Source organism: Apaloderma vittatum, unplaced genomic scaffold (assembly GCF_000703405.1).
Source record: "Apaloderma vittatum isolate BGI_N311 unplaced genomic scaffold, ASM70340v1 scaffold20003, whole genome shotgun sequence".
Taxonomy (NCBI): domain Eukaryota; kingdom Metazoa; phylum Chordata; class Aves; order Trogoniformes; family Trogonidae; genus Apaloderma; species Apaloderma vittatum.
This window is the reverse complement of record NW_009706667.1, coordinates 1-119,671: the sequence shown is the minus strand read 5'-3', so window position 1 is coordinate 119,671 and position 119,671 is coordinate 1. Positions and strand designations below refer to the sequence as shown.

Genomic DNA, 119,671 nt, shown 5'->3' with positions numbered 1-119,671 from the left:
ATGTGAAGGATGGCAGCCTAACACATTTCAGTTTTGAATACCACAGTTAAAAAAAGAAAAAAAAGAAATTTTAAAAATATATGTACGTAATGGTCAAATGCATGCCACTGTCTGGTTTTAAACGAGGATGCAGAGCTGTTAATATAAAATTCATTTTAAGAGTTAACACATTTCCGGCTGGGAAGTGCTAAAAAAGAAGTCTTAGTTTTAGATTCAAAGCAACCAAAGATGACCCTTCCCCTCTAAAGCAATTTTAGAGAGGTCAAACAAAGCAAAGTTAACAATCCTGCTTCTTCACCAGAATTCCACATGGCTAAATCCTCTGCTGACACCTCACTGTTATCTAGGTTGGCACACTGTATTTCTATTACAAAGAACATAATAATTGTGCCCACTCCTGGTAGTCCTGTTTCCATCAGAATTCCTTTATAAAATCTGGTTTCCAGAGAGGTTTAAGTTAACACCTCGCGTAAAATGCAAGTAACTCCAGTCTGCAAATTGCCACATATATTCTGATTGTATTAATCACGTTTAGAAATGTAAAAATACCGACTCATCTGGCTTTTGAGTATTTCTTGTTGGCATATGCAAATATAACTATAGGGAGCTGGAGACAATTATTAAATAATAGTTTCCCAAGTTCAGGTTCGCTTTTTGTTCTGAATGATACATCTATATCCTTTCTTGCTACCTGTAAGAGGAGAACTGCAAGGATTTTATCTGCAACTTGCAAGGTTGTCTAGTTTCCATACAGTTTTTACTTAAGATGTTTCCACAGCTCCTTTTCTATCCACTGTTGCAATGCTGTTTCATAACTTCTTGCAAACATACTCTCCAGCGATTTGCAAAAAGACATTCCTTCACTTCCTTTTTAGCAAAGCGGTACAGCGAGAACATTGTTTTGACCCCTTCTGAGCAGTGAAATACTGTTATTGTCACGAAACTGCTAAAATAAGACATGGTCTTCTTCTACACAGAAAGAGACACTAATAATTCTGCGTGTGAAGTGCAGACCAAAGGATAAAACATTTTAGAAAGGAGGATAACAGGGAAGTCTTGACTCAAAAAGTGCTGTAGCGTACCGTGAATAGGTTTCAAGTACTAGCCTCTGGCTTGTTGTAAGAATTTAAGAGCTAAAATGATTTCAGAAAGCAAGTATGGGTCAAGGTCCTGAATTAACTATTCCACACTGAATTTAATGTACTCAAAGGCAGATATTGACATGAGTAAAACTGCAGCAAAGTATTCTTTTTTGCTAAAGGCTGCTCTGCCAGTCCCAGAAGATGATGAAATACTGTACGAACAGCAATACACAAACATTGTTTTTCTCTTTATTGCTAGCGCAATAACAAATCATGCTCTACAAAACAGAATATTGCATCCTTTGTAAGACACCTCTTCTTCCCTTCCACCCTTAGCACTCTTCCTCTGAAAAAAATGTTTGATCCACAGTCACTGTTGAAGCACCAGGATACATAACTGCAACGTGACTTTCAATTGTCACATTAATTAAAAAACTAAAGAAAAAAGAATCAACTGGTAACAAGGAGTTACAAATGCTACTAAAAATATGTGGCAAAACCAGTGTTGTACTAGCTGCATTGAAGCTCCAAAATCATAAGAAAAAACTGCATCACAAATCTTCCTCTATTTTAGAGTAAAACCTGGAAGTGCATTTGTTTAAAATGAATATACCCAAAACCTACCTTCCTCCCTCAAAACAGGCAACACAACTACATTCTCCAAAACTCAGACAACCAGGAAACCAACTTCTCCCTATTGCTTGCCTTAATTTTTTATTGGACTCTAACTGAAACTCATACTCAGGGCATGTAAGCAAGTTAACTAATGTCCACGTTACACACCACCAGCTGCCACTCAGTTGCATTTGGTTTTGGCCTTACACACTGATCGAGCCTTGGTTTATCCAACAGACCCCTTACAGCTAGCAGGGAAAAAGGCTCAGGGGTCAGGCAGCTGAACTGGTCTTTGGGTCATAGAAAACGCTGCTTCCAAGTCCCTAAGCCAGTGTCACCTGCAAGTTCTCCACCTCACCAAACCCACGGTCAGCGCTGACCCCAAAGTACTGTCCTAGTTCAAGACGTTATTATTTTAACTTCTGTATTTACACTTAAGCTCAGCCCTTCGTTTCTCCGACCCGTAAGTCAGAATGGGGGAAACACAGCATTCCCACTGCATGTACCCACAGCGGTATATTCACACCTGATTTTTCTCTTTTCATGCCCCCAGCCCCGTACCAACCCCGTCCGTGCACTCCTGGAGGCCGGCTGCGTAAAGTGATCTGGATGCACGTCTGCTCACACACAGAGGAAAAGAGGCGCACTGAACACCTCTAGCTCATCTTGTACGTACTTTCCATTGGGTAATCTTTGAATTAATAAAACTGGAACAAAAGAAAACCTCACAAATGCACTGGCAGAAAAAACCCTGATAAATGTTTAAATTATTAAAAATCCAATATTTCAGAATGCATAACACAATAAAAAGAGTATGACTACCCCATACAAAAGACTGCTAGGATAAATGGCCTTGCATTGAACAGATTTCCACTGTATGAAATAACAAATGGCTGAATTATCTGAACAAAAAAACCTCTGTGAATCTTCCTTTAAACTGGTTATTCCTTAGGAATACATAAATCTTCTTAGGCAGGGCACTCTGCCATCTGTTTGCTGTTGGTTCTTTTTGCAGCTCTGGGGGCCAAAGGAAAAGGGGGGAAAAATTACTTCTGCTAATAGCAAAACAGAATTTATAGCACAGTTTCAATGCTCAGAAGTAATTTTATTTCAGCAAGCCAGACAAAACACATAACTACACAAACAAAACATAATATTACCTGGGACAGCTCTGGTGGGGGAAAACCAAGCTATTATCTAATGGCCTTTTCACTAGCTTTTCCCTCTACATCCAGACGGTGAAGTGTGCTGTCTGGACTAACCAATGGCTTCCAAGTCAGCGCTAGAAAGCTTCCCCACCCCCCCACCCCTTTTCCTCCTAAAAATCTTCCTGATTAACAACTTACTTTCTGTATCTTCTGCTTACAAAAAAAGTAACATAATATTATCAAAAAATAAGCCAACGTCTCAGCAGCTCCTATGTAGGGGAAGGAAACCCTCTGGACACACCAGATGAGTCTCATGGTGCCCAGGATGCCAGGACATATTAAACTGGCAGCGAGGCAAAGGATGAAGGAACTAAACTGGGTACGTGGGGCAGAGAGGAAGATACCGAAACACAGGATCTTGGTAAGGCACAATTTAAGTAGTAAGGTATCGCTGAGGAAATAAAAGTAGAAACAAAACCAACTCAGAAACAACATCTGATCACCTTAGCACAACCTAACTAGCTTTCGGAAAAACTTCAAAAATCCCAACAGATCAAAAAGAGCAAATGTAGTCAGTAAAGCATGAACAGTCTGTGACCGGAACAAGTATTTGGAACGATCCACTTCAGGGTCACTGAAACTGCATCCAAACCCACCGTAATTCAAGAATTGATCTTTACTAAAGTATTTTCTTGAAGGAGGATTAATTGTTTGGAGTTCAGGCTGAATATGGACTACAAAGCACATCTCTACAGAACTACATTCACCTGTCTTCACAGTCTTACACAGAGCTGCAAATAATCCTAAATTCACGTCATGATATGAAGGATAAATCCAGCAGCTACAATAAATATGTTTTGCGGTTTTTTTCTGGCAAAAGGAAGCTATGATTAAATTTCATATATTGACATTTTAATAAGTAAATGAAGAAATCCTACATATGGTTATATGAATTTTGGAAACAGTAAACATGGCCTATGTTTTCAGAACAGAGTAATTATTTTAAGTGCTCAACTTACAGCATCTTCAAGTCAGAGCAGGTGCACATCTCTCTTTTTAAAGCAGCAGCACATTAAATATCTGAAATTGCAATCTTAGGAAGTAAGACACTGAAAAGTAATAGAAGCCTCTTAAAAGATGAGATTTTTTCCTTCCTCCTCTTGCAGACACATACACACAAATACACATATACTTGCTAGTCAACACCTACGTCAAACTGGGTCCGAGTGTTGCTGGAGCTGTTCAAAACATTGTACTCATCATCTACATGCTGTGCAAAAGGACTTAATGAAAAATATGTGAGTTACTATACAAAAAAACCCCCACAAATAGCTTAGCTTAGCTTCAAATCACTCCAAACTACCCAAACAGGGGTGACTTGAACAAAGAAGGCTAATAATCCTCTGCCACCAGCCCAGGGCTGGTGTTGTCAAGCAAGTTTACGGAGGAAGGCCATTGGGGAAAGGTTACCCACCATTTGAACTGTTCACCATGTTGGGGGCCATGCTGTACGAAGGAGCCTGCGGGTTCATCAAGCCAGAGCTGTTGTTCATCGGCTGAGTGTAGGGGGAGCTGGATCCCATCATTCCACTCTGATTCATGGCAGGAAAATTGCCTTGCCTGCGAGAAGAAAGCACACACACGACGTCTCATTACGTACCTCGTTGCTGGAGAAGCAGTGGTTTGTCACAGACTACATCGCCTGCTGCTCACAAACAGCTAAGGAGAAGGCACGCGATTAGTTCCTTTACCTACACGGGGAGCTTCGAATTAGTCTCAAATGCCATATGTCTAGACAGAACTGGACTGAACACAGATTTTAAGTGATGTATACTATGTCTTTATATGTCACAACCAATCCGCAGATATATACAACTCATTATTTATCCTGTGAATGGACAGCAATGTGATCAGGAGCCAAAATCAGAACTCAGTGCTGGCATAAAAAAATTCCAGTGAATTGCAATTTTGATCATGTAATAGAAATCCTTACCTACCAGGCTTCAAAAACAGTGAAGTGACCAGAAGAAAAATGAGTACCACAGAATCTCCTTCAGATTTCTGTGTCTGTTGTTACCGCTATGTTCATCTTTTGTACATGCCATCTATGTCCAATCTTTCAAAAAACTGCACACATACTACACTTTGTTGAGACAAGAAACCTCAGCAGAACTATTTTGGTTTTGAAAATGAACCACGTATCTGTATAATGCTTTCATAACTGAGACTAAGTTTTTCTGAAAAACTTCCCCGAATGAAGCCCTTACCTAGTTCTCCACATCTTCAGAGCGGATATTTTAAGGTTAAACCTTATCTAAAGTTCTAAAACTATCTCAGTACGCTTTGTCCTTGATTTTTCAAATTCCATAGATAAACTGAGACATAAGGAAGAAAATAATCAAGTTCAAGTAAGCAGAGTAACCTGATGTAATGCATGACCGAATTTAAAAAGTAACCTTTTATTCTTTTAGTCCATAACACAATTATCTACCTTTTCTTGGTATAGTTGAAGACGGCACATATTATATGTATACGGATATAGACTTAACCATATAAAATCATAGATATAAAAAAAACCACATGAGAAAATATACTCACTTGTATATTCATAGCCTACATAGGAAAATACAAAACTCAGATCTGTTTCATCAGTGTACCCCCTCTAAATTTATGCTGTTTTTCCAAATAAAGGAGACAAGAAATGAAGCAACTACTCCTTCACACAGCTTTGGCACCTGTCAGCTTTTTTTTTTCCTCATGAAAAATAAAGCATTTAATTTTATCCTACAGGCATGTCTTGGTACCAAGATGGAGTTTTAGTATAAATTCTACTTTTCATTATTACACAGTATTCAAACAAAGTAGACAACCTCCAAACCAACAACCCTGAATAACTTCAGTGGCTTCTTGTCTTCTTCGAACTCATGGCAGATTCTTAATGAAATTGGTAGATTTCTCTTTTTAGGAGGTACAGGAGGAGGACCATTAAAGCACTATTTGGCCTAATTTTTCTTGACACATTGTGAATTTCTTCAAAGGAAAAGAGAATGTGTTATCTAAATAAAGCATCTTCTTCCAAGTCAGTTTTGTCCTTTGCTCTCTGAAGACAAACTTTTATTCACTCTTGCAAAGAAGCAAAAGCGTTCTTTTGATATGAAGGAGACAACTGCCATACAATGTCATTTCCCTGATGAAGCTTAGGATGAGTAGTGGAGGGAAAAGATTTAAAATGCACAGTGGTGCAATGCTCCAAGGGAAAATTACAAAGGGAAGAGAGAAGAGCAGGACCATTTGGCAACAACTTTAAAAGATTTCAATCACACAATAAAGCTTTTCTTATGTAAATACTATATCTTAAACACTCCCACTCCCCTTTCTAGCTGAAAATCGCTGTATTTCAACAAACCCAATTAACTGAAAAGTTCTTTCTATGCTGGGTGAGCAAGATCCTTTCCATTACTGGGTAAAGTTAGTAGTGAAAATGAAGAAATTGTGCAAGTGTATTTGTACACGTTATGGAAGAAGCAATGTACGTTGAAAGGTTCTTTTATGGACTAAGGCTGAGATTCTGGAAAGACAGAAGTCTCTACAGGTATCTCTACCTCTCCAATATCCTCCTTTTGCTTTAAAAATTCATGGGAGATAGGCACCTTGCAGGTAAGATAGAATTGGTCCTTCCCTCCTAATATTTCAATACTATTATTTCCTGCATCGTGTATATCTTCTGAGCTGTGCGGCTGTTCCATTGTCTCAAATTGAGGCACAACCTGTTTCATGTTACCCACTATGGACATCAATCTCAATTTAGCTCATGAAAGCACACTGCTGTACAACAGCTTTAAATCAAAAAGTAGGAAACTATTTCCAGTTTAGACAGGGAGTGGAAATTACATAAATGGAATATACTAGCTTTGGCCAGGACAGCAAGAAAACAACTGAAGCCTAAAAAAATGCTTCTGTACCCAGAAAGGCCTGAATGGCAGAACCTAATTCCGAAATTTCATCTGGCAAGGCAACACCTTTCCCTTTCATCCTCCCATGTAATGCCGCACTTGGAACGGACACAGCTCTCCACCTCTGCAAAAAGCCCAGCAAGTGAAAAGACTCAGCACCACCCCTGGCAGAACTTTGTCCTTCCCTGGTCCCCTATCAAAGCACTGACGTGAGCTAATTCAGTAATGCTGAAAGGCGACATCCTGTAAGAGTAAACGTTATTTTATCCTGAGATTGGGTGCAGTGCACAGCAGAGAGCTCCTCCACGTATTATTCTGCTCTACGATGGCTTGGAATGGAAAGTTTCTTTAGGGAGAAATAATCAGGTATTACTTCAGCCTTTAATTCTCACTCCACAGTGGGTCTCCTTTGAGTAAAGACTGCCGACTGTGACAAATTGTGCCGCATCAGTGCTATAATATGAAGTGGAGTCCATTAAGAACTGAGCTGAGATCACCAAACTCATTTTGATTAACCTCCAGGTCACTAAACACTTATAAATATGTTACACAGCAGCTGCTAAACATATTTATATATGCTTAAGGTCACAGCATCATCTGTTGGTTGTTGGAGTTAAGTCAAAAATCTTATGTTTCCTTCTGTGCTGCTTTTAGTAAAGGCATATCCAACATACTATTTAAAAAGTAGTTATCTCAAAGGATCCTACCGGACTCTCTCTTACTCTCCTCCATTTTTCTATGAGGCTACATAAAAATTAAGTCTTTTAAAAACCATCTGCTGTACATGTAGTGATATCTAATGGCAAAAATTCAACTGACCGGCTACGAATTCCATAGCAGAACAAACCCAGTTAAGTATGCATTTTGACAATATTTACCGCATAAACACCAATGGCTAGGTTGCTTAGAGATGACGCAAGTGATAATTAGGAGTAATAGGAAGAAATTAAGGAGAGAAACACTTATGCTGAGTATAATGAAAAAATGTCTTCATGGCGACATGCAGTTGCCCTCCAAGGAATGAAGGAAACCCCAATACTTGACACCTCTGCCCACAAACAATACAGCAGAAGACGTACTGGTCAGATAAATCCTGCATTGCATATGAACTAGATGACCTGCCAGGTATTTTCCAGCTCTAACTCCTCCAATACTGTGATGCCAGATCACGCATTTTTCCCCATTTAGAAGAAAAGGCAGCTGGGCCAATACAAATTTAGGATTATGCTATCAATTTAAACACTATACTTAAGACTACACATTTCTTTTTTCTGCTCTGCTGTGACAAGGGGATCCACAAGTATTCAGCAAATGGAAGAGATTAGAAATGGGAAGGAGGGGAATCCGCTTGCTTTCTGTTGTTTATTTACTGTTGACAATTTAGTAATTCACAGCACTTGCATAATGCTGCAGCCAGTTGTTATGCTGGAGGAAAGGGCTTCCGCCCAGGGGGACCCAGACAGCCTGGAGGAACATGCCAAAAGGAGCCTTAAGAAAGTCAACAGGGACAAGTGCAAGGTCCTGCACCTGGGAAGGACAAGGCCCCTGCAGTGGTGCCGGCTGGGGCTTGACTAGGGGGAGCGGCTTTGCTGAAAAGCCCCTGGGCATCTTGGCAGACAGGGAGCTGAGCAGGAGCCAGCAGAGTGCCCTGGCAGCAGCGAGGGCCAACTCCGTTCCGGGCTGTGTGACCAGGAGCAGAGCCAGGAGATGGAGGGAACTGAGCATCCCTGCCTTAAGGCTCGGCACTCATTAGACTCCATCTAGAGTGTTGTGTCCAGCTTTGGGTCTCCCAGGAAAGGAAAGATGAAGATAAACTGGAGTGGGTTTAGCAGAGGACCCCTTAGATAGTCAGGGCTTGAGCACTCACCCCGGAGGGGCTGAAGGATGTGAGCTAGCCCAGCCTGGGGCAAGAGACAGCTTTTGAGAGCAACCCAAGAGCAGTCTCCCCAGCACCTAAAATGAGGTCAGCAAGAAGAAGCTGGGATCTTCACCGTGGGGCACGGTGGGAGGATGGGACACAACAGGCAAGAGTTAAAACATAAGAATTTCAGACAGGATGAAAGGAAACCTTTTTCCCAGTGAAAACAGTCAGGCACTAGATCTGTTGGCCCAGAGGGGTTGTGCAATCTCTGTCCTCCGAGGTTTTCGAAACCCATCTGGATAAAGCCCTGAGTTCTCAGCTGAGAATGCTGAGGAGGAGGTTGGACCAGAGATCTCCTGAGGTTCATTCCAGCCTGAGTGACCCTATGATCCTGGATTGTCAGCTTCATTGTGCTGCTGATACTCTGGTGTACTACTGGGTCCAAAATACAATTGGTCAAATTTAAAACATTCCCTTTTAAGATGGTCCTGTTCTGCTCTTTTGTTTTCCATCATTTGCAGTCTACCCGAAGCTTAATCTGCACTTAATCTCTTTTCTCTGCAAAACAAGTACCATCAGATCTAATTGTGTCTTCTGAGCTAATGCAGAAGTCCATGTATTTAAAGAGAGGAGATGACATGTGAGATCTGGTCATTGTTAAAAAGCAGAACAAAGAAATTGCAAGAAAGAAGAGCACTGACAATACAAAGGAGCACACGAGTGATCACAGCTGCAGCAGCATCTCTTATACTGAGATGTCTTCCTTTAATTGGATCTGAAATCATCAGTAGGTTAGTGCGTTGTCGCTGACTGCTACACAGAAGTCACTCTGCAACACCCTTCTGTTTAATCCTTGCTGGTATGCAATTTAATACCTCTCCGGTGTTGCTACCTGATGAAGGTTTTTACTGTTGTCTTCCTCAGACTTGAATAAATTTGAACTCATTACAGAACTGAGTCCAGAGCCAAGTGTGGTTTAGCTATGGGCAATCATAAAAGTGGATTACGCTTCTCAGCAGGACAGAAAATAAAGACTCAAATTTTCATATAGAAACGTGTCACACAATCACAGAGTAGAATCACAGAATGGTTTGGGTTGCAAGGGACCTTAAAGATCTTCTACTGCCAACCCCCCAGCCATGGGCAGGGACACCTCCCACTAGACCAGGCTGCTCAAAGCCCCATCCAACCTGGCCTTGGACACTGCCAGGGATGGGGCATCCACAGCTTCTCTGGGCAACCTGCTCCAGCGTCTCACCAATCTCACAATAAAGAATTTCTTCCTCACATCTAATCTCAATCTTTCAGTAGAGAACTGTTACCCCTCATCCTATTACTGATAAAGAGTCCTGCCCCAAGGTCCCCCTTAAGTAGCGGAAGGCCGCTATAAGGTCTCCATGGAAAACACTCAGGTTTTTGCTGTGTGCAGAGGGATCAAGTTCTACAACTTTCTGTGGATTTTCTGGCATGTTTCTGACACTGTGCTCTCTCTCTGTCTAAACCTGCACCATTGCACGCAGTCAGAAAAAACGATCCAGCTTCTCTAATGAGCCCTGTGGCAGCCTGAGCACAGAGGCGAGCTGAGCAGAGAAACATGTAGGGAACAGAAGAAGGGTTCAGAGATGGAGAGTCTAGAAGTGCTAGAGGTGAGGAGAGTTTGTGCGGAGAAGGAAGAGATGGAAATGAAGGGGAAACAATGATGTCTGGGAGCATCCTCACTGGATGCCAAAGGTTTTTAAGGCTAGGAGGATGACGGGTGCTCTTGATAAGGGAGATGGAACAGAAATGCAGGAGGAGGAGGATGGAGGAATACACAGAGAGTCACTACTCTCAGCGTAAACACAGGGAAGGCCCCTCCAGCACAAATATGAAACTCCTCATCCAGGTCTGCCTGCAGGAAGGGTGGGATTCACAGGGGAGCCTCAAAAGCTGGGTGCTACCAGAGATGTGCCTTCCTGCAGCTCCTCTGCTTGTGCACATGGCTGTGAGACAGGGCCAGGCTCTGAGGTGGCCACCCCGGCCAGGAGCCTGGCACAGCGGGGTGATGCTGAGGGAGCAGTGCTGCAAGGACGGAAGCTGAGAGGAGGTACGTGGCCCAGGCAGGAACAGCTGCCAGAGTCACACCTCACACATCCTGCTGGACACAAGCTTGCACCAATTACTATTTTGGTACCTCTGCACTTCCCATAGCACTCACATAACATAGGGATTTCTCCCCGTTATCTTGCCTTAGGCACCAGACCGGAAAAATTATCCTGTTACTATAACCTGGCCATCTGAGCAACTGGCTGGTAAAAAAAAAAATAAATAGGCCCACAAGCTCATGGAAGTTTGCCATTTCTACTCCAGATCTTTAACCTACATCAGTTTTGCAGCGAATGCACTGCAGCACCTCAGGGGAGTAATTTGTGTAAACATTTTAAAAGGAACATTTTTTTTTTTTAATGCTGACACACTGCTAAGGTGGCTACTTGATTACAAACTGTGAAAATGACTGCGTTAGGCTGCACTCACAAATCACAGTGTACTGACCAAATTGCCCTGTGCTTATCTGTGCCAGGTCTGCAGCATGACAATATTTCCTCTCTCTTTTAAATGTCAAAGTATGATTTGGGGGGTTGTTATTTAAACACACTGACCTGCACAATAACCAGAAGTACTTTATTTAAATCTGTCTTGAGCTCGGACTAGCCTTAAGCGCTTATAATCTGTCATACTTTGACACCAAATGGGTTATTATAATGAGAGTAATTCAGTAGTGAGACCTGTGAATGCTTTCTCCCTCGAGAATTTACACATAAACATGTGCATGCAGATACACATCCTCTTTTTTTATGGATTTTCCTTCTTGCTACATTATGGGCTTCCTTGAAGAAGTTAAACTGCTTCTGTCATCGGGGGTATGGGAGAACTGGAGGAGGGAGAAGAGAGCAAGGGAAAATAAACCCCTACGTTGCTTACTTTGCTCTGACGGGAAGCTCATTGGTGCATTAGCATTAGTACAGGCCAAGACACACAAAATATGAATATTAACTTGAGCAGCTATAAAATGGCATTAAAGGCAGTTCCCATGTAAATAAAATAAAGCAGTGTAACATCGCTATATCTGAAAGTCAAGCATCCCCCTCTCGTTAGCTGCTACTGTAAGTGTACTAACCTGTGTTAGTGCAATAACAAAGTTTTTTAAAAATCAACCATGACAGCTGATGGTAGGTATGCCATGTAATTTTTTCCATTTTTCAAGCTAGAAGGAAAAAGAAAACTTTATACTTTTATGTGTGTGCGTATGCGTGAAAGGAGAGGCCAAAGCTCTGAAACATGCTGACACTGACAAAACACTAGGAAATAAAAATGAAAAAGCTCCCAGATTTGTACTGGCGTGTGTGTTTCAGCTGACACTGGGCACACAGAACCAACACCAAACTGTTCTTCCCAATGACTGGATCTAAATGGCAAGACTAAAATGGGGAATAATTCTCCAGCATCATAATTATGTGACAGTGCACATCACCTTGTAATCCACTGCAGTCTGACCAAGCACACAGCCTGTTTTCTTTGTCTGGCTGATCTCAATATTATTGTGTAAGACACTTTTTGGAAGAATAACAGACATAGCTTTTCTAACCATATTCCTTTTCTTCTGATTATGCAAATACTTGTGCCATTACCATCATCACCGCTACTTAGATTTCACTAACATACAATCGCGGGGGAAAAAGAAACATAAAAATCAGTTGTTCCTACCAGGCTGATTCAATGCTCAGCCCCTCAGAAAAGCAGCCACAAAAGCCTATTGCTTGGTCACATGCTATTGTCATCACATTAACCATTCTTCCAGTGAAACCATCTGCCTGATGGGCTACCTACTTGGTAGCCATCTGAAGCCCAATAAAACGCATGAGTGTCACACCACATCATGCGCTGAAAGAGCAAAACAAGAGGCACATGTAATTCACGAGTATTGATGCTAATGACAACACAGCTACACAACATTCGTACTGCTGAATGCACGCTGTGATCAGAATAAATCTCCCTATCCCATTTTGCAGAGAACAAAAACTGAGGAAGACATTCAAGATTAATAATGGTCTAAAATATGGCCAGAAGAATAAAGTAGTTGAGTGCAGTGAGGAAAACGCAGCACAAGTCTGCAGAAAAAGAAATCCTTAACTTCATTTGATCCTAATGATACAAGGGTGTGTAACTGAAAAACATGAAGGATACTTAGCGAAATACTGTAGTTTTGGGTTTGCTTGCTTATTTTGCTGTTTTTTGGGTTGCAGCTATTTAATTTTGTTTTTGCAAAGCTCCTTCTGTGTCAACTAAAATTTTTTTGGTCTGCATCTCACAATGACGACAGCATTTGGTCACCAGTCTTCAAACTCACAGGGCTTCCTTGGAATGCCTTTACTATGGAACACTCTCACAAGTGCAGCAAGACCTCTGTATTTGAAATTACTTGTATAAGAACCACCGAGCCCTCTGTACTAAGTGCAACCTACTCTGGATAAATACACTATCATGCCGTGTGACAGAAAACATGGGACTACGGAAAAGCGGGCCAAGTCAAATGGCTTGTAATCCCATCACAGCTCCGCTCTTAGTGACCCCTGCCTACCTTCCTGACAACATGGATTTAGACAGCAGCTCTAATGGCAGCTGCTTGCGCACTGTCCCCATCAGACATAATATCTGAGTGCTGAGGAGAGATGCTTCTTAGCCAAAGTGGAGTGTGTGATGGGTAAAAGAGGGCTGCTGTCATCTGCCCGGCAAGCAGGAGCATGCATGAACCGGGTCCGCAGTGAAAAAAGAAATTTGCCCTGTGTGGCATGATGCAGTCAATCTGAACGAGAATGCCAAGAAGGGTGATTTAGCCCAGTGTGACTCGATATCCAAATGGGAATGACTCATATGACTCTCACTATGCACCTTCTGTTTTTGGGCATGTTTATAAATAGCTGTATTAAAAAGGCGGAAGGCCCTATGAACTCTCTCCCACAACGATTACTTGAAAGTGGGTAAGAGTCTGTTCCCGGCACATGAACATCCAGGAGGTCACCAAAGCGTGGTGCTAAAATGCCACAGAAAGCTAAGGACACTGATTCAATTTCCTCTGCTGGGGTGTTGCCTCAGGAAAGGCTCAACCCCTGAGCCTCCTTGTCTTCCACCTGGGGATGTGGACATCCTGCCGTCTCTCACCACGTTCTTACTGTGCTCAGTCCTGCCCTTGCACCGTGTCTGAGCACCGCTGCAGCCCCGCAGAGCTCACTGTGCTGGCAAACAACCGAAAATCTAATAAAACCCTGATCATTTCATGCCAGCTCTTCAGTGTGTCTTCTCATAGTAACATGTCATCTGGCTGACAGCACGCTGAACGCAACCGTGCGTGTGCCACAGTACAGTGAGGAAGTTCTCCAGGGGGATTTAGCAGCAGACACATTTTCACTTACCTATCTTTGCCCAACAGCCTGGAGCTGTTATATGTTTATCAATATTATTACTACCACTATTACCAGCACTCTCAGCACTTTGGCACTCCAGACGGTTTCACAAGAGCAATGTGGTGCATTTGTCAGTGTGGTTTCAGCTGGCTCTTTTCTTCATCTTTCGCTCAGAAGATGCCTGAAACCTACTGTGACAACTGCAACAGGTATTTTATGTGTTAGTGAGACTGCTGGCCATCACTGAATCTTATTGCTGTTATGTTATTATTTAATATGATTCTTACATGGTTACTTATATGTCCAGTTAGAACTGATGCTTCCATCCAAGCTCCATCAATAAAGGGCTCTTCCCACTCACATTTCCCCAGGTAGCATTGCTAAAAAAAATACAATGTTTAATTTTCTCTCAACTATCACCACTGTAAACCAACCTAAAACCTTCAAACTGCTCTAAAACCTGAAACCCTCCTACCATTTTTTATGTCTCTCCCCTTCTGTCACAAAAATCTTCGGCTGTTCAATCACAGTCTTGGTACTTGCACAATGTATGTGTCAAATCACACAGAGCAGTCACGGAATTAGCTTTCTTCATGAGTCCCATTAAACAGATGGCTATTCTCCTGTTTGGTGGCTTTTATTTTTTTTTTCCTCTGACTTGTGCTGTGATTTAAACTAGTAGATCTTCCAGCTAATAGGCAAAAGACAATGTGAAAATCCAGTTTCCTCATCTGAAACATTCCTTGCCACCCAAGAAAACGTACTCAATCTAAAGTCCTTCCTTATTGTTTACTTTTATACAATAACAACTGATGAAGTACTGCATTCTTAATGACCTAATGATCACCTTTTGAGTTACAGAACTTCTATGTAACATTCCACTCTGAGGCAGAATGTTAATAAACTACAGAATCCTACACCACAATTGTGTTTCAAAACAATTAGTACCTCTCTAAAGGGCGACAGCTGTCCTAAATAACCAAATCAAGCCAATAATAATCCTGAAACAATAGTAATTGAATTACAAGTGCCTCTAAGATGAATGAAAACTCATTCATGACTCTGAAAATCACCGTTCCTTCCCAACATGCTCCTGCTTTCACAATTTAAGAATGGTTACTTTCCAAAGGAGGGAAGGAGTAGGAATCTTGAGGTTTGTGGTTAATCTCTAATGGCATGAGCAGCATACAACAGTCTACTTGATTGATGAGTAACCAAAAGAGAAAAAAGTGCCTCCCCAAATCACCAGTTGCCTGAATGAGCTCTGCAGCATGGTGACATCCAGGGCTTCAAAATGATGGATTTACCTTTTAGTAAAACAAAACTCGAGATAAAAATGTGTTTCTCTTAGTCTCCCAAAAGAAATGGCTTTGGTTAGCTCAGCATGTAAAGTTTCTTCCAATCCTTATGTGATTTTACCAGGAATTTTAAGCTGATCTGCAAAATACATCTCCATTTCAAAAAAATAATCACAAAAGTGTGATTTCCAGCTCTCCTTTGACTACAGTAAATATATATAAGCTAAATTGTACTTCGCCCCTCCTAATACATTGTTGAAAAATGCCATATATGGTTCTGCTTTGAAAAGCAACACAGAAGGCAAGGAAGCACCCTTTCAGAAAAGAAAGAATAAAAATTCAGTTTGATATAAATGAATACTTCTCATGAAGAGGGAAGAAGCATGGGTCCTTTTGAAGAAAAATATATCAATAGCGATTAATGGCTCCCTTAGAAATTACAATTACATTAAGCATTAATGTAATATGTGGACTCCGCTCAAATCACAGAGAAACTTGGTGCAGAGAGAAAATATTCCACCCACTGCCAGGGGCTCAGGTGGAGCAAGCACCACAGCTATTTGGAGTTCACAGAAACACCGTGCAGTCAAGAAGCAATACCCCTTCATCCAGTTGCAACTACACCTAGATTCTGTGGTGTTTTTTTTTCCAAATGTACTTCCATGGACTGAAATGTACTGCTGATGTTCAAGCAGCGCTAACAGAAAGCAAAGCCAGGCTCCTTTCAGGGTGATCCACCTGGATCCCTAAAGGAAATCAGAAGCCTGGGAGTGGGGAAAAGGGGTAAAGGAGCAGGGTAAAGGGGAAATGACCGGACACCTTGAGGCTGGAGAATTGTGAATGGCCTGAATTTGAACAGGAGTAACTCCCTCCCGCGACTGACTGTTAAATAAAAGACCCAGCGGAAAGAGCCTTTCTGCTAGGGGCTTATTTCAAAGGCAACAGATAACGTACTGGCACCGGCTCCAATTATGGCTACCAGTCCTATCTTAGCCTAGTTTACTTTGGGGATTTCACAGTTGGCAGCCTTTCATCTAGAAGTAGCCTGGTTTGAATAAGCAAAGAAACTTGAATGAGTACTTAACCTTCCTGCACTCCACTGCACTTCCCAGCAGAGAAGAACAGCACCTCCAAGCTTAAGGGGAAAAGGGAAAACAATGGAAAATATATACTCTCTCCAGGGATTAAAGATGCTAAGTTTTACTGTAGCACTTCAAGTCTTCCTGCTACATAACCACAGCTTTTTAAATCACAATTAGAATTTTAAACCCATGTTTCAAGATCAAAAGGGCCAGACTGGAAAATACTGCATACAAATTGACAGGCTCTAAGATGTAAAACACCTAAAAGAGTTCTGTTTTTTATTTATATTATTATTCTTTTTTAAAAATTTATTCCCCATTTCCGCCTCGTTCTTTTTCCTTTTGACATTTTAATGCACTATGTCCATTACTATATTTCCTCACCAGTACCTTCTAGTCCATCAGCAGTGCTGCATTACCCTGCTGTTGGAGAAAATAATACGGAAAAAGTGCTTTGCTGGCACGAGCGACATGGAATATGAATTATACATACATAGCAGGAGAGAAATGCTGATGGAAGGTTAGTCTGCCTGTATCTGCACAAGCGTGCACGTGCACGCACACACACACACACACACGGACTAAAGAGAAGACATAAAAGAATGCACATTTTAAACTCCTTTACACAATCGTAACTTTTTCTCTGCATGCTGAAAATTCTCTAATACCGCTGCAGCTTTTATAGATCAGTTTTAAGGCCGAATGAAAACTTGCCTAAATTCTTCTGACCTCACCATGATGTGGCAGTAGTATCTGACTAGCTGCTAAGCAGTTTTGAACTAGAACCATGTTCCCAAGAACCTAAAAGTATGTCAATGTAATGCAACACTGCACACTACTAGAGACTGAACACTATTTCTCAGGCGGCACAGGCAGCGGCAGAGAATAATGTAAATATCCACCTCAATTTAGCAACCCAATGACCAGGACTTAAAATGGCCAGAGGTTGCAAATAGCTAAGCTGGATTCCAATTCCTCAGTTTAATCAACTACTACGTCTAAATTGTCTCCTCTAAAATCAATGACACCGAATTCTAAATTCATTCCATCTACAAAAAAAATTGCTTTAATTTACAAAATTGCAACATGCAATCCCGAGAATCATATTCTGCCTTCAAAGGTAGGACTGCTCCTCATGTAGGAACATCCAATCTCATTTTATAGTAATTAGTTCAGGGATTGATAACTGTAGTTGCACCAGCAAGGGACTCATTTTAGCATCCAGTTGGATGTGTATTTTACAGCCAGCTAGTACTGAATTACATCTTCCTGAGGCCACACTGCTAACAGCATGTAAGCCAGGTATTTTTACAATTACATTTTTACTCTTCTGAATACTACAGTCAGACTTTCAACTGCTAAGACAGCATGCTCAGAATAGGACTCACTGCTAGCGTTAGAGACACTGAAAATGAGGATGACAAGCATCTAGCTCCAAAAATGCCTGTTGACTTCAGGTGTCAACCTAATGATTGATTTTCAACAGTGTGTGCTGGGCACTTACAGGAAGAAACAAAAGCTCACAGCCAGTGAACACATAGTCCCAAAAGTTTCAAGTCGAGCATCTACAAACTAAGGAACTCAAAATTGGCTGGCACTAGAAGATACTGGCTAAATTTCACAGAATCACATAATGGCCTACGTTGGAAGGGACCTTAGAGATCACCTAATCCAACCTTCCTGCCACATCAACAGGGAAAATGCTATCTCATTTGCCCAAAAAATGGTTTGCTTTTACTGAAGGCTTACTGCATGCAGGTCTGTACACACAAAAATCCTTATCCATCACTATAAATACATGTATTGTTTTAAGAACTAGAGTGTGATAGTTGACTTTTTTTTTGGAGCCACCTGGTCCTCCCAGGCCTCCGCTGGGATCTAAGCTCTAGCAGCAGGACCAGCCCTTGGGGTCTCGGCCAACAACCACCCAAGTTATGAAAAGTCTTTCCTTGGAGTTCAGTGAATATATTAGGTCTTCAACATACAGTCCTTACCAGTCTATGGGTGAGCTGAGACCAAGTCAGATAGAAAAACACTGTTCTGCAGTTCCTTCACACTGTCTTCCTAAAAATAAGCGTGAAACCACAGATACTGCTGGCTCAATGAAGAGGTCTTAAAAACCCCTTTCTTTTCTTTAGGCCGACATGCTAGGTACCATTTGGGAAATACTGGCCTCCGTGCACAAGACAGACTAGCACATTGTAAGATTTTAGGTTACAGGGAAGGTATTATGCAGCTGTAGAAATTAATCTAAGCTTAACACAGAGCAGGCCTCAAGGTGAGGTCAAAGGCTAATTCAAATAGCGTAAGCTTATATATTCCACAGCCATCACATTTATTTATATGATTGTATCTTCACTAATTAAAAGGGGGGTGGTCTGCACTGAGGATGATACCTAGGTATAACTGGCTGACACTCAGATCTCGATCATCCAGCCCTGGTTAACGAACATTGATTTTCTGCCCCAGTGGAAGTGATTTTATTCTGATGCTTGCCATTTAAATTCATTTTACACAGATGCTTAGCATGGCTTGGCAAGGCAGAGGCAAACCAGCTTTCTATGTCTAAATGAGACTCCTGAGTTGGTAAAGGACAGATCCTGTGGATTAACAGCTGAAGATAAATTTCTCTCCCCTATTGATACTTGGCTACTGATTCAACAAGTTGACCTTGAAGGGGATCACAACCAACTTGTACAGAAATCCTGCTGTGTAATCATGATTCTGACACAACCATTCCATTTTCTTCTTAATTCTACATAGAGGGGTGCATTTTATAGTAAAAAAAAAAAATCCAACAGTTTTTGAACCCCAGAGCTGAATCTTATAAACTCAAAACATTCAAAAGAAAAAGGCTGGATACTATTCATGAGTATTTGGCACGTAACAGTGGATGCCTTTCCAGTTAGATGAAATAGTATGGTGTGAGTGCTCTTCCATTTCACTAATTTCTGCTTTTCAAACAGGAGAACCAGTAGACTTGTGATTGAATTTCCTGGTTTACTTCATACTTTTTCATACGCACATATATGAATGATGTTACTAAGGAAAAAAAACCCCCAACAACCAAAAACAGCTACAGAAAACTAGTAATTAAAGCTCACTAATAACCATGAAGTTAGCAATAATTTGGGTATTACAGATTTCCTGTGGAGGTAACAACTGAAATAACACAATGGCAGGGAAAGTTTGTGAAACTTGAATCTCAGCTGAAGCCAGACTTCCTTGTGAGGGAGCAACAGGCTGGGAGCCAATGCAGATACTTTCTCCCAGTGCTGTAATTCACAATATGGTTGTAGAAATCAGAGAGTGAAGGACTCTAGTTAGAAAAGAGTAGCTGCATTTCAGGCGAAAGTTTTGCACTGGATACTTGGTGATCCTAGAAGTTGTTCTAGCGACTAACTGAAATTCTTCAAACACATGCACGCTCAACTACAATGAAATAAAACTTTCTTGAAAATCCCATTAAAAACCCCTGTCATTGCTCCTGCAGTACACCACCTCTCAGAAAGGGACCACACTTTAGGGGCTGCAGCTCACTGCTCAGGCAGCAATGACAATAGCACCACCTAGACAATAAAATGAGGTTGCAAAGCACCACTGCGAGACAAGAACACCAACGGTGAGGGGAGAAAGATAACGCCCAGGTCAGGGGAAGGAGGGATCTCATTCCTTCTCAGTGATGAGGTTCTTCATTTCCCTCTCAGGCACAAGGAAATGGAGCCATGCCAAGAGTCATACAGGTGTGTGCCCGAGTGACATGCAGATTTTCATCGTACTGTCACCAAAAAGAAAACATAAAACTAAAATACCCTCTACGATGCAATTATTTGTGCATCTTTTGCATGATTTTTATATTGCTTCGGCACCCAGATGGCATGTTCACAAACATTAAAAAAAAACTGCCCCAAGTTCCACAGCAAGTCCAGTTTACACTGCTACCTACCTGTACCGGTCAGGCTGGTGCACCAAGAGACCATGAGCATTGGCATAGTTGGGGTGCTCTGAAGAAAACATGGGGCATCCACCAGCCCCAGAATGGCTAGGATAAGCAGGTGACCTAATGTACTGTGGCCTAAAGCAGAACAAAAAACCCGCCTCTTTGGGTTTGCTCTGTATCACAAATATGAATCACTGTCAAGTATGTTCCTTCCATACTTGGAAGTATGGAGGACTCGCAGGAACAGCCAAAAGCCATTGTGCTTTCGCCCCCACGGCTGCCTTGAGATCAAAGAGGAAAACTGTGCTTGCAACCTCCCCGAATCAAAGAGGTGCGACAGGTTTCACTCAATTTGCAGTTTAGAAATAGCCCTTTTGCCACTATCTGCAATAGAAATTCGACAACTGCTCAGCCCTTCCACAGGTGCTAGATCATTGGAATGGGCAGTATGTTGATGGAAAAGCTCTGGAACAGTGCAGTTTTTGCTTAGGCAAAGCTAGAAATCAAAAGCAGTTTTACAAAACTGACTTGGGAGGAAGGGTTAGGATAGGAGCAGTAATCATTTAACCTAATTTTTGATCAAACACCACACACTATGCCCAGAGTGTAAGCTGAATCATAACCAAGTGCTTTTTGCTTAACACAAAGCTTTTTCTTGCTGTAAAGACCAACAAACGTGAGCTTTTCCTCTCATTACACAATTATAAAGAAAGTGTTCCTGCAGTTGCAGCAATTGCCCATTTATTCCTTCGAGTCTGACCTATCAGCTTATAGCTTAAACCAGACAGACAGAAGCAGACTTTTGCAAATCCTACTAGACAGGTCTGTTAAAGCAACCAACATAAGCAATAGACTGCTGGTTCACAGATATCTGCTGGAATATGGTCTATTTTAAGGGAGCATGGTTCTATTTTACTGAACGGGAACATGAAGTGCACTAAATTTACTGTTATTGTTTTAGCAGTTGTCTATTGCTTATCACTAGAAGCCACCTGCCTTCTGAACTCGCAAAATAAGAAAGCAACACATATGGGGGACACAATACAAAACACTTCTGGTTTTGTATTGTGTCTCAGAATTTGAGCAACTCTAGTGTCCTCAAACACTTGAATGATAAATACCTGTATGCATATAAGTGCATCTGTGTACGCATATACGTATAAATGCAAGATGCTTAATACACACACAATCATAAACATGCTCACCAGAACAGTGCAACGAGCTTTGTGTAATTCTCAAACGTAGGGGAGCTTCTTGTAACAGAAAGAAAGATAACAAATGTGCCAGCAGTTATTTGAGTACAGGGAAATGTGGACATTAATTCATCCGAAAAATTCCCCTGAAAATATGATTTCATTTCAAGTATTCAGGCATCTTAAGGATAACCACAGACAGAAAAATGCCTTTGCCAAAATCCATGGACAAAAGGCAACATGCAGTGATGCCGCCTAAAGGGGAGACAAGAAGACATATGACGGCTCCAACCTCTACAATCCTGTTTGCAGGTTCTCCGTTACAGATGCATAACTGGCAGTTATGAACTCCAGATAAGTACAGATTACTTTTATGCCTCCTTCTCCCTTTCCCCTCCAGCTGCTCCCCTCAGCCTGCCCTCCTCTCCCCCTCTGCACGGCTGCCTTAGAACAAGCTCATCCCATAGCAGAGAACTGCCATCAGCACTGCTGCTCCCAACAATAAATGCAGGAGTTGATGGGCAGCTTCACAAGCTTCCTTACTCTCTGGCAAGGGCAAACCGCCAAGGACATGTTGGCACTCTCTCTACCGGAGATAAACAGTATATATCCAGCTAATCAATTTTAAGTTGCAGAGGGCTTGTTTTCAACTCCTAATGTCACCCCAACCCTGTGGGTTTTCCTAAAGCCTAAAGTGCCAAGAACCAAACTGGAAGTGGCTGTTATCTCCACCGTGACAGCTGCTTTTTGAGAGGATAACTCATACACACGATAGCATACACACGATAGCATGCTCTCCCCTCGTGTTTAAGGAAGAAGTATTCTTCCCACACACACCATCTCCTCCCAGAGACAAGGGCACAGGTAGAACACATATAAATTACTTCAGAAACGACAAGGAAAACATTCGTACTCATTTAAACTCCTGTCACCTGGACTCATACCTGCTCTGAGCAGAGTTTGCAGCAGCTTGCATCACTGCAGCAGCCGCCTCCTGTGCCTTACGGTTCACAGTTGGCATGGGTGGGCCCATCCCGGGGCCTCCCTGCTGAGACATGCCAGGAGAATTGGGGGTCATACTGCTCATGTTTCCAGGAAATGGTCTGCTCTGCATCCCAGCTGATGGCATCCGTCCCAGGGGCATGGTACCGCAAGGCTGGCTTGGCCCTTGTCCATGCATCTGACTGTTGGCATTTATACCCATGCCGGGTCCTGGGCCGCTGTAACTTGTGTTGGGCACGCCGCTGTATGTCGGTGGTCTGGAGTAGTTTCCTGAATAAGGTGATAAAAAAGCACAGAGAGAAACATTAAACTTTGGTGCAAATGTTTCTATACAGGAAGTCAGCAGCTGCGGAACTTACACATGTGAACTAAAGTGAACCACACTGGCCTTGAAGTCAGAACTTCTTTACCATGAGGACAAACAAACAGTGGAACAAACTGCCCAGGGAGGTTGTGCAAACTCCCTCCTCAGAGGTTTTTGGATAAAGCCATGAGTAACCTGCTCTGATCTTATATCTGACCCCGATTTGAATACAAGGTCAGCCAAGAACAATTCCTGAGAACCCTTCCAACCCAAATGATCTTATGAACATGGTTTTCATGTACCCACAAACATTTTCTGCCTAATATATGACACAGAATAACAGTAAATATAGAAAAGCACAGCCTCCAGAGGGTTAACAACACAGCACAAAATCGCTTTATGCAGTAAAGAGATACATGGCATGTAAGAAACCCGTTACATAAGCTCAAGGGAGAATCTTATTTTTGCAATTTTGTGTTCTCATTCTTCATCTTTCTGCAATTTTGGCAATGGGCTATTCTCACTAGCTTCTTGCTCCTAACAGTTCTGCCCATTTCTGTCAGAGATGCTTTGGCACAGATCGGTAAGGATGGCTGCATGATGCTGAGAAACACTCCTGCTCCCTCCTACTCTGCCTTCCTGGTAAATCCAAAGTTTGGCTATGCCAGCAGAATGGGTGGCAGCTTACAGAAGGCCTCCTCTGGGAAAACCAGTATTACAAGAGTAATCAGCAATAGTACAAAGACGCTAATATAAACAGGTGCTTTATGAAGGATGGCATGAAAACACGGCAGATCCCAATCTATGCTGTCATTGGAGTAAACTGCTCCACTTGCAGCAGCTTAACTCAACTGAGTGTTGATTTTCCTATCATGTTAAAAGCTCAAGAAAAAGTGAGTGTACAGCATCATTCAGTGTTATAGAAACCAACCCAAGCAGCATGAGAAAGAGAGAAAAAAAAAAAAAGGTAAAGATATGATAGAAAAGTATTTTAGGAAACGGATCACATTACACTACTTCAGTCATCAGTTTTGACTTGTCTGTATTTCCATCTCATCCAGATTAGGGGAAACACGATCCGTTCCCTCCCTGTGGGATGCCGCAGAGCAGAGTTTCCCGACTCCTCTCAGAGATTCCCACGCCTGTTCAAAGGCAGCAGCCCCTGGACTCTTCCTCTGAACGTGGAGATCAGCCACGTCTCTCCTCAGGCCCCAGCTACCAGTCAGAAGAGTTGGTGGCGTGCAACTCTTGTTTATATTTAAAATAAATACATTCATCCATCATCTGAATGCACATATAATTAATTAACATGCTTCTGCTGCTGTGCTTTGGATAGTCCTCCCCACCTGGTAACTGACTCACTCTGCTTCAAGTTCTCCTCAGCAAGAATGCGTGAGACCTATACTGCCCAAGGAAACAGAGGAACAATTCTCTTCTGTTTTAGAAAATGAGTTCCTGCCCTGGGGTCTTCGCAGAAGGATCCCCAATACATAGTTCAACAGAGATGAAAGGCTCCGGATTCAGCTTTACGCTGACCTTAGACTGCGCTGTCACTTCTCCTCCTCCAGGCTTGGCTGCTGGCAGCTGACTATTTTCTGTTCAGTGAGCCATTGCCCCCAGCCACAGTTTTGGTTGCTGAGACCTGCTCAGGCCTCGCTTCTGATCCAACACATGTGACCACAGGCTGAAGGGTTCACTGGTTTCATACTGCTCTGCTCAGGGTTACAGGCGTAACACACAGCCTGGACGTCGCTCTGGTTTTCCAGCTGCTTTGTGCAAGAAAAATGTAATGCAGCAAGATGGTGTATAAGTGTACTCAAAGATTACGCACAGCCAGTTAGCACATTTTATGTACATTCTGTTAGCAACCCTGCTTCCCAAACTGAACCAAATTCCCTCCCTAGACTAGCAGACCCGATATCCATAATCACTGGGAGCTACTGTCAGTCCAATTTAAATAATGCTGATTTGTTTTGTCAGTTAGGGTCTATGAAGTACAGTTCAGCAGCATGGTTGGAGGAGCAAGCACCAATGCTAAATCCTATTGCTGTTTTGATGCTATTTTCAATTGGGACAAAAAATCTCTTCTTTCGTGCTTTGGCTTCTCCAGCCTAAGCACAACACAGAAAAAGCAGTGGAATCTTCTCCATAAAAATATGTGGCTCCGTTAAAATAGCTCCTAATCATTCATCTCCAGGGATACACGTCCAAGAGCACAGGGAAGTGGTATCTTTCAGTAAGGAAAACAAGTTTCAATGTTTTTGCCAATTTCTTTTTTCCCTAAGCATTTCCTCAATACCTCAAGTACTAGCTATTCTTACACCTTTCCCAGATCACAAAAAAAAAAGGCAAAAAAAAAAAGGCAAAATAAAAGCCAAACAAAATACAAGCGGAATTGCCAGGAATGAGGAGTGCAATCTTATTTCCATGTTTCTCTAATAGATTAGTAATTTGTTGGCAGTGGCTTTGACAGAAAACAGATGGATGCAGCATTAAACACAATGAATGCAGCAGATGCTAGGCCAGCCCACATCAGCTGGACGTGTCAGGCAGCCAAGTCCAAGAGCCCACACTTTTCAAGTGGGTACAAGTCTGGCAACGGCGGCTGTACAATGCTACTGAACAACTCCTCCCCTCCATATCCGAGGGATTTTTGATTCCAACTCCCCCTTGGCAGAGTAGAAGTGTACCCAGAGAGACAGCATCTCAAATGCATGAGAAAAATCAAAGCAGTAACTGTAATCAGGAAGAAAAAAAAAAGGCGTATGAAGATAAAATATAAAGCCTACTAAAAACCTGCCAAAGACAGATGTTTATACTTGCTACTGAAACTCTGGTCCACTTTGTCCAGGTTTGCTGAACAAAGTGCTGTGATATGTTGCCATTTCTAGGCAAGCTGAAAAGGGAGACACTTGAGAACTACCTCTTAGTTTTGCTCTCTGCTTTAGAGACATAGGTCAGATTCACAGTACTAAAAATAGTATCTTAGAATAATTTTAGAAGTTTTTTATGCCTGCGCTTATCCATCAAACTTTTATCCTACAGACAATTTAAACATTTTGTTCTGAATTCCTTTGAAACTATTTTACCTAGAGGATTCCAGTAGATACAGCTGATGCTTAAGTCTTAACTCTGCCGGCTGTTGTTTATGTGGGTCTGGCTTTGGAGATCCAGACTCCTGAGATGCTTAAGGCATCTCATCCTTAAGATGCTACTACCACTTTAATTAACATCCGGCATTAAAATCAATGGGAGCTAGAGCAAAGTGCTTTTATGAAATGAGTCCAACGTTAAAGGTTACAAAGCACAAATACTCAGTTCACATTATCATGAACAAAATAGGGTTTAACCCACTGTGAAGTTTTGGGGTTGCAGTTCAAATATATTTGGTACTGGTTTGTCTCTTTGTTATACCCAATCAGAACAGTTTTACTGCTGAATTGAGTAGGAGAAGTTGGGGAGACAGGATGCATTTCTGACATGTTTTACTGATCCACAGGGAATTTTTCTCTGCCCCTGTCTTAAAAGACCCAACTGACTACAGCATTCGACTGCTCTCCAGAGTGCATTTAAGGGACATTTTGCTGCGGCAGCAGTTTGATTGCCGGGTCATAGACCAGAGCTTCATCAGCCCCCGAGCAAGATGTTGTCCAAATATAAACCAAAGAGACTGTTCCTTTCAGTAACAACTTCCACTCTTGCTCTGTGGTTTGTTTTTCGTTGTTTTTTTTTTCTTGAGGACAGGAAAATGCAAGGATTTAATACAAAATTAAAACTAATGTCCTGTATCACATGCTCCCACGTTGTGTCACAGACACAGGGAAGTGTGGAGCCAAAGCCATTTTTCATTTTTGTAGGAAACAGTTTCACGGGGTTGGACTAGGTCCCCAATACAGAACTGCTTCCTGGGAAAATGTATTCTATTCTTATTATAGATCTAAGTGTCACGTAAACAAACAAAAACCAAATAAATCAACCTTATGCACAAAATGGACCATTCTGCTCTCATGAACTTGGAGCTAATTCCTCCAACGCAAAAGGACTTGTGTAGTCTTTACTACGGTGAGCAATTCCACTGCAGAGAAAGGACAGTAGGCTTGAGCAGCTGTTTTCAGGACAGCATATGGAGAAATGTGGCATTTGAACTAACAGCTTAGTGTCACGGAACGCTTTGACGTGTACAGAAAAATACAAGTAGTCCTGTCAAACTCAGCCTATGCTTAACAATTTTCTGGAGGGACACCTATGTGAACAAAATATGTAAAACAAATAGAATCTTTAAGAATTATTTTAGTTTAATAGTTTAGCAACCTGGCTGCAACCCGAGGCAATTTTTAATATATTTGTTATTTTGGAAATAAAAGGCAAATGGGGTTAACATTATTATATGTTCATCACTGCTGGTATATATCTGTGCTCTGTAAGAGGGTATGTTAAGAGTTGTAATTACAGATTACTTCCATTAAAAATGAAAAATGCTATTAAGAACTTAAATGCAGGTAAATACATGACTTTGAAATGCCACCACCTTCATCCCTGGATTTTATTAATAGCCACATTAGCCTGGTGACAACATCGTATTCTTCTGCTCCATTTGTTACCTGTAGAGCTGGAAGTCTGCAGGGCCCTAATTTTATGATGACCAGTGCACAGGATCACTGGTACTCTCCAAGAGCTGGCAGAAGAATACGCCTTTCATGCACCGCACTATTCACCAGACCCTTCTGAAACTGCCTTTTAATGACAATGATGCTCATTTTCTTCCTGCCCCTCAAGTTCACTTTTTAATAGCCGTCCCTTCCTGACCGCGACCCATAAAATCATTACATAGGCACTTTCATCCACAGAGGGAGGAAAAGAACTGCTGAACTCGAGCAAAAAAGAAAGTAGTATTCGGTGTGTTACTTAAACGCATTGATTTAGTACAAAAACCTTTCCATTCAATCAGTGTGGATGTCTAATGTTTTACTGCACTTGACACCCACTATTCCCATGGTTCGGAATCTCAGCAGCAGCAGTACAGCTGGAAGTCAGGATAGCACATCATAAATCCACTGGATTTTTACCAGTTAAGCTAGTTGCTCACAGTGCAGATAAAAATAAGCACTTGGACAGCACTTTATGGCCACAAAACGCTTTCCAAATAAAAGGGAAGCACCAGTCGAGTTAGGTAATTAATCTTCACACATGGCTACGAGGCATTACTAGCCCCATTTTACAGTTAAGGAAAGCGAAGCAGAGAAATGAATCTACTTGCCTACGGTGAAAGATGGGTGTAAAAGGCAGAGCCAAAATTAGAAACTGGGAAATCTTGGCTTGTAGCCTTGTGCTCTAGCAAACGCTAGCCGGAGACGAAACAGAAAGGAACATTGTGCAGGACAGCAAGGCTCCCTGCAAACAAACATCAGAATAGTTCTCAGAAACTCTGGAGACTAAAATAACCATCCCTGATAGCACAGGCAAGCCATCGAGCCCTTACAGAATTTCCCATCGCTGGCTCCAGTTCTTTTTGAGGATTTAAGTTAGAAAGCAATAGTAGGAAGTGCTGAAATAGAAAAGCTTCTTTATGTACCACTAAAGAAAACGCTGCCCCTTACATATTCTGTGGCTTGACTTCAACTTCATTAAACCCCTCAACAGATGCATACTTTATGAAGGTTATCCATTAAAGGCAAAACAATAGCCAAGTTCAAGGTTGTCCAGGGGCAGAAATTGTGTATTCTATTTTTGTTTTAGTCCTCCAACGATTCTGTCAAACAAGCAAAATAAAAGGAACTGTCTCTCTCAGTCTGAAGGGTTAGTTAAGATTCACAAACCGTATGTGCTAGAGCTCAATATTATATTCCCACAGTAGCCGCTGTATTATTATGCTCGTTAGAAGACTTTAACCCTCACCGTCGCCATGCAATTTCAGATTGGCCTTGGGATTTCATCTAAGAAAAGAAGTCCTATTTTGGGATTGGTGTTGTGACCCTTATTCCATGCTTGGTGAAACGCGGCCTCATCGCAGAGATGACATGCTCGGGTTCCTAAACAATGGCTCTGGCAATGCAACAGATTCATCATTTCCTTCTCCAGGTTAAGGTCACTATTTTTATACAGAAGAAGGTGCTAATAACAGAAGCAGCTTCTTTCACAAGGTGCAGCTCCACCTCTGGATGACAGTTTTGTTTGCTTAGGCTTTTTTTAGGGAGGGTCTTGTGTGTGTGTTTCTTGTTTTTAAGGAATCACATACCTACCTACCTACAAAACACATACATATTGTACAAATAAATAAACAAAAAAAATTAAAATTATCATATATATTATCAGCAAACTTTTTACCTTGTGGTCCGTACTGGCTCATGTGAGGCCCATAAGTACCACTTGAATTACTCTGCTGAAAGCTACCGATTCCAGGATGCACTTGGCCTCCAGGTGAGGGGTGTGGTGACATGGAAGGTCCAGTTTGCTGAGGTCCATACTGTGACATTTGGGGGTTCCTCTGTATGCCTGCCATAAAACCTAAAGGGAAAAAAGTGCCAAACCAAAAATTAGGATTCAGGTAGTTGTTCTCTATCTAAGAAATCGCTGACATTAAAAAAAACCAAAACAACAAAAACCTCTCTTTAATTATTTTCAGACTGAAGATACTCAGAATACTGCTATTGTTCATATGAACATAAATGCACCTCCAAGTGAGTAAAGCTGTCCCAACAACCAAAATCTGTATAAAAGGCTTAAAAAAATTTGCTTGTGAAAGGAAGACAAGGCAGTCCTGCTTATTTACCAATGGCTGCTGATTTTAAAATTAAAACAATCTTTAGGAAAAAAAATTAAAGGCAATTACCTGTGTTATCTAGTAAGTAGGAGGAAATGTGCCTTATGACTTACGGACTATCATAACTTCCAAAATTATATGTTGCTGTGAAAATGTGTAACTTCAGCATACAAAAACTCACTGTAAATACCGCTATTGCTCACAAACTCTCGAGAGCTAAAATTTCCCATTATGTGAAGATGAGTCACATCAGCTAGAAAAAACCCAGTTGTTCTGGTATGTATTTGTGCTCTAGGTCCTTATTCTGATCTGTCTTCAGCACACCTGTATTGCATTCTGTCCACTTCCCCTCTTGTAGATACAGTAATGAATCCCAATTTAATTTAAGGTTCAAAAGCTGCAGCAAGAGACCTAGTGAAATGCTATAAAATCTAGAAGCTTCATATAAAGGAACAGAGCTAAACCTATTAAATGGAAGAAAAAAAGAGGGTTTTGTGGTGTTTTTTTTTTAAGTTTTCCTGCACTGGGAAAAATCCTGCAATCCTGCCCATGAAATGTCTATGCAGAGATGCTGGTTTTCTAATATTTTACCCTGAAAGGTTTTAGCACTGCTTTCATTGTTGAAGAGGATGCACTGAGGAGATGGCAAGGTTTAAGTTTCTTATTTCTGGAGGAAATACCCTTTCTTTGCTGTTCTGCTCACATATTAAGACTTCCTCTTCGTGTTTCTCTGTGAAACAAAATGTGAGCGTATGGGAGGACAGTGCGTGCTCTGCCACTGGCGGCTGACGCTGCCCGGCCATACGCTGCCCGGCCAGAAGGGAGACTCAAGGTCCCGCTGGTGCCAATGTTCAGGGGTAGGTCTGTGTTTTGGCCCACCCTGTGGCTAGTCCTGGCACCCATGCTTGGAGGATGCAGAGATCCAAAGCCGTATTTACGAAAGGTACCTTTAAAGAAACCTAGAGGTGGCCCACCATCAACTTTAGTGACGTGTGCACGTGGGGAGGTGTGAAGTTGAAAGCCGAGACACCTTGCCTGGCAGCACTAACTACACTTGCCCTTACACATGGGACAGAATGTGGGAGTTGTAGCAGAAGGGTGACTCTTCCCAAGGCCCAGGGTGCCCTCCCACAGATTTACCATCAAACATCACACAGACAAACACTCAATGCCCAACTGATGAAGAGAGGTAATTTTTTCTGAGCCACGTATAGACACATGATCAAACTTGTAACTGAAAACACTGAGACTCCCATCACCTGGCAGCTCAGGGGTCTCTCTGTGGGGACCACAGTCCCAGCAAGCACGTCTTGAACTCAAAAACATAAGTTTCTCATCCTAGCGCTGCTGTTAGTGACAGGGTAAGTGACACTGGACGAAGAACTCTCTCGCCCTTCTGTGGGTCAGCCCCCACGTTTGTACCCTGCTGGCAGAGCGCTGTACAGAAGGGGACAGTATCCGCAATGTACAAATGCAAGGTGGTGTGTGCTCTACCACAGATCAGGCCTTGAGTCCAAACACAACCCTCCGTGAACTTTTGCTATATACCATACTTATCAATCCCTGTCAAAGAGACAAGCTCAATGCCTCAGGACAAAAGGACAAAAACCAGGTGCTGAGATGATCTCGCACCCCCCTTGTGCCCAGGTCTGTCGTGCTATGAAGAGCACAACTCCTAACCTGCCAAAACTCTAACAACCGCAAGGTTTGGCAAAACAAGCACAGAGTTTTCCTGTGTGCAAGACAAAGGGATTTGATCACACCTGAACTGCACAGCCAGAGCCTGGCAGGCGCTCCGGAGGAAGCTGGACCACACGCGCTGCCATGAGGCACAGCACGTAACCGGGTGTGAAATGGCAGCTCATATACTGGTCTGCACTGGTATGAGAACACTACACTTCTGCAAAGGAAAGCTCATATGACCTTCTCCACTTAGCTTTATTTTGAAACAGACCCCTCGATTTTTATAACAGTTGCACTCTGCGCACAGATCTTATTACAAAGCTTATGTCTTCTGCCGACAGTGCTGTAACTAATTTAGAAACCTAATACAATCATATGTCTGTGTGAAATAAACGCTTGCGTTCCTGACACACATACACCATATACATCACACTCATGGGATCCGTTTAAATGAAAAATTTTGTACTGGTCACACTAAGTTTTTTATTATAAAGATAGTAAAATTACTCCTGTATCTAGTACAGAAGTGAGGGCTTTCTGTTCACTGTGGGGCTTTTAATCTATACGAGATAATTTTCCAAACATTGTGCCAAGGATAGAAGTTTTTCAGCTCAGTTATTATCACAGGCAGTACTTTTCCTAACACCACAAGGACGGATGACGCATTGAAAAGCTATAATTTCTATAGGTTGTAGTGGTTTCCAGTAGCAATGCAGATGGACTGCTGGTGGTTGAATCTAATGGAGAACATGGACTAACGCCCAACAGAGAACATCAGTTTTAGCCAGCTCTGCTGTTGTCAGAAGGGCTCCTGAAGGGACTAGAGCAATCAGTGAAATAAATGGTTCCACTCAGGTGACATCTTCTTTCAGAAATTTCTCCTAATCCATTTCCGATGCTGTGGAGTGACTTGCGTGGCTGTGAGCACAGACGTAAATAAAACATGCCAGGACCATTCCCTGGCCTGGAGAGCGGTGTGGCATGCTCATGTGCAAGCAGCTCAATCCTTATGGCCTCACCTGTATGACTGCTGTGTGCAGACCCTAGTGCTGCCTTACCCATGCCCTGGGCTGTGACTCAGGGGGTGCTCACAGGCATCAGCCAAAACCATGCCGTGGGCCGCACTAGCAATCAGCAGCAGAGATAACTCTGTGATATTACTCAAGCTCATGCTCTGGCCTTAGTTTACGGAGATGTTGATTAACACAAGAAAGAATGGAACAGACTCCTTAACGGCTTCTGATGCAAGGCATGAGTTTCGTCATCCCAGAAGGTGTGACATCCCTCTTAAACGAGGTTGGCTTTATCTGTCTATGCTCAAGAGAAGACGGCAATTAAGGAAAAGGAAGCCTGAAATCCACAAGAGTATCTGTGCCACATTATCTTCTGTTACTGTCTGTACGGTGTGTTTAAGGATAGCCTTAAAATAGGACACGCTCCAATTTATTTCCAGAGAGCAGGAGTCATTTCAGCTACAGATTCGATGCAGAAGAGAGGCTAAGATGAGGTCCTTACTGTGATCTAGATTCCATTACAAGAAAGGGAAGCCTATCCTTACCCATCTCCACGAGAGGCCAGTGAATGTTCAGAGATCAGTCCATTAGTTTCGACTGTTTCAAGTATTTGCAGAAAGCTCAGATGTCTTAGAGAGAAAAGGGGTTCCTGGTCAAGATGTTAACATTCTTGCATCATAAAGAGAAAACAACATCAATTCTAGAAATCTTATCAGAAATGAAAGGGAGCAGCTGGCATACACTCATTTTTCCTTATTTACACGCCTTTTCCCTGGTGTTCAACTTTATTTTATAACCAATACAAAAAGAAATAAATTTTCTTTCTAGAAAATTAGATCTAAGATAAAGTTTGCTTTTGTAAAGAAGGGAAGTAGGATTACATTAGAGCTGCACTAAAGACAGTGAAGTGATTAAACATTCAGACTGCATCCGACATGTCCACCTCTGTGACAACAAGGTGGGTATTTTTATATTTTAAATAAACTGCTAGGAAGCAGCTATGAGTTAAGACTTTAAAAATTGCAGTGGCTACATAGTCTTCAGTGAATAAATCTCCCTTCCCTTAATATTAGTGATAAATGAGGTACAGATGATGCTTTATTTGCCATCACAGAAAGCAATTATCTATACAAAAACACTTCCCAGAAGTATTCCCTTCCTTTTTACTTATTTTCATACTATTTTTACATACCTGAAGAATGTCTGTCTTTATTAAAAGCAAATTTGAAGTTGTAGAGTCATTTTTGCATTTCTTTAGTTCTAAATGAAACACTAGCACAGTATTAACAATTAGCATACGTAACTATAATAAGATATGTTTGCATGTTCAAAAAGAACACACATACAAGTTTTAAAAATGGTCAGGTAGTAGCATCTTTTTCTGCTTTCTTTTTAGCAAAATGCAGGGAAAAAACATAAAACAGGTAATGCTTCTTATGGAAGTGTTTCTGCTCCTTTGATAAAGGAAAAGACAAAAATGAAGCTTCTGTTGTCCTACACAATACTAGCATTTGGTAATACACATCATACGTCTCATACCACTTCATAAAAACATTTTCAATATTGTTTTCCCCTTACGCATACGTTACACAAAACAGATAAGTAACAGTAAATTACTAAAGATTCATGAAATTATGCACTAAGCCTGTCTTAATTACATTTGTACACTGACTAACACAAAATCATCTGTTTGTTTAATACTATCTCCTTAGCATTAACCCTGAGAAACACCCACCAAATGTGCTGAAGTGTTGATGTAAAACCTGAAATCGATTATTTTGGTATTTTAAAGTCTTGGTTTCAATGTGAAAAAACCTTTCTAGGAAAGCAGGCGCTCAAACATCAAGTAAGTGATGGCAAAGTAACAAGTTAATGCCTATCAGCTGATGGACAGTGTCTGCTGGCTCACAACCCACGGTCAATGAGAGATCTTTGATGTAGCCAGGAGTAGTACATCGATTTTCATGAAAGAACTAAACCTGAAAACACCTGGAAAAGATACTCACTTCAAGCTCAGGAAAACTCTGGAGTTTACAGTGATAGCAGATCATCATTAAATTACATATTTGATAAATAAAAAACGAAGCAAGGTACAACTTGAAATGGTACTTTGTGAAAAAAGAACTTATGTAAGAAAAAATACGGCAGGCTCTTTCTAGAGATGCAAGCTCAGTGACAGAATATGGGACCAAAACAACTGAGGAACCCTTCTGAGTAATGGATGTGGAAGCTCGTTCCTCTTGCTCAAGGGCTGAGGCTAAAGATGGGGTAGGCAGGCTTATTACTCTTGAAATCATAGAATGAGAAAAGCAGAAACAGCTTAGATGTGTTTGCTAATCATCAAATAATTAGAGAAAAATGAAGTAAAAAAATGTACTTAGAAATTAGCCCCCCCAAATTAAATACGTGAAAAGACATTTTCCACTACTTCTAAAGGAAAAACGTATGTGTGTGTGTGTATCACAATGTTTCCAATGCTTGCTACATTAGTAAAGCACTGGCCAGTACCCTTGAGGAAAAAAAAGCAAATGTTTGCACACCCATGACACAGTTTTTGGCAGACTTTTCTCCCTCAGACAGCCGCTTGGGTTGTATTCACTATCTCAGGATTTTCACCAGAGAATACAACAGAAATGAGACAGATCTAAAGTGGCAACTCCCAACTCTAGCTTGTCCATGGGTAAAAAACAGAGACAGAAGTGGCAGGGTAAAGCTAAACAAACAAACCCCAGTATTCTGTGCAGCAGATATAACAAAATCTGGCAAACTGTTAGCATGGCAGGATGCTTGGGAAGATCACGGTTAGATGATGCCACCTGTCTCAGATGGCAAGGACAGCTCAGAAAGTCTTTGGACTGGTGAACCATGCTGAGTTTTTGTCCATCTAAGCATGTCCCCACTCAGCACCTCAGGGCACCAGGAGCAAACACCCAACAGAACAAGATTTACACCTTAATGAAGCCTTCTAGTGCTTGAAAGAGTTGGTTACTCTTGCATAAGCCTGAGATACCAGGACCCTGTACGAGGAACCACGTTGTCTGCACAGACTGGTGATGGTACAGGAACAAACACCTTCAAATGGTGCAATCAAACGTGGAGCAGAGCGCTTACAGACTGCAGGAGCTAAAAAAATACTGTTGTGCCATTGCTTATGGGGCACTACCTGGCCATAAACTACTTACTGTGACTGGCAAAGAATGGCATGGTACGTCTCTAAGGTGCTACATAAAATAAACATTAAGAAGGACACAGGGAGAGAGACTTATACTGGAAAAAAATCTAAGCAGACAAAAATTTTATACAAATCTAAACAAGTAACAGCAATGAGGAAATTGGGGAAGGTTTGACCCGTGTACAACAGTACAAACCAACTAAATTAAGTGGAACCACGTGGGTGGCGTAAGGAAAACCAGTGTGTAGAGCACGGACACACAAGATTTCTTTACATTCAAGATACCTCAGCCCTTATTCTCACTTTCCAAAAGCCTTCTTACTAAAACAAGCCCATCTGGTGACAGCTCATATGAAACCTACGTTTGTCATACACGGAACATCCAACTCAGTAATACAGGGTGAGGGGCTGGTGAGCATGAGTAGGTCAGCTTGCAGCATCAACCTCATTTATGTGATGCAAATACTAATTCTCAACATTCCTGTCCAGTAAACAGGTAGGTTAAAAAAACCCCAACAAAGCAATAAAACGAAAAACCCCCTTAACAAACAAGATTCTCATCCATATTTAGCATAGCACTGCACCAATACAACACCTTTGGATGGCTCTGCTATGAACCTGCTAGATGCGTCCCAGGCAGCAGCACTGACAGGCCCAACACATAGGTATAAGTATTGGAATAAACCAGATTTTTGGTAGCATCTCTGGTACCAAGTGAACACTCCCGCTGACAAGCAACTTGGGAAATTGAAAAGTAGCAGCATAAAAAAAAAATGTACTGAGACCACTTACACAGGACAAATTAAGAGGCTTATTCCTTAAACAAGAAGGCTAATAATCTTCTTGGTAAGTTTTTTACTCATACAAGAGCTAAAACCAGTGTTTTAAATCCTCATTTTTTTTTCTACAACCACAATCTATTTATTAAAATACTCCCAAGGAGTTTTTAGGAGAAAGTTCTTTATTGTTTCCCTATTAATCATGAAAATAAAATAATCTAATTTCTCCACAGAACTCTCAGCCCACATAAAACCTTGACATATTCTCAGGATGCCACAAAAAACATGGGAAGTTCTATGGGCCAGAGTAACAGCGATGTGGTTTCTCTTTGGTACCCAGACAAGTTATTTTCATGTTGCATATCTGCAGAATCACCACATTTCTTTATATCAATTCAACAAAGGCTATTTCACTGCTTATGGGAAACAGCAGTTATGGAAAACATCACCTTAGCAAAATTGAGGCTTCCTGCAAAGATCACAGCAGTATTTCTTTTCACAAAAGGATCAATGTTCTTTTTAAGAAAAAGTACTGGGCTGGTTTTATTTTTCTTTAAAAGTATTTTCTTATTATGCTTTAATATCTATCTTACAGTCTCCTCACTGTTTATTTATCTGACTGCAGCTCTTCACAATGAGAATAGCTTTGGGGAAGATGGAAACTAATGACCTAGCTAAGGTTTTAACCCAGACCCCCTAGTGTTTTACCAGCTGTGCTATTAGGTTAACTGGCTGAATCTCCTCTGCTTCTCTCTCTGATATTACAAAACCCAGTCTATGTATAGCATGCAATAATGTTTAAATTTTTCCCACCCCTAAACCTCCCTCTGCTGCTGCCTAGCCTTGAAATTCATATAATCTATCATTGATAAATTAGAAACTGGGGAAGGATCAAACAGATTACCCAGATGGTAGCTGGGGAAGAAATACCCAACCTTTGCTAATGCAAACCTTGTGTAATGCTCTCCGATGTAAATTTTAAGTGCTATACTGAGGGCACAGAAGGAAAGACATTTGTGGAGATGTTGATGCACAGACAGAACAAAAAACATTGCTCATGCACCATCTTGCACATAATCTGTTACTGTAACTTATCTTTCACAAGATGCTTCTACTATGGTGCTTGGAAAATCAGGGTAACTGAACTGCAGCACAGAAGCACCCTGCCCTGCCCTCCCAGTTGCCCCCAAAGTGAATCCTCAATTTCAGTAGGTAGCTTGGGCTGCTGGAATTAATCTGAGCAGCAACACGAAAAAGCTGAGGAGCCCGTCTGCTTTATACAATCAACATTTGTTTAAGTTTCCCTAATAACATGCATACTTATGAAAATCACGGCGGAGAGCAAAGCAGGAACAGCATTTTTCAATGTGTAATGTGCAAGGCCTTCAGGCTTAATGGTCTAAATTTCAGGTTTGAAAAATTTACCCTCCCTGGAGACTCCTGTTCAAAGCTTCCATGGATCAAGTCAGCTCTTCCTTTTCATGAAGTAAATATATTGAATCCCATGAGATATATATGGATTTTGTGGACAAGACTAAAATATACATGATGCGTCTTTTCTGTCTTGCACACATATAAAATAAATCATAACTATTTTTTTCCAAAATACAAAATCAGCATGTTGTCCTCAATCCCAAAATGCCTTCGTCTCAGTCTTATTTTACCATGATTTACGATTTGACTGATTTTTTCCCTCCTTTACTTGCAGCTGTTCCCTGATGAGTATTTATTCTGCAGCCTTTTGGTATCCTTTGGGACGGAAGGAACCATCCAGTGCTAGCTACTAATATATACATTTTATAGATTTCAGCTCACTGCCCTATATATTAACTTAAAAGACGTAAAGGATCTTAGATCAGAAGTTCTTTATTTTTAGAGAAGCTTCACAAAAAAGGTTAACTTATGTACTGAGGGAGCAGGGTGTCCTGGAAACGATGGTGCTCTTGAAGAGGCAGACCACAGGTAGCTTCCAGTTTTTAGGCCATGATGGGAAGCTGTTCCAGGGACAGGGATTGTACCCAGTAACTTGATGCTGAGCCTGGTGACAGGAGCATCGACTGTCACTTTGTTAAGTTCTTCATCAGTGACTGCTTGTGGCTTATCTTGCTCCCTGAGCCCAGAGGCAGGGAATCTGACTGCTGCCTAATGAAGTCTGTGGAAACTTTTCTACCAAGAAGTCACTCTGCTGGCAACTATATAAAGTCTCTTAGAATAATTCGATTCTGCTCCCTAATTTCAAAAAGAGAATCCCCAACTTAGTTTAAGAAATGAAATAAAGATTCATCCCTGAGTATAACAAGATTTAACATCAGCAAGAAGAAAGCAATGACCAGCTGCTAGTATACAAAATTTACTTGGGAGACCTGACTCTGGGTTTTGATTGTACAGATATTATTATCTACTCCAAATCCTACTTCTGCAGTTTTGCTCTCTCCAAGCGTGGCTTATCACATGTAAATCACAGCCCTTCTTCCTTTGGTTCTTCTTGCAGATGGCCAGTACTGCTGTATATTTGGTGTGGGCTGCAACTAATCAGATCAACCTAAAGCTGAGACTGACTGTTTGAAATCCAAGTACAGTTTGAAACCAGCATCCTGAAATGGCAACCGATTTCTTTTAAGAATTTAACTTGGTTTGGCAGAGTAACATCATTTCTAATACTTCTGGGCAAGAATAGCAGGTCTTCCTGCAATGCTTCAGAGACAAACATAGACAAAACTACGCACTCCCACAGCTCGGGGTGAAAACCAATAACCTTTTGTCCCAGAGATCTTGACTACTAATCAAAATAGACATATTGTAAGCTTTTTTTGCTTTGCACTGCTGCATGATGTAATACAATACAACCAGGTGGAAAAACAGGGGTCTTGGGTGCTATTACAATTAAAATAGCGTGTATATATTTAAAAACACCTGCTCATCAGACCAACAGTACATTTCAGTGCACTCCTCTGCCACTTTTACAATAAAATTAAACATACAGTGGTAAAGAACAATGGTGGTCTGATCCTTTTTAAAGACTGTTGATAAATTTAGCGCTCACCAAACTGAGAAACTAACGTAACTTTTTGAATCACCACAGAAGTTTATTGCACAGCTCTACTGCGTAGCTCTGCCTTCACACACAGATCCGCTCTGTGTGTCCCTCCGCATCGTGTTCCTATTTCACCACAGGACTTGAGATTAAAAGGATATGTTTTCCAGAGCTTGTGAGAGTTTCAACTAAAACTTGCTTTTCCTCCTTCCATGATGTGCTTTTCCGGCTGCTGAGGGCACAAATCCTCTCACCCCAGCTCTCTGGGCATGAAGACTTCCTGCCAGCCTGGCATGGTGTTCCCACACACCAGCTGGACCTCAGCTCCTCCGCACAGATCCACGTGAAAAAAGCAACGTGCGCAAGAGGCACTCAAACATACCTGTGGCTTTGCACTCAGTGCATGTCTCAAGCATCTTTCTTCAAGAGTCTGAAACACTTCAGTCTACATCAAGTAAACTTATTACCAAGTCTGATTTAACCTTAAGTGGTGTCATCGTTAACATGGCAAGCCGAAGAATTTTAACGACAAGAATCATTTTATTCTCTAGCTCCTCAGTGCTCTGAATAGATCCCAAATCCCCAAATGAGAGCAAAAAAAAGATATTCTCAGGGAAAAAGTCTTTTTAAGATCTAAAAGCAAACTACAGTATCTTTCTTTTGTTGCAATAAGAATCCTTTGATCTACTTTCTTCCTCCTGATTTCTTTCTTTAAGAAGAAAATAGGTTTCATGGAAAAGAATCTCTACCATCAAATGTCAGTATTAAGCCGTAAATCTGATGAGGAATTGTAGGTGCAAAACACCCGATTGGTATTCTGTGTCTTCCAAGCAAGCAAAAACATTTATACTTTGTTAGAAGAAAATACATGACGGTGGAATTTATGTGATGACTGCGTACAAATAAACATGCCCAGAAAACAGTTAAAGCGGAGAAAAATATCTATATGAAATCTAACGGGCAAATTAGGAGATTGTAGTTACAGAAATTCAGTTGCTACTTAGTGTTTATAGGAAAGCACAAAGAGAACATCAAAATGCCTGATCACATCCCATCTGTTCCTACCTCTTGCTGGATAACATCTTCGCCGCCAAAAAAGCTATTTAAATTTACTACATTGCATCTACTGATAAATATCACTTCTGTGAAGATCTAATACTAAATAAGTACTAGATCTGAGGATAAAGCTTACAAGCACCTGTGTCAAAAAGATCCAAATTTTGCTTAGTATAACACCTGTACTCTTACAAGTCTGCAGTTTTTTACTCCCTGCCCCTATCTGTGAGATGTTTTTAACAGAGCATACAACTGTACAACAATCCTCAAAACCTGAATCATGTCAACAACGGGAAGAAATTAAGCTAGAACGGAAAGAAAATATATAAAAAAAAAAAAAGAAGAAGAAAAGGTACTGGGAGGAGGTGCCGGAGAAGAGGAAGGCTACTATTCAACAATTTTGGAGGTGCTTACTCCGGGCACTTTCCACATAGATCTGACAGGCACAGAATGGTGCCATGAAACTGCCTCCAGCAATGGAATACATTTTCCAGCATATCACAGCAGCTGCAATGGCATCAATTCTGCTTGCAATCCATGTCCAAACAGAAAAGTTCTCAGTGGTCCTATTTCAGCATATCTCAAGGACTAATTAAATCCTCATTACTATCTTCTAATTATTCCAGTGCTCTGGGATTTCACTGAGCAAGTCCCCAAAGATGCATTAGATGAAAAGGGTTAAATAACCTGTGTTGATTTTGAGACTCCAGATCTATTTCAGACCTTTAGCATATCATCAGCATTATCATGAATATTTAACTACGTACCGCTGTGAAAATTATAAGGGGAAAACAATTAAAGATTTTTTAAAAATTAATTCTGACCCATATACATTTGCGCTAATAAATAAGGCTTCTTTAAGTATCCCCATTATGAGAGCGCTTGCTAGAGTAATAATGTGAAGTCATTAACTGTTTCCATTAAATTCAATGCTTTTCAGGAGCTCCCAATTCACTATTTTAATGCAACTGAAAGCTGACATGTACATATCCACCTGCATAAGCAGGAAAACTACTACTTAAAGGTAGGTGAGTTTTCTAAGCTTTTCCAAAATCAGGTAAAGAACCATTCACTTCCGCAGGGGTGAAAAGTGCCTAGTTCACCATTACTGTGACACATATTCTCTATCAGTGTTTGCCTAGGTGAGTATTCGTAGGTTGCAAAAGTAAGAGTGGAAGTATAAGCTAATGGCTAGGACAGAGGCTTCCTTTTCACACTGCAGCCTCAGGAAACTGATTTAGGGGGTCAGTTTGGATACGTCAGGTTTCTATTTGATCCATACAAATAACTTCTAAGCCACCGAGCAGTTCTGGCTACCCTGTACGTCTTCAAAGTGTAGCTTCCAAAACCCAAACAGATGAGGTAAGTACGTACAGCTGAACTCAAGCGACTGTGTACTGCCACTATTTGCCAAATGGTTCCAACAGCTGTAGTATCACCGCTGCCCTACCTCTGGGGGACGATGTAGCTGAAGTTCATAAAAAGCTCTGACTTCAATAAACACGAAAAATCAAACCCCTGCTTTTGACTGCAGTAAAGAGAAGTCTGGAGTAGCTATATCAGAAACAAAGAACAAAACATGCATTTCCCTTCCTCCCAAAAGAACAGCAAGTTCCAGCGACTAGCTTGATTAGTCGTGACTACACTCGTGTGTTAATCCTAAAGTAACGGTAATTCCTGGGACTCAGCAGCACCTCAATGCAGGTGAGCGGCCGTGTCCCCTCCTGCTTCTCCAAGAGCCTTCTGACCCCAGTCCCGCAGAGCCCACTCCCTCTGTCTCCAGTGCTCTCCGCTCCAACAGTTCACTGAGGTGTGTGGGACTTACTTTAAGTCCCGTGACTTTCAAAGATGGGTGAGCTGAGACATAGGTTATGCACGTAAAAGTACATGCAATTTCTTACTGCCTAGGTAGATAATGTGTGTTGGTAGAATTGAAAAAGTTTCATTGATTGGGCATCAAACAACAGAGGCTGGTTACCGATTCTGGGACGAGATCAGAAGTGCGCTGCCTGGAATAGTACATTTACACTGACCGAGGTACAAATGTCCTACAGCTTGAGTAAGACATGAAAAATTTTCAAATTATTTTTCACAAGTAAGCATTTTTATGCTTATTACAAAAAGTATGAAATAGCTATACAAAAATCAAGCTGAAGAGCACAAAATAAATCCAGTCTCCCAAGAAATTCCTGTTACTGTACCCATGCACATAGGCTACCACTCCCCTCCTTCCATAGGCAGAATTAGATGTAAAAATATGCTCACTGCTTCATGCTGTACTGTATGACAGGGGATGTATAGTCTTAGGCAGGCAAACATAAAAATCCCAGTTGGGTGCTGAGTAACCATGGAAAGTAGGATAAAACGTAATCAGACAGTTTCATAATAAAATAAATAAATGTAAACTTAACGGTTCAAGGTAGTGGTTTAGTATCCAGAAGTGCTACAGCTCAGACTGTATCTGTCAATCAAGCTTCACAATATCTGGTAAATAATATTTTTATTCAAGTATTGAGAGCAGAGGATTATGCTCAAGAAACAATTAGTAGCCTTTTGTTCATTGAAATCTCTCTCTAAACAACGAAAGAAATGTTATACAAAGTGCTAAACCAAACAATGTTACCTTATCCTATGGAGGGTCTCTGGGTTTTTTGTTTTCATTTTCTTTTTTTTTCCCCTTTTCTTTTTTTGAGAGAAAGTGTATCAGTAAGCCAAGAGTTTAAATTACTGTAACAGATGCCTATGGATCAGGTGTCCTTAGCAGCAACGATTTTCTGCTCAGGTTTTTATCAGCAAATGACAAGCACCTTCCCTTTGAGTCCTCATCACTCCCCCTCCTTCCTTTATTCAAGTTCAGTGGAAACCAGTTCAAGCAAGAAAAGGAATCAACTAATGTAACAGCCTTTTTAAAAGGTGAAGTTTTCCATTTCAAAGGAGCCTCTAATCAATGACAGGGCGCAAAAGGGAATGCATGCATGTTTATGTGCGTATAGCACAGATTTTAGAGAAGCTTTGGGGAACATGTTTGGCAAAATCAATACGACCTAGCTAGTTACAAATTTCATACCTGCTGCATGAAACAAATGGACTTCTTGTACAAGCTGGGTCACAAGGATCATGCATATTCCAACGGATTTTGCATATGAAGAGTGCAAAAATTGCAGCATTCCAAAACACATTTTCTCTAAGAACTTACCCACAGTTCTCATACACAGCCCCCATACGGAGGAAGAACCAGAGTAAATCAATCTGTAAATTTGATTTCTCTCGCTGTTATTTATTTGTTTGATTTCCCAGTTATGGTAGCTGTCCTGTCTGTTTCACTTTTCAATACCCCTCTGCGTCTCCTGACCATACAATGACCCACAGTTTTGTTCCACAGCAGCATTGGAGAGGTTCGACCCTTCCAGTCAGATCGGCCGAACTCACTCCCCAAAGCCAGCTGAGGAACACACACTGCAGAAATAATTATTACTGGGCAATGCTAACATTTTGTATGAAGACCAAGTTGTGCCAGGAAATGTACAGACCTTTCTGAGACCCTTGGGTCTTCAAAGTCTAAATCTGATTCATCCCTGCTACCTTGTGACATTCCATCCCAGAAAGCACCACACACGTGTATTGGGTACTGAGGCACCTCTTGCCTCACCAAACATGTATGTTATTCTAAAATAATTTTAAGGGCAAAATAAGTCTCTGCACTAACAAATGTGTATAAAGAATGACTGAACAAGAAACCAAACAAATGAGTTGCGTGTGGAATTCTGTGTTTCATTTTCTCATTAATCAGCATTACTAGGGGAGGGGATGTCCAACACAGAAAATCAGCAAAAAATTAAGAATTTTTGCTCTTCTTTGTGAGTCCTCTTAGTTCCTCCTGGATGCTATCCCAGAAATTTGTCATTCTGCGAGTTCAACTTGTTTCACTGTGAGAAAACTTCTAGTATTTATGGTATCCCCATATGGTGCGACTTGGAATATTTCTGGTAGCAAGACATTTTAGGAGGGGCGTTTCATAAATAACTCCATGTTTATCACAGTTATCATGTGTCTGTTTTGCAAGCTTGTCGCTGGCACATGTTAACCACTGCATGGACGGGATGCCCAGTTTAGAGCAGTTGATGGTACGTATGGCCACGCAAAAAAGCTGTGACAAGTGTCTTTCTTGAGCTGGGGAGGAAGGACATGAAAGGAAAAGGGCTTAAAGTTTATAAATAGTAACATTCAGAATAATAAAAAAAAAGCTCTGTTTATTTTTGTGAGCACTTGCTAGGAAGCACCCGTTTAGAACAGTGCTGTCTGTGAGGTTTTCTCTTGCAAGCTTTCCAAATCGTCGAACCATTTGACTTAAATAGTTGATTTTCATTTATATATATTTTTATTCTGGAACTGGCTAGAGGACTAGCTACTGTGTCCGTGCAAAGACAGCAGGGATGAGAATTTTAAGAACAGCAGCAAAACTGCAGTGCTCATAGCTAGCACTATGTCTATACATCTTAATTCCAAGACAGACAATGCAAAGTTGAATTCTTTAGGACATGACTCAAGTATTTACAGTAAACTGCCTTTATACCCTGGCCATTCACTGCATTTTGAGAAAGCCTTGTTTCCAATTATATTTTGGGAAAATCTGCTATTCAATGCCTCTTTCCCCATAGAAGGAAAACCCCCGAGCCTTTCACAATGAGGACTGTCATTATTTTCCTTGGGAAAAGAAAAGAAATACCGGGAAATCTTACATTGCTAATGTGTGACTTAAAATGAAGGCTGCATTTGGCACCAACTAAAAAAAGGCCCAACACCTAACAAACCTCGGTCCTGTGGCATTGGTGACTGGCTCAAGGCAGGGTGGGAGCTGGATTCTGACTGGCTGCCAGGAGGCTGCGGTGGCATCTGACTGCCTGTAACACACAGAGAAAAAGGGAAAACAGACTTGCTTTTAACATGGAAATGCACAAACCCAAGCCTTTGCCGCATTTTTCAACCACTCAACATCAAAGAAAGTACCAGCTGTATAAGGCAAAGACAGAGCTCAACAGGTCTATTTTTTTCAGGTTTTTTTTTCGTTTTTTTTTCTTTTTTTGAAACCCATGGAGAAAACATGCATAAACATATTTAGCAACAGGCACAGCAAAATGTTCAATTTCGTATTGAGCGAGATCCCAACCTCACTGACATGATCCAATTTATAGCTGCAAATCTCCTGACACATATTTCTGTTAGAGAGTTTAACAATCTGCTGAACAATAGGGCTCATCCTGCCGAGCTTAAACTGGCCTCCAGCCAGGCAGACGTGGACTGCTGCCAACAATATTACCAATGAAAAATTCAGTCAATACAAAAATGACTAACAACAACAGTTTAAAAGGTATTTCAATGAATCAGTGGTTTTAATATTATTTGAATGTCCATGCAGAATATGGGAATAAAGAATATGGAGGTGCATGTGGTGAAAGTGAGGCATGTTTGAAAGAGCTCAGACAGAAAAAGGGTATCTTATTATTCAAATAAAAGCAAAGTGAAGACATTTGCTTATTAAAATATGCATCCAGAACAGACAGACCCATTTTTACAGTCTCATTCAAAAGACACCCACACAGTTTATCCACTGCCGTCTACCCACCCAAAGAGGAACAGCACTCACAGCGCTGTCTGTGAGGCTCAGGGCACAAAATGTTCCCTTACAGTATTCCCGGATTGTAAAGCAGGTCCTTATTGTGCCGATGCAAAAGTCACTCCTCTGGGTCACTGTTCCACACCGTGCCAGGCAGGGAGGTCCACACAACCACCCTCTCCCTGTATAACACCCCAAGGGCCTCCTGCCCGACTGGCAACCTGCCGGAGCAGGAGTAAGAATGAGACTCTGATGTCTCCTGGGACTGCTCTCCGCTGTGGGTTCGAGGCGCGCCTGCTCTCGACAACCCAAGCAGCCTGAGGACCACCTCAGGTTAGACGGCAAATACACGCTTTAAGCATTTAGACACCGGAGTGACAAGCACGTTATAAATAGCAGCAGACAGATTTATATCCCTCATCCTCAGAAACGGCTCGAGTTGTTTTCCGTTTGAAAGAAATGGAAAGAATAAAAACACAGGCGATAGATTTGTGCCTGCTGAGACTCATTTCCTCCTGCTCAGCAGCCGCCCCTCTGCAGCGGCGGGAGCGGGAGCGCCACGGCTGGTCCTGGGGCTGGGAGTCCGCTGATGGGGGCAGCAGGGGCTGCTCATTCTTTGGGGTGATGAAAGGCCTCAAGTCGGACGTAAACGGAAGAAAGCAAATGTGTGTCCGTGTGTGTGTGTTCCTCTGCCCTGTCCAGAGCCTGAAAAGCAACTGGCTCTCAGCGCTGACTCTGAAGAAAGGCCAGATTGCTAAAGAACAAAAAGAGAATCCACAAAATGTGGAGCGTAACCACTGCCTAGCTATTCAGATGAGGTGCATTTGCACTAAAAAACATGACAGTCAACATTACCGGGAGCAGCTGTGACAACTGTCTCAGAGATGCAAATGCTGGACTAGAGGCAGAATTGCTCCTCCAAAAGACCAAACATGCCACTCACTGCCTGAGGCTTTGGGATCCACAGCCCATTCACGAACTCTAAGGCATATGACAATAATATTCTGGCTTATGTTTTGATGTCACTCAGGAACGGGCTGTGGAGAAGGTAAGTGCCTGCATCCTAATGAACGCTTTCTGCTTGACAGAAAGGATTCAGTGACTCAAGACTGTAAACAAACAGCAAGTCCATGTTAACACAGGGCACTGCCACTTCCACTGTGTATGCCCGAGGCACTGCTATCAGACACAATACTTCAAGTAGGTCTGAACCATCTACCATTTTTACAAATACTTAAAAAAAAAAAAAGGAATAAAAGCAAGCGCAGTCCTGACTGCACCACACAGCTCCCAGTGGGATCCCTCCGCTTTAGGTGGAAGCTTGACAAACTTTGAGACACTTTAATACTGCACGGAAGATCTATGCTAGGCAACATATTCTGAATGCATTTATACGTGGTCTTTAGTTTTTTATATCGATAATAACTTCTGTTATCTGGCAAGAGCCTTACCCTGCACAGGCGGGTGTGCAAACATGGAAAGTCAAAGCCTAGAACAGTGCGTGTACGACGTATTATAAAGAAACCATTTCCTTAGGGAACAGAGACTCAGGATTTTTGCAAATTCACTGAAATTATCAACCTCAGCAAACATTAAAAACCAAAAGTTTACTTCTGATATTTTCTATATCAAAAAAACTTTAAAGTAAAATCTGTGTTTCACAAAGGAAAACAATTTCATAAACAAAACCAACACTACAATACTCTACAAGTAACAAACTCGCAAGAGAAGTGGCTGTTATGCTAATTATCAGTGGGTGCCACAAATTATCCAGGTGCTGGACATGAAAGTATTGCAGCAAAACGTTTTCCTTCAAACTGATGTTTTATCCTTAGAAGTGATCTGAAAGGTAGAAAGAGGTTAAGGACCCAGGTACCTTTGAAGACTTGAACTGAACTCTTAATTTGGGTATCTAACTCCTATTGATTGGGAGCTGATGACAGGACTTTACAAACCTTTGAAGATCCTGTCTGCCACGCTTTTTAACTTCCTTTGTCATGAAAAGAAATGACCTTAAAGATTTTCCATTTCTTTCCTTTAAATGATATTAATCCTTCTTTCAACCAGTATCATGGTTGGGATCCTCAAAAGACATTTTCAATAATACATGAACAAACTTTTGTGTTTTATTAGGGAAGGAAAACTTCTACAACAGAAAAACAACCTCCTTTCTTTTACAACAAAAATTCTACACCTACTTAAGAGAGGAACAAAAAACGCAATCATTTTTTTTCACCAATAAGACTACTGCCTCCTTTGCCCCAATGATACACAAGTGGAAGTTTAAACAGAGATGACCTTTTCCCATATTTTATATAGTACTGTTTCCACATTGGTGAGATCCTCCACCTGTACAAACTTATGCAAAGCGAATACTAGGGGTATTTCACACTATTTTTATTATGCAAAATCACAACAAACACAATAACGCATGTTAAAAGGACAGATGCTGCCACACTAGTTCTTTCACCTGGCTTTAACAGAGGAGCAAAACAGTATTCAAATTTATATAGCTACCTGTAAAATTAGTTGCTAAACTACCAAAACCAGCAGCCTACCTAATATCATGTCTGCTTTTTTTTTTTAAGTCAAGTCAGTTGAAGAGGTGAGAAAATTTTAAAATGCTTACTAGCAGAGTCATAAGCTGGTTTTCTATTTTTAAAATTATGTCGGAAATGCTTTTAAACATTTTGCCTGTGACTTTGAAAATCTATGCTTGCAATAGAGTCAGGAGAGACTACACTGCACCTTTTGAAAAATGGATTGAGAAAAGTACTAAATGGTGATTGCATTATGACTACAGCCATGAAATCTGCAGTTAAAGTGTAAAAAGTAAATTCCTTAGAGCCAACATAGCAAGAAAGAGTAGACCTTTGATATCTTGCTGAGGAGGAGCCCTTACGATGAATTATGGCCCAAATCAGTAATGTTTTGAAGCATGCTGAGGGCCCTCTGCTCCCATCACTGTAACGACACTGCAGGATGCTCAGTAGTGGTACCCTGTACCAGTTGGACAATACCTCACAGAATCCTGCCTCATCAACTGAACCAAGAAAGCACTTCAGCGATAACAGGTTCCCCCTGGGAAATTCCCAGTTAAGGAGGGAAGGAGGGATATCAGCACAGGAATTCTAAGATGCGTGAGGAACTAGGAAACAGGGGGGGCAGGAGACTGACCACAACCTGAGTTGGGCTGGAGGAAAGGCAGAAGTTAAAGATCTCGTGAGTTGTCTTTAGGACAATTCTGAAACTAATTCAGGAATTAAGAACAAGGACTGGATTAAAGACATTGGCTGATTATGGAATCCTAGTCAATGCAGAAGATGACCAAGATACTACCTAACAAACTGGATTGCTTTTTTTGGCTGGAGTAACAAAAATGCAGACATTTATACTCACAGACCAGAAACAGGCCTTTTCTAACTGAAGAGAGCTGTAGAGTTATCAGTTAGAAATGGGAGGAGGAAAGGAAGGTAAATCTGACCATATTTGTTGACTTACAAATGGTTATAAACTACAGATGGTTAGAGCTAACCTTCTGATGTCAGCGTGACTCAAACAAATTTAGTATTAGGATGAATTAGGAGAATTGTTTCCAGCAGAGTTAAGGAAACGTAACACTATTGCTGACGTGTCACTGGTGAGCCTCACACAGACAAAACCAGAAAGCCTGACGCTAACTGGAATGGGAACCAAGAACAGCCACTAGAATAATGTGACAGAAGGCTGAAAGAGTGAGTTATTACTTAGCACTGCAAAAACTAAAGCTGTGATTTTGTGACTTCTTTTTAAAAATACATTTGCAGCTAAATATCAGGGAGGAAAAAGAGCACAATGTTTAGGATGATAATCAAACCATTACTGAAATCTGGAACAACTTCCTTTTATAAATAACGGTGTCCAGGAAACCTAGTAATCAAGATGAAATCTGCTCAAATAATGGGATTATATCACACAGTCAATGTGACAGTAAAGGCTTGCAGACCAGAAGGGACATTCTGGGTCTTGGATCCCCACACTAGAAATGAAAGAGCATAAATAGGCTTCTATATGGCATTATTTTAAATGAGCTCTTCAGGAAATTGAAAGTGAGGTGCAAATGACCTCAAAGGAAAGAAATTTTGCTATGAGTAGCATAAAGGGAAACTGGTCATGTGGTTTGCGTTATCTCTTTCATCTTAGAAAGCCTATGACCCATTAAGAATAAAGTTTATTGTCTTCCTTAATTTAGGCACTGTAGCTAAGCCTCCTGTTGTACCGATGGTGTTTTTAAAAGGACTTACTCATTTGAGTATGAAGCAAGGGTTGCCTGCATATCCCCCAAAATTAAGACGCATAAAACACTAAAGCTTTCCTTGTAACTATATAGTAACCTGAGCACCGATGCTTCAGAAGTCCAGTGACACAAAGACCCTTTCAAATAGAGCAGTTGTGGCCCCGCTGAACCACTCTGTGGGAGATACACAGAGTCAGGCGCGCTTGAACCAAGCCCTCTGGCTGTGCTCAGCACCACGCCGCAGCTAAAAAACCCTTGATAGCAAGAGCAATGCTGGTAAGCCACTGCTGCCTGCTCACCCAGACGGTTTCCACCTTTCCAAACTGGGAGCCCGGGACTAAGCCTGCCACAGGATGCTTTCAGAGGCTGGCTGCACGGCTTGCTCAAGGCGAGATCGCAAATGGCTGATTTGTTCGGCTGCAGCAACACGAAGTGTCTGTAAACTCGAAGTCAGACTATGGATGCTCCACGTTACAAAAAGTTATCAAGCTGTTGTTGGGCCTGGCCCTGATTTTCTGCATTACCTCTTAAAACGAATGCATCAGGCTCCAAAGACACAAGACTCCCTAACATACGTATCACTGACAATCCACGGAAAACCAACCAAGAGGTGAAAAAACCCACTTCTCATGAAAGTACATAATTCTCAGGCTATTAATCCTTAAAAGTTACACTCCACCTTACTTTTTGTATTTGTGTTACATTTACCACATCAAGGACTGGGTTGTAAGCAAGTTCCAGAGATGTTACAGTAACCTAAGTGCTAAATTACTCTCAAATCTCCATTAAAAAATGCAATATTAAGCTAAGGTAGCAGAACCATAGCTCTGACTTTTCTCTGCACACATGCAATAGCATAAACATCCTAATTTCACGACCAGAAGCTGTTTGTTTGACATGATATAACATTTAATTCAAAGAAAAGTTGACACTGATAGGATGAGGTAGCTATTCAGTATTTTGTTTCAGCCTCATTATTCGGCATGTAGTCCCAAGGTATTACTTATGGAACACCATTCAAATGTCACCCTCAGTACAGAATAATTCATTATATTTGGGACTTTTTTACAAAAAAAGAATTAGGTAGCTGAAATTGGGGCTTGCCAAGTTAGACATCCAAGTTTCATTCCCAGGTTGTGCAACCTCTGAGTCAGGTATGAAGACTTTTCACTAGTACTTGGGAGTACAAAGTGAAATAACCATTAGTACTGCCTAAACTGATAACGGCCTGAGTAGCAAGGGGCAGGAAAGTAAATATATTGTGCCTCCAGGCCAAAGCTGACACTGCTTGGGAGGGAAGGAAGGGTAGCAGCAGTCACTTTAGGATGGTCGCTTTCATCCACCCCCCATCCAGAAGTCACCTCTGCGTTTGGACTGAAGCGAAGCACCGCAGCATTCTTTCCTGAGATTTTGGCAGCAAGCCCAAAGCAAGCTGTCAGCGGAAATCTTCAAAAGGCTGAGACTCACCCGAATAATGAACGGATTTCCAGTAGGCCACAGCAAGCACCTCTCTGCCTGAGGACTATTCCTCTCCGACAAATTTCAAAATCCTGCTGCAAACCAGGAAGGCACTAGAGCTCCTCAAAATTAAGGATGCATCATTTATTTATTTATATAAGCGAAGGCATAAGTCAGTCTAAATCTAGGGATTACTGCTTCTCTATCCTCAGTAATACCCACCTCAGATCTGTAATTTGACTTTACAGTTATGAAAAGTTTCATTTTGGGGGATCAAATTCTTTCTGCTTTCACCTCTGCTTAACTCCATGCTCATTTAATGCATTATTTCCATTAAGCTCAGGAGAGCTCCCAGCCCAGGGTATTTCTGCTGGAGGCCAATCTAGAATGGCACAGCCCAGGATAGCAACCAGTTAAATCTTTTCTAATCTCCGCATTCAGAAATGGTGGCTCACAGCGGCTGGCACGCAGGAACTGAATAGAGCAGGCAAGCTCGTATTTCTCTCACCAGGCCAAATTAATAAAAACAAAACCTGATTTCCCTTTCTCATTTTCCTATTCTTCCTGCTCCCCAATATTTTTCCTCTTTCAGACAATTTTTTCTGGTTGTTGTTTGAGAAGCTTAATGTTTGGCTGCCTTCTGAAGAAATGGGCACAGTGACAGATGAAAGGCCGTATTCATCGCCTAATTCAGAATAGGGAAAAACCGACTGCTGTGCATTTAAGATTCTAACAACCTTGCAATTTTGTATAGCCATTTCCCCAACCCGTTCTTTTGAAGAAATCTGCTTTTATTCTGTTAATAACTAACCACAGTTACAGCAGCATGGATCCGATTAGCAGTTCTTAGGCTACAAAGGAGAGGGGGGGGAGGGCTGTGAACAGGGTTGCCAATTTGTCCACCTGGGTCCCCAGGAGAAAGATTAGATGAGGCGCCTGCTCCTTTCTTCCCCACTCGCTCGCTGCTCTGCACTAGACAGACCTCTTCAAAGCTCAGCCACTGACTTCATTTTTTTTCCCTTTTTCCGTTCTTAAGTCTCATTTAACCGCCCCTCCACATGTTTTATACTCTGTGTCACCGCATCCCTCCAAAGCGATGGTGTGAACTGGGATGAGAGGGGCTGGCTGGGAGAGGCTGTGGCTGCAGCTTGCCCAGCGCTTTCTCACACCTCTCTGGGGCCTCTGAATTGCTTTTTGATTTTGCAAATTGTATTTTTTTAAATTTGTGTAAACAGTTGGAAAAAAATGTCTATGTTCTTTAGGGAAGGATGCAACCCTGCACTCCTACTGTAATTTTTTACTCCATCCTTTTAAGTCCTTCATAAAAATGACAGTTTTTGCTTGCATTTAGACTGAACTAGAAGACTGCAAAGGGCTGCATGGATTAGTAACTCATAATTACTTGGGACATGACACTGTACGTTTGTTAATGCAAAAAGCAAATGCTTAAAAAACCCACATTCTCTATTTCTGTATAGAATGTCAATTAGTCAGAATATAAAATTGTAATTGATGCAAGTGCTACATATCTAAAAGCTCCTAACAAAAGACAAGGCAGTATTTATTCCTTATATTTGCCTCATTTCTTCCTTCCAGAAATGAAACCTACCCTGCCACAAAACTGAAACTTAAAGTTTCAGAATTCCACACAGGAGGTTAATCCAAATTTCAAACTGAAGAATTTTTTCACTATCAATGCTCATTATCTAGACTGCATTTATAACTACGAGGAGAGTTTTTCTCTAACCTATTTCTCATTGTGTTTACTGTTTTTAAGAGCCTGAGAAGCACAAGAAACGTAGCAGATGTACACTTTTAGTATTTGTCACCTAATAAAAACCTTAACTCCCGATTTTAACATTGCTGAATTCTAACAAAACCACGTATCAACTTTCATTTATAATATTTGCAGTGTGAAAACATGCAAGAAAGGGTAAACGTGAATTGAAATTGCTCTTTCTTTACCCTTGATCCAGCTACACGAAAGAATCGCTCAGAATAAATATTCATCGTCAGGCGGCATTAGCTCAAAAGACCCGCAGTGATGGAGCTTCACTCCTCCTGCTCCTCCTGACTCTCTCAAGTTCAGGCAAGCAGGTAGAAATTGAAGGAGCACTGATATGGAGCAATGAACTGTTTTGCTAGTCCTGTCTGCTACTTCTCACACTAGTCCATTGCTTGTGATTATTGGGTGTTTTAGCAGCAAAATGTATGTGTTCTCATTGATGCCATTCTCAAAAGGAACAAATTCTTAGATAATCTAGTTTTTCTTATTGCGTTACATGGCATATTATGCAGCCCTGGTCTCAATGGTTCTCAGAGATGGAGAAGAAAAGGGCAAGTTGAATACATAAAGGATAAAAGCCCCTTGAGGCAAACCCACTTCCAAAAACCATTTGGTGGGTCTGATCTTCCTGAAAACAAGATCTATCATGCCATATTTCATCTTGCCCAACAACGATAAGCTCCAAAGACCAGGACAGGAGTGGAGCAATTCTTCATGTATTTTTAATCAACTGAGAACTTTCATCTGGCAAGCTCCCTCCACAAGGTCACACACACCATGCGCGGCCACGTGCCTCTCATGCAGTTTGCAAACGCCAACTTCTATGTCAGCTTCTGTATGGAAGGGGGAGTATCTACGTTAGCAACCCCTGGTTATATCATTTATAAACATGCAGATGCGGATTATTAAAGATTAATGCATTTTGGTCGGCATTCCGTTTGTCTCACGCCGAAACCAATTCTGTTCTTCATTAGTCAACGACAACCCACATCACCCTGTTGTGGAAGAGAAATCAAAGGTGCAAGCGTGAATTGAGAATAAGTGATGAAACTGATTACTAAGAAACTTAACGGCTGTAATCAATCAACACATCACAATAATTTGAGTCCACTGTTATCTGGAGATGGGGAACAAACAGAAAAGCTCACCGCTACAGTGAGTTGTTCTTTTGTGCTTGCTTTCTAAAAACACACTTTGCAATTTGACTTCCGTATCTACCTAGGGAGCGATGCTGTCAAAGGGCCATTCAAATCTTTCAAGCCACAGTTCAACTCGCAAGAAGTCTGTCTCTAAGGAGGAGAAAGAATAACCTGCTTTTCATTAATTTTTAAAAAAATTATTATCTGGAGGTAGTGAAAATGTTCTTCTTTTGAGGCTAAATGGCTATTTTTTAGCTGGCATAGAATTAATGCAAGTCAATTGTTCAGGTTCCTTCTTCTAAGCAGGGACACTCCATGTATCCATCTAGTCAAGTCTGACACTACAAAGCACAAAGGCCCCTTAGAATATATCTAATAGCAGTGATACAGAGTTCACTGAAAACCTGAAAACTCCAAAGCCTATCCCATCACAGAAACCAAACCACTTAGGACATTTATACTCTATTTTACCTAGGTATAACAACCATCTGTTCAACAACAGCAAAAACATATTGATGGAAACATGAGAGGCTTTTCCCATTCGTGCTTAGTATTGCAAAGGATGAGGGAGTGAAAGACAACCTTTTAATTTATGATTATACACAAATAAATGCTCTACTTGGCAACACAAAGAAAGAAAGAGATTCTATGCTTGTGTAGCCAAATAAGGAAAGGACAAACCACCCCAAACACTGACAACCAAATAAACACTGTACTAAATTTCTTGACAAAAATACAAGTGGGCTGAGAAAAAGGTCAGGAAGAAACACACAGGCCTAACGATTAAATGTAAACAATAATTGTCCAACAACAGGCCTTAAAGCATACATCTAAAACTAACAACGAACATACCTGTCAAGTCTTGGCGGCTGTGGTTAAGTGTATTTGAAGTTTGTTACGTGAACCAGAGCACATGCACAATTATGCAAAGATTTTAATTGGATTTCAACAGCCGTCTTACCCTAGGTGGATTTGTACCAGCACGGGGCTACCAGTGACTCACACCAAGCTGAGAGAAGTGACCTGCGCAGCACCAGCAGCCCATGGCCCGCCACGCTGGCCCTTCCAAGGGTGGCTGCCAGGACGGTGAAAACAGGCCCGGCAGGAATCAACAGGGAGGAGAAACCAGGCACCAGGCAGAGGACAACTACAGGGACACGAGTGCTACCAATTTGGCCGTCTGGGGGAGGTTTACAGGAAGCCTTTGTAAGGTGCTGGATGACCCTCGGTGCCGTGCCTGCCCAGACACTTTCAGGGTGTTCAGTCCATGGGGCACAAACGCTTGTCGCTGGTTTACACAGCAATTGAGCACCGAAATTGGAATGTGTGGCCATGAAATATAAACTCTGATAAAACAGATATTAAGCAACTGAAAATAATAAAACCCAAAAACTATCCCTGAAAAATAACCAGCCAGGGCATGCCGGTTTTGGTGATTTACTGTTTTTCTATCTGAAACTTAACATAGAGCTGATGAAAAACAGCAGGTTGATGGTGCTCTGTCATCAGGAAAACCTAGCAAGGGGCACTCGAACAGTGCGTATCTGTCTCATTTCGTCTCCTGCACCTGTTCTGGGAAGACCACCTCTGCAGAGAAGGATACCTCCCTGACCCCTCTGGCCAGACTGCAAGGATAGCAGCAGTTCTGATAGTGCCTTTTGTAGCACAGGCTCTCCTAAAGAAACTAAAATGAGACTATTTAGTTATTTCACAAACCCTTAAAACAATAGATTCTTAATCAGTCGTAACCTGGGCTGAATTCTGATAGGTATCACAGGTTACATGCTCCATATGCTAGAAGCAATGCCTCAGGTTAGAGCGCCTTACAATTTGCCTGTTTTTCCTCTTGTCAAAAGACAAACTCTAAATGTTGTTCAAATCCTTCAAAAGGAAGGGTTTTAAACTACTGCTATGTGAAACATTCACGTATTTCATTGGTAAGCATTCTACATTTGCAAAACTGCTGAATAGATGTTTTGTGCACTAGCAGTGATTAAGAACACAGCTACGTCAATGGCATTTTGTGTTTTGTTTTTTTTTTCTGGTCTGGATGCCAATGAACAGCATGCATCTTCCTCACAACAAGCTGTTGCAAGATTTTTGCCTCCGGAGAAGCTGAGGGGAAAATATTGATAGATGTGTTAAAATAATCTTTCTAGACAAGGGGATGACATCCATTTTACAAGGAAATAGTTCCCTTTCTTGTTTCGCAATTATTTTAGAGAATCTGTAAACTTCAACCAAAAATATAGTATTACAAATTCACTTTCATACTGTAGTCTTCTCTCTGTCGAATAAATGTTGAAAAAGAGTCCATGCTGTATAACATACCAGCAGCAGTGACCAATGGACTAAGTACGTGCAATAGCTCAAGCCCTAGGAAAAGATTTTCCCAAATTCTTATTTGAAACAAGATCTGTCCAATCGGCTTGTCTTATTGCAGCCACTTCTGGAAACAGTTCAGCTCTTAGCCTTCTCCTTTCACAGGGTATGAAAGAAAGCATCGCTCCCATTCAGACTTTTGCACTTTTGGACTATGAGAGACTATTGCTCATTTTTTGACTCTCTCAGCATTTTAGTCACTCCAGTCTACCCACACAGTGACTCACATGCACATCAAGGCAAGTTTTCTCGTTGCAGCTCTCTCTGGGCATCTCATTCCCCTCTTGTTCCTTTTTCGCCTGGAGTGCTAGCTGTAATTCTCTAATTCTGACGGGTCCTGGATTTCAAACTAGGTAGATGATCAATACAGGAGGGGAAGACCTCCAGGTTTGCAGAGAGTAGAGCTGAACACTGAATGGAACATGGGCACTGATTCATATATTTATCAGAATTAAAAATTGGGGTCCTTTTTAATCAGAGGAGGGTGCTGACCACTGGGTAGTATAAATTAAGACGACTGGCAATAGCATTCCTAAGTGAGAGTATCCACACATGGATTTCTTCCTGAAAATTATAACTCTATCTGTGTCCCAGCGCCTTGGTGAAAGAAGACATCAATACAATTGTAATAAAAACAACGATGCCTAACAGAATGAAAATAAGCTTGTTTGTTCAGAAAGTAAATGTAACTTATTAAAAGCACAAGTCAAAATACTGATCTATGCGAAAAAAATACTTTTACATTTTTCTAAAGATACCATTTGCTATTCTTTACTAGTATAGTGTATCCATCTCTTCTATACAGATAAAAATTGCTGCAGAGGTCTTAAAATAATACAATCTCTCAACTTGTGAAAAATCTGCTTGTCCATCATGGGTTAAGGGATTCCTCGCCTATCAGCAATCTTCAGCAGAACTCTTAATATTGAAAATTTTTTGCTGCTTACACCGCTGACAAAAGAGCTGACAAAAGCCTTTGGCCACTGAGATCAAAACTGGGGATGGGGGGGAGAAAGGGGAGTTTAGCTTATTTACATTTTTGCTTTGTTAGTAAACTGGAATGGCTGGAGCAGGAGGGAAGGTAAAAAAAAAAGGGAGAGAAAAGTGAAATTAACAGCCACTAAATCTTCTGGCAACAGCAGTGCATTTTGATGATGTGCTGCGTCAGCTTCCACTAATGGTTTAGGGTTGAATCAGGCACAGTTCAAGACCCAAAGCAGTGCAGGGCATCACATCTCATTCTTTGGAAGAACATGTACCCTAATTATGGCTTCAAAATAAAGGATTTCTGGCAAAGCGGAACAACGATCTACTTAACAGAAAATCAGAATGTCATTCTGAAACCCTAAAAATCATAAAAGGGTAGGATTTCAGTCCTGCAATGAATGTGTACCTGAACTAGAAGTGTTACCATCTTGAGACGAAGCTATCTTTCTGAACAAAACCCTCTGAAGTTGCTTTTTCTGCTCCTAGGGGTTAATGTCCCCGGTCTATTCCAGTAATGCGAATGGAAACAAACGCTGCGTATGTGTCTGTGCCACTTAGCACACAAAATATCTGCCCAGTATTTCAGAGAGCACAGGAAGGAAATGCCCACTGAGCTAGGGACGTGCCAATGTCAGTGGTGCCTGTGCCAGTCCATTCCCGTGAAATTCGCGGCGTGTGGCAGAAAGCAATGCGGGGCAGCAGGTTTGCAGTGGGGTGGAGAGACAGCTTAAACAGGCAGTGGAAAAGAATCAGCCATTTGGGAGGTTTAATAGGGGGCTGTTTGTTTGTCTGCCCTTTTGATGTTAAATTAGTCTTCAATTTCGTTGCAAGGAAGGAGGCACTGGGAAAGGGATGCTTCTCTTCCAGTAAACCCTGGGAAAGCAACACCTTTATTTTAACGGCCTTCCCACCAAGAACCCCCTGCAACATTTTGGCTTTCCCTAGCCATAGCTATCAGCAACACAACAGCTGCTCATTTTACAATGACTTGCTGGAGAGAGAATGATTGAAAGAGCCAATCTATGTCACATGGAGAAGCTGTGGCACAACATTGCAGGAGGTAATAGGAGAGGAATGAGGTCAGAACAAACAAGGGTAGGGTGAGAACGGAGAGGAAAATAGCAGCGAACAAAATTACTGAAGGCGAGACGCTGTGCTATACACAATCTAGGTTTAAAAAAGGCCACAACCAGAACGCTGCAAGCAGCCACAGAAATGCAAACAAGCTCTGTGCCACTTTTTCATAGGGTCTTGGGAATACGGCTGATGAAAAGAAGTACCAAAGTCCTAGTAATGGGGGACAATGGTGAGAATATGCTTAGATGAAGGAGCAGTCTAATTTGCATGGCTTGAAAGTCCCAGCACCCGGTGGCGTCCCACTAGTCGCGGGGTTTTAAATAGCAGCCTCACTCATGTCATTTTGTAGCTTGAGAAACGCAGCAGCAGCAATGGTACCGCAGCTGCCCAGCTCCCCTCTGGAGCAGGCTGCACTAGCTCACGCCTGGAAGTTCACCTTTAGCAAAATCGCTGCAGAGACCCACGTCGGGGAAACAGCGGTGAGCTATTTAGCTTTAGTGCCATTCATAAAAATCCTTCCTGAGGAACAGTTGCTTTTGTGTTACCATGGCAGACCAGAAAACCACCATGCAAAATGGTGGTGCAGGACTTGTATGAAGAGGCAATACTATTCACTAGGCCAGTCACAAAAATGAGCTTTTGGGCTCAGCTGAAGAGACAAAGTGACTTTGGCTTTGACCTTTGGGCCCACACCCCATGTATTTTTACCCTAGATGGGTCAACTGGTTCCACAGAAGTTACGACTTTCCCCTACACATTGTCCTGGTCCCATCCTTACCTATCATGGCTACAGTAAAGCTACTTTCAACATCACAATGTTCTTTCCCTCTTCAGCAATCAGGCTGCTAAAATGCCAATCTATTTACCTGCCTGAATGAGACTGTGGGAAAATGCTACCTTTCGTGCTAGGTGGACTATCTGGCTTCACTCAGCAACAGGGATGGGCTTCTGTGCCACGTCCTGGGAAACACGTTGCAATTTCAAAGCTACCACACTGCACGTAACGCGGGCATTGCGGCCCTGCTGCTGTCCCCGCTACTACTGTCCCACCTGAGCACAGGCTGCAGGTCCAAGTGGCTGCAGAGGGAAGAAACAACTGTAGGGCATTCATGCAGCATCAGGGTTCAACACCCTCAGGCCACATTTAGTATGCAACGTTCCTGCATGCACCGAGCTTACTGCCCTTAGCTTATCTCGTTTAACCTCTGTATACAAACAGGCATGAACATTTTACACAGATACCTTTGTCCTGAATACTGAAATACACACTACTCAACTGAATTTTAACCTGCATTTGGTTTATAGTACATCTAATGAGAAGGCATCACTGTCTTTGTTTCTTTTAACTGAGCTCCATGTTGACTTTTTTGTGGTTTTGTCAGCAACTGATGTCATCCCTGGGGCAATGTCAGCAGACTCCTACTCTTAGGATTCCTCTGGTATTCAAAATGTCAGAAAACAACCAAAAACTTGAGTAGAAAGAGAATAAACTAATCTGAAATACCAAATACATGCTGCTGCCTGACGCCCTGCAAGGAACATGCCAGATGGGTGGAGACAAGGAAAGAACTGGAATTAATGCCTGTCTTTTTTTACTTCTGGGTATCTTAACAGATCTCCACAAATTTCTCAATATACATGAATGACTGTGTGTCATACTCGAAGTGGCACAATATAGTAAGTGGCAAGCATGCCACTGGCATTTCAATTACCACTGGCGGGGCTGGATTTCTAGTAACTTGTTGACCTTTGTAAATATTAAGAAATAACTCATACAAAATTCTGTACTCATATCCAAAATTACATTATCACAATACAGAGTTGTAAAACACCTCCCTGGAAGCGTTTAAGGAAAGGCTGGATGTGGCACTCAGTGCCATGGTATAGCCAATGTGGTGGTGTTGGGACATAGGCTAGACTTGATGATCTCAGAGCTCTTTTGCAGCCTCAATAATTCTGTGTGAGCCTATGTGAAAAAATCTTCACCTCATCCTGGGGGTCTGAAACCAGTGTACCAGCCCAAGAGCCAAAACTAACAAAAATACACAGTGAAAACAAAAAAAAGACCCCATAAATAATAAAGAGAAATAGGTGCCAGACAGAGGACACATGAACCAAATACAAAAATTACAATCAAGTATTGGCATTGTTCAATGATAAAGACATTTATCAAACATATGTGAAGTCAAGTTCAGAATTTTGAGCACTTGGAGAGCTTGGCAGCTGAAGTTTAGAAGGAATCTACTCCTGGTTTTAAGTATGCCTTTTTTTTTTTTTTCAGAGAAAGGTCCTGAAAATATAGGTTTCTTAGAAAATAAATGCATTTGGAATACAAGAGTATTTATGTATATATTTACTTAATAAATCCATCTACTCTGTTGTTTGTTGGAACAAACTTACCTGGAATACTCGCTGGCGATATGGGACCAGATCTTGACTGGTTGCTTCCAACGGGAGAGCCTACAGGGGAAGGCGATGGGCCGCCGGGGATGCCAGAGAGATGTGGAGAAGCATGAGGGGAGAATGGAGACTGTGCAGGGTTGCTCTGCTCCCCTTGGCTGCTCGTAGAGCCTGATGCACTAACGGCTGAGCTCAGGGTTGCTTCGGTTCCAGTCGGCAAGTCGTCAATGGATCCAGATAAATCCTGAGGAAAAAGAAAAGAAGAATGTAAGTAGTCATGTGAACTAATACGCAGGCCACAGGAGTTAAGAGCTGGCATGGCGACGAGGCCCATTTGTTTCCTTATTGCAGCAGATAACTCAGAGGTTGTCTTTAACTTTGGCTCATGTAGTTAAATGACAGCAGAAACCGAAGACAGTATGTGCAGTTCTCTACTTCATCTTGAATTCTTTCGAGGAAAAGAACAAGCAAGGGCAACAAATGAATTGGAATCAAATTCACTCAACATTGAATTTAACCTTTTCCATCTGGATTAAGCTTTCAAAATTAATCCCACAAATTCTGCCTGAGCATACTAAAACTAATGAAAATGATACATCAGTTTCACTTTCACACAGTATTTCATTTTGGGGTTTGCTACCGTTACAATCACAGCTTATAAACTTCACTCTTTAAGTCATCACCAAAATGAGAGAAGAAGGGTGTAAAAATACGCAGCCCTTGTAACACTTGCATGCAGCTCCTTCACCTTGCAGAAGAGACACAAGAAGAGGCCCTGTCCTCAGCAGCAGCACAGGACTTGCTGGTCACCTAGGAGCAAGGAAGGCTGCCTCTCTATTTCCATCAAATAAGAGTGTACAACTCACAGCTTCTCTTCAATTGCACACACTGCTAAACAGTCGCTCCGTTTCAGTTTGTAACTGCTGCATTTTCAATGAGAAACTTCCCCCGTAGGCCAAAGTGTGTCTGAATACTAACTAGAAGTTGCTGGGCTTATTCCTTAAAGCTGTAACACAGGAGTTATACTGGTCTTTGGATCTGTGGGAGCATTTTGGTTTTTTAAACCATGGTAAAATTAGATATGAAAAACCGGAACGCTGTGACAAAGCAAGAACATGCCCCTTAACCATCAGGAATGATGTCAATCCCTAAGCATCACAGAAAGATCTCATACAAACCAAAAAGCGCCAAGATAGTCATGCTTCCGTGACTATCGTCAAGGCACAAGTTAAGGAGCATGTTACTACTTCTGTTAGTGAATTAATGCAAAAACAGAGGCAGAGAGCTACTCCACTTATAAAACAGATCATTAAACAACCTTTGAGGCTTCCAATAACTGGGATGACAGTGTGCTGCTTTGGCTTATACCAACTTCACTTGCCTGACTCATGCAAGTGGTTGCACTGTAGACAATGGGATCCATCATCCAAGTAGGACAAAAAGAACTGTGCTCTGGCTGAACAAACAGCTCAGGAAGCAAAGCCGTACTGCTGTCTAATTTTCATAACAAAAAAATAAAGTTATTTTTACTTGGACAAAACGCAAAGCAGTGTATTTAAAGTCCTACTCAATGCTGACTACCTCCGTTATGAGGGAGGCTCACAGCCAGTCCCTCCGAACGGTCAGTCTTTCAAGGCATGGAAAGAGTAGAGCTAACAGTTTAAACACCAATAACATTCATTAGAAGCTACCTAGAATGCTATGTGTTATTCTTCCTCGTGCACAAAGCTAGTAAATACAACCCACCCGACACAGTTCTCTGCAGGGCACCTCACAGACCTTATTTCCAATGAATTTCCATGGATATTTCAAGCACAACTCTCACCATAGGTTAAATTGCTTTTTCTGACAAGCACAAAACTGTACAAGTATTTCATTAGGCATACGAAAAGCAAAAATTAAGTTTGAAACTTCCATCTATGTGTGGACTCTGCATTCACTCAAGAGTAGACTCCCAAATCCATACAAATAGAAATTTAATTGTGAAATGGGCAATAAACTGTTTTCATTGTTTCTTTTTCAAAACTATTAACTGTAGAACATGTAAACGAGAAATAACACCGTTTGATACTGCATAGAGCAATGCTACAGATTTTTCACAGTGGAATATATTTGGCAAACAGGTAAGCAATTACTGCTTTTCCATACATAATATGTTATTTTTCTGAATGGAATAAAATCACTGCTGTTGTGATGAGTAACAAATGCTGCAGGAAGTGCTGATAAAACAAATGCTGCTGAAAAGCATACAATAAACCCCTGAAAACTGAATGTAGCAGAATTGAGCCTATTCTAAAGAACAGAAATTCTGTTAAAAAAAAAAACAGATAGGCACCCAACTGAGAGATTATATGGAAAACACAGGATTTTATGTTTAGAATGACAAAGATTTTTAAAGGTTGTGTGGATTAAACCTGATCGCTCCCCACAGCACGTCCCCAGCTTGCTGAGGGTGCAGGTGGGGAAGACCTTGGGTATAGGAGTGAAGTTGACTTATCTCTTCAGGTCGCATCAGACCTCTCCAGCTTCCCACCCCTGGGGGCGAAGGGACTGACGAGTCCCAGTGGTTTCCTCGGGCACCTGCCTTCCAGGGATTTCCTGACCAACTGGATGCAACTCCTCCGTAAAAGCAGAAAAAGAAGAGGAAAACTTGTATGGTGCCAGCCTGTTTAAAGAGCAAAGCCATGCCGCCCTCCTCCTGGATGTGCAGAGGGAGCAGTCAGGTGGGCTCAGTGCGCCCGCGGTGCCTTGTGCTCCCATGTGCGCTCACGAGCCTGGGGAACTTCGTGTTCAATTCATCTGCGAGGATGCTCCGGTAGCATTTGTCCATCAGACCCACCAAGAAAGGTGACACAGGAAAGGCTGTTGCCTCTCTAGATGCCTGGACTGCGCTACATCACCTTTACCTTGCATCAGAGTAGGCTAAAATGAGAAATACTGGCCGTTCTGCGCAGGGTGGTTTGGAGACCATTATTTTGTAGTTTTTGTTAGTGCACACTTTGTGGCTTTACCTAGTCTTCTAAGGTAGAAAGCCTGAGTAGGGGAGCAACTGGGAAACTTTCAGCATACATAGGCTTTAGAAACACCTCTGTTATCCACAAAAGCTAATTGGGAAATTAAACAGAAGGAAGACTTTATGTGAAGCACCCAAATAGAAAGAGCAGAAGTCAACTTACTGTTCTCTTATTATCAGTATTTTAATGTTTGCTTTTACCTCAGTTTGTCAGAACTGTAACAAAGTAATGTGTGATTTCCACATCACAATAATTTATTTATTTACAAAATACTGTACCTGTACACATTATATACATAAATTACATGGATAAACTTGCATTTACTTAGCATATCTATATGTAGAGCTATTAAAAAGCCTACTAATAGAGAAATTCACAGTGGTTTAAGCATACAGCCTAGTTAACAAAGAAGCTCTGTAACTAATACTCCTCTAGAGGACAATTTAGTCAGCAGGGCACCAACTCTATTCTTCTTTTATAAGTGCTATCAGATCTATGATGCCTGTAAAGAACAGAGAGACCTTACTTACTGCATCTCATTCAAACTAAGGCACCTTCAAGCTACAGTGCTTCCATTTATCTTGTTGGAAACTTGGCAGGTTAGGTAATTGCCAGGATTCTTTTAAGGGGCTGGAGTCCCTGTGTACCCTATGGCATGCCTTAAATTTTGCCTCTTTTCAGAGGCTTTTTTTCGAAAGCACTCGTTTCTTCCAGTAAAATGTAGCAAGTTAAGAATTACCAGAGATCTCTTGTTTCTTGTAGATCTAGTTCTTGTAATCTTATTATTCTTGCCTATGGTATCAGTATGATTATATTTTCAAATGTGGCATCAAATCTAAGAAAAAAATAAAGAGCAAAGTAACTTTTTCCCCATCTCAAACGCATACTGCAGTTCTGTATTCGCTATGTCAGCTTTACATCCTGTATTATTCAGGACACCTTTCAAACTTCATTTCTAGATAATACCTTGATTAGAAGCTGAAATTATAGAATCACAGAATCATAGAATGGCCTAGGCTGGGAGGGACCTTAGAGATCATCTAGTCCAACCTCCCTGTCATGGGCAGGGACGCCACCTCTTGACTAGACCAGGCAACACATGGGGACTGAGCAGGAATCGACCTCGCGACCTCGGTGTTAGTCATTGTTGTCAGCACCGCGCTCAAACCACTGAGCTAACCAGCCCCTTTTAACAAAGTGTTTTATCTCTGACTATCTTCACTTCTAGCCTCACTTCGCACCCATGCACAACCTTTACTCTTGTCCCTCTGACAAGCATGAGAGCTACAATGGACAGGATCACATTGTGCTTATAATGGGGTTATAATGGGATTATAATATTTTGTCTTCCTGGTGGTACGATCTTACTGGATGGACGGGAGAGACATTCTTGCAATAGCACACAAATTTACTTTGCAATGCGTCAAGCAAGGAGTAGAAGGAAGCAACTGCTTTAACTCCAAAGTTACTTACAAAGAGAGCATATGAAAAAAAAATACAAACACCCGTACATAATATAATAACGTTAACTTACTTGAGGAATACACCTAGGTCCAACAAAAAGCAAAAAGGAGACCAGAGTAACTTGATAATACCACCACAGCTTTACACAGAGCATGACAGGATTAGAGCACTCACCAAGGGGGCAAAAATTTACAATGTAAACACTTCACACAGTCGTCCGTTTTGCTCAAGAGCGCCTCAGCAGACAAAACTGAAGGGATCCCTTGCTAAATACCTGCAGTTGAAGAATGATGAGCACCTTCGCCTGATCTAGTTGAGAGGCATCCCTGCCCATGACAGGGAGGTTGGATTAAATGATCTCTAAGGTCCCTTCCAGCCTAGGCCATTCTATGATTCTATGGTTCTCTGAAACCAGTAAAAAGGGAAAGGGTGGAGCATCTTGCTAACTGAGCTTCTGTGCTGCTAAATTACACCCCAAGTTCACTGACAGGTTAGTACGGTCCTTTGAGGCTCTCTAGCAGCTCGTGAGGAGCATATACAACCTGGAATTTATTTAAACTTCCCAAGCACTGCCTATCAGTTCCTTTATGCTCAGGGAGTAGAAGAAAAGCAGAGATATTCTGTAGATGTTAAAATTAAAGACAAACAAAACCTCTTGGTCTCCAGGAAGCTGAAACCCCCAGGCTCTGCCCTACCATCGGTTTTGCTAGCATGAATCCCAGCGCTACATGGAGGGAGCTGCCGCAACTGCCTGACTGCAGGATCAAAGCCCTGCTCATTTCATTCAGGCCTTCCTGAAGGATTTTTATTAGGATGGAGGATGGTGCTGCTCAAAAGACAGGATCCTGCATGAAATACCCATCTCCTTATACGAATCATCACTTTAGAAGTAAAATTACATATACACGCAAACATATTTTACATATAAGTATGTAAATATATATTCAAGCAGACGTACACTCTGCTATTGTTTTGGAGCCATGGGGGATTATGAACAATATGCTCTGTAATTGAGATTAACTTTGAACAAATGATTTGGCTGACAAACACACATACGCACACAAAGAGAAAACCCACAATAGCTCTGTTTAAATTTCAAGATATTTGTAAGACCTCTTTTCATCACAAAGCAGCCTATAATAGCATGTTTCAAGAAGTCTTCCAAAGGCACTGCTGGTCACATTGTTGAGGCAGCAAGTGAGCTAACTGCCTCCCATTGCCTGTGCAACCGGAAAAACACACGGGCACAGCAACTGTGGGGACCACAAGGCAAATCCTTTCATTTTCAAAAGCTGCCACCCACTACATGGGTGTCTTCCTCCCATGCCAGCTATTTGCAACTCTCAACTAAGCACACCAAATCTAACACACATCCTTAAAAAACTCTTAACAGGAGACAGCAAGGCTACCATTATATTTTTGCAAAAGTGTCTTTTACACTCCTTGCTGAAATGATTTTGGGGATAGAAAACAAGGTTCACTCTCTGAATCTTAATTCAAGGTTTGGAGAAGGAACAGTAGACAAGATCACTCCCACTTCAAACACTTCCTTGAGGAAAAAGCTCGATAATTATTGACATACATAATTCCTCCTCAGAACACGCTATTGTAAGGAGAGGAATTGTTTCATACTACAAAATGTACTTGCAAGACAAACTCAAAATTTGGCAAAAAAAGTACCTCTGCCCTGGATAGAGGTATATTTTCATTAGTGATGGTACTTGTCAGTCTTAGATTATTCCACTTACTAGATATTTTAGTGTTTTTTAACCAATTTTTTACTTTAACCTCTGAGTGGTAAACTATCCATGCAATACTCTACAATAAGAAATTTCTAAGTATATGATAAAACCCTAGCTTCTTGCTCTAAATTTAGTGACAAAACATCACTTGCTGGGGAAACACATTTCCTTCACTCTGCATACCTCACATGCTTCCCAAAATAACTCAGTTCCTGAACTGTGTTGCAAGGATTCCGATCAGCATCAAGTATTTTCTCTGAGAAGTTATACAGGGAAGTCCTAAATGATGCAAAATCTCCCCAAAAGCCCTACACTCACTCAAGCAACTAAGAAAAAGTGTAAGCAAACCATGTCGTACCAATGCTCTGCCTGTCGGCCTTTCCACCTATAGGATCCTGGAATTACATCAGTCTTCATGAAATTATCTATAAAAAGCCCACTTGGAAAAACAGATTCAAGTCTCAGCTTACTACCTAATCACTCAGCAAATAACTGGTTTGGAGAGTTCCCACTTGTAATTTGATTATGAAATTCACTCCTAGTCTTTAAAAAAACCAGAGAAAGCACTGTTTCTGAGAAAAGTGTTAGTCCTAATAAATAAATACCAAGAGTGGGAAAAGAGCAAAGGAAGGTTTGCTTTTTAGCTTTTTAAACAAGTTCGCTAAAGCTGGTATGAATTCTGGTGCTGACTGACTTGGATTTTTCTCCAAACACTCAGTTAGTTAGAACATTTCATCTGCCCAATGTAAGTGACCTTCGGTGCAAAGGTAGAACACCAGTCACACATTTTCCCCCGCCCTCTTTTCTAGGTTACTCCTATTCCTATACTATGAACACCAAAGCGTCCATGATGAGCTGGTGCCGAGGGTCTCCGGCTCAGATCTCAAGATTTAGGACCCGAGTTGTTAGGATTACTCAGACTGCCCAGCAGAGGCTGTTGCTGAAGGCAAATCCCCTTGCACATGTGCCGGCAGGCCCGTGCTTTCATCCACAGCGAAAAACCACAGGCCACGAGGGTCCTGAGATGCAACCGGCCTTCCCAGCTGCCCAGGCAGGACGGCCACCCTAACGAGGAGTGGGATTATCTTCTGCTGAGTATAGTATCTCACTGTAGCATTCAATTTCCAGTTCATTTAAAGAAAGAATAATTTCTTACTACATTTGTTTAACAAGTAAGAGAGCTATGTCTGTAGGACAACCTTAACTAAAAATAAGAATTATTGACCTGTGGATACAGGTACCCAAGAGCAGAACATGATACACCTGTATCTGTTAGAAGTTCCTAAGATGAATATAGTCACACTTCTGTGCCTCCAATGATCCACCACTTACTGACTTGTTCAGACAAGGCCTTTACAGCAAAAACAACGTAGGGCAATCAGAAATTCAAAACTGACACTGTGGCTTCCAGGCACCAGACGAAAGCCCAGACGACTTCGCACCACCCTGTCCGTGCCGAGTACCGCTCATGATGGGGTCTGCAGCTCCTTGACAGTGTATGGGAAGGGGGCTACCGAGGTCTCCACCTGCATCAAGAGCTCTCCCAATGGCATAAAAAAATCCCTAGTTTACAAACATCGGCTCCCACATACAAAACAATAAATACTAATGGCCCATATGCTTTCGAAGTGAATTGACAAAATCTAACAAGGACTGTAAACAGGTATGACACACAGCTTGTCTGACAATACATTTTTATATTGAAAATAAACAGTACATCTCCAGAACAGAAAAACCAATAACACAGCATCTCTCCAGATACGAACTTCACTGTTTATCTCTACAGCAGAATGCTTAGCACACAGAATTTCTGGAAATAAAATTTAAAACCACAAAAGCCACAAACTCTTTGGAGTCATTTGTTTCTTCAGTACTGTAGCAAAGAAAAATTCTCAGCCAATGATTCTTGTAGCTAGAGCATCAGCTATTTATCATCAATAAATCATCAACATTTTAAACGACCAGATCAATGAAAACCACAACAAATTGCCCCTATGAAGAATGAAAAGTTGTGTTTGCGTAATAGTAACATAATAAAATTCAGTCATATTTATACTACTTTCCATCCATACATTTCCCCTGCACCACTCTTAACCATTCCCAAACATGAAATCCCTTTGGTTAAACTTAAGGGGTTTTCACATAAAGAACAACAACGCGACACATAGCATCTTCCTTCTTGCCAGCCCCGCCTGCCTCCCTAGCTGTGTTTCTGGCCATGTTCAATCCAGCATCACAAAGGCACAAGGAGAACACCATACACCCTCTCATTACCCACCTGTTTACTCTTATAGTGGATGTAGGAAGATTATCAGGCCAAGCAAGCAAGGAGATGAGTACTGAACTACAAGACAAAACGTGGATTTGCGCAAAAGCATATGAGAAAGAACAAGAAGGCATTAACAGAAGAACATATGGGTCAGAAGATCTGAGAGGGATCTAAAATTTTAGTAGGAGTAGCAGCGATAAAAATTAGAAATTTTTGCTCACTCTTTGTTCCAATTGCCTTGGCTACCATACTTTTGGAATTTTGCAGGACACACAGTCAGACACAGACCATCTGTCCTGAGACTACATATTCAAAATCCTGAGATTTTGCAGGTGTGGCTCAAGCAAAAAGGAGCAAACGCCACTTCAGAATACCATAACATGTAACGTGGTAAAATTCACACCGTGTCTATCCTGCAGTACACCCACACACGATTGCTGCACAGAGATTCTCAGTAGCTCTGTGCAGGGTAGCTCACGTAGAAGCTCTTTAAATATGACCACAAAACCTCACACAGCTTAACCTACCTTACCGTTTACTACTAAAGTCATACCCTGAGTCACAACGCACCTATTTTGCAATTATCAATTAATGTTTTTCCACATGTGCTTCTCAGACTATCCCACAGTGTGTTCAGAAGGCACCAGCTGTACTGTTACAATACTATCTGATTTGGAGACTGCAGTTGACAGAACAGAAAAAATGTTGGTCCAATAATCAACTGCCCACCAATCACTGAAAACAGGTCTTTTTATCCCACAGTAAATCAGGCAAGCTGATAAAAAATGAGCTGTTCTGACAGCCCAAGGCTGTCTATGGGTGGACCATGGTAGACGGCTTAAACAACTGACGAATCTATATACCTGTATGCCCAAAGTTTAAAAGCTCTTGATCTACAGCACTTGCTTTTTTTTCTTTTTCATATTAATACCCTTTGTACTGTTATGGTTTGATAAAAAAGATGTCCCAGCAGATTACCGTGGGAATAAGGATCTACAAAACACAGTTTTTCATTAGCTTAGGGCTTGTGCATGCATCATACTGTGTCTCTTTCCTCTCTCTCCCACAACACCGTGTAACCAAATACCACAATTCTATGAGATGGTAAGTAAGCCACAGACATCTTAAACTTCAAAAACACAGGTGCTCCAATAACTTCCCATCTCTTCCTCTTTAATTAGAGGCTGAAAGGAGCAGAAAAATGCATACACCAAAAAGCTTGATAAATGTTAGAGAGGCTTCCATTTTGAGGAACTGAATAAGATGACTTGCCTCAGAGAACAGAATTAATTGATTAATTAAGTCTTACTTAACAAATCTGGAACAAACTGGCTATGCAGTGTTATACTGGGGTATCAGGCATGAACTGTGTGTCAGAAGGCTTACTGCAGTAAATTCAGCTCCATTTGCCACTCCAGACTCATTCTCTCAGCATCACGCAAGACTCTCTCACCCCCCTCCCTCTTCGTTTCTCCTTCCTTTTTCTGAACTCAACACGACCCCAGGAGCACAGAGTTCGACAACCAGTAAAGCACAAATGAACGGGGCTGTGATCGTTCTGACTCGGCTTTGCTCCACACCCCAAACCACGCACACAAACTGCTTATTCCTGTCTGACGTTTATGGGCCACAGCAGCAAACCCAAACGATTACGGTTCAAGAGCTGTTCACTCAACTCCTCCCACCTTTTCATTTTCTAGTAACCTGGGAAAAGGTTGGGAAATGAAATCCAAGATGGTAATAAAGCAGAAAATAAACTTCCAGATCGTTTCTTGCACACACCAGCTAGAACCAGACTCCCTCATCACCCCAAGTTCTGGAATTCACATCTCCTCGCAGTAATTCAGTGCTGGTTGGGCACGCTATTGTGCAAAATAATTGAGCGGCAAGGGAACGCGATATTTTGAGATGATACGGCTTTCACAGACTTGTGTAGAACTAATGTTTCAGAAACCTCTATATAATTTTCAACAGGCTTTTGAAATCCGAGAAAAATGTCTTGGCCTCAGATTTCTTCTGAAATAATGTCTTGACTGCTCTAGTAGGAAACATAACTTGTATTGCTTCAATTATATTTTAAGAAAAAATTCTGAAAGGTCAATACCCTCCCTGTCTACTGCTAAGCCTGCTGTTCCAGCCATGGCTTACAAACTTTGCTTTTGGGGCAAGAAGAGCTATCTCGAGGCTAAGATAATGGAATGGTTGTCCTGATCATTGAGTGTATTAAGCTAATCTTCAGTCAACTGGTTCAAAATTTCAGGTGCTCTCTTGAAATTCAAAAAATGAGTAAATGTGGAAGAGTTGCTACATAAGTGTTAAAACATGTAGACTACGCAATCTACAGAAAAAGCTATATACCAGTGACTAATTATTTTTAATATATCATAGAAAGGAAAGACTTCCATAGTGAACTGCAAAAGCCATCTTTTTGTGAGTTTCTGAGTCCCTGAGCATGCTTCAAAGTTGCACCTTCTTATTGTGGAGAAGATAGGAAGTCCCGAGAACTTTTAGATAAAGATTTCAGTAGGTTGTTTCTATAAAATTTTCCTTGGCTTGAAGGGAGGAGATTTGTGCAAGGCTTGCTGGCATTGCACAGATTCTCCATCCTCCAAATCTGTGTCTGAGCTATGTAATACAGCTTAGGGAGCAGGGCCAAGAGGTTTTCTGTTGGATGCATGTGATAGAAAGATAGGAAAACAGCCATCTGCGTCAAGGCATGGTTTGTAAGAGCTACAGCTCAAGAAGAATACGATTCTCAATCTGATGAAAGTTTGTGTGGCTTGTAAGGTCACTGCTGCTTTACAGCAGTGTTGCTCAAGCACTTGTTCCAGTGCTCCATTCACAGTCTTCTACGCTAAAGACTACAAATAGTGCCACGATTTACACACTGCTGTCTTTAAAAAAACCTCTACCTATGTCACAACTTCTAATAAGATCTACCTGGTGCAACTATCAAACCAAAGCTCCTTTCACCCTGAGTTATTCATTAGACAGACCACCAAAAAAGAGGAAAAAAAACCAAGTCAGTATATTGGGATCTTCACAAAGTCCCCAAAATACTTCTGAAGGGTGCTAGTCAGAACAAACAGACGTACCAAAGGAGCAAACAGCCTTACAAATTAAGTAAAGAAATAAATAAAGGGAAAACATATGAAAATTTCAACAACCGTGCCAATCTGTTGTGAGCTGTACCCATGCCAGCGAGCGGCCTTGGGGCACCGTAGGATTCCTCAGCGCAGTGCCAAGCTCGAGCAATATTGTTATGGTTAGAGAGGAATTTCTCACAAGAGCTAACAAAGGCAGAAGGTCATAAATAAACACAGCAGGATCGCCTTGTCAGTTCTCATTATTAGCGCTGCAGGCAGTTGCTTTTCTATGGGCTGCTTGCAGGTTCATTTAAGTGTAAGAGCTCCTCCTCAGAATTTCACATGCTCATAAATAAAGACAACATTTCTTAAGAAAGAAAGGCACACCTAAGTTATTTTCTATTTTTTACGCGCACAAGGACACATGTGCAGGAGCTGCTCGTGCTCTCTGTAGCCGCCCTCTCCATACGCACCCATGTGTGCTTCCTGCACCAGCCCAAAGCTCCTGCACAGCTAAGCCAAAGCTGCAGCATCCTTCTACGCCGGCCTCCCTTGTGCCACACAGGCCTCCACCAGCCTGTGGCCATAATGACCGAGTAGAGCTTTCCTACTGTAATAATGGTCACCAGAATTACATCTGGGCAGGAAACGAGGCTGAGCTCCTAAACCGATCCTGACGTGCATTATACAACTAGGAAAGCACAGCTGTGTGTTCATTATTGCAATTATAAAATGACATTTAGTGTTAACTTTCTTTTGTTACCAAATTTTGAAACAGAGAGGGAGCAGTACCAGTAACCCTAGGGGTACAAATGTGCAAAGAAGGGAGGGAAAAGTTCTTAAGATCTAAAGTGCTCGTCCTTCATCTTTTGCCCAAAGTTAACAAACAGCCAAGTGAAATCACCTCACCTCTCCCATATGCACACCTACCTACCTATATATACATCCATACCTACATAAATGAGAGAAATGTGAGCTCTGTGTAAAATTAGACACAATTTTAGTGAAATAACATTATCATGTAAGTGCATGCAGATTTCAGGTTGTGTTGTTGTGCTTTTCACAATGTTAGGGGAAATTCAGAGATCAGCAATGCCACCTCTAGGATATTTTTATTTTCCATTTATTACGCTGGAATAAAAAAATGTAAAGGCAGGAAAAAGCTCAAAGGTTCACAACTTTGGAAACACCACCATTAAATTAAAAGCAAGTAAAGTCAAGTCCTTATGTTATATAGGGGATAGCAAGAACACTGCTTGGTCATCACCCCTTTCAATACAAGAGAGGCAGTAGAGAACATAACTACTCGTCTGTCAAAAAGCCGCAAAATACCCCTCGCTCCTGTGAACTACACTGAACATTCATGTACTGGTTCTTTAAAGTCCCATCTAACTTTCTAGTGGGTGAAAATTTGACCAATGTTACCATTACTATAACGCATGCTGTCTTGTATTCCCACCTTTTAAAGCAAATTGCAATTGCATGACTGACAAGGAAAAGTTCTGGTGCTTTGTACACTTTCTGTGAGAAGCTGGGGAAAGTATTTTTCCTTCTAGTTTGCCTCCTATCCCACCACCTGCTATCAAAGGAAGTTGTGTTTTTAGTCCTGATGCACTACAGTGAAAAAGCCATGTTCAAAGAACTGTTTCTCTCAGCTGCACAGCCCTTCATTACACACCATGCATCATTATCAACATCAGGAGTTGTTGGAACAGCCCTCGTGAATGAAAAATCTCGCTATTTAACTTTCGGAGGCTGCCAGCCTGCTCCCTTTTGCTCCGTGCTCAGGTAGGGTTTGCACTTCGGGCAGCGGGCTGCTGCCTGGGCTGTGGGCGCCTTCTCAACACAGCCCACCCTGACAAGAGGAGCAGCCTCTGCCTCCCACCAAGTTGGTTTTCCAAACTGCCATTTTCTGAATTGGTGACCCTAATAGGCTGGCTTCTACCAGACACAACACTAGAGGTGCTAGGGAAGCCACTTTTTTTCCTCACACTAATAACAGGTTGATTTCTTGGCTCCAGCCTGCTTGAGGGGAAAGAGCCGCTGGAAGTGGAAGGAGCTGGAGTAAAGGATAATATTTTCCAGCTACTCAGCTCCTTGGTCTCCCTCGATCAGCAGCCAAGGTGCTGTGACGGCCTGGAACAGGCTGTAATCCCCTCTGGAAGCACAGAAACAGAGATGCTTCTCAGGGTGCTTCTCAGGAAGCTCTTCCTCACGGAGAGGGTGCTCAGGCATTGGGATGCACTGCCCAGGGCAGTGGTGGAGTCACTGTCCCTGGAGGTGTTTAAGGAGAGGCTGGATGTGGCACTTAGTGCCCTGGTCAGACTGATGTGGTGGTGTTGGGTCGTGGGCTGGACTTGATGGTCTCAGAGGTCTTTTCCAGCCTCAAAAATTCTGTGATTTTCTGATTCTATTTCTAACCTCTTCCTTGTACCAAGTTTCTCCAGCTCGTCATCACCCCACTCCAGGCCTAGAGCTCCTGCACCAGTGGCTCCTTTGCCAACCCCGTCAACCTGCTGCCGTACACCTGCGCTCCCAGTTGTGGGGCACAGACCCACAGTGCTGCCGGTAGCAGGGAGCTCGGCACAGCAGGGGCCCCGAGAACCTCACCAACTAACAAACATGTTATCTGCTGCCTGTGGCCAGCGTGCTCAGGGCTGCGCAGCCTCAAATGACGTCATGCCTGCCACAAGCAGCTCTGCAGACCTACTTGGCACCCCACTGAAAGGGAATTTTTGTTTGAGAAAATGCAAGCTCTCTCTTGCTTACTCCAATTTTCTCTTTTCCTTATTGCCAATAGGTTATCGTAATTACAAGAACCACTCAGAAAACAAATGTGTAAATGAAAGAGAAAAAAAAAAAACAAGAAAAAAAAAGAGGGGGAGGGATGGAAGGCCCATAATAAACTATATTAAAAGGATAAACACGAAACTTAACATTTTTATTCCTCCTTCACCACAAATCTAACAGAACCAAGCTAGGAAGACAGCCCACTAGCGAATCGCAAGCCATGAAGCAGTCTAGCACAGTTCTCCTCACATGGTCTGTCCCTCCACAGCTGGAGATGGTGAGTACTTTGACAGTGACTTCTGAGATCTCCAAGTCTTCTGGGTTTGTGGATCTCAAGTGTGGGTATTTCTGAGAGCAGGATACCCAAGTCAAAGTAGTACTTACATATTTTTTTCCTCATTTTTTCTTATTAATATTTAAAAAAACATTTACCTATCAAACACGTTGCAATTAATTTATCTTCCCTGATCAAAGCACATTTGCTTCTGTAGAAACACTCCTCTGCCACTGATTTCAAAAGAAGAACTGGGTTTCAGCCCACTCACTCAGATGTGCATTTGTATTAATTCTTGCAGCTCGCTAATTATTTCAGAAAGGCAGAATTCCTTACATAAGTCAGAAAGTGACTTCAACATACCAAGTGCTGTGTGCTGCAAACGGCGGTGGACAGAGCTGAGGAGAAGCATGTTTCTAAGGTGTCTCTGCAGCGCTTTGAAGTCACAACGAAAAGAACTTCAGGTTTCACAGACTCCTCTTTTTTCTTGCTTTTAGTAAAATTTGTTTTGTTCTTTAGTGTTTGTGGTCATATTTCAGTAGCCTGACAACCATGGCTCTATGGCATTTTTGATATCTTAAACCTATTTTATGTAGACACATACACTTGGAATTATAACAAACATTACGAAGATGTTGCAATGGCTTCAGATTTCTAAATTAAATCATGAAATACTTTCTCATACTCAGAAGCATATTTCATTGCCATAGGTGCACTACTGTGGAGTTCTTCCTCTAGAGCAGGAAATATTTATTTTGTACAGTCTGAAAAAGGTCATTTTACATTTCTTAAGAGTGTGAAAAAATTATGCAAAGAATAGTTGAGGAAGGGGAAAAAAGAGCAGGAGATATATTTCTTGTAAGAATTATGAAGGTATTTCGTTGTTACAAAATATCATTTGTTATTTTTCAATCAAAGAAAACTGCAAGGAAAGACTAAAAAGGTTGAACCAACTGCTCTAAAAAATTACGAATGTGCCAAAAGACTGCAAATACCACGTTAATGTCACCATGTTGGCTCCTGTTGACTTCTCAGGATTTAATTTTTCTTGTTACAGGGAGAAAAGAGGAGGGAAACAGAGAAGGCATCATTGGACTAAATCCATCCTGCCTAGCCTGAATTTTTTAAGCTAAAAACGCCAAACTGTGTCCATGATCTATATCGGCTTCTGCCTGACCACTTCAGCTGTCCCTGACACTTGACCTGCTTCCGAAAAGCAAGAAGTCCAATTTAAGTCGACGGTCCTACAGGGAGGTAATGGTTTGACCCTTGGTCCCTCCACCGCAACCGTTCCAATTCTCTAATGATTTCCCTGCAGGGTTCATTTACCAGTTCTGGGTCAAAGACCAGTGCATCCACGAAGGCAAGGGGCAGCACAAGCACTGCATGATGGATTTGAAAATAAGTGCATCGTAAAAGGAAACCTCCATCAATTAGGGATGGCCTTTGAATTCAAAACAAAAGGAAGCAAAGTGCAAATCATAATGTCTACTCTGTTCACTTTAGTGGCACACAGATACACACGTTAAGAGATGTACTCCAGCCTGGACGCAGAACCAGCAATCATCCTGGAACAAACAATCCACGTTCGTCCTCCGAAGAGAGAGCCTTCCCCTCACTCTGAGCAGCTGGGAAGCTGAAGGGATTCACTATTTGATTCCAAGCAAGCTTTTGATACATCTTAGCACTTTAATATTACACGCACCGTGACCTGCTGTAATTAAGAAGTAAAAGACTATCTAGATCCACTTTCACTCTTTGGAACTTGTGCCTTAATTTATCTTTAAAGGGAACAGCAAAATTACCAGTTACAAGTACTGCTTTTCCATCCATCATGTGTTTCAAAACTAATGGTGACCGAGATCCTGTAAAAATACTCTGATTTTCCAAGAGTTCCAGGAAGCCTGAAAAGAAAGGACTTCTTCGTGTTTCAACAACAGCACCTGAAAATCACAACTTATCTTTGAAATATTTGTCTACCTGCGTGCACAAGTATCACTCCCTTTCCAATATTCTGCCCAATATTAACATGCACATATTATTTTTCTGCACAAGAAGCATACAAATCTATATCCTGGATAAAACAAAGAGAAAGAAAAAGACCCCAAATCTCTGTAATGCAATTTTCTCCAGCAGTACACGTTTGAAAAAAAATTAGTATGATTGGTAAGACTGAGAACAGCTGAATTTAAACAGGGAGCAGAGAGGAAAAAAAAATTATAATAAAAACATTGCAATAGCCAAACTTTTTAAAGCACCTTCACGAATCTAAAATTTAAAAGCTATGTAAAAACTCCAGTATTGAGCCCCTCAAGCTTGCCAACCCTGAATCTCGTGAATTACCTCCTGAGGCCATTAGTATTCTCACTCCTACTTTGGCAAAAGTGAGGGACGGGCGACAGCTCCTGGGATCTGATTGAACAGGGTTTGTCTCTGTGATCAGGCTGGCTGAGAATAAGTTCTTGCTGCCAACCGCACCATATGTGTTAGGAAACTTTTGTTAATAAAACCCATATTGATGTACTTGTTAACGACCTGAACACCCCAGTAATGGAATTTCAACCAGTTAACTATTCACCAGGGCTTCATCAGTGAACCTCCTTCATCTCCTCTACCCCTGCCTTGTTTCAAAGCAACTGGAAGAGTTTTACGCCACCACCCCTCCCCTTCCCACCACAACCCTTTTGCCATTATGTGAGCTCGGGAAGCCTCGCATTTCAGCAGCTCATTTGAAGCGCTCTTAACTGCGTTTCTGAAAGAACAAAGCATTTTATAACTCCCTCTATACAAACAGAAGGCAATCTGAGAGCTTCTCTTACTTTCAGTCCATCAATAAGTGACACCGGTACACTACAACTGGCTACCACCATGGATACAAAGTCTGCCTGTCCCTGACCTCATGCGGATCAATCACATCAATGTTTCTGTGTTTGTCTTTTGTCATTATAAGGGATCAAGGAAAGAAGCCAAGTCCCCCTAAGCACTCAAGCCCCAGTACAAAAAATGTTTTAGCACAGAAGTTTTTCAATATCCTCACCACCAACATTATTTGAAAGCTGAACTACTAAAAGACTGCAATTACAGAAAGATGGTTTTCAGTATTTTTTGGTAGTAATTCTTCAATTTCTCTTCTCTATTTTTTCATCAATTACATTTAATTTTCCTGTGAGTCAACACAAGGGAGCTGACAATAAAAGCCTGATGCAGCAAACCTTTCCAGAGGCCCTTAAACCAAGTGATTTCAGCTTATAATCAGGATATGCTACAACTTGTATTCATAACTACCATTACTATAGCTCCAGCTCTGCTCAGAAGTGTGGTTCTGCATGATTTCTTCTGGGCTGGAAACATTTTGCTTTTGTAGTTGTATGCAACGAATGGATCACTGCAAACATTATTGGAAAGAAATTATCTAATTTGTTTAATTTTACCCGAATTAAATTACTCTGTGTGCACCTCATTTATCTCACACAGACCACAATTTAGTATTGTCATTTATTTAAACAAATTCTGCATCTGATGAACTCCTTATTGGTAAGCACCTACAAAAAGTGAAGACACTTCTCAGAGCAGTCTCTCTTCCTCCCTAAATTCAGGTGGGAACAGAAAAGCCAATGCCTGTCTTTACGTTCACACCAGGTCTAAGGCCATATGATAATCACACCCATGGCAACAGCCGTGCACATTTGCGCGGCTTCTCACTGGATTGATAGCTTGTCTGTAAAGATGTGAACTTATCAAGGTTCTCCTTAGTGTAGATATCGAGACAAGCAGTTGGCAGCAAGGTTTCTTCTGCACTAATTACATTCTTTTCCAAAAGTTCACCCTGCCTGGGTGTCCAGGTAATTGCAATTAAGGCAGGAATCTGGTAATTAGAAATTCAAGTGCCCTGCCAAGAACAATACACTTCCTCTTAACATGCTGCCCAAAGAACTAATTCACTTGGAAAGGACAGAAGCTGATGTGAAGTGGCAGAGTAGATGTTGATTAAGCAACAACCACAGAAATAAATTCCCTTCCCCCTGAAATCAAATTCATTACATCTCATTCAGACTCCTAGAAAGTGTTTTATTACCTCCAAAACATTTAAAATAAATGAGAACTCAAAATTTCAGACCTCCACACAGCAGCATTTTCTTCTCCCCAGCCCTATCTGCTCAGAAATGCTGCAACATCTTTTTTGAAGATGAAAATACAATGCTGATCATACTCCCCTTCCATCTCCCATCATAATGCTAACTTTGTATCATGACTCAGCAACTACTGCTCACAGGCATTATTCAGTAAATATCAAATCACTTAGTAATCTTTGAAATATGCTTAACATAGAACGACAAATACATTTTTCGAAAAGCATAAAGCAAAGCCTCACAAGTTGGACTCTCATTGCTTAGAAAGATACTACACTGTCCTCTAAATGCCATTTTTAAACCAAATTTATGAAATTAAAATAAATTCTGAAATTCTGAAAATTATGAAATTAAAAATTAGAATTAGATACTGTTAGCTGAAAACATACGGTTATTTTTTATTTTCCGTATAAATTTCTTTCTAACTCACAGTCAAATCTTAGGCTTAGCCTCTTACATGATATATTAGGTTTTTTCTTTCAGGAAACACAAAGCATCTTATTCCACTGGCAATACGAACACTCTTACTGTGTGTATGTTGTGTACATGTATGTGTATGTGTAACGTAAAGTTACATCAACAGAGAGGTTCCTCTCCAAATCAAAACTGCAGAATCATGTGCCTGGCTGTAGCCATAGCAGTGTCATAGCATTTTTCTATAGCTGAATAATTTGAAATTCAAAGTTGGAGGGCTCTGGGCCAATGCTGTTTAAAATTATTTGGAAAAAAAAAAAAAATAGGGTGGGCGAGGAATTCCCTCTCTCTTTCTGAATAAAAATCTTTACCAGGGCCATGTTTGTGCAAAATGAGTTAAGGAAAGTCCTCTCCCCAGTACCATGCTCCATGGCTCTGAAATAGCATCTCTTTCGGATGACACCGCTACCTCTTCTAACAAGCTACCCAGGCACTATCAAAGGAGCTTCTGCTGCCTTGTCCCGTGTTTCACCCACTGGAGGCTTCAATAAACTCCCTTCACTGGGATTGATCTATGGATCAAAAACCACCACCGGCATCACTCAGACAATCCAGAACGCACTTCACAAACGGAGCCCAGAGCAGCACGGCAAAATGTATATAGAGCCCTGACGGAAAATTATGAAAAGGAAAGGATGCTTTGAAATTCTCAAGATTTGCTGTTGGTTTGCTTTCATAAAACACTGTAAGAGCAATTCTGCCTCTCTCCCACCCCCAGTGTTTTTAAGTCTAAAAAACCACTCCATTCTCTCCTGACCTCTGTTTCCTATCGCCTTAGTGGGTTTCCAAGATTCCTTAGATCAAACCCAGACATAACTACTAAAGGAACAAGCTGAGATCATCAAAACCTTATGACTGAAACACCGAAAACAAAATAAAACGTACAGTTTTCACCGCCCACCCCAGAAGCACATCAAGTGCACAGTAAGAAAAGCCTACCATAAGAAATTACCTCTCACGCGCTGCAGCAAAGCCTCAGGAGCTAATAATACAAGAAATAAAACTGCTGCTTTGATTGATAGATCTGTTAAAAGTTTCTTATCGCTTATTTCCAACAATGTCAGTCAAATATGTTTCATCTTTTATCAGTAACAAAATAAAGTTATTTTTGCCTTGGAATCTAAATTATAGATACTTATACACAGAAAAATAGATCTAAGCCAAGTGACGACTGAGGGACTAATGTTTTCCAATTGACCTAACAACATATTAACCAAAAAATAACAAAAAGTAACTATTACGAACTAACAATCTGTTTCTTCCTAAAATGCATTTCAGCTGATCATAAGCAAGGTGTTTAGTTCAGGTATATTTTAAGTTAATCTACCCATCTGTACCCGATACCTTTCAGGGCTGACTGCTGTCAGGGGTATCCCACCTGAAGAAGCAAAACTGCCTGAGTCTCTGTCTGGATGGGAAAAGGCACTTCTTTTTTTTTTTTTACATTAAATATGTTATTACTAACTAGGTCACGTAGAATAAACTTTCTCTTAGAACACCTTAAAAAATGGTTAATAAGGGATTTTTAAAAGTTAGATTTTTCTAAATAACACTCCATAAAACAATAATGTTAAAGCATTTTACTGTTGCTCCCTTCAAAGATGCACAGCCCTTCTGAGAGCTGCATCTATTCGACTAATGGAAAAAAGCCAAGGTGTGACCACAACCACTCACATTTCGAAATCCAAGTGGTCATTCTACAAAAATTACATTAACCAGCACATAGTAATATAAATCGCTCCATAAAAAGCAGCAAACTGCCATAAACTGCTCTTTTAAAACTAACTTAGGAAACAAAAAATTAAAAGTTAACAAGAGGCTGCACAGCTGTAAAATAAGTTGCCAATCCCCAACTAAGACGATGAAAAGCAACTCTAAAGAAATTTTGGTGAACGGCAGAAAGAACAAGGTGATGATTATATTTGGAGGAGTGACTGGGCAGAATACCGCACCCACCTCAAGCTGGCATACAGCCCACAAGACATGATACTCTAGACAAATCTATTATCATTCAATAATAATGGCTCAAGAGCTGGTATTTCATGGGGGGAAAAAAAAGCACTGCAATGGACAAGTAGCAGCATCCCCACAATTAATACAGGTTCAGGGACAAGTCAACCACGCCAAAGCCAACTTCCTCCATTTTATGAAGATTTGGTCGCAATACACAGAGATACCTTATTTTCCCAACCGCAGATTGGAAGTCCTTCCCAAAAACCTGTCCCACACACGTCTTCATGGAACAGACTCCAAATGTTTTTCTAAACCACAGGCAAAGGCTTGTGCAAATGCAAAGAATGACACAACAGGAAAATTATGAGTTGCCTTCATTGTTTTTCACAAGATAATTCTTTTAAAGAAGAAGATACGGTTTCTAATGACCTTCCCACCAAAAGGGTAAGAGCTTTGTCACTTGTGAGTTATTTGTATACTCTTGCTAATTGTATCGCTACACTCCTCCAACCGTTATGAATATTCATTTTATCTCACTTCTCTCTCTGTGCACTTATTAACTGTATAACACATATACTCAAGAGATTTTGTGTGAGTGTATATATATGTATATGTGTGCGCGATACTATTTATGTAAATCTGTATCTGACCTATGTACACAAAGCACACTACTCAGCATTGGTACCACAGCCAGCCCTTAGAAATGCAGTTTTAAAGGTCTGTACTGCAACAGAAACTGAAAAGGTTCCAGATCACCAAATATCACCTCAAATAAAACCAGCTCCTTTTACAACAAATTTTTTTGACGAGAGTACGAACTCACCAAGCGTTTCTCATCATTATTATTATTTACCGAACACTAACCTGTGTTTTGTCTTATATATTTAAATTAAGAGAGTAAACTGCCTGAAAGATCTCGTCTTGTTGTGTTTGCTCCTATCTGCTGCTACAGTTTTAAAGCACATTTCCCTTTATTTCACTTTTCCACAAGCCATAAAAAAACTCATTTCTAATTCATCCGTTCGTTCAGCTTAACCTCTCTTCTCAGCAATTAAAGCACTCTGCGCATCCCTCATCTATCACACAGCCAGCTAAATAATGCATTGCGTCCTCCGCTCATCTTTTATCATCCCAAATGACAGGTATTAGCATATCTCCCCAGTCAATTACAGTGCAGCGGAATAATCACAGCATAATTGGGCGAAAGCCACTCTAATCACCAACCCTGCAAACTCGCAGAATAAAAACTGAGTGGCAGTTCAGACAGGCCTTGCTCTTGTCCATGACTCCAGCCAACAAGCTTGGCAGGTCTCCATTTCCTTCTGTCTTTTCAAACTTCTTCTTCGGGGCTAAACTTCTCAGTACATACACACGCAACTCGTCCTGTTTTTCTTAAAGCAAGGCCATGCGCAATGATAAATATTACCCAAAGACTACTCGCTAAGCCTGGAATATGGCACAGCTCTTTTCTGCCCTTCAGATCATCCAGCGGGGCTCCGCTTTACAGACTAGCTTTGACAGATGAGTTTGTTGCACGTGGTAGAAAGTTTTACATTTCATGTTAGAGCAAGCAGAATTTCTTCTTTAAGTATAAAGGATTTACAAGATCTAAGTTAGGTACTGCTTTAGATGGTGCTGCTTACTGCAGACTGTAGCCGCCTGTTTTTCAACACTAGTGGGATGCCCACAAAGCATAATTTTTACTTGTTGTCTGTTTAATATACCTAGATTAAAATCCTACACATATATGTGAAACTAAAACAAATATTTTGTTTGCTAAACATAGAAACACTAGTAAATTAATACCAGGTTTCTGTCTCCTGTGCTCAATCTGAGCAGTAAATGAGAGTATCAACAGAAATTCTCCATGGCCATTATGTCACCTTAAGACTAACAGGCTGCTGGATGTTTGCTCTCACAGCAGCTCTCAAACCTGTGGTGCAGGATTAATCTCAGGTGAGATACCTGCTCCAAGACAGTCCTGCTCTGTAATTCAGAGCTGTGCTCCAATAGAGGAGCTACCTGTGTATGGTGGTGGGACCATTCCAGACCTATGTATGACCCTAGGATCTGCATACCTTATGGGGCAGGAGTGTGTCGGCTCTATGCCATCTGTGATCTTCTCAACAAGAGAAGGTCAGGCCACGAAAAATGCCGTGGGACATCAGCATACACATTTAAAAGAAAAATTTTCACAATACTACTTCAGCATATTTGAAGTTTTCAAATGTATGACAAATGCGGCGAAAGTCTTCTGAAATCCAACAGCCCAATTCTCTTCTCTGAAATCTATGTACTACATTTGTGCTGTCATTATCATCGGTAGCAGACTTGGGTTGTTACTATTTCAGCCCGAAAGAGAAAATGAAATGCTACTAAAGAAACAGGGTTGTCAGACATAGCATCAATGTAGTGCATCCCTGCTGTTTGGTTAGGATTACGCTTAAACAAAAGTTCTATCCACTGTAAGGTCAAATTGCACAAAATTAGGAAAAATAAGACTTAATGGAAACAAACTTTAGCCAAGCTATGTACCTGTTTCAGCTTGAGGGGAGGGCGTTGTTTTCACCTCCTTCTACTAAATGGTTGAGGCCTCAGTCATTATTTTAGCTAAAATATATAATCATTTAAAAAAGGATTTTAACATTTCTTTTTCTTCCTAAACTCTTTGTCCCAATACCCGTTTTCTTTAAACAACTTTCAAACTTCAAAGTGCAATTTCTTTGTTATGAACAGAGTTGCAGAAGATACATTTAATCAGTGCTGGCCTTTCTATCCTTGCCTCCCAAAACAGACACAAACAAGATTCAGACTTTTTTAAAAAATAAATTCATCCTGTATAATGCCTCACTGCATAGCTCTGTGTGCCCACACTGTTCCATACGGTGAAACTATGCGAACAATTTGGTATTAAATCAGTGTTGCAAAGGCAGGGAGGGAAGAACAAAAGCTTCTGTATTTATAGGACAAAGACCAATACCTTCCCTACCCCTCAGCACAAGTGAGAGGGGAAAAGTGAGGCTCAAGGCTGTTTGACATTGGAAATGTTGGTGGAGGATCTGTGTTTTCTTCCTCTCAACAGAGCTGAGTGTCCACAAAGATGTGGTAATTTCCATTCTCCTTCTTTCTGTTGTGCCACGGAGCAGCTTTCCAGGGCCAAAGCCTGTGTCTTCAGCTACGAGTCTCAGTGCAAAAGGAACACCAATTGTGCCTTTCTAACTCCTTTCAGCCTAAGTCAGCTCTCACTTTTGCTTAAAAAATATAAAATAAAATACAGACTAGCTGCAGAAATAAGAATTTTCATTGTTTTTAAAATCCCAGTGTCACTCTGTTGCATCGTCTTCCGAGCCTGCTTACTCCATACAAATAGATGGAGGACTCTTTCCAGATTCCAACTTATTACCCCTTATAATGTCAGGCACTGTGTTACTTTAACAGATTCACTGAAACTATGTGACTTGGAGAGAAGCCAATGAACAGAAAAAAAAAAAAGCCATTAAAAGTTGGCTTTAAATCTTGGCTTTGAACTGAAAGACTTTTTTTTTTTTAAAAAAAAAGCTGTTTTTTAAATTTCTCTCCTGAGATTGCTGATGTCACTTCTCCTGTTCTGTATAAAACCCCAGCAAACTGAATGAAGGCCAGTCAGCGAGGTCGTAACAGGTTATGATGAAAAAACCACCAAGTTATACGCCGTTACAGGAACTCTTATAAAGCCCTACAGACACGGCTTTTCTTTCTGCAGTGTATTTACTGCTCATAAAACGTGTTCAATAGCTATTGAGATGAGGTTTCTTCACTTCTGCAGTAGAAGGGAAGCACAGCGTCACTGAACAAGCCTCGCCAACAGCGCCCTTCACATCGCCTCGTGCTATGAAACGCATCTGCTCTGCTTTTGTTCTTCCTTTTTATCGTTCTGTTCTCCTGAACGCCAACACCCAGCTTTATGAAATTAACATCTTCTCAAGGAAGAAGCAGGCTAAGACTAAATCCCGTTCTGCAGACGTCTGTGAGTCTTCCTAATTTCTTCGTGGATACTTCTGGCCAAAGCCAAAAAGTGAAGGATTTGGTGGCCTGTGATAGAAAGCCTTCCCAGGATATGGTATTTTGAGGTGTAAGCAGTCTTATTCATTTGCTTCACCTACAGGAACCAAGGGCTTTTACAGAACGACTCTAACAAACCTTGCTGGGGCAAGTTATGGCAGTTCTACCTGTCTAATATGCTGTTTCATTGCTTTTACAGAAAAATTATTGTAAGAGAATATAAACTTGTACCCAGATGCTCAAACTCAAACTGATTTGGTGTTTTAAACGACAATCTGCGACTGCCTGGACTACCACAGCATACTTCCATCTGTTGCAAGGTTGGCAACTTCTGCTAAGTAGCTAGGGATAGTCAACACCTTCTGCAGTAACATCTGTCAAAGGGCCTCTTGGTAGGCACATAATCTAAATAATACAGAGATGGTCCTTAAAATCACACACCTCAACTTCTACAACGTTGCATTATACCATGACCCATCTCGGCTGATCCGAGGAAGTAAACTAAAAGCAGGCTCATCACACAGTATCATCAAAACCTTAGTCTACATTTTGCGTATTACCTACTCGATGGCACATCCAGACACATACTGCAGTTCATATTTTTGAGAAATGGCTAATTCATCTAGTTACAACATCCAGAATCATGTGCAAATAAACAATTTCTACAGGGAATATGAAAGGCTCTGCAAACAGCAGCTGTTAAGACAAGGTCCCAGAACCTCAGATGGAAGAACACGCTATACAAAGCCCTCCACCAACATCTGGAATGAAAAACAGCTTAAAAAGAATTTTCCAAACCTACATTATTTAGAACAACTGAATTTCGGAAACGACATTTCCTTTCATCCATGACCACGATTCTATAAGCAACAAATGGATCAAGTACCACCAAGATTTCCTAGAGATGTAGTATTTTAATGCCTTCAAGCTGCATGCAAATTTCTATGCAGCAAGGGAATTTCTGTGTTGATGTTTAGAAAGTGCAAATGTGACATGCTGCAGCTGCCTTGCACATTATGAGACACATTCTCATACTCTTGGACAATGCCTGTCTGCCAAACTATAAAAAGAGAGAGACATAAACTATAAAACATCGTAGTCATAGAAAAAAAAGCAAAACATGAGGGGGCAGGAAAAAGTGTGAGTATATGAGTATATCGCCAATCTCAGCTCTACAGTGATCATGGAGAGTTTTGTAAATTAGTCTTTCCTTCTCTGAACATTGCTGGTAGTGGACATTACCATGGTGTCTGAATGCAAAAGAACGGTCTGCAGAAAAAGCACACAAGCTAAACCCTAAGAACTGACAGGGAGATGTATTCGCTAGCAGGGAACCATAACCAACCACTCAGACCAGAACTTGGAGGCTATTGAAAGTATGCATATTGCCAAAGTTTAGTCACAGAGCAATTCTCTCCTGCATGTGAATTCTCCATGGCCTGACTAAGGACAGTCCTAGGGAAACCAACAGAAATACAGTCCTTCACAACTGCACTGGTTTATTTATAACAAGGTAGGTAGTAGTTTTCCTTTATCACTGATTTTTTATCATCATTGTAGTACTATAATTTATTTGAAAGTCAGGTTCGCATTTGTTTTGTAGAACTTGAGGAATGTTAAAATACTGACGTTTTTATTAAAATACTTTTCTTTTATTCCAACAGATCCTACAGTCCTAACACTTATTTGTCTTTTTCAAGAACGCTCTAATAGTGTAATAATTATGACCTATGTTCAATTGACTTCACGACTAATGAGCCTTCTGTAACCCAAGTAAAAATCCCATAAGCTTTGATAAATTGCACAGATGTAACGTCATAGCCACACTCAGTCACTACTTTTCCAGAGTGAAACACAAGCACTGAGACAAAGCTGGGAGGATAAATGTCTTCCCTAGAATGCTGTTTTCCCATGTCTCTCTTCCTTCTTTCTTGCGGGATGGAGCAGGGCAAATATGCATTATGTTCCATCCCCAAAATCTCCAAATCTGAGAGGCAGGTTGGAAACAAGCGGAACCTCTTTTAATTTAGAAGACTTCCTATGCTAGGGGATTCTACCATTAACAGGAACAAAGTCTCACTTTTCCCATGGATCTTTTGGCACAACCACACCTGTGACATGGGATATCAGTGCCTCCAGAGGAACAGCATTCTCCATCCAAACTAAAACAGTGGGTTCAGGATTTTATTAGAGTGCGCGATAACTCTGCATTTTAGTTACTGCTTGCAAGATTGTAAGAAAAACATACATGGTCTCAAAAATGGGAATAGAATTCCCTTTATCACAAGAATTACTCTAAATATATAAAAACCAATAGTTATACACATAGCTATTCTCATTCTTTTGCTATATATGCATGAACGAAACAAAGTAGGCACATGTTTTTATTTTGTTTCTTAGTATATGTACAATATTAAAGAAATTATGTAGTCTTTGGTTGTCTAGGACTCTCAAAATCCACATTATTAAATAACTTAAATCTTAAATCTTTAATAATCTTGAATCTTAAATACAGGTTAGCAAAAACTTCCATGGTTTTCTTCTATAACAATGTTAAAGAAATGAGACAAATTAATAAAGTAACTGAATTCAGAAAATGGTCACAAAGACTGTTCTCTCAAAATGGAATTAAGAACAGCTTATGACTCTCTCCTTGAAAAATATTTCAGACGCTGGATAATGTCCAAATGGTATTTTAGAATTAGGCACCTACTCATCACATCAGTTACCTTACCATTTCCTTATAGACTGGTTCCAAGTTTTAATAAGTATTTTTTAGTCAGGGATGATGAGACACAGCTACTGAAGAAAAATGCTAACATAGACCCCCTTTAAAACAGGTTGTGGTTTAAAATATTGCTTTCATTCTGATTTGCAAGATCACATATGTATGCAAGAACAGAAAACATTTGTAATCCCTTTAATAGTAATTCCTTGATGGCAATTTACTAGAGAAACAAAAATACAAATTAAACTGCAGAAATGCTACTTTCCAATTTTGAACACACTTCAAATATCAGATAAACTTCCAAAATTCACTTTATAACGCTGTCGTTGGCAGGTGCCACCACTGGGACGCAAACACACACCACAAGTTGCCGCAGTCCTTTTGAAACTCTGAAGCCTGGCACCTGCAGTACTCTTCCTAAATTTATTATGCTCTTTCTTATAGCTCAGTGGTGTGACACACGAGCAACAAGCAGAGCTGTCGGCAATCTACAGTCACAATCTCAGGCTTATTTTATTTTCACTTAAGATTTTACTACAACTGTTATCTGTGCTGGTGGTACGCATAAAATGGACCCAAGGTATAGAAAATCTTTGATTTTCTTACTTCCAGTCGAGCTCCATAGATACACAGTCAGAATTTTATACACGTAAGCCTTTTGCAAGATCTTCCCAGTAAAAATATGAAAATTCACAATGTATGCATAAAGAAATCTGAAAATTGACAGAAACACAACTTAGCTTTTCCGCTTACAAGTTACAGTACAGTAGGAAGACATAACTTTGAAATACTAACAGATAACATTGCACTGGAACCTTATTTCCTCTTATTTGAGGGTGTCTCTTGCCTTTTTTTTTTTTAAAGAACAAAACGACAAGAGGGTGAAACCAATGATAGGAAAAAGCCAACCTGCTCTTAAACTAATTAGCCCAAATGTTAAAATGGTCACTTTTACTGAGTATCTTTTCAGCAAGGCATATCTACTCTCTTGACCAAGTGTCATATACAAGCGTACATATGCAAATATGTAACACTTCAATCTACCCACCGGTGTTTGATCAATTTCCATAGTCGAGTGGCTCACTCAGACTCTCTGTGCTTTGAGGTTACATGTCCCAGAATGTACTGAGCTTGTTGGCATTTGGAAAATTAAATTTAGAAAAACGTATTACTTCACAGTTCTTTCCTCTCAGTTACTAAAATATTTAGGTGCAAGATATTCTACGCCTAGATGAGGGGATAAATCAAAGATCAAGACAATGAACTTCCATTCAACACCAGCCCTTCTCTGAACCTTTCATCTCCTTATCAAAACACAGAGATGAGCCTTGAGGGACGCAAACCATGGAGCGAGACAGTCCGAGTCTGCTCAAGTACGCAAGCAGACTGCACTACGACGATCGCCTGTATTTGAGTGTAGCAAAACCCATCTTTCACTTCTAAATTAGAACATGCTGAACTCAAATAACTCCACGGAGCAAAGCTGGAAGTGCAAGACTAAAATAAGAGGAGATAATTTTAACCGGGAGAAAGATCTGGAAATCTGTCCAGACTTCACAGGCTTTTTTTATTGTTGTTTTTACCTTAGAGATGTGCCAGTGGAAAAAATGGAAGGCTTACTCTACTGAAGTTAGCAATCATCTGGGCCTCACCAAATGTCCATTTCAGATTTTGCACACTGTGGCCCCCAGTTCTGGGGGCACCTAAGGCTCCACATAACTTTGCCTTTGAAAAATCCTTCTAATTGAGGGCTGTCGACTTATTTAAGGCTAAGCAGGAGCATACCACCCAGTGTGGCACCCTGGCCTCGACAGAGCTGTGGCGCCCAGCCCACAGAGTGTGCTCGGAGACGACGGTGCTCCCCCAGGGGTAAGGTTAATGCTACAGTTTATCACATAATAATTTGCATTCTGATGGTGTAAAAGTAAACCAACTGATATCCTGGCCAACATAACAAAGCGACAGGCATCTTCAGTACGGTTGTTTTTTATGCATGTGCACATTTGGCATTTGAAATTTATATTTTATCAGATTTAGCAGAAGGATGGCCTTTGCCAGAACACGATGGAAGAGTATGTATGGAATGCAATCTCCAAATTACAATGCCTGTTATAGTTTAGAGTATAATTACATCAGAGTAGAATATTGTATTCTAATCTCTAAATCTTAGTGAGCAATGCTCTTTGGTAAAATGTATATTCACAGTAAAGATCAACACAGAGAAACTGTGGCAATAGTTGCAAGCAAAAAAAAAAAAAAAAAAGAACCAGGTGATGCCACATAAAATCTAGTTAATAATTACCTGTAATATTTTCACAAAGTAAACTAATATTTTAGGAATTCCTGCAAAAAGAATGTATTACATACTTTTCAAATATTTCTTTTCTGAAGATTTCCTTCTGCCTGGTAGTCTGAAGGTTGCAAAGTGACAGTGAGCAAAAAGAAACCTTCGGTGGCCTCGCTGGGTTTAACTCTCAGACACAGAAAAGACATAGTTCTCTTTCTCCCTTTAACTCATTTTCTTTGTTTAACTACAGTCATTTATTCCAAATCTGATGAAGAAACAATTGTAGTACATTACCCACACAGCTTCTCTCCAGTAACCCCAAAAAGTTACAGGCACCATCCAAACAAGCAAGGGCACACGCTTTCCTAAGAAGGATGTATTTTAGTGCATATTCAAGTCTGGAAATCAAACCTGTGGTGTAGAAAAATTATTTTGCCATCAATTCCAACGATAACGGGCCCTTGCAGACAGATCTGCTGCCAATGCACGAGTAGGCGACTGCCCGACACCACCCTGCTTGCTCGCCACAGAGCACCAACCTGCTTCTCTGCACTGTCCCACCCAACTCAGAGACGATTTTCAGTTCAACTCTCACTTGCCATGAGAAAAAGGTATCTGAAATGAAGCCTAAGAGCACACTGGTTACTACAAATATGGCTGAATACCTGGTAAAGCCAATCGAAGAGTCAGGAAACAAGTAGTTTACAATCAAATCACTCTGTACATCTCAACTGCAACTGGACCTGTGCTACTATATGCATTTCTGTACACATATGCCTCATGATAATGTGGTTCACACTACTTTTTTATTCCTATATTTCAACTTTAAAATTGTGACTGCCATTCTGGCACAGAAATGAAACGCACCAAGGCCCAGAAAGTGCTGGAGCATTCTCAGGTCGGTACCAGATTTCCGCAGAGAGGAACATATGGCCACACCGAGCTCCTCTGCTGTCCTTCCCAAACACTTGTGCCCTGAAAGGCAATAAACCTAAGAGAAGGGACACTAACTCCATCTACAATTACAGTTGCACAATGGTCCAAAAGGTCTGATCAGATGCTGTGGGAAAGCCTTTTCTGGTTGCAGTTTACAGGAATCTTGAATTCTGCCTGCCTACCACCCAAGAATCAGCACCTCCCAGACAAGTCTGTAAATACTCTTTGTGATCGAGGGCAGCTATGAGACTGGAATTCAGGTTTTACAGTTACACCGTAAAATATGAGATGGTACAGCTACAGTTGGAAGCCACTGCCAGTGCAACTGCGGTTATTTTGCTGTAAAACATCCGAAGAAAAGTTACAATGTTCAGAATATTTTTTTTAAATACAAATTTAGCAGGAGATGAAATTTGAATGAAAAGTGTATCTTAACAGTTAAGAAATTATATACTCCCCGTAAAGAGAAAATTTGTACACCAGAGCACACCAGTGGGTGATCATGCGCCACGCTGAGCTTCTCCTGGCAGTGCCCCACTGGCACTTGGCTGACAGGAGGGAAGGAAGGCGGTAGGAGGTGAGCGGAAAATCCTGAGAAACTCATTGCAGACATTACAGGAAGATTTAAAGCACAAGTACGGCACAAACAAACTTATGGAAGAAAACCTACAAGACCTGCAATTATCTCTGCTTTCAAGTCATGCAAAAATCCTGCCAAAAGAGAAAAAAAATCTAAGTAACTAAACATAGATATGTAAGAAACAGAACTATAAATATATATATACACAGCTCTGTGTAAATACATTTTATATTTCTCTGTGTGTGTGTATAAAAATAGTTTTGAGTATTTTAATAGAAGCGAGCACAAATTGATTTAAATTAATCTCTGAACATACTGGAGAGCCAGCACAGTAATTAACTGTGTTATTTATTAATTATTATAACCATACCAACTGTCCTTTCTCTTTATTTCGCCAATAAAAAACAATTAATCTCTAAGCCAGTACAGCTGCAGAAACTTTTATGAAATGTTGCATAAGGTAATAAAATAGCTTCAGTTTTAGGTCTGCAGGATCCATTTTGGCCTTCAGTCCTTCGTGTCAGATTATAATCTCCAGTGAAGAGTTTGATTTTATTTCAACAATCCAGTACCTCACTGGTACATGTGAGCACACAAAAAGATTTTTTTTTAAATTACACAGCAATATAGTCTGAATAAGAGATTGGTCACTGAACAAGCTAAATGTGCATGAAGGAGAAAGACTGAAAGAGCAGGGGTGGGGAGGCTGTAGTGAGCAGTATCTGAGAAATGAAAATAGAACTGAAAACGGAGGAAGGATCATAGAGATGTACATTAGCTGAAAAGGTTTCTTGCAGTATCTGCTGGCAGTTTCTTTCTACCTGTGCAACTACCTCCCTCTGCTATTCTATTGCAGTCAATAACTTGAGTGAGCATAAACCAGAGAATTTATAATGGCTTAGATCAATATAAGATATAAACCATAACTGAAATGTATTTCCATGTGCTAAATTCAGCAATGATTATTGTAATCCAATTGCTTATACAGCATACTTTGACAATTTAGTTGGTAGGCACAAGGAATAGAGAGTAAAAAAACAGGTAGAAATACGTTGATTCAGATAATTGCTTACCAAGTTTGCTTTTGTTTTGCTACTATATTGTTAAATTCTTTTTTGTGCTTCATAGAAAGATACACATTTTGAAGATGATTAGTCATAACAAGTTCTTTATTTTGTTTTTGGTTTAAAATGCCTATAATCTGCACAACCTGACACCTGCTGATTTCATGGCCTGCCTTTTCCTGTCAAAGCCCCTTCTTGGCTCCCCACACAAGGAAATCTCATTTATCAAAATTCTGTTAGCGTAAGGGGAAGGGCTATGCTGAGCTGAGCCATGGCCTTCATTAAACATGCAGAACATAAACTGCTGACACTAAGCACAGTCAACTTGCAGCATGGCAGAGGAGGGGAAAAAAAAAAAAGGAAAAAAAAAAAGAGCAATGAGACAGAAGTGATGGTGAGATGGGAATAAAAGCCACAGTTTTCCAAAGCATTTAAATCGTACTGGAGTCAGTGAGATTTAATCACAGACCTAAAGTTAAGCATGTGCTTAACTTTGCCAAATAGAAATAGATTACTAAATTATGAATGGAACAATCTATTTCTGTTCCCAGGAACATGGACACTTTGTTCTCCAGACTATTCCCTCAGGGAATGAAAAAGGTGAGGGGGGAAAATGATAACAAAATAGAGAAAACAATCTTGTCTTCACCTCAAAATATTGGTCTGGATAAAGGAACTGTACATTATGTTTAACATAACAAGGTTTTAAAAGCTTTGTATTCATCCTTTATGTTCCAGAAGAGAAAAAAGAGCAATTGCCACATGGTCACTAATTTCAACAGTATACCAAAGAGGGGTGCTCTGAAAGAAAAAACTGTAAATTTGGAAGAGGCAAGCATGAAAACAGAAATGCACTGAAAACTGACATTAGGGCTGAGGGGGAAGAAAGTGGCTTTTAAAATTTTCCCTTCAGTTACTGTTCTCGATATTTTTCCCCCTTTAATTCTCAAAGATAGCTGTGTAATGCTGCCTACAATAGAAACTTGAATTTAATAGGCACGAAGCAGAAGGTGTGTAGCATTTTCCTCTGATCACAAGGAACAAGCACTTAGCTGTAAGAGAGATCCACAATGAGTCACTGCAGGGAGGAATCAAATGCATCACAGGTACATGCAAGTCTCTTTTATTATTATTGTACCAACTGAAAACACATTATAACTTACAACCCTAGGAAAAAAAAATCAATTTTAAACCTCCTAGTCCTATAAAATATAATATCCCAATCATGAATGTCTGCATTTACACAGTTCGAGCAGAGGCTAAGGCACATAAGGGGGGAGGAATCAACATTTCCTCTGAAAGCTTTTTTTGGTATTTATAAATAAGCTAAAAAAAAACATTACAAGTTGAAACTGAGTTACTTTCTATCAAACAGCAGCTAAAAGCTATTTTAATATTCGTTACCTGAAAAATAATACCATATTAACATTTTCTGATGCTTTCATACCTTTTAAAATATTCTTCAAAGTTAATCTGGAATTAGAAATACTGTAGAATTAAGGGCCAGATTCTGCTATCCTTTCCCATACTGAATACCATCATATTCCAGAAAGAAAGAAAGAATTTAGCTCTCATCAACTATATCTTAATACAATGCTATTTTTTTCTTCCATCTTCCAGGGTTCTGTGTACATGTAGCTTAGACAGAAGCAAGCAGAAAGCAGACACGCTTGTGGAGATGGGGCACACACGCTAATAATTCCCCAGAAGTAATTTTTTAAACAAATGTTGTATACATTTAACAGAAATCAACAGCTGCTTTCACAGGGAAAAAGCTGTGTTGTTTTTCTTAACATCACCTATAAAATAGAATAGGATGGTCCAACCCTTCTATCTTTTTCTTTGGACTTGTAAACACCACAGCATGTTCAGCTTTTTTAGCTTTATTCTGGTCAACAAGATGCTGCAGCCTGCCATATAAAGCTGCGCACCACATGGCACCATTCAACAGTCTATCTAGGTCAGCTTGCATTTTTAATGTGCTCCATTAGCTTTCCCTTGCTCACTGCATCAAGTTTGAACTTCTCACTTTCAAACCTCTCTATAACTAAGCCAGGCAACACACTGGATCCTAAGCGTATCATGACCACCCTCAACATTTGTTCCACTGAAGACGCCAGTTCCAATCCTAATTAATTTCCTTAATTTCATGTAATTTCCAAGTAATTTCCAAGCACAGCATCCCCAAATTTCTCCTTCATGATCCTTTTCCACAACACTGCAGGCAAAATAAAAAAAGAGTTTACTTAAAAAAAAAATAAAATAACTTTAGCTAACATAATTCTTTCCCTCAGTATTATTTGGGGCAGCTTAACAACTTTGACCTTGGCAGCATTCTGCACACACCACAGCTGAAAAACTACAAGTTAATAAGCATATAAACAGCCATACCTACATTACCATAAAGCTTTCGCATGCAATCATATGCGCTATAATGGTATTTAGTTACTTAGTTGCGACAAAAGCCAGTTCCACATGATTCACTTCATTGCTTTCCTTCATAAACAGCAGTTAACACATTTCTCAAAATACATTTATTAATTTTTAAATTAGTACGTATCCTAACTACTCTTCCCAAAAGCGTTTCTAAGGTGTACGTCCCTCCAGTGGAGCACAGCACAGCCCTTGCACAAGCACTGAAGTTGTAAAACCACTCTAGATATAGATTACATTTACGAGGTAATCGGTACATCGGTTCTGACACAAGGAATAACACCGTGAGGAAGTTTCACAGGAGGCTCGAGGAGATTCAAACAGATCTTGATAAAGTGTGGGGGGAGAAATCAGCCGGGGGAATGAAAACAGTCACGTTAAATTGGCCGGTACGTACTATACTTATTTTGCTTCATATTAAAATGTTAAGGCAAGTATTAGAGACTGTAAATCCATCTGTTTTCTATTTCAGGTAGAAGCAAGGATTCAGTCGATAAATCACAAAACACACAGAACTACTGTTACACTAGAAATATATCACAATAGCTTACATGTGTGCAATATTAAACAATGTAAAGCACTGCAACAGTATGCAGTAATCTTGATCTTCCTTTTTAAGAAAATATTAAGACCCTGCATAATTAGCTGTTCACCAAGAAAATCAAAGAAACTACATTGAAAAACAAGATTTCTCAGTGTCATTCTAATCTGATAAAATTAACCATCAAAAATCCCAACTCACTAGAAAACCTGTTTGCACGTGAAAAAAATTATTAAAAACCAAAACAGTTGAATAATCAAAGCTTCAAAGTTACGAAATATTTTTTTTTTTTTAAAAAAAGTACATTCAGTAAAATGCCCAAGATTCTGCTTTATTGTCAGTTTCTTTCTCTTTGAAATATGTGACATGTCAACAGCCTTTTTTCCACTACAGCACAGCTCCAAACCATGACACACACCTGACCTTGTCTCAGGAAAAAAAAAGGGGGAAATGAAAATCTGAATCACATCTGTCTACCCCACAACTTTCTCATGTTCCTCTTCGCAATTCCTATTCTTCAAACCTAGCATTAGTTTTAACAAGCAGACTGTGCAATCAGGGGAAGCAGCTGCATGGCAGAAATCTGAATCTTTTTCTATACATGTACTTCATGCTGTTAAAAAAGAATGCTATCCAAAAAAAAAAAAAAAAAGGCAAACAAATGAAAAGTAGTTTGAAAACTAATAAAATATTTGTGGTTTCTTTGTTGTTGTTTTTTAAGTTGCAATATGAACCAGAGCATGCTTCCTGTAACAAGGTGGGGTTGGTTGCTGGAGGGAGCAGTTCTGGTCCCACCAGTTGTGCAGTCAGGTAGAATTTACAGAAGAAGAAATCTTGTCTAACCTGCTCTCCTAATCAAGAAGGAACAGCAAATTATTTGCAAATACTCTGTCCTGCCCTCTTCCCACCCCCAAACAAAGAGACCACCTGCCTCAACATCTATTTAAAATGTGCAGGTATTTACAAGCAAATGCTGTGTTCAGATTGTTAAATGACTTCTTGGTAAATCTGATATTCCCTCAAAGTTCAAACCAGCAGTATAAATCAAAGGGGCCACACAGAACTGTAAAGGACCTGCCATATCAGGCAGCATCACGCTGGTTACGTGTTAAGAGACGGCAGCTGCAGGAGGGAGGACCCAGAGCAGCCAGATGCCAGCAGCCAGCTAAGGCCACCTAAGTGTGCTCACCAGTCAAAAACGTAGAGAGTAACAGAAGGAAGAATGAGAAAATAAATTCTCTTTTTCTGATCACAACTTGTATCGCTGCATCATAGCCACTGGCATGAAATGGTTCAGTCACACCCTTAAGGTGATGCATGTTCCCACCAAAAAAGCAGCACCGAGCTTTGCACCCTTCTGGCATTTCTACGGAGTTTGGAAAGGGCAAACCATACCGCAGGCCACCCCTTCAAAAAAGCAAAAGGGGAAGTACGGCCCTGTTGCTGCCACAAGAGCCGCGCGGCTCAAGTTGTGGCAGTTAATTCCAACAAAGTAGAAACCTAAATTGGGATAGAACTGTCCGGTGAGGGACAATCATCAAAGCAAAACCAGTTGCCAAGCCTTACGTCCGTGCTTAGAGACACCACTTCAGCAAAAGCTGAAAGGTTCCCTTGAATCACATGTGCATCTCTTTCTGAAAACTGCCCGCTAATTTCTGCTGGCTGTTCCTCTCTGAAAGATGGTGGGAGCTTTAAATTTGTATGAAAATCCAAAGTGTGGCCCCATCTCCACCTTGGTAACACAAACAACACAGAACTGGAGATGAAGGCTGTTCATCACATTCAGAGGCGATGCAGGAAGCAAGCCAGCAGTTCACATGTTTTTAGTGCTAATCCCAATGGATTGCAGGGCACTGGGCAAACCACAGGACAGCAACTTTCAGAGGTGCTGAGGAGGGCCTGATGTTCACCAGCTGTGCTCATGCCCGCTTGCCACAAAGTGCTCGGGAGCGTTGCAAAACAAATGTTGCCACATACCCATGCAGACTGCCTAAGTCTAACCCTAAGGCCATCAGTATTTACTCTGCAAGCATCATGAGATGCTTCATGCTGAAAAGGAGCATTAAACACACATTTATCACCAGTTAGGGTCACTGTTAAGAAACAAGGGAGTATTGAAGAAAACCTGACATGCTGCACCCGCACAGGGGCACTGCCACAGGAGACAGTTCCTTCCTAAAACCTTGCTTTGCCTTTCATAGAACCGTAGAATGCTTTGGGTTGGAAGGCACCGTTAAAGGTCATCTGGTCCAACTGCCCTGCAGTGATCAGGGACATCTTTAATTAGATCAGGTTGCTAAGAGCCCCATCCAACCTGACCTTGAATGTTTCCAGGGATGGGGCTTCTACCATCTCTCTGGGCAACCTGTGCCAGCATTTCACCATCCTCACTGTAAAACACTCCTTCCTTTAGAAAAACTTTTCCTGAGATTACAGTCCAGGAGCGGGGACTATAGAGCACAAGCACCAACTGTTACTACACCATCCATTTAGTCTGCCTTAACATTCTCACATCTGGAGGTTCTCAGCTTAACGTATGACTTTTTTTCCCCCCTCTTCTGTGTATCACTTCATCTTTTCTTCTTCATGCAATATTGTTTTGGAATTGTTCAGATTCACCTCCACTGCACAAGGAGGCCTTGACTTTTTTTCACCCTCCCACCGAGCTTTAAAATCTTCCCTACAGGGGAATGAGGAGTGAGCTGCGAGGAGTAGGACACCACAAGTGGGTGCTGTTTGGAATGAGTTTTGATGGGATACAGCACTCTTGTTCTGCTTTCACCCTCCATACTCAAGGTGGTTAGATACACTTCTCTACAACTCACAGCACTCCGGATGAAGTGAGACCACAGTCAGGACTGCACCATGCATGAACAACTTTGAGCTCTACATCTCTCGGTGTGTGTCTTAACTTCTCTAAAACTAATTGGAGGAAAATAAAACAACCTGCAGAGACATTTATTGAGACTAATCTTACCATACACTAAAAACTATTGATTACATAGATGACGTATCTAAAACATGATCACAGTTACTCAATTTTGTATGTTATGCATTGATTCAGGCAGAAAAACATTCAAGTTGCTCCTACTTAGTCGTACTTCCTTCAAAACACTGACACACCTGTAAGGAGTCCCTAAGAATATTAAAAGAGCACCTCGTTCCCTGCTATAATGACATTTTCTACTCCTAGAAAACACCCAGTGCAGAGGACATTCAAGAAGATTCAGCAATCCTAAAACACAAATTTAAAAACGACTCAGAGAAAGAAGGTTGGAAAATCCTTTTAGTCATCTGAGCACCTCAGGTGAAACAACTCCACAAAGAAAACAACAAAAGAACTGGGGAAACATGTAATCCTAACTCTGCTCTGAGCAGCGAAACAGAAGTTACTGGAGGCTAATGTGAATATCTATTTTATCAAAGCCGAAACAAATCCAAAATCTTATTTACAGCCCCCAGATTCTTACCTAAGTCAACAGTGCCCAGACAGATGTAAATGAGGACTCATTTTTCTATATTTTCCCTTATACTAAGCACACACATAGACACTCCAAGTGTCAACATATCAAGACAGAGGTAATTCAGGCACTTGAAAACATCCTCTTCTGAAAAGGATTAATTGGCTTTAAAACAATTTAATTTGGCTTTGAAGATGTAGCTTTTATTAACAGCCACCAGATGGCAGAAGCAGAGGCTGCTTAGAGTCTCCAACAAAAGAAAGCAGTCTTAAACAAGGCATGCTTTGAAAGAAAACAATTTTTCATGTCGACTTTTTCTTTTCCTTCAATGGCTTCTTATCTCTTTCTTTCCAAGAAGTAAGTACTATTTTGTTACAATTAAGCTAATACAAATTTAAATCAAAAAACAATAAAAAACCCCTTGAGAACACATTTTCTCAATTTTCTCAAATGGCATCTCCATCTCATAGCTGAAGGCTTCTGTGTCACACATACCATTAGAACACCAGTTTCCTCCTGTATTTGTACAGTCATAACTCACAGTCAGGCACCAAATGCTGTGTCCTATGCTTCAAGCCAGGAAGCTACACATACCTACACTGTGTAGATGAATTTGCCCTTGGGATTTGAACTTCTGCTATCTGGGCCCATGAAAGTAAGTGGGCCACAGAAGATGCACTGTGATGTGCTGAGTGTTGCAATAAGGCAGGGTTTGCAAAGTGGAGGAAAGCAAAACCAAAATAAATTAATAAACTCAAGTAAAAGCAGCATTTTTGGGTGGAAGAAAAGATATTTTAGTTCTAAGCACATTTAATTCTTAGAACCATGTATCTTGTGTTGCAGAAAGAGCATTAAAAAACCACATCCCAGCAGCACATACTTAAAAAGACTTAGACTTTTGCAACAGTTCCCAGAGTTACTAAATTATGGAGACAAGGTCATCACTTTATGCTGTGTCACAAAACAAAAACACGGCCAGTTCCACAACCAATGCTGAAAGCTTCACCACACAGAGAGAGTCACATCAGAAATACCACCCTTGCCACATTTCTCTAATAGAGCCATGTCTCCATTATGTTGATTTCTCGATCAAAGAGAAAGCTTTTCTCCTGCGTTTGCTTTCTGCAAAGGAAACATAAAAAAATCACTCCTACAGTGAACACAGCCCTCGGGAATGAGATTCTCTTTCCTCAACCCCAGCAGCACAGTCCCAGAAACGAACAGGTGAAGCTCACTCCTACTTCGCGACAGCATGAGATGCAGTTGCGCAGTAATTCTGCCTCTGCACATTAGCAAATGCGCTGCTTGCAAAATACGAAAGGCTTTCTTCCCTGCCCCCGTTTTTAAATGACACCTGCAAATCACTAATCCAGTTGCCATTTATTTCCATATGTCAAATTACAATCTTAACTTGTGCAAAGCAACATAATAGTAATGATTAAGCCAATTACATCACAACACAGCTTAAAATGACACACAATGGAAGGATTAAAGCTCGCTACCAAATAAGAGAGTCCTGTTCTTGGTGGAGCTCCCCCACTGTGGGAACATAAGTGTCTCTTTTCCTGTTGCACAAAGTTGTGAGCCTTCTGACATGTAGCTGCTGGACTGCCATTAACAAACTTATTTATATTAATGCTGCACTAAGCTGGGATCACTGCACCTCGGCATTAGCGGCGGTGGGCGGGCTCTGCGGCCGTCTCTGCAAACAGAGCTCATGGCACTTTACACATCCACGGACAGGTTGAGACACGTGGATGAGGTGATCTCACCTGCTTAACTGAAAGAAGCCTCCTCTACCCTACGTTATTTGGGTCAGGTAGATGCTGACGGTAAAAGCCTTAGGGAAAGGGAGGGAAAGAACAGGAGAGTAAACCGAGCACAAACACTTTAAAAAGCCAAGCATCTCGTTCTCTAGATAGGGCCAGACACCATTTGCACCCTGTCTGGATGGAGGTAGTACGCGCTACTGCATTCGACACCGTAATTCCAACTGATGCCAATACGCAGCTTCTACAACAATAAAATGTGGGCTAAATCTTTATACAATAACCAACCTTTCAGACTAAGATTTTCAGTTCTACCTCAGGGATTAAAATGTTCTAATGGAAATTGAGCATCTAAATCTCTTAGGAGGATTTAAAAAACTCAGACACTGTTATTTTTATTTGTTCATTGCCTTGGTGTTTAAATCAGCATCACTCAAAATGGTTAAGCCTTTTACCTTTTATTTCTGCTCTGTGCACCTTATTCTTTTTTCCTTTTTCACATCTTTGTATTCCTCCTAATTTTCTCTACCATCTGGGAACACTGGTCCCATCTGCTAAAATGTATCCTCCTATTCCAGATAAAATAAACACTAAATAAATTGGTACTGTTAGTATTTTGCATGTCATCGTTAGGCTTTAATGAGATTAATGGGACTGAAGAAGCTTCCAACTTTGAAATACATTCCTGTGTGTTGACTGCAGACTCGGGCAGATACCACTCCATCTATTTACTCACCCTTACTCCATGCTAGTTTCTTGACAACTATGGTTTTGAAGAAACTTACACTCAGCAGAACTTGAATGAACGAGACATAATTTCTAAGTCTGTCCCAGATCACCTATCATCCGTTTGTGATTTGCAAAGTGGTCATTTCCCCTACATGCCTCCACACACAACCATGGGTGTATCACAACCTTCTACATACTGAAACAGAAAGGATCAGTCAAAAGCTGGATGCCTTGGTTTTCTTCTTTAAGAAACAAACATGCATACAAACAAAACAGAAATGTATGTGTAAATTGAACTGAACACCATGTGTACCATCTTTGAAAAAACTGTTACAGCAGTCTAATTGCTTCCTTCTTCTGTAAAATTAGTTGCAAAGACAGCTGAATGGTTTTGCTTCCTGCTATTCAATCCAAGGAAAGGTTTGGACAGCAACACTGTCAAACCTGTGCATCTTTACACTTACCAAACTTTTCTTTAAACTGATTGAAAACCTGCTTACATTTTCATGGCCCATTAAAGAGTACCAGTCTCACATATACACAAAATGAAAAAAAAAAGTTTGTATTAAAATGTCAATTTTACTCCAATGAATGCCTTCTATTCTATCTTTGTTTTGAGAAGACTGTTTTCTTATTAAAAAGATGAGATGGAGGGAACATTTTGAAGGATTATTGCTAATGGTCTGCAATTTGCACCTGTTCTGTGCTTCGGGAGTAAAGATAATTTCTGGTACTTCAAGGTGCCTCTTCTCCGGGTATTCTGACAGCGTGAAACATTAGCTTTTGTTTTAATTCCCTTTTCTAAAATAAGAATTATTTCATCCAAATCAATACATGTTGCATCAAAAGCATCCTGTGGCTCATTTCTACACGCGCTTATCATCCTCATCAAAGAGTCAACTATTGAAGGGGCAAACTACACCAGCCAGATCTTCACCAATGACAACAGTGAAGCCGAACAATGTTCTGCCGTCTCATTCATAGCGTTTTCCTGGGAAACAGCCCCATTTGCTGCCAGTACGCATATTTACCATGAGACTAAAATCAGGATGAATTTAAGACTAACAGATAACATTGTAACCTCTTTCAGCAGTCTAGAAATACCCTTTTTTAAAAACAGTATTCTAGTATCTTCAGGCAACAGTCTGTCAACAAGCCTAAAACCAAGTGGTAAGTGTTTAAGGATAGGTGCAATGACAGCAAATTATGCTTCTGCTATGCAGACAGCACAATTCTGTAATGTTTCAAGCTGAGGCACAGGCTACACCCAAAGCCATACAGACCTGAGGGGGAACTGGAGATAAACATTGGTATCAAGGAAAGCATTACAATGTGCAAACTCTGAACCTTACATTCTTCTCAACTATGTTATCTGGTATTCACCACACCAACTTATCTTCTAATTTATAAAATTAAATTTATTTTTTGTTTAAATAAATGGTGCTTATACATATTCTCCATGGGCATACCAACTCATTTGTTAATGTAACAAAGACACTAACATTTTTTTGTCATTGAGACAGACAGTGAAGGAAGCATTTCTTAAGGGAAAGGAGGAAAGTGCTTTCACAGCATGCCTAAATAGACAGCTAAGATAAATTCCACGATTAAAAAATTTGGGATGATACATTTACCTTTCGTCTTGACTGATAAAATGTACATGATATTCCTAGACATATATAGTTCACTATACAACATAAAGCTACTATGCTGAGACAGAAAAAAAAGTCAAGAAAAAAGACCCTCTTGGTTGTGAAACTGGATCTTACAGAAAAGTTGCTTGGGCCTCTGTGTGATGATGTTAAAAGCTGACAACAATACCAACTCAGTTTTGTAAAGGTGAATTCTTAAAATTTTTGGTAATAAAAGAGTTTCAAAGTATGTCCATAAAGATGACTCCAAGACCTTGAAAGTCTACACATGAAAAAATGCCTCCTCCACAGTGTTTTAGCTGTGAGAGCAATTGGCCACAATGATCTTCAGCAGTATTTCTGTTTACCCACCTAGTCTGAAAGATTATGGAGATGAGTCCACAAGAGCTGACCCTCTAGGTTTATTAAATATTCAATGAATATTCTGTATGCGTGTTGGGAATTAAATAAAAAACATAAAATACTGCAGACTACCATATGTTAAGTACTTCAAATAATACTGGAGTAGTTCTGTTTGTTTTTTAATAATTTATTTAAATCACTTTATCACATATCAATATAAAAATGTACAATATGGACACAATGTAAATTCTGGCATGATGAATATTTAGGTACCTCTAAAGTTGTTTTTTTTTTCTGTTGGTAAATTTTGCTTCCTGTATTGTATTCTATGTTGTATTCTATATAAACCCGGTGAATTTATTTCATCTTTTCTTCATATTTTTTTTTATCTTGATAGTAACAGCACCGCTATTTTCTCACCTGCAGTAGTATCACAGCATGTGGGCCTTCAGCAGCAGGAAACTCTTCATCGCCATGATTTAGCCTACTGTTCCTACAATCTCGTTCTTCCCCTCCCCATCCACTTTCTTCCTAGCTCACTAGGTACAGCCTACACACAATATGTCCTGCTTAAAATCATTTGCAATTAGTGCTCAATTAAAACCGTGGTCGTCACCATAACGCTCACTGGCCAAAGACACTTGAGCAATAACTAGGATACAGCCCATCCACCCAGCAGAGCAGGTCTGAAGTGGTCTCTCCAACACTGCATGCCACACATTGATCTACAATTGAACACAGGGTGATGCAGCTGTTCAATGTGCTACCTTCTGCTTGAGATACACTGTGAAAAAGAACCATGAACCAAGAAGCTTACTCATCAGATTGCAAACTACAACTACGATTTTTGAGCTGCAAGTATATGGAACAAGAACAAATCCAGCGTTTGGGCAAGTCCAATTTTGAAAGTTACTACTAAGCTGACGTTTCATGTTTCCACCTAGGCTTCTACAGGTAAAATTTGCTCACAGGTTTTATACCAAATAACAGGATTAAGACAGCCTGTCTGTCACTCTGATTACCACACATAAGGGGGAGTTTCTGAATTGATGGATGTAAGTCGCAGGATCCTCAATTCTCAGGTTGAAAATTGTTTTCTCCTGTGACATTACATCCAACATCTTAAATTGATGGGACCTACAGAACAAAACTGCATCAAACTACACACCTTGTGTCCAAATGTAGCATCCTCGGAGGCCAAGACTTCAACCTGAAATTATAAGGAGAAAGAGCATTTCAAATTTAGCCATCACCAAGAAGGTCTCTCTCCTGAGCACCGCATTATAGTCCAGGCAAAGAAGAGATCTGCAAATGGAGATGTCACTCTGGGTCAACCCTAGAAAACCTATGTACAACAGGACATGCTGAAGTAACAGTTGACAAAAGAAAGAGAGAAAACTCAGAAAGCAACCCTCACAACACAAACAAGGTTTCTGAACCTAAAGGACGTAAACTGTATCTGTCAGTGTCCCAAAATTTACTATACTACAGAGATGGAACATTGTTCACCCTATGGAATTTTGGCTACACCAAAAAGCTAAGCACGAAAGAATCATCTGTCACAACAACTCCCTGCAAAAAAACAGCTGGAATTACCTGAACTCTTCCCCTCCCATTATCTTCTAACCGGGCTGGGTACACCCTGCACCAGCACCAAGCGGAACAGCACTAATGGGAAACTCTGCAGCAGAGGTCTCGCTTGCAGGCGGCTGCCCTGCCTTGAGCACAGCAAATTCTTTGAAAACACAGAATTCAGGGAATGCAAACTTCCCAGACAAAGGCTGAAACTAGCCAGCTGCAAGATAGAGTGAATGTTTGAAAGCCTGAGGAAAGCGAGCTGCTAGGTCATCTAGTCACGCTCCAAATCAAACTCCTTGCTGGTTGCCACATACTGCACGGCTCTAAGAGTTGATCTGCACTCAACTGGGACAATGGGCAACAGAAGCAGAAAAGCAGGCGCACTGATTTTTCATTAGACTCCTTAAAAATATTTCACACTTCAGCACCTTTCACCTGAGAATCTCGGTGCTTTTATGAATTCTAATTAATTAAGCCTTCCAATACACCAATGAAGTAGGAAATGTCATCATCCCGAAACACAGAGAGAAGAGTGAGGCAGAAAGAGGTTAAATAATTTCTTAGTAGTCATACGCCAAGCCAGGACATACTCAGGAAAAGAATCCCAGATTCCTACTCCCAGGCTCACAGTTTAACAACTAGGAAGTTCTTTATTTCTCTGATTTACAGCCTACTTAAAATGCCTACTGCTGCATTATAATTTATACAACTAGTATAACTATAACTAATGTATCTAATCTCCAGTTTAACTTAAGAAGAGTGAAGGATTTAAAGCAAATCAAGAAGGAAAAAATGAATGTCAAGTTTCAGCCTGAAGCACATTATAATGCCAGAGTTATAAACCCCTGAACAAGAGGGTTTATAATGGAAAGGCTGATAAACTAACAATGATGGCAGCACTTAAATATATTTATGTCATGATCTAGTAACATATGGTATCTCTTAATCTCTAAATTAAAAAAGGGAGGGAAAAAGAGGGGGAAAGAGATAAAGCATTTATAGGAACTAAGAATAAAAGAAGAAAATGAATCTGAAGTTACCAAACTGTGACCTGTCCAGCTGATTAGGAATGGCAGTAAGAGTCTGCAAAATAGCATCTCATTCAATAGGAGGTAGGGGAAAAAAATCAAGTAAATAAAATCAATCTAAAGTGATATGTATTAGCTACTTATATTAAGCTTCTAATCCTTTAGGCACTTTATAAATATTAAACAATCAGTCCTGGTGAGACTGATAAATATCCATAATATATTTTACAGATGAAGAAACAGACAGAGGGTTAAGTGACTTGCCCAGGGCCAAAAAGAGAATAATCAGCCACTGGATTGGAAATAACAGTGCGACTGCATGTCACAATATGGTACCCTGCTCAGGTGCTCAAGTGGCTTGAAAAAAGTCATTCCAATATCAGAAGCAGTCTGGTGAGGGTTAACCTGGTACCCATCTAAACTGTGCGTGCTCAGCTTATTGTTTTGGTCCAACATCCAGCTACCAGAACTAGGCAAACCCCGAAACCTGAACTGGCCTTGTTCAAAACACATTCAGTTTTCTCTATTCAGTGTTGTGCCAGTCACATACTCCAGATGCTACGTGCAGACTTATTAGTGCTTATTACTCTGTTACATTTCTGCTGTGGAGGTTGATTAGGAAAACCGGAGCCTTCTCTGTGTTGCTGGGTCTCTCTCTCTGGCTCCCTCCTTGAGCCGAGCAGAGCTGCTGACTCCCTGCCAGCTTCAACCCTGACTGCCTTGCCCTGTCTCCTCTTCCTCGTCTTCTCCTTGCCTTGCTGTCCCTTCCCCCTTCTCCTCCTCTTCTCCTTCCCTAGGGATCCCAGCTGGGCTGACAGCCCCACCGAGCCTGCCCAGAGCTGCCAGCCCTCTGCCCTGCCCTCCCTCAACCCTCCCAGCTGCAGGAGCACACCTCGGACTGCACAAAACTCCTGTGCTGACCCAGCACAGATGGGGCAGAGCATCCTTTGGTCTAGCTCTGCGCTCCTGCCTCATCCACAGAGAGGCCACCGCACCATGCGGGGACCTCTCGCTGTAGAGCATGGCGGTGTTGTCGCCCAACGGGTTGTTCTAATGAAGCTCCCGCTCGCTCAGGGCCAAGAGACTGCTCACGACTGCCACAGTTTCAAAACACAAATTAACACGGCACAAGGACCAGCGCGTCTACAAAACCCAATCCTCCTTCTTTTCACCAAGGAGCTGAGAAGAGGAACAAACTGTGCCATCGAAGAGTAAAGCAGAAGTTTAAGCTAGGGTAACATACTCAGTCTCTTTTACACATAGAAATATTTTCTTTTAGGCTTAGAAATGTACGACTTGCAGAGACAATAAAATGGTTTGGAATGCAGATATTGTTGTAGCTAATAGTTCTTATTAAATAATGTTAATGAACAGGTCTGATGCTACTTCTGTTTACCCAAGAATGATCACACCACTTCTGTAATAAATACTTGTCCTCACCTTGCAGATGATGTAGTAAAACATTCTCTGTATTCTTTGTTACTACTGTGTTTACCAGTGCACTAGTCCATTCATTTTGGTTTTCACCTCTTCGTAATAAAAGACAGTTAAGATCAGTCAGAAACAAGTAACTGCTGACACCACAAAATACACAATATAAAGTACTGAAGCAAGATGTGGGACAACGTGAGGTTTTCCTCATGCTGAGTTTCAAAGGGAAAAAAAAAAGCCAAAATGCATTACAACCTAGACTGAGAGGACCCCCCTCTAGTGGGAATGAGAGTGTACTTCAATCACCACCCACACTGCCCGAGTTTCTGAAGAGAGAACTTCCTTAAGAATCAGGCAAACACGAGCTTTCTCTTAAGCATTTTTTAAACATATCACTTTCACTTCAATAAAAAACAAAAAATTTAATGAGGTGTATTATTGCCTCAAAATAATCAGATATTAAGAATTTCTCATTATATACTTACTTGTGGCAGTTAAACATTTTGTATTTTAGTTGTCTGTTCTGACCGTAGAGATGTAAACATACTATATCACACAGGCATTTGTTTTTCTTTTACAGTGAAATATTCACTGCATCATTAAAAAAGGCAGACTTGGTTCTTAACAGGAGCACTGTTGCTTTCACCGATATGTATCTCTATCCGATACAGTAACCTTCCCCTGGGGCACTGCTCTGAATCTTTGCTTCAGTCCACTTTCCACTCCTCACAGCACAGTGTTAGAGCTGAATGGGCCTGTTTGCCCCATATTTTATGTACCCCACAGCAGGAGGACGGACGCCTGTTCTGCCTAGGCAGTTCCCCTCTCCCAGAGCTTGCTGCAGGGGCCTGGAATGGGCCTGAGCACAGTCCCTCGGGGCCAGCCAGGATGGGGCCGAGGAACCCATCACACGACTAGACTTCCCATCTCCCTACGCAACCTACGTGGTCTCCAAAATGGGCAGCTGTGGCCAAGACCACTACTGCTTATGCAGTAGTGGTTCTGTAATTTAATAGTCGAATAGAACAGCATCTAATAGCTTTTTATTTTACAAGATGGAAGAATTCATAAGCGTGCTCATGTCAGCCTGGAGGATCCCTGATGAGTAACACGAGGAGTACCTTGAAACAAGTCGGGGAGCAGTCCTGAGTCTCTTTTTGTCAGAAGTAATGAGAGTTTCTCAGTATTTTTGATTTGCTTTTCAATAAAGGACTCATACAGCTCCAATTCAACAAACAATATTGCACTGCAACCAAGAGACTTACAGTAAATCATGCACAGAATCATTTTTACCTCCCTGTCAAAGAGAGAACGAGTTGAAACAGATCAAAACCTTGATGAACAATGCTGAACACTATCTTTTCGGAACAGTCGTACAACCTAGTGATCAGATCACACAACGAATTATTACAATTTCATCTTCTCCAATGCCGTAGACAGCACTGATTCAGTTCTTGGCTCAGTCCAGCTCCTTCTAGTCTCACCAAGACTTTGTTTGAGACAGGATTAGCCAGAACTGGGCAAGAGTCACAGGAAGTGGAATACCATTAAACAGGGGAAATTAGAGCTATGCTTAATATCCAGACTGTTGTTCAAACAACAATATGAGGTAGCAAGTATGCAAAGACAGAATAACTAACTCATAAAAGACACGGGCCACAAAACCCCTCTCCATCTTTTTTTTTTTGCAGGGGGGAATCAGAACATAAGCATTAATAATCATTTCTGATGCATGCCAATTCCCATATAATATTTTATTAACACTAATGTTAAAAAGGATCACGGATCTACATTTTTCAAACTACGCAGGCAAAAACTCCAAATACAACACATGCTTAATGCTGCTCCCAGACTTCCTCCTCATCAGTGCAGCTGTCCACGTGCAGCTGGCAGGTGAGGGGGTTACAGTGACTCTGGCAAGGAGCGCAGTGGACTGGAGCAGCTCTGATCAAGACAAAAATATTCTGCACAGGCACTTACAGTTTCTGTGGGTGACACACGAGAATTTGACCAACTGGCTGCAAATTTTACAGGCTTTCTATTGTCATTTGTTTGACATTATTATTCTAGGAAAATTGCAGCACAGGGCTTCTCCAACACCTAGAGGGGTTTTGCCAACTGCCTGCTTACTAAGGAGGCATGCCACTGGCACTTCTAAAAAATGCTTGAAACAAAATAAATGTATCTATTAATACTTGTGGTTTGCAATCAAACAGATCAGGAAGGACTCTCTTCCCCGTGACAATAAAGTCTGAAAAGAATGAGGAAATACAGGTGCTCCCTCCTGAATTACTGTCAAATCATCCTCTCGTCCTTGGGGTGCACTTCTTGCTCAGTCGTGCCACGACAAAACGGCATCACGCTGCCCAGTTCACAACCAAACCGTTCGCTCTTGCACACGCGTCTGTCCTCTGACAGACAGCACTTGGTGGCAGGTGGGGGGAAGAGTCTCTGTAGCTCCAACAACTTACACATGGGACTCATCAGCCTGGGCGCAGAGCGGAGCAAACGTTCCTCCAGCTACTATTTCCACACAGCAATCTGAGTTGTCTTATCAGAAACATCCCGCATAGCTGATGCAGGAGCGCTTGGTGCACACGTACCCTTATAATCCTTTTCCAGCGCAGATTCTCAGCTATTAAGGTTTTCCCATCAGCCTAACCACCCACACACCGCCAGTTCTGAACTCATCTTTTTTAAACCAAGGTGACAAGAAGTTAATCCAGTTTTTATTTTTCAAAGTCCGTAGCAAGCTTCTTTCAAAGATGAATATGGCTATAGTCACTCATATATTTACGAAATTCAGCTTAACTAGCTGTAACATCTCGTGCCTCTGCCTTCCTTTTAAAGTAATTTAGGATTCAGCAGCTGTAGAAGATGGTTGTCCTTCTTCTCATTGGAGCAGGGACAAATCTACATGACCCACACTAGTTTCTGGCAGTTCCTCAAGGACTTACTGAGGGCGTAAACAGTTTTTAAAGCGTGCAGAACTGCAGGAATAAACTGGTAACTGTGACAACCCTTCCTTCCCTTTTTCTCTGCTACCTGCCACCAGTTTTGTTTATTTTTAATGGCAATCATGCATGTGCATCAGGCTAGGGCTCTGGTCCGTAGCAAGAGAGGACCGGGCATGTTCCCTGCGCAACCTTTGAACAAATATACCAAAGACACACCTTTGCTTTGACTGTGAATCTATGCCTGAAATAATGGTAACTACACACTATAAATCTCATGAATTACGGATAGATCAGATGAGATTTCCTCACTTTCTATACAAAATCTGAGACTACTGACTCAAAGCCTTCCAGTTAAGTAAATGTCATCTTCTCACAATATGACCTGTGTAAAAACTGGACACAAAGTGATGCAGTTCAGGGCAATTATTTAATACATCTGGCATCCACTGTTTCTTAGACATTCCCTTTATTTCGCTTTTTCTTTACAGGTATCAGTCATTTATTTCTTAGCTCCCCAGGTCTAGCAATAACAAAGATCAGTGTTCTAATTTTTGAGGCCACAACTTTTAGCTTCAAAAATACAAATGAAGTAACAAAATGCTCTCTTCTTAAATGATAGAATTGTGTGTGCTAATTTGTGTTAAATAGGTTTGAAAATATGTTTCAAGAAACGAGGCTGCAGCTCAAATTGCTTATTAATTCTCCTCATTCTCCTTATTAGCATGTACAGACAACACAGTGGCTCAAGGACGCAGCTCGCTGAAGCAGCTCTATACTTGGTCAGCCAGTGTTCAAGATAAAACACAATGATGCCTTATGTTCTTAAAAGCTGTTTAGTGGAACAGATCTGTCCTGCTCATTTTTTTTTCCTTAAATGCCCATGTTTTGCAGGAATCCGATTTACATGAACACCAAAAAATCATTCACGTATACAACATCGTGCCTAACACACAGTCTCGGGCACGCTATCGACTAACCTGCTGGTTTAGTCTCCCATTGCAAATATTCTGCAAAATCCTGGGACAAAGGCCAATCCCTAAGAAGTAAAAAAAAATTGGACTCTAGGTATTAGCTAACTGAAAGCAGTAACCATCAGCCTTGTGAGATAAAATGCTTACAACATAATTATACATATTAGAAGCAACTCAGGAGAAAAAAGTTGTGTGCTATGGGGCAGCGGGACAATCTCTGCAACTTCAAAAAGGCAGAAAGGTACAAACATATTAAAGTCTGCACCAGGAAACAATCATAAGAAATCACGGATAAACTGACAATTGAGATTTTGTACATCTCTGCTCAATGCATGCTCACTGCAGGGGGAACCTATGAGAACTATCTGTGAGGACACACCTGCGCCTTAGAATTCTGCGATCACTTATTCCTTCGAAGCTACCACGTAAACAGCTGATCAGCAGCAAATTTGTAACAGTAACATGTTCATCTGCTCTTATCGTTAGGAGACCAAACAGGTAAGATATATATACACACATACCCATCTTCCCTCTGTAAGCATATATTCATAGTTCAAATTCTTTTGTATTTTTCTGTCTTACTGTTTTTCATATATCTCTATATGTCTCTCTATATATATCTCTATACATGCGAAGATGTGTAACATACGATGAGTTCTTTCCCATCAGAATGCTGCATGAAACAGAGTAAACACAAGACGCCATCCACCAGCAATTAAGAGAGTGGTATTGAACTGAAGCAGTGACATAAAGCTTTCAAATATTCCAGAAAGTTCCAAAAAGGCATTTTTTAAAGCCACCCTCACCGGTGGGGAGGGGTTTTGCTGCCTAAGGCCGCAACTGCAGGGTGCTCTCCTGCTCTTTTTTCCTACCTTTCTGCATAATTATTGCACATACCACCTGTAAAAGTGAAAACCAGTACAGCCCCAGCTAAAACTGCACATCCTGCCTAAAAGAAGCCAAACAATTTGCAGCAAAAAATTCAAGAAAAGTGACCAAGGACAAAATCTTTACAGAAACAAAGCTTCAAGTTTCAACTCTACACCATTCTGTCAGCAGCTTTCTTATTTAATTGAGCCTGTATACAACCAACATCAAAGATACTAAGCTATTTTGTGCTTAAAATATTGGAAGCACGTTAGGAAGAGGTGGCAAACAGAAAGGATCTGTCAAAGGTAACAGATGTATCAAGGGCACCAAGAACTGTGAAGAAGGCGTTAATTATCTATGCTGAAAAAGAAAAGGTGTTTGAAAAACAGAAACTGTTTTCAAAAGATTCAACATATTCCTATTGTGCTCAGGAGAAAAACCTTCCTGCACCTTAGACAACATTATTTTGGGTATGTGGGTTACAAAGATTTTTTAGGGAGGAGGCACACAATGTAGGAAGCACTCTGTTTCAAAAACATAGCTCTAACTTCAAAACCTTTACTGTGTCTCACAACCAATTCCAACCATAAATTGCATTCTTTATTGCTACTTTTAATGCAATGGGTAACTTACAGAACCGAGCTGAATCTCAAAATAGCAGGAAAAGAACATATTTTTGAGCATCTTTCAACTCCTGCCCTACAAGGACCACTTCATTTTTCCTTTTGCTTTATCTGGAAAAAAAAAGATATTTTTTGAAAACAAAACACCAATAAGCAAAAAAAGTCATATCCATCACGGTAAAATTTATCACCAGAAGACCTACCCTATATATAGCTTATGTCGTAAGGAGAACAAACTGATTCTTTCTTATATCCATACTCCCCCTCTCCACGCTGGCTCACAGGACTGGCCAATTGAGACTTTCTAAATGATGACTTTGAGAACACTGGTTAACACAAAAATTACCCTTTTCATCTTCACTGGGGGAAAAAAATAAAAAAAGCGGAACAGATTAGAAAGGAGATGAACAACAATTGAAAGCAAGGAAAGACTACACCTTTATGCAAAATAGGATGGAACATGTTTCTCTGAATATAATTCAAACATACTAAACACATGTCCGATATTGCACACTCAGCTAAACTAACACTGTTACCGTAGGAGCGTGGTATCATCAAAACAAGAAACACGGTGGGTCCATGCAACTGTAAATTACGTGGGGAAATGGCCCAGGCAGTTACCAGCAGGGATGTTAACAGGTTCTCAGAAACCGCTCCCTACCTTTCCAACTGGAAAGCTCTTCCTGACATCCCCTTTTCCCTGCACCATGACGCACTGAGAGGGCGGCTAACGCTGACAGCATCCAGGCAATTTACTTGGGCATCACCTGGGCACTGTCAGATCCAGAGCACGGGTTTGGAAGGGACATACAATGAAGCATCAACACATCTGCCAAATAGCCAATGCAGGAGGAATCCCCTGGATAATGTTCTGTATTTCATACTGTAACTTGAAAAGGTAAACCTGAAGAACAAGACTCAGCTGAACTAAGTGATTTTTGCCAATGGCCTGAGCTTCTCTTAGGTTGTTTTATGCCGTGCCGCCATCGTCTCTCCACAAGGTACAAAGATTGATAAACGCTCTGACTGGATTGACTGCTTTAAAAATTATTCACATGTCACAGTTGGTCAGTTTTTGCCCTTCTGGTATCAGGATTTAAGAGTTTACTAGGAAAGAACAAGTACTCCGGTCAGCGCCATAAGTCCTCCACACCCTTCCAGCTCACAACAGCAATACACTTTCTCAGAACTTAAGGAAAAATTGGGTTTCAAATCTAGTCTGGTTTTACACCGAAAATATCACAGGGTTAGGCAAAATTACAAAGATTCTGAGGAGTCACTTCAGTCATAAGTAGGGTGCATAATAATAAAAGCCTAGATAAACTGACAAAGCTTTTGCAGGTTTTTTTTCCATTTTACTTGGGTTCTCTACCCATTGCAGGGTAAAGTGAACACAAGCCCTGAAAACATGTCCTCCAAAAAGGCAGGTTCCAGGATCCACATGCACAAAGCCTGAATTTGCATACAGGAATCAAACAATTAGCCCTCTCAAATGCCTCAACTACTTTCACAAATCGGGACTTTTGCTCACCCAAGCAAACACACAATATATGGTTCTGCAGACCACTTCAGTATTTCACTTTTTTTGCTATACTCATAAACAAACAAACAAGTCCAAATTTTTCTCAAAGTTACTTCTAGCAAAGAGCAGGTCACTTATAAAAGCCCGATTAATTGCAGAATCTTGGCTTCAGAATTCAATTACCTGTTAGAATATTAAAAATTCTAGAGTCCATAAACAATGACTATGAAACGGTTTATAGCATTTTTAGTATTTTATTTGAATACTGCAATGTGAAACATAAATGTTCTCCCCCACCTTTTCTTCTTATTTGTTTGCTGCAGTTTCTTCATGTGAACAGAAACAGGAATGACACACGGGGTAAGAGGAGAGGAGAAAGAATGTGGCAGGCTACTGACATGCCACCTCCTCACCAACTCTGATTCTTCACTGTGTTTTATGCCTGTTCTGTGAGTTTTATTCTGGGTCTACAAGGGTGCTTCTGGATAATTACAGGATACAAGCTAGCATTTTTTTCCAGCCTGTCTCAATTTCAAAGTAAGCCCCTTATTCATGCTTTTTATTATTATTCAAAGTACAACAGCAAAACAAATCAATTGCTAACAGCCCTGTGCAGTTTTCTAAACTTAGCCTCTCTGCACGATGGTGTGCATGTAAGGTAATATTCAGTGCAGCAGTACACGTTCAGGCATGAGAACCTGGTATGAATCCTCAACTTCCACGACCATTTTTGTAAAGATTTCTTCTTTAGGCACATACATATTGCATGGCTTAGCCTAAAAGGGGGTGTGGCAAGTACTCAACTAAAGATTTTTCTTTTAACTTTTCCTCAAGAACTAAACCCGGGCACTCACCCTGTTTTCCAGTTATGGTATCTGCACAAATTATAACAGTAAGGTGGCAACCCCCAACACTGCTTTTTATATACTAATTTTAAGCTCACTTTACTCAGAACGTTAAGAAACACTTGAACTACAATCTCAAAGGCGAAAGGCTAGAGTTTTAATTTCTGAACTGCACAACCCTAGCAGGTCTTTTCAACACTTTTATGTTTTGTGGAGTCCATTTTGTTTCTGTATTTATTTCTAGTAAGGTTCCCCTTCTCCCTTAAAACAAAGAATATATCACCATATTTAAAAGCAAGCTAGTATTGGACAGGTTTTGCTGCAGCTCATTTGTTATGTCTCACTCTGAGTTTACTAACAGCTGTCCCATGCATCTCCACTGGATACAATTTTAGTCTAGACAGGGGAAATCCAAGCTACTGCTGCCCAAACAACATAAACACAGGAAGATTTTCAATCAATCATTTCATTAATAGGAACACGTCTAATAATATAAGGGGAGGGTGATTTGGAAGAAAGCCTATTTCAGAGCCTGAAACAGTGTAATTGCGTGGTATTGTTCTTGTGCTAGGCAGGGCTGTGGAACGACACTTTCGCAAACCAGATTTTGGTGCCATGGTAGATTTCAACAAAATAAGTCTTTTTTCTCCAACACAAGTGGCTTTCAAGACCACTGACAACTTCGAATTAAATGGCAAACAGACCAAGTAAGACTTGCACAGCGCTCGCATTCATCTCCACTTTGATACAATCAGGTTACTGTCCACACAAATATATTTCTAGCATGACCATTATTCCTGTTTTTCTTCAGTTGTTTTACCTGGGAAACAGCATTAAACACAGCAGTTACTAACACACTAATTACTTTCTCCTGTTCTTCCTTTGTGCCAGCCTGCTGTCTGTCCCCAAACATATAAACATCTAGAAATAAACTGCTTCTGCAGTTATTTCTACATTGTTACATTTCTAGAGAAAAAACATTCTGGCCTCCCTTCTTGTGTTTGGGGCATCCATATTCCTCAAAAACTAAAGAACACTGCAAGGCTTTTTCTTTTATTCCATAGATATAAGATGAAGAAGTTATTCTTCAGTCCTCACTTTAATTTTTATTCCTCAGTAATAGCTGTCACTTCATCAAAAGGCTCAATTTACAATCAAGATCTTGGATCAACTTTTACCAGTGGGTGTCAGTGTAACAGTGTAATGATATAATGGGGGGAGGACAGAGAGAAAAAAATGAAGATTAAGTTTTATTTTTAAATGTCACATTTATATTAAAAGTGGAGAGATGTTTCCCTTCACAACCTATTTCATCATAGATCTACTCTGCAAAGATCCTCTAACTTTGCTTGTGTTTGTGGCAACATGCCTAAAGTAATTAATTTCTTGTTTTCCAGATCTATGTATGTTTTGTGTGTGTACACACATGCACACAAACAGGAGCACTGCAGTAAATGTTAGGTATATAAACGTTTTTTTCTCGTTTTGACAAAGTGAGACTGTCTCTTTAATTCAAATTTCACAGCGAACAGTTAAGAGGCTCTATGGACCCCAATTTATTAACCTATGCCAATTTAACTAGTATTACTCAAGAGGTTCAAAAACCTAAAAATAGGTGTTAATCTGTGCAGACTGACAGCAACTAATCAGTACCTGCCCTGTCACAACTTCTGTCCCTCCTACTCATTAAAGGGGGGGAAGTACAGCACACAGAGAAACAATAAAAGGAGAGTCCTGTGTTTCCTGCGGTTTTTTTTGTTTGCATGTCTTTTCTGAAAACAACAAAAAAGTATATTTAGTAAAGCTCGATTTGAATACTTGCTTCCATACTAGCAAGCAATGGCTCCCTGAAATCAAGAACTACTTCAAGGTCTACCAAACTACTCTGTCAAAGTGATTAAATCGTTTATTTGTACTTGCTATGAAAACAAATGAGCTTTAAAAAAATCGGTCCTAGCTTCCAGTCTAATTAGATGCATCTGCAGCTTTAAACATCAAACTTTTGTCTTTTCAAATGTTGTTACGTTAATTAATAACGTGGTTCGGGAGTCTCTCCCCACCAAAGCAACTGAGGTAGGCGCATATGCCTACATACCTCCTCTTCTTCACTTGCCCAGTTCCCTACAATAAGCTGGTCCTGTGCACTGGAGATAAACCTGAACAGTTACGTGCTCACATACTCAGCTGCCTTTTTATTAACATAAACAGAATTATAATATTCTGAGTGAGAAGTAACCCAAGTTGCAGGTCAGCTCCTGCAGCTACTGGGACAACTGTAGCTCTGCTCCTAATGCTCCTAAAACCATACCCTAGAAAAGTGGACTAAAAAAAAAAAAGTCAGCTGGGCCACCTCATAACTAAATTGTCAAATAAAAATAAGCACTGAAGTAGGTTAGGTCTTTCCGTATATATCTCGTACCACTTGGGATATGCCGGATTTTGTTAAAGGGAAGAAATATTTTTCCGAGCAAGCCACCACGGGCAGGTTTGCAGGAAGTACCAAAATAATGTAAAACAATTCTGTAAAGCCATTGTTAAGACAAGGAAGTAAA

At 40.9% G+C, this 119,671-nt stretch overlaps 1 protein-coding gene across 1 annotated transcript; it reads right to left on the bottom strand.

Moving 5' to 3' along the window:
• Positions 1 to 4,319: 4,319 nt before the first annotated feature.
• On the bottom strand, positions 4,320 to 61,779 carry LOC104268807 (AT-rich interactive domain-containing protein 1B-like; the record flags this gene model as incomplete). The annotated part of the gene is made up of 5 exons (XM_009865886.1): positions 4,320 to 4,465; positions 22,558 to 22,885; positions 29,244 to 29,423; positions 45,228 to 45,317; positions 61,536 to 61,779. Coding segments are annotated over 5 exons (988 nt in total), but the record flags the coding sequence as incomplete, so codon positions are not given.
• Positions 61,780 to 119,671: the final 57,892 nt, after the last annotated feature.